General features: G+C 40.5%; 3 protein-coding genes and 4 long non-coding RNA genes across 16 annotated transcripts in view; 2 read left to right on the top strand and 5 right to left on the bottom strand.

The window, feature by feature from the left end:
- Nucleotides 1-3,483: 3,483 nt before the first annotated feature.
- On the bottom strand, nt 3,484-12,244 carry LOC111924429 (uncharacterized). Its single transcript, XR_015278383.1, has 6 exons — nt 12,190-12,244; nt 11,312-11,470; nt 11,011-11,201; nt 9,885-9,967; nt 6,786-9,053; nt 3,484-5,552 (listed from the first exon to the last, which is right to left on the bottom strand). It is a non-coding gene; the product is annotated as an uncharacterized LOC111924429 (long non-coding RNA).
- An 8,984-nt stretch (nt 12,245-21,228) lies between these two features.
- On the bottom strand, nt 21,229-31,182 carry LOC111924173 (uncharacterized). The gene is made up of 3 exons (XR_015278382.1): nt 30,999-31,182; nt 28,115-28,580; nt 21,229-26,809 (listed from the first exon to the last, which is right to left on the bottom strand). It is a non-coding gene; the product is annotated as an uncharacterized LOC111924173 (long non-coding RNA).
- PTER (phosphotriesterase related) lies at nt 31,140-51,622 on the top strand. 7 transcript variants are annotated; one of them, XM_086859025.1, is made up of 6 exons: nt 31,282-31,349; nt 41,671-42,106; nt 43,776-44,041; nt 47,058-47,093; nt 47,396-47,536; nt 50,790-51,622. In XM_086859025.1, exons 2-6 carry the CDS (start codon nt 41,675-41,677, stop codon nt 50,998-51,000), a joined length of 1,086 nt encoding a protein of 361 aa, XP_086715151.1. In that variant the 5' UTR covers nt 31,282-31,349; nt 41,671-41,674; the 3' UTR covers nt 51,001-51,622. The 7 variants fall into 7 exon arrangements, with proteins under 7 accessions (XP_086715122.1, XP_086715112.1, XP_086715151.1 ...); XM_086858996.1 differs by lacking the exon at nt 47,058-47,093 and having other exon boundaries at nt 31,140-31,349; nt 41,633-42,106; XM_086858986.1 differs by lacking the exon at nt 47,058-47,093 and having other exon boundaries at nt 31,188-31,349.
- A 138-nt stretch (nt 51,623-51,760) lies between these two features.
- Nucleotides 51,761-59,752, bottom strand: C1QL3 (complement C1q like 3). The gene is made up of 2 exons (XM_086859034.1): nt 58,952-59,752; nt 51,761-54,494 (listed from the first exon to the last, which is right to left on the bottom strand). The coding sequence occupies exons 1-2, from the start codon at nt 59,537-59,539 to the stop codon at nt 54,315-54,317; spliced, it is 768 nt and encodes a 255-aa protein (XP_086715160.1). The 5' UTR covers nt 59,540-59,752; the 3' UTR covers nt 51,761-54,314.
- Nucleotides 59,753-66,880: 7,128 nt separating this feature from the next.
- On the bottom strand, nt 66,881-70,142 carry LOC147655917 (uncharacterized). The gene is made up of 2 exons (XR_015278385.1): nt 70,000-70,142; nt 66,881-69,788 (listed from the first exon to the last, which is right to left on the bottom strand). It is a non-coding gene; the product is annotated as an uncharacterized LOC147655917 (long non-coding RNA).
- LOC147655918 (uncharacterized) lies at nt 69,091-77,613 on the top strand. The gene is made up of 4 exons (XR_015278384.1): nt 69,091-69,233; nt 69,843-69,934; nt 75,373-75,450; nt 75,892-77,613. It is a non-coding gene; the product is annotated as an uncharacterized LOC147655918 (long non-coding RNA).
- A 7,385-nt stretch (nt 77,614-84,998) lies between these two features.
- The window catches only part of RSU1 (Ras suppressor protein 1), a 103,092-nt gene continuing 43,911 nt past the window's right edge, over nt 84,999-144,179 (bottom strand). For 3 of the 4 annotated variants that reach the window (XM_086859082.1, XM_086859101.1, XM_086859104.1), the window contains one exon: nt 84,999-85,470. In XM_086859082.1, the coding sequence (XP_086715208.1) occupies nt 85,368-85,470 (103 nt within the window). In that variant the 3' untranslated portion in view covers nt 84,999-85,367. Of the gene's footprint in view, nt 85,471-96,613; nt 96,709-144,179 lie in introns of all 4 variants that reach the window. The other variant, XM_086859093.1, reaches the window with a different exon arrangement.

Here is a 144,179-nt window from a genome sequence, read left to right on the forward strand (position 1 = left end):
GTCTCCTCTGAGCCTTCGCCTCCACAGGCTATTCTTAACAATTAGAATAATTTTCAAAAGCTGGAGGCTGTTGACATTATAAGAACAGAATAGAAACAAAAGACCCCAGTATATTTTTTCGACAATTCTGCTCCTGGTCAACCTCTACCAGCACAAATGAACACCCTGCTGACTCAGTGAGGATAAGAAGAAGCCTAAAGTGTCATCTAAGTTGTACCTCTCCTTTGTAAGATTGGTAGAGTGGCTTAGATCATCTGTTGCAGGGTTGTGATAATTACTAGGTTGAAAATAAACATGGGTCCATGTAAAACTGACAAGAGAATGAACTCTTTACAGAAGAAAAATGGGTTACAAAATAGTCTATGTCAATGTTGAATTGAATATATTCAGCCAGAAGAAATGAAAAAATTAGGCAGGGAATCTGAATTTATATTGATTTTTACATGGGTGATAAATACAGATTTAAATAAGTATCAAATACAAGCAACATACAAACCAATGGGATTTCTTCTTAAGAGGAGGCAGTGTTCTGGTCTTTTGCCTAATAGAGGATACTGGGCAGAGACTGTAGGCCACTCCTGCTTGGCAGTATATCATGAAATGCCAAACTTTTAAAATCACAGGCCATATAATGAGTACAAAATCCTTATCCCATGGCTGTAGTTGCGTATTCAGTTTTCTTCACTGAAGGCACAATATTAGCAATGCTGTTGTGCAATTCTTTTGTATTTTATTCCCAAGGATATCTCAATCTAGCCTGAAGCTAGACTTTTAAAAATAGGCTTTTTAAATAGTAAAATCACTTTTCATTAAACAACTCTATTTTTAAGCTGTGATCAAACTTTATAGCAACAAGCAAACAAGAATCTGATGTAAATACAAATATACTAAGTGCAAAATTTAAAAAAAAAAATTAAAGAGCACATATATACATCTTAGGATCCTAAGAATTTATTTGGAGTTTGGTTTTGTTGTTGTTGCATTGTTCTGGGGTTTGTTTTTTGTTTGTTTGTTTGGTTGATTGGTTTGGTTTTGTGGCTTGTTTCTTAAGTACCTTAGGCGTTCAGATCTCTGGAAAATTACACTAGCTCCTGAATTTTTTGTAGTAATTTAGAAGTGAAGCACAGGGAAGCAAGATGAAATGAAGGAGTTCAGGTAGGGAGGTGGTGAGAGCACCGTAAACATTTGGAAAGATTTCTTATACATTAATAAATGTTTTGTTAAATGGCTACCAAAGCACTCCTGTCACTCACCAGGTGGATCAGCAGCTCTGTGAGGGCACAGCGAGTGCACGGGGACCGCGTATTGAGAACAACATTTCTGCCTACATGCACCCAGACGGGGCTGTAACTCTGCTGGAGGGAACAGAGAGCTGCTGGCCAGGACATTCAGGCACATGTAGACCTTGAAGCTCAGCCTCTCGTCTGCTCCCCTTTCTCACAGATGCAAAAAGCCTGGAGCCCCTTTTGCTCATCACACAGGGGGACCCCAAGACATCAAGGCCAATGTCAGTTGTCACTGCAGGGCCTGGTTCTACTACAGTTTCCCTTGAGAACAGCTTTGTACATTTTCTTATAAATGCTTTATTCCTAGAGGCTAAACTTCCACCATTTGCCTCCAACTGAAGAGCAAACCGTAGCGTATCGTAAAATACATGTTTCATTCCTCAGCAGATGCAGATAATGGCACAGATTTCTCAGATTAGGCAGGAGAAATTCTTTGATGCTTCAAAATAATTAAAATGGTCTGGCATGGAAATGTCAAAATGGAAGAAATTTAGCAGAAAATGGAGGAGAAATGGCCGGATCTTCCTATTATCACTTGCTGTACATTTCACAAGACAGCTGATTCCCATCTCTGTATGGGTTCCAGCATTCAGTGATTTATTGGGTAATTCAGCATTTGCCAGTATGTCTTGTGCTAATTAAATGCATCGCACTCTATTCAGAAATGTCACAATTTATTTGTCTTTTGCAAGCACTGACTTTATTTCAATCTTCTAAAAAAGATTTCATGAGCCCTAGATAACTTATCCTGGCACATTCATCTCCCAGGGCAGCTTCTGCATCTGAGGGCAGTGTGGGAAGAAACCAACAGTGAACATCCAATACAAATGTCTTCTTTGAGCAGCTTATTTATCTTATATATGCTGTATATCCAGGAACGTGTAGCCTATATGGTAAAATTACAAGTGGGTCCATTAATGCAAAAAAAAGCTTAAACATGACAGAAGTTAATGTACAGTATTGACAGATTTTATTGGCTGATAGACTGAGCCAAGGAGCCATGAGACTGAAAATACTGTAATCTGTAACAAGGTGTTTATTTACAAGTGGTTTTGACTGAATTTGGCTATTAACTAAATTGCGTCAAGAGGAAACGAGCGTAAAATAACTGACTCTAAATATAAGATGCCAAAGCATGCTTAGTATAATATTCAGAACCTGAGGACAATCCTGTCATTTTAATTCAGTGCTTTTCCTCACATGCTATGCATAACTGAGTGCTGAGGGTGAATTGCAGCTTTTGCAACTCAGCCATGGAGAACACATTTACAGTGTACAGTAGGAAACTGCTTTGTTCTGAGAAAGTACAATTCCTCACACGAAATTGTGGTTGCAGCTTAATCAGAATTGAAAATCTGTGATGCAAGGCAAGAAAGAGCACTTTTCATGTGACACAGAAGAAAATAATTACCTGTTTTAAGGCAGGGAGTGATTATTCAGAGAACCAGCAGTGGGGTCTGTGAAAATATTTTAAGTATTTTACTATAAACGAATAATTTTCTATTACTGCTGTTCCAGATCCTTTTTTGCTTAGATTCTTCCCTGACAGAAATTTTTTGCAGGGAGGCAACTTGCTGCCTTGAGAAGAAACTTTATGGAATAGGCTGGAATCAGTTAAACACAGTTTGAATTTGTCATTTGTCACATTAGCAACTGAGTGTTGCATTTGTAGCAGTTTGGTGTAAAGCAGAGGGAGGACACTGTGTCTATTTTTTGCAGCACAAGCTTCTGCTGCTGGGCCCTAACCAAGGATGCCTCCTATAAGCGGCTGTCTGAGATATTGCAGCAGTGGTGACATTTAACTGGAAGACAGTGATTCACACAATTTACTCCCTGGTGACAGACGGTGACTCTTTACACGCTGTCTGAAGAAAAGCCATGGCCATGAACATGGTTATTTGGCTATGGCTGTTCATCTTGCTAGAGCATGGATGGGTGTGGAGTAGAACTGGACCATTGGTTTGAGGTTCCTGTTCATTTGCACATCTTTGTTGTCTCCTCCTGGCTGATTTGTATGTGAAAGTGAAAAAACAGTGTGTGAACTGGAATAGGAAGGTCTTGAGTCCCTTATTCTGCCACTTCAGGCAGCCGTACTATACACTTCTCATAAACTCATGATGTTCAGGCTGCTGAAATTACCTCTTATGTGAGGCTGTTTCAGAATCTCACCAAAAAATTAGAAACACTTTTCCTCTGATTTCCATCTTAAAATATGTATTTATTTGTTCTGGGCTTATATGATTCTTCTGCTTAAATAGCTCTTCTTATTCTGACTACATATGTCCTTTATGCATTTATAGAGCACTATCATATGCTCTCCCAGTTTCCACCCAGCCAGTCTGCTAAGTTGTACCAACCAACTGTTTTAACATCTATTCCTCTGGTCATCCTCACTCCCTGCACCAATTCTAATTTTATTTAATGTTTCTAGCACACAGGGAGCCAGAAGTATTTTAAATAATTTATATTATACAATGACTGTTTTACTTTCCTCTTTTTGTTCTGATTATGCTTCAAATGCTATGTTAGTACCAAATCTTAGTCTTCCACAATTGCATGATAATTACTGCTTACAAGGACACTGTCATTGAGTAACAGACTTTGGTTTCCTTCTTTTTCATTTCAAACCTGTGAATTCCCATTAATTACATGAAAAGATCATATCACTCTTCCTTAAATGCAATTACATTTTACCCAATTTTCTATTACCTAATCTATTTTAATCCTCTGCTTACCCAGTTTTTCATAATACTTTAATTTCTGTCTCTTTTCTGATGCAAAAATTCTATTTTCTATATTCAGAATGATTTTCATATAAAACCCCACAAATATACTGTTTACATGACAGAGAGGAAGATTACACACTAAATATCATTGCTGCAACCATATTTTAGTATTGCTTTATTTTCTCATGTGGCTGACAAAGAGGGTGCCATGGAAGTAGCTGTCCCTTCTCTAGTAAAAGAAGCATCTGCTTCTGTAATAAGGGGTAGACATTTGTCTACAGAAGTGTTTTAAGATATCATTACAGCAAAAGCCTGAGACAGCTCACAGGAAAGCAATATTTTCAAAACCATAGTTTTTCATAACTGACTGTTGGAAAGTAAGAATTAGTAGTTCAGCAAAACTGGTATTTTAGAGAACTGAGATAAAGGAACAAATCTGGTAAGTGAAAGAGGATCATATCACATATGGAAACTTAGCTGATTAGTAGAGTCATGGAATATGCTTCTAATTAATCAGGAAAACTTCATGGCAACCCAGAAAGCTCAAATCTAACACAGTATCTGGTACTCTGATAAGTTTTGCTGCCATTGCCATGCCTCTCTTTCCAGTCACCGGCAGTAGGCCATGCAGGGTAACCTCCAGAGCACTCACTGCTCATTTCCCAGCCCAAGAAGTCATGGACCACTTACTCTGTTTTATCTTCCAACACAAAGTTTTACCATCAAGAATCATGTTTTCAGAAGGGGCTTCCAAATTTGCAAATAGAGTATAACATCCCACCTTTTGAGTTTGGTAAGCCTTCATAAAACTTTTTCAGACGGGCTAGTGGCAAAGATGTGGCTGAGTATTGATACCCCTCCCCTGCTGTACATTCAGTAGTGAAGGCTGTGTTGAAATGGGGTCTCTCTGCATGTGCAGTGGAGACACTGACAGCAGCATCACTTCTTGGTCTGCCCATGGAACAGGTCAGCACTTGCAGGGGAGTGACTGCCGGAGGCTTAGTCAGTCTCTGAAGAAAGAACACCCTCATACACTCTGCTGTGTGAGACTTCTCTCGTTTCTGCTAAACTTAACTTCTGTCTTGAGCCTATCGCATTGCATAGAGGGTGGGGAAAAACGGGGTGCTGACCGATTAAATGTCCTAATTGGAAGTTAGAGTAAAAATGTACAGTTAATGCCTGGAAGATAGAAGCAATGCATCTCCATTTCCCTGAGCACTTTCTAATGGGACAGCTGCTAATGCAGCTGCTTTTTCTTCTATACATGCAAAGCTGATGCACTTCTTTGCAAATATTTCCTATTCTCTTTCCTGCCAATTCACTCCTGTTTGTGTCATTGGCAAAACTCCCATTGATCATGCAGGCAGCATGATCAATGCCTTCTGTACCTGGATGTTTGTCTTCCTTTTTAGGAGATATTTGACTGCTTTTCTTCTTACTAGCTCACTTCTTCTGCCTATGTGGGCCTCCCTCCTTGGCACTGTCAGAAATGAAGATGGTGATTTAACAGGGGTGACCAAAACCTTGCCTCTGGGTCTTCCTGGGTGGTAAAACCAGAAAAGGAGATAGTTAAACAGGTCATAGTGTGCATTTCTACCAGTACTGAGATTAAAAACTATGTAGAAAGATCTTGGCAGGTAGGAAAGTCTAATTACTGACTTGCAGGGCACATGAACCATACACAATCTTTTTCTTAGATCCCTAGGATACAAATGCACCACAGACAATTTCTATGTTAGAGTACTCCAGAGTTCCATAAATCCATCACTCAAGTCCTGGCAGAAACGTGTCCGTCCTTCCTGGCTATGGCATTTCTCTCCTCTGCCTTGGAGAGGTCATAGTATGCTATTGCAGGCATTACAGATACGTTTCTCTTATCTTCCTTCCCACACCATTTCCCCTTCTCAGCCAGGAAATTAATTACACTTTCTCTGTTTCTGCATCTTCTTTTTGTGTTCCCTCTCTCTGTGTAATGTCCCAAAAGCTCCAGTGCAGCTCCCTAGGGTGGGTTACAATGTGCCATCCTGAGCAGATTTCTTTCTAAAAGTGTCAGCTCTCACTGGGTGAGACGCAAACACTGAAGACAGGGCAGGATCCTCTCTAGGACTATGCAGAACTGTTCTATCCTTATTTTTATTAAGACTTCTATCAAACAAAAGCAAGCACTCTCTGAGCTGTGTCCTCCCACTTCGGCAACAAACCCAGGCCTTAGAGAGGGGAAGGGAGAACAGCTTATGTTCAATCGTGTTCTCAGGACAAGGGCCCTGGGCCCGCCTTTCTGGCTGCTCGGAGCTGTGCGGCTCCTGCCGGCCCCGCAGCTCCGCTCCGCCGGCTCCCAGCGCCCGCACGCCCGGCCTGCAGCCCGCTTGCCCCGGCACCAGCCAGCTCCTCCGTGCTCCTCACCTTGCCCAGAGCTTCCGAGGAGAAAGCCAAAAAAAACCTTCTCCTCTCAGGCTTTCTTGGAAGACGGGCATTCTTCCCACGGAAGCAAGAAGGCTAAGTTTCTTTCGTTTGCAATTAAAATAGAGTTCTTAAGCACCACATTTTAACGCAGAAGCAAAATAAACAATAAATCAACAAAAGCATGGTTTGTTAGTTGAGAGAAAACTGCTACATTCTGCCTTTGCTGCTCGCTTTCTGGAATATGAAAGACTCCAGTCAGTCCCTGTGTGCCAAGGATTCAAATAAAAAATACATACATAAAAACAGACAGTTACTTCTAGCAGAAAGCCAGGATTCGTGCATGATAGGCACTAGAATAGATATTACTCACTAGTTGCATCTGCTGAAAGTCTGGATCATTCCCTGGAATCTGTCATCTTAGCTTCAAGCCACAAACTGAACCAAGGGGCTTCTCAGGGACTGTGAGCTTGGATCTGCTGTGAGGGTGAAGGTGCTCAGGACAGCTGAGACAGCTGTGTGCATCTAGAACACTGAAAAATATTATTCCTACTGTCAGAAAACTGCCAGCAATTGAATGATTTGTCTTTCTGGTGTACAGACAACCACTGAGTTTATTTAAATTAGCTGTACTCATTTAAATGAGCTGCACTTGGCCACATCTGACTTCCTGATCAATTTGCAGCATGAGAAATTACATGCAGAAAACTGCAAGTGGGTGGTTTATCCTGGGCAAGGGCCAGAGTTTTTGGAAGTGGCCTCAAAAAGCATTGAGTAAACTTGCTATTTCCCTGAACCCTTCACATGTTTCCCCATTCAGTTCTTCCTCTGTCTGTTATTCTTTTGGTGGTAGAGGTGCTCTGTACCAAATTTCTGCACCTGTTACTCAGCCAAAACACCAGAAATACTTTCCCTTCATATGAGTGTGACTATTCACAGTGACAGGAGTCTCAATCCTGGTTGAGAAGACATCCACTGTAATTGATAGATGAGGTGATTTTCACCAGAAACACTACCCCAAGGAAGGGAAAAAAGCAGCTAAGTGCTGATGAAATCCTACAGTCAAGTGGCAACCAAGTTGCAGAATATGAGTCTGTTAATTATTGTGATTTGCTTCTGAGGCAGATGAAGGTCAGCAAGAAAGAAATTTGTTTCCTTCAGAAAATAAAAGCACTACTGGAGTGTAACACAGGTTTTTTTTTTTGATTACTCACCTGGGCAAAGTCAGACTTAAACTACGTAATTTTATTTGGAAAGGAGTCCTAATGAAGGAAGGATGTTTAGGCAAGTGGGGAAAAAATTTCCCTCTTTAGGATCCCTGTGATTTGAGTTTGAGTGAGAATTAACCCTTGAAGTTTGGAAAGCAGGAACTGGAAAGATATTTGTTTCTCCCTGGCTTATTGTGCTGACTCTGGCAGAGAACATTGTGACAAGCAAGAAAGACAGAAAAGGTGGTCAGGTGTTGCCTAGGAATAAAAACAAAATGTTTTTTTTCAGAAAGCACAGAGAAATTAGTCAAATGGGGAATTAAAAGGAAGGTTAAGAAAACAGATCACCAACAAAATAAAAGAACACCAAAACCACTCATGCTTAAGAAGGAAGAGGGGAAATACCAATAAAATGGGGAGAGGACCTACCTGCAAATTTACTGTGGTCCAAGAGAAGAAAATAACCAGACTTTTAATAGAAGCTGCTCACTCTAACCATCCACAGGTATAAGAAGTAGCAAGACAGGTCTGTGTCACTTGCCACATCCTCAGCTGCCTTCAGGAAATCAGTGCATTTCAACTGAAATTATACTAATGGAATTCCTGGCCCAAAGATTTCAAATGTTTGTGATTAGCTGGCTGTCAATAACAGACGTGTAACTGAAGTAAAATCTTTCCCTAAGTGATGCTGCAAGTGCATCATCAAACACAAATCACAATGAAACCCAAAAAGTGGAGGACGCTGACCCAGTGGTGAGAAATCCAACTTGGGCATGGAGTTCTGTTTTTCAAACTGGACAGAACAATATTTACACTCTGAGCTTTGGAAGCCTCATAGCTTTGAGTGTAAGCAATACTTACATGATTCTGGACCAGCTGATCATCTCCACTTGAATGGTGGGATTATGGTGACAAATGGTCACATCTGCAGAGTCCCCGGGTTCTGGTATTGCTATTCATGCTCAAATGTCTCTCAGCAATTAAATTGCAACTTTAGTTTTGAAAAGACTTGTTAGAAGGAAATTAGGATGGCAGGTGGGAGGTCAGACAACACAGCCAGCAAAGGAATCCTCCTGCTCTTATTGGAGGGCAAAGGGTGAAATGACAACAAGCAAGAAAGTTCAGTGTGAAAGGTGAGGGTTGATCAAGCACACAGATTTTGGGGAGCCTTAGAAACAAATCTGGCCTGATGGAAAGCTCCTGTAAAGAGCTTTCTGTAAAGACTTCTACCAAAGCAGTCATTAAATGTGACTTCAGCACCAGTCAATGTTGCCCATTCAATATTCCTCACAGTGTTAACAATAATTACTTTTCCTCAATACAGAAAGTCTAACAAATCTGTTAATGACAATGAGGAGTGTGAAATAATTCCTTCTACCATTGCTAGTCCACTCCTTTTGCAGATGCAGGTGAACCTATACATTGGTGAGAACCTGCAAAACACAAGAACTTCATGTAATCAGCTCTGCATGGAGGGCTGGTCTCTTACAGAACTCTGAAAAGTCTAACAAGAATTTCACTGAACCTCAGTGCCTAGCTAATTAAAAAAAAAAAAATATTGTAAATAGCTCTTGTTTTCTATTTTCCATCCTTTTACTTTCTATTTTATGAAGTCCTTCTTAGTCTTAAACAGTCTTTCTTTAAAGTATTTGCAATAGTTTCAGAATCGATGGAGTCATTCACTGATAGGCAATACTGTATAACAAGTGTCAAATAATTAATATTTACATTGTATTTTGCAGTTTGTTATAAAAATCATCGTACACTAATTTACTGCAAGTTTGAATCCATCAGGCAATTCCAGATGACTGCTATAGCTTGGCATCAGCTCATGTACTTCATGTATGTATGGTACAGCATTTTCATTTAGAAAAAGAGCTCTAGCAAAACTTTACAACCAAAATAGAAAAAAATCACCAGCTCTCTTCCCCACAGTGGGCTTTTCTGCATCATTATGGAGTGCAGATCTTCTGACAGAAACATTGTACCTTTCTGATAAGAAACCTTGCTACCACGCCAAGAGCAATGAAAACTTTTCTATGTAACAGCAGTAGGCTGAAGTTTTACTGTATTTAAAGTAAATGAGGATTTCTGGCCCATGACCATGTAAGAAATCCTCGTAAGTAAGGAGTATCACGACTCGGGAACAAAGCTTTTCAGCTTCCTTGCATGGAACATACAAATATGGGTTTTTTTAACATATTGGTGAGACCTTGATATTGTAGGAGAAACTGTTTTGAAGGAGTAATAAGAAATCTGTTCACCTAAGTATGATGTGACTCTCACGATGTTCATATGATACAATTTCATAGGCTATTTTGTAATCAACACATGATCCCTCAGGAGCCTAGAAGTAGGAGCAGAGCATAATTACAAAGATTGTCAGCACATTTCTGCAAATAAAGTGGCCAAAACCTCCTTCCCTTAGCTCCAGTTTATCTCAGGAGCATAACTAAGGGAGTTCCTGAGATACAGGGGAGTTCCAAATGCTTCTGAACAGTTTCCCTAGCATGGCACAATGCATGATCTTTTTGAAATGGTTTTGCATCAGCTTAAATCAGAGCTCAGGACAAGTACTCAGAGAAGCCAAATTTCTTATTCAGCAAGAGATGCAAACTATTCCCACCAACCTAGGGTAACTTAATTTTTTCTTATGATCTAACAGTATCTATCAGTGCAGCAAAGTATCTGAGATTCTTTTCTATGAAGGAAAGTACTACCTAAACTATGCTTGCAATTTTCCATGACAGATTTTTGCAGGTTTCAGGTATGTCAATGTATGCTAATTGGATACAGTTGACTGTACATTTAATGAAAAAAAATGCCTATATGGGCATGCAGATGCAGAGTCTAATTGCACAGATCTCCAGATGTGCTCTGACAATGCGTGGCAGGTTTGGTTTAGGGCATCAAGACATGGGCTTTCCCCTTTCAGAGGGATTCTGCACAAGTGTCTGTGCCATTCCCCACAACAGGGAGCTGTGAAGAATGAGTGCCCAGGCCACATCTAATACACAATTTTGTTGTTGAACTATCACAAGCCTTTTGCAATATTTCATGGTGATTCTTAAAAATTCATCTCATCAACTTAAATAGTTTAATCTGATAATATTTTATGTTGGTTTGAAAACCAAAACAAACCAGCATGCCTCTCCCTCCCCAACACCTCTAGACCTAAGGGGAGCTGCTGAGAAAATCCTATGAACATAATATAAGCACTTTCAGAGACTGAGAGGCTAAATGAGAGCTCAAGCTGCATGACTTTGATTCCCAAAAGCACCCCTTCCCCAGCTGCCAGGGGAACCCTCCCTGTGACACTGGGGTGTGGGCAGCAAAGCTCCCTGGGGCTGTGCAGCAAAGCTCCTGCTGCAGAACAAATCCTCCACTTACCCTGTATCTCTGTCAGCAGGAGCACCCATTCCAGCAGCTCCCTGGCTGCTCCCACCTCAGCTCCCTGAGACATGAATGGTTCAGATGCCTTGTTTAAAGCCCTGGAAGAGCCTTTATGAATAAGCCTAGTTTCTGTGTATTGTGCAAGCTCAGTCTGCTCTGCAGATTTCAGATTCCAGCTTTCTCCTAGCCTACGGGCAAATTAGAAGTATGTGCACATTTTAGGAGACTAGAAATCTCAGAGGGACATCTAAAGGGAACTGGAATGGTTTCACAGTTAAGTCACACCAAGGGATCTTACCTTTATTCAAATAACCTTTACATAAGTGATCATTTGTACTGCTTGTGAGATGTCAAAGCAGTCGAGAGAATCAGCAAAATGTCAATTCTCCAGCTTTCAACAGACTTTGCTACAGACCCCAGCAGAATCCTCTGGCCCTCTGGGAATAAAGTTGTCATGCTGCAGGAGGCAGAAGTGAAGGTGGGGTAGTTAATATCCCCAGCAAGGCACCTACATTGATCTCCAGTCTACTGCCATTCATATTTCTCTCGTTGGGATTAGATGCAGAGCAGGCTCCCCAAAGACCACTTAGCAGGCAGTCTGTGATTTGAACCACTTCAGGGCTTCTCGATCGGTTGTTACCAAGCACTAACAGCCAACATTTCTCAAGCTGCTCTGCCCTTTTGCTTAAGGTTGCTTTGTGCCTGCTAACCAAACTGATATCTCAATCATGGCAGATTAATGTCACTCTGCTATACCCTGAGCAAAAAGGCAGGAAAAAGCCCATGTGTTTCTTTTTCATAAAGGCTGCCATGCAAGGAGGGACCATGATGAAGTTGCACTATGTGCTTGCCCATCTGCTCTGCACACTCTCCATCATTTGCTGTATTTAATTCCTCTTCAGCAAGAGAAAATATCCTGAGCAGTGAAAGGAAAAACTGTATAAAAACAGTTCTTCCTGTATAAAACAGGAAACTATAATACAGTTATAAAAAATACCAAGCCTGTAAATGGGGCAGTAATTAGTAAATTATTTACTTTTATCAGAATTACCGAATCTTATTACAAGTTCAGCAATTGCATGTCTTTCTAGTCCACAATCATGCCAGAAAAGGGAAATAATTTCAACAGTCTTGTGGTTAGTTTAGTACACTTGCGTGTACAAGTATTGAACTTACCCCTGTTTTACCTTTTGTCCTTTGAAAGTTGCCAAGGTCACTATTATGGTGGGGCCTGCAAAATGCAAAATACAAACCATTTCAATATGATTTTTGGAGAAGATTTTGTCATAAATAAATGACAAGCTGGCCCTGGAGGACAGGCATATCCTCACCTTCTTTTCAATCCCATTGTAAGGCTTATTACATTTTATATTATCAGAGATACATGAAACTGATGTGATTGTCTCCTGTTTCCCTCCCCACTATTAGTGTCTGTGTATAGAAAAATACGTGTGGTCACAAAAGAAATCAGGCAAGAGAAAGTAGGAGGTCCTCCACTAGCCCTGCAGTTTGGTTCAGAAGTGACAGCTGAAACACCCACTATGACATGCTAAACTGAACAAAAATCTTTTGACACCTCAGAACTGCCAAAAGACCCAGAGAGTGATTGCACTCAGACTCCCATTCTTGGTTTTCATAACCAAATGTAGCAACAGAAACAAAAAGACCTTTCTCATCTCTTCTTCAAGAAGCTAGAAAATAATTTTTTACATGTTGATTTTCATCTTGATTCCAGGAAAGAAACAGCTTGAGAAAGCACATGCCTCCTATGAAATAACCAAAATTCCAAACCACTTCTCGCTGTCTGTTCTGTTTCTGGCCTTCTGATCTATGCTAATTGCTAAACTTTGAGTATGCACTTGAAATTTTCTGTGGGCAATGTGACTCTCTTCAAATAAAAATAGATGCCAGAATTTTTTTCTAACTGAAATACATGTGAGAGAATGACATTTAACGTAAGTGTTTAATCATTATTAATTGCTTTGGTACTAATTGAAATCATGATGGGTTCATTTGAATGTATAGCACCATTTAAGAATAATCTGAACAAGTAAATGTGCCAGAGTGTGTAAAAAATCATAGTGAAGCCTTCTAGGAATTTTATTTAATCCACAGATGTGTATGTTGGAGAAAGTTAGAAATTCTAATTAATTGCATGAGATACCTTCAAGAAATAATCCCACCAATTTTACTGAATAAAGAATTTTGTTGAAAAGCCTAAGTCTAAAACATTTTAAAAGCAAAATTATTAAAATATTTAAGTTTAAATTTTGAAATATTTTTTTCCTAACAAGTTTTGTTATAAAACTGTGTTTTGTATTTTCCCTAAAATGTCAGCCAAAAAAAAGAAAATGCCCAGCTCTAGCCCAGGTAGGCAGAGAAGAGTCATCAGCCAAAGTACCCATGGCCTGTCAGGGAACATGGGATCCCAAAGTCTTGCCAAAAAGGCCTCTACAGAGCTCTTCCTTGTGAGTCCAGAGAAAATGGTTTGCAATCCTGCCACCTTAGGGACACAGAGACTCCAAATCACAATTTTCAGGTGATACCCTTTCTCCATTAAAATATCTCTTAACCTCTTAACACAGAGATCTGGTGTAAATTTATCCATTTTGTCCTCCTCAAAAAGCCCCAAAAATCCTGTTAAGAATTACAAGCTTTTTACTCCATCAGAAATATAGCCACAAGAACTGGCAGATGTAGCAAGCCAAGCAGTTATAGCCACAAAGGGCAATATTCAGACATCTATTAACATGTGCATGCACACAGATGCCATACAATTGAGTTTCAGAAGAAAACAAGTTTAAAATTTTATGATTTCTTCCTCTTATCTAGTAACTACACTGTTTCTTCCAATTTCCTATTCATTACACACACAATTTTCCAAGTCTCAGTCATGAATCCCTTAGCTGAACAGGGTCAAACTTTTCAATATTAGACACCAACATTTCTTGTTGATGGCATTGCAATTTTACTCAGTTTTATTGCTGACAATGGGCACCAAACAGAAAAGAGAAACAGAACTTATATAAAGGGAAGGAAGACAGTTTTTCTACTGGAAAAATTTATCCTGACGATTGGGAAGAACAATTTGTTTTCTTTTTAAATTGTATTTCTGAACAGAGTAGTGTTTTATAAACTGCATAACTATAGCTGTAGGAATTTAGAACAATGGATGCTACAAAATCATGAGTTAAACATTAATGATTTTTAAAGACAGTAAATTTATTTACATGACAATTTTTTATTCCTCTTTCAGAAGGTGAGTGCACAGCTGAAGATATGCAATGGTGGACATTTTTACATCAATCCTTACATTGTACAAGTGCTACCCATCCTGTCAGCCCTCCTGCACTTCAAATACAATATCACAGTAATGTGCTTCTCTCTCATGTTAGTAATTTCATTTTAGCTCTCATGCTCTATAGTTACAGTTGGGAAATCTTAAGTGGAAAGATTCATCTGGCCTTTTACATATAAAAGTTGCCATTTCATCTTAATTCAAAAGAATAGTTAAGATACTTAATCATATATAAAGACTATTTTGAACCAGGCAGGAAGATTCAAATAACAAAGTTTATATATTATTTTACATAATATGGAGATGTTTCAATCTACTGGCTTAGAGCAGCTGAAGGAAGAAAAATAATGACATTTCAAAGTAAGAAGAAATCTGGCTAATTTGTAGAAGCAAGACAAAAGGCAATGGGAGATATGAATTCCTTTTTTCAAATTAGAGAAAATATTTGAAAATATATTATTTAAACTTTCTACTTTTATGTTTGTTGGTGGAATTCCTGATAGAATTGGAGTCCTGTTGCTACACTCCAAAAGATCAATATTGGAATTGGTGGGAATTTTTCTGTTAAAATGTCACAAATATATGCTTTCTGTCACAAATATATGAACTGTTCAAAGCCAAAAGTTTGTGCAAAATATAGATGTGTTTCCATAAAGATGAACTGCTCTCTGCTGGGGGGGAAGCTGGAGGGAGACAAAAAAATTTATTCAGAGATAATATTTGCATCTCAACCTTTTTCTCTCAGATCACTGGTCAATATCCTGTATTTTCAGTCATCCTGAGGTGAGCACAACCAGAAACAGAATAACAAGGACAGGATAGATTGAGCTCTCCTTATTTTGTATGGTGTGACTTTCACTTTTAAACCTGACACAGGGAATAAGCTTCCAATTTCATGACCCCATTCACTTAACATTTATGTCTATCCTGAATGAGAACCAGTCTATCTGATTTTCTCATTTTTCCAGTTTGAAAACAGGTGAATATGCTTGGTTTAATCCCCGTGTGGAAAAGGCAATCAAGGAAACTTTTCCAAGAAGGCTGAAAAACATTTCCTATTTGGACTTTATTAGTATTACTAGTGGCTGAAGAGCACTTTCAGAGTCTTAAAAAAGTGTTCAAAGGTGTCCTTCCATGGCTAAGCAAAATAAAAAGCTTGACAGCAAGATAGCTCTCTTTGCAATTAAAAAATTTGCAAAGCTGTAGCTAAATATATTTCAAATTCAGTTCTAGCAAATGTTAATCTGCAAACTGTATGAAGCCACCTCTTACAGCCAAGAGCTTGCTAGTGAACTGCATACAAGCTCTGGCACATTGATGCACACACATAATGAAAGCAAGGCATTTGAAGGTACTTCATACAATTTTTTCAAATCACCACTGAAATTTAATTCTCTTTTACAACTGGAATTTTTCACTGTGGTAATACCAGCAGTCATATGATGTTCATAGACACTAACAATATGAACAATTATTACTGTGGGTACTGTCAAAAGTGCAATTGTAAACCAGAAACCATATCTGAAGCCTTTTCTGGGAAGATGACTGAGGGTAAAAAGATAACAGTATAAAAATTACAGGGGAAAATATGGTTGCTTCTCCCTGGACATGGTCAGAATACCCAAATTCCCCCACACAACACAGTCTAAGGGGGACTAAACAGAGGGTGGAGAGGAGCAGAGACACACAGAGTGGCCAGGTTCTGTCAAAACCCTTGCAGAGAAGGGAACACAGTGTTACTTTCTAGCTGATAAGCTGCACAGCAGCTGAAAACCTAGGGAGATGAAGATGTTTTGCTATTGAATCAGCAACCATGGCAGAATGACTCTCCTTGGACTGATGCATGCCCCATCCCAAGGTTATCTCGGGTACAGAAAGTGAAACAAGTAGCTCATTGTCCACGTGGACTCTGGTTTTCCAGAGTCCTGATTTAGTATCTAGCACTAGATATGTTGCTGTCTTGCACAGATATTAAAAGCTCTCAGTAGAGAGCACAAGAGAAGCGTAGAGAGCTTTCATTGAAGCAGAGAAACCAAAAACAATGGATTCCAAAGTGTGGGCCTTACGGAGCAGAGAATTCTGTCTCGACATTGCAACAACACAATCAAAAGTTTGGATTGAATGGCTGTGGATCAAGTACATGCATAGTTTGATTTACAATCAGGATGTGAATACTTTGCTCTTTCCCTTAATAAAATATTTGAGGGTTGAATTACACTTATTAAAGAACAGTATTATTTATAATAATATAATCTGAGTTTGTCTAGTTCAAGTTCACTATTTTTATCTTCTCAGATGAAGAGCTATGTACAACAAGTTAACACAACTTAATGTATATGGATCATATATTTTAATCTTACCCTTAATAAAAAAAATTTGAAAAACTAATAGATTAAGCATGACTCTCTTTCTATTTTCCTTCAACTTTCCTTGTAACTCTTCTCAGAGCTGTTTTTGTGTTTGTTAGTACCCTTTGTGAAAAGACAAGACGGGAAGGAATGGTCAAATAATACTTGAGTCAATGTCACTGTAGATTTGAGATAATTCCATGTGCCTACTTCTGTTTAATAATGGCAGATGTAAGTGTGCAGGAATTACATTGATGTATTACATGCAACATCAGATTGGGGTCTCAGCTTCTTTTGATTGTTTGCTGGAATTCCTGTGTCATTTTCAGAATTACTGAAATTCAGAATTACACCCTCTCCTTATCACCTTAATATTTTCTCTAGGTCTAGATACAGGTCTTCATATGGGTATGAATTTAAAAGGTAAGGTTCTTGAGGTAAGCAGAGCATATACAATTTATTCCACAGTGAATTTTGTGCCTATCTGTAAATTTTAGCATGATGAGTCAAAAATAATTAGCAAAATAATTGAACAGCAACAGATACCTTCTTTCTGACAGATAATTATTTTCACGTTCTGTGAGACAAAGTATTCAAATTCTAGGTAATATAGGAAACATCAGTCTTGTCTTCTCAGTTTCTTTTTCAAGTTTAAAAATGAATTTATAAGAAACCACTATGAACAGTAGTCAATTGTAAACGTTGATATTTTTATTTGCAAAAAGTGAAGAATTTTTCTCTTAAAAAAATCAAAATTTTATTAAGAAAAGCATTACTCTGGGAAACCCATGGATCTCTAAAACCCATTTTCTGTGATGAATCTATTAAATGCAAGGCTTTTTTTTTTTAATGTAACTATGGAATATTCATCTGTTTCTGGATATGTTCATTTTATTCAGGGACTACTGCTATTGAACAATGTCTTAATATCAGCAAACAAGTATAATTCATAACTTTGACTATAACTTCATAAATACAGCAATTATATAGTGCCTGGCCTAAACAGATTCACATGAATACATACATAGGACTATTTCAGCATGCATTTACCAATACTTATTTAATATGTTGTCATTAAAGACTGCACTTAGAAGCATGATGAATTAGGCTCCAAAAAATAGAAACTAATTTTGTATTTTGTATATTGCAAGTAAGATTATTTTCTGAAGCTTTCTTGCTTTAAACAAGGTTTTCCCCTTTCCCTTCCCTTCCCTTCCCTTCCCTTCCCTTCCCTTCCCTTCCCTTCCCTTCCCTTCCCTTCCCTTCCCTTCCCTTCCCTTCCCTTCCCTTCCCTTCCCTTCCCTTCCCTTCCCTTCCCTTCCCTTCCCTTCCCTTCCCTTCCCTTCCCTTCCCTTCCCTTCCCTTCCCTTCCCTTCCCTTCCCTTCCCTTCCCTTCCCTTCCCTTCCCTTCCCTTCCCTTCCCTTCCCTTCCCTATAAAATTTGTAAATTCATTTAAAAACAAGAGATTCAGAAAAGGTAAATATTGTGTTCAGTCTACTATGGTGGCAAAACCTAAACTTTTGGTTGCAGGTACCCAGGAAGACCTCTTTGTCAGCATCCACTGATTCTCAGACATCTGAAATGCAGACATTTTATACAAAGAAACAGAAAATGAGAATATTCTGCCAGGATGAGGAAACAGCCTTGTCTTGAAAATCCACATTACAACGAGCTGGATTGTACCCAAAATGCCAATTTGTTTTCAGGAGAGGAAGTTTCTTGAGATATTTAATATTTTAGCTACTATTAGTAAATTGTGTCGACATTTTTACATAATAAATGAGACCATTTGCTTGTATTTGCTCCCCCAGTTACACAAACCATCTCTGTTTCATTAGTCTGCCATTAAAAGACGCTAGGGGCATAGGTTTAATTTAAATGAAACACCTTTCTTACAGTGAGACGCCAGATTGATTTACATGCTCTTGCAACACATGCCTCATGGCAAAATACAGACAGCTCTCATCTGAAACCTGAGAGCTATTTAACAGTGCACAGCAATACTAAACTACACTCCAAGCCTTGAAGATAAGAATGTTTTATCCAAATTCATTACCAGGGTTTTGGACAGCATAACATGTACCTGCCACATTTTCTAGCACGTGCGCACACACTCAAAGCTGTAGGACTACCAGCAGCCTAGACCAGAGACCTCAGCTTTCATACAGCTACACAAAACCTCCCCTGAATATACTGAACAAATTACTTTTTTCTGCTTTAATGCAGATCTGGTATATTCTTTAGGTTTGCACCATTCTGTTTTCCTAGTGAAGGAAGGCACATTCCTGGGTGCTTCAGTGCACCAAGATTCAATGCTGATATGCTGATGGCCTGAGAAAAATGAATATTCTCCTGATGCAACAGCTTACAAACTGAAGGACTAAATAGCTGAACTCTGACCTCTGCTTTGCCTTGCCCCCTCACCCCTAGTCTTGAACCATGGTTTCCCTGGCTCACAAGACAGCTGGCAGAGGAATTACTGCTGCTTTTGCTAACACTTCTGTGCCAAAAAAATTCTCAGTAAGCCTCACCTGGTTCTTGCTGGGTCAAGCAAAATTGTATCACTAGATTGGGAATCTAATTCTTAAGTCTTGAGGAAAACCTGTTGTGAATCTACTGATACTGTTATGTCATAATTCCTGCCTGGATGTTTCACTAAAACTGCAGTTTTCAAAATCTTCTGTTGCCCCTATTCCTGTGCTATGCATATGTAAAAAAAAAAAACCAAAAACCAAAAACTTGAAAAAACAAAATCCCTGAAGTTTTAATTAAGGAAAAAAATTGGGTCCTTTCATCTGCACTGAAAGCCAGCTTATCTTCTGTATCTGCAAAATCAATTGCAGGTGCATTTGGAAGTATTTGTACTGCTGACTGTTTGACTGACATCTTCAAATAAATTGTTCATGGTCCAAGTACTCAGGTGTAAAGTTTACACAACTGAATTCTAAGTGGATGAAGGAAGCAAAGCTTGACACCTGTATATCATGGTTGCAAAAATACACCTCTTTGAACCCAGTCCTGCCTGCACTTGAACATGTTCCTATCAGTCGAGCTGCTAGATCCTAAGTCACTCAAACACACATGGAAATACCCTGTACCCTCAGATATCTGCATGTTTTGATCCATAAAACAGAAGCCTGGATTTACCTGGATTTAGAAAGTGTTATAGGAGAACTTGATCAACAACCTTCAATATTAAGCAAAAGAGAATATTAGCAGAGAGCTTTCAGTAAAATAAATACATTGAGAATTGAGAAGCACATTGAGAATGTGAGTTTAATAGAATGCTTAAGTAAACACTTAAATTAAGACAGGTAGCCCATTGTCTTCTTCAAGATCATGTTCAGCTGCTTTTTTTTAACTCATTCCTACATAGCTATCAACAGCAGTTTTAATCAAACTTTGCAAAACACTTTCCTATAGCAAGTGACACACCTGGAAAACTTACGTGAGCAAAAGCCAATGACTTGTCACGAATGCGACACAGCACTGCAGTGCTCCTTCTGAAGCAGCAAGAGCAGGACAAGCAAACACCCAGCCTGCACAAGTCTGAACTACCTTCTCCTTCCATTGGCTGGATGACTAAATGTCGCATTACTGGGGCAGAAAACACTAAATTCTCACTGCTGCTTCTTAGAATGTCCACTGGGAAAAAACAAAAAGTTGGGGGGAAATATCCAGGGCTGTTAATTTGGCATCTTTCATGACACGAAATTCACACCAAAAAAAAAATTAAGAAGGGAAAAGCAACTGAGGCAGTTTCAGCAAAATGACTGCAAAGTTGTACTGAGTTGTGATAAAATGCTAAAACTGTGGAGTGACTCTGCTTTCAAAGCAATTGAAAAGGTGCTGCTCAAATACAGCACTAAGCATAACCAATTTTTTTCTGGTAGTGTCTTCAGGCTGCCAAATGCATTTTAAAAAGGACCCCATTTAAAACGCATCCTTATAGCAAAATGCACCAATATTATCTAATTGGACAGTGAAAGGAGGGGCTAGCTTCCTTTCTTTCAAGCAAGAATGGCTCAAGAAAAGAACATTTCTGTTGCACCACAATAACAAAGCTGTAGGTGACAACTGCATTTTCCTATCAGTTTCAGCCTTAATAGGTCAGTACTACCACTATCACACTGAACTTCAACTTGCTGTATCAAAAAAATTAGAACAGACAGGCACCACTTTAAGGCAGTTGGTACAATTTAGCTTGACTTAATAGGGTCTTTCTGTGGGAGGATGGCAAGGGGTATAACAGTCCTAAAGATATATTCATACCTTTCTTTGATGCTTCATAAGATCAGCTGCTTTCATAGTATTGGTCATAGAGGTATTTATCTGGTTCAGAACATTTACTTAGTCCTTGTTTGAATATCTCAGTCTTCAGTCAAATATTAGTAGATATTTTTTTTAAGTTTCATCAAGTTTGGATGCAAGCAGTGACAAATCTTTTGTTTTTTTTAATGGCTCTTTGCTCTCCACTCTGTTTTCTGTGCAGACATTTTGGAGCACCATGTATTGCTGTTGCACTCCTGATGCTTTGAGAGGCTACCTGAAACAGACTCTAGGCAGTGTTAAAGGAAAAAAGTAGGTATTTATTAAAAAGGCCTTCAAAGGATACACCCTGGGCAGTACAACAGCCTGGCTGAGGCTCCACCCTAGATCAATGATGGGTCACACATTTTCACACTTTTACATTATTTATTCCATTTACATATTAGGGTTAGTTGTCCAATTACAGCTCCATGTTATGAAGTTCCATCCTCCCGGATTGCTCTCCTCAATTTGCTGTTTATACTTTTTGGGCCTGAAGCTGCAGCTGTGTCCTTGGTTCTCAGGCTGGAAAAGGATTGTTTAGTCTAACTGCACTGTGAAGAGGACTTGGTAACGCTTTATATGGAGTTCAGAGTTATATAACAACACAGTACCAAATCTGGAAAATATGAAAGCTAAAACTTAAGGCATCATTCCCAACAGCAAGACTGACAGAGCAGTAGACAGTTCCTGAGCTCCTTCTCTAGACAATGTAGCTATTTGAGGCAATTTAGATAAATTAGCCCCAAGTCCCCTGCTGTTTTACAGAACATCAGATTTTCCAGCAGTTAAAGGTGTCCTTGTAAAAGGAGGCATCCACTTCTCCAGGTCTCTAGGGTAAGTGATACAACTGGGGTAAGTGATACAACTGAAAGGAAGCTATGACCAGGATCTTCATCATCTGGATTGGGTGTTGAGGGCTACTGGCTGGAAAATCTCATTGAGTCTGGCTGAGTTCAAAACTCTGGGATGTGATTATTTCTGAGTTATAAATATTCGCCTAAATTTATTAGGGGGAGCCACAAATTGTTAGAACACAAATGGCTGGAATTGAGTCTGCATATTTGCATATGCACCCATGTTACAGACAATTATATTAAATATACCAAGTTAATATTTCTGAATTGATAGACTTTCAGTCAGGAAACAGATATATACCCCAAATTTATAAAATGTTCCCAGTATCTCTTATTAGTTTGTCCCATCTGTTTTCCTCAGAAAATGATCTCTCTATAAATATGAGCTTCTATACATGATTGCTGTCACTGGTACAAATAGGAGGTGGAATTTCACTAAACAAAATTTTCACATTCCTTTGCACAGGTGATTATACAATCTTCATGACAATATAAGAACTTAGACTTACAACTTATGCAAAGCAATTAAGTAGGCAGGTACAGCATCTCAAGTGCACTGTCTGAAATAATTAATATAATATTCAGAAACTGTAACTTATCCTCTGAAAATGCAATGTCTCCTGATTTATCTATCACTGAGAGAGGAGAAAAAAACACTCCTGTTCATAATAGGAATATTGTGGCATAAGACTTGGTATCTTGTTCACCAAGGCAATAAATCAAAGAACACAGCAGCCAGATTTTTGAAGAAAGAATGTTTTCAGCTGAAAGAGAACTGTCCTTGACTTTCTTCATGGGGATGAAAAACTATAATTCCACAGCAAATATGAATAAAAAATTAAAATGTACATATAAAATAACTGTAGTTCTAACCTCAGAAATCAAAACATGGAAAAATGAGAAATCTCTCCCTGTAAGAGGTTGCAATTGATAATGCTTTTTCAGGATACAAGGGGATACTGTCAGCTCATAATTTAGAGAACACAAAAATTAACCAGAAAAGCTTCTTTAATATCTGTTTTGGTTTTGTGCAAGTGTATTTCTGCGTGCATGTGGATCAGGATGCATGTGTGGCTTTCAGTTCTTTGCTACCTCTTTTTTTTTTTTTTTTTTTGCCTGCAAGAGCAACACAAACAAGGGAAGATTGACTAATGCACCTCAAGCTGAAAGCCTCTCTCCAGGGGGAACTGCCTTTGCACACACAGTGCACCATTAAAAATGGTGAGGCTCCACATGGGAGCACAGGGCTTCCCACATGCAGCAGCCTGCAGGATCAAGGGAATTAATGATGCAAAATGTTGTCTAAAGCAGCACATGACCAAAGAGTAAAAATCTATAAAAACTCAAGGAGCTCCTTGTAAATGAAAAATAAAAACAAAAAAGGTTTTTTTTGGCCTGTTCTCCCACAAGCATCCAATAGTTAATAGTCCCACCATCCTTTTACTTGTTTTTCTGATCGCCAGTTAGTTGTTCTTGAAGAGCTGTCAGTTTTCCCCTTTTCCCATGGCTGCATCAATTCCTGTATGGTGTGCACAACACAGAAGGGAACTACCTTCAAGCCAGATTCTTGGCCCTATCAGAAATTCACAACTGACGAATTATGCAAGAAAATGGTGAATCCAGGTCATCCTCACTCCAGCAATCCCCAGCAGTTGCTGTAGCCTCTGGAAGTGACAGCAGTCAGCCTTGAAATTTCTACAGCCATGTAATATGACTGGAAGCAATACCATGGAGTATACAGTTGGTATCATACAAATTAATACAGTGTAAATTCTTCCACTTTGCTGCTCACCCCAGTGAGCTCTTTCTTTCCCTTTCAAGAAGTAGCTGTGCTGATCAATAACTAGAAAATCTGATAGAACCAGAGAAAAATTGTTTGCCTTGTGAAAACCGTTTCTCTCCTGTAAACATTTGCTTTTAAACAGCATGGACTGACTGCAGCTGCATCCTACATCGAGCAAGCCAGCAGAAATTGCTCACCCTAGTTTGACTTAAAAGAGGCAGTCATTTCTACTTTTATCAGTTGGACTCAAACTTGACCCCTCACCCATCCAACTTATGGTCAACACCAAGGGATTGCAGGATCAGGATCATTAAGCACTGCTGAATGGACAAGTCCTAAAGCAAAGCAGAGGGACAGTCAATTGCAGACAGAATGCAGCAGATTTATATCCACTAGGTGAAAGAAAAATGACTCCTAAATGGGCTGGAGCAGCTGTGAAACTAGTCTGCCACAAGCAAGGATGAAGCATGGGAGTCTCAGAGAAGAGCCTCTTTGCTATCCAGCTCTAAAAGCAATTACCACAGATAAAAGCAAGTTCTTGGCAGGGCAGGCAAACTGACAGGGCTCAACTCTTAAACAGCAATCTGATCCCAAGGGACCTTCCAGACCACTTACAAACCTACCATCACAGCACCATTACTGACTGAAAATATGACAACAGAGTAGGACTGGGAGAGACTGTCCCTTCAAATAAACTGATGTTGTCCTGAAAGAGAGGCAGTAAAGAGAGGATTCCAGTGTAAATTACTGTCCTCAATGCACGTGTTAGGGAAAGCAATACAGTCAGCGTTAGTAAGAGTAAGCTTCAGTTCTGCAAATCAGAAAGTAAAACTCTCAGGCATTTAAATTTTTAATTGAATCCCCTTTTAGTGTGCTAAATCTGATTGTGATTAGCGTTCAGTAGTTAATTTCACGGATCAGAACAATTGTTCCATAATCTCCCAAACATGATTCTGTAAGGCCTAAAGCTGTATTACATTTCAGTTGTTCTATAATCTCCCAAACATGATTCTGTAAGGCCTAAAGCTGTATTACATTTTTGCTGTAAGCACAAACTAATATAATTTTTAATAAAATATGAAATAATAATATATTACGTTGTATGGAGAGGCAATTATTTGGTCTAGTGGTAGACATTGATTTATTTTTTAAAAATCAGAGAAAAGCTCAAGGTTAAAGTGAAGAGTTAGAGGAAGACTGGAGAAAATACAATATCTTTCATTCTCTAAAAGAAAGTTTTGAACTATGTGTCTCATGAGCCATGACAGAGAGCAAAAACTGAGAAGACAGAGCAGAGCAAGAAGCTGGACACTGAAGCATGGAAAGATGTATGCTTATTATTACTTAGAGAGACAGGTGAAAACAACAAGTAAGTGAAAAAGCAAGAATAAAAGATCAAGAAGATGCAGTTAAAGCTGAAGCAGTAGCAGGTGGCCATGCTGTAAGAAGGGAAAATAAAGAAACCCTGCTTCTGAAAAAAATAGACAAATAACGTAAGTTTACAAAAAGAAGACCTCACAAATAAAACTTTCAGTATGTGGATGGCTGGAGTCAGAACTATAAAAGGTTTACTCAACAGGGAAATGGTTAAAGGCATTGTGTGGTAACTCCTCTGCTGAAGGTGCAGCTCCTTGGAGCAGGCTACCTTAGTGCAAAGTCCAGGCAAGCTAAGGCATGCATGGGTGCATCATGATCACCAGGGGAATCTAGATAGCATTAATACGTACAAATACTTGAGCTTTCCTTGATCAAGCATTAACCAATTTCAGATCCATCTGTTCTACTTTGGATTGCAGCCTGAATGTTGCATGTTAACTTCATATGCTTCTAAATTGCCATTGGTTGTATCTTCTATTAAATAATGTTCGTAATTCAATAACCATCTGGACAGAACAAGGGCAGTGTTCTCAGTAATTTCAAAAACACTACTTAGAGAGTGGGGCATAGAAGACCCGATCTCATGCCCCTAAATTCACTCCTAGGTTTGAAGAACACTTATAGCATCTTTCTGTGCCCAAATTAACAGTGGAACATTTAAACAAAATAAAAAACCTGATTTTGGTGAATAAACCAAAGGCTTGTAAGCCAAATTTTATCTTTTGTTAAACATAAGCTGTCTCCTGACCTTCAGAGCCCTTTTCCTAAGCAATGGAAATATGAGGCAAATGAAGAACAAATCATGTTTCCAACAAAGAAATGGGAGATAGAGAGCTGATTTAAGGAGATAGGATTTGATACAGTGAGTTAGTAGGGAAAAAAACCCAGTGTAGCCTCCTTTTATGGTTTACTTTGAGCCTGCAGAGCCATCTCCATTTCAGTTCTCCTCATTAAGGAGTTTTCTCATTTTCAGCTTCCCCCATTAAAGACATAAAGTTTAAAAGGTGTCAAATAACTGGAAGAAATTGTGTTTGTACAGTGAATTGAAATCTAGCAGCCTTAAGTTTTGCCCTCAATTACATCCACATGAACATATTTGTAACTTTGGTACTAATTGCAAGTACAGATGGTATCAAAGTCATTTATCTGCAGCTCTTGGGATTTATCAAAAAAATGAAGGTAAAGTGGCAGGCTGAAGTGACAACTCTTGGTTTACTCATGTGTGTTATCACTGATCACCAGCAGAAATAAGCTTGAATTTTGTGATACTGAATGAAGTCATCCTAGCACTGAGCTGGAAACAAAGCAGCAGTTGTTTCAAAATTTCCTCCACACAGTACTATAAAATGATGTTCAAATAAATAACAGTAAGTGAAACAGTAAAATTTACTCTTTTTTTTTGTTGTTGTTGTTGTTGTTGTATTGTAAAAAAATGTTTATTGAGAAGAGCTGGAAATGTTTATTTGGGAATCTTTTGCTGTTGACCAGCAGCCTTTATAAATTATGCAAATTTCCCCATCAGCCCATCTTCCACTCTGTCAGTGAAACTTTCCTCTCTTCTGTTCCTTTTCATTCTTCTCTTTCTTCTGTCCCTCTACTGTGTCATCATCTACAGTAAGACACCTGCAGTTTAAGACTGTATGTGACTTTAATCTGTCATTTTCTTTAAAACGTCTGCGCAGTCACTTGTCATCTAGATCCAGTAAACTTATGTACATGTCTTTGAAAAAATTTCTCTTAACATGGAAGGTGAACATGCACTTTTTGCTGAAAACACCTCAGAAGCTTACAGACTCCCAGGAATACTTGTCTGTATACTCCTCTCTGGGAAAAAAAAAGTTGTTTTCGGATCAAACAAAAGCTTGAAAATACTTACCTCCTAAAATATTAATCAACAAGATAACAGGAGAGGTACCATCATACAAGCTGCTTAGAGTTTCTAGCCTAGTCAAAAGAAAAACAGACGAAGGTGCTGAGAGAATTGAATGTAATGGTATTCTGAAATAACATTAAGCTGAATTCTACAAACTTTCTTAATGATCAGCCTGGCTTGGCTTTTTCTAAATACTCTCCACTAACTCAAGTAATAACTAAGAATGTAGAATTAAATAAATCTTTAGTCAAAGTCAACATTGCTCTGCCTTTTGCCTCTAGAGACATATTTACTTTTGCTGTTAATGAATAGCTTTGTGTTATTTCTATTTAAATATTATGTATTGCCTACTTCTTCCAATTTTTATTTGCTCCTTGGAACATCTGCAATTTAACACTCAGACTGGTATCTACCTCTTCGGTACATCAGAATTTTTCAAAAAAAGTCACTGTCATCATTGAATAACACTTAATCAATAAAACACAATTTCCTGAACAAAAAAACTCATACCTGAAGCCCCTTCCAAACAGTTATGGTTGATTTCAAAACCCTACTTACCATACAATTCATATCCTGCATGCATAGAAGGAATCCTGTCTGTCATTCTGTCATTTAAGAGCAATAGGCATACGCCAGATTGACAAGCAAATTATTCTTTCTAACCCTCTAAGTTCATGGAGTCCCTTTGGAAAGAGCATGGTCAATAAAGGGTTTCTCTGGAGGATTATTTTTTTTCAATTTTTTACCCTTTCTGAATGAATTATCTCTGAAGTGTTTCTTATGCTCTGGAGGTCCTATTTATTCATCCTACCAACTTGTGGGTTATATTGTGCATATGAGCAAATTATTCTTCCTGTTCCTCACCAGCACGTGCAAATGCTTGCGTTTGCCATGGCCCTTGCACAAATAGTGCCTAAATTACATTCTGACTCTCTTTCTTTTCTGTGCTTACTACCTTCCTGAAGAAGGAGTAATACTAATCTGGGGCCTCCAGTCACTAAGTTTTACTATAGCAAACTGGAATTTTCTGTCATCAAGTCGTACCAGAAGAATAACTCATATACAGCATGATATCGAAAAAGTGCTTGCTTGTACCTGAAATTTCATTTGATTTTCCAGTCACATTAGAATCACAGAACCATAGAATTTTTGGACTGGAGAAGACCTGTAAGGTCATTGGGTCCAGCCATTAACCCAATACTGCCAAGCCCACCACTCATGTCCCTAAGCAGCACATCTACATGTATTTTACATACCTGCAGAGATGGAGACTTCACAACTTTCCTGGGCAGCCTAGCTGGCCTAATGAAAGCTGTAGTGTTTTACTGTTACCACAGCCTCTCCAAAAGGGACTTGTTTCAAAGAAGAAAAAGATTGTATTTAAGCTTGTCAGTTTTTCTTATCAGTTTTTCTCTGAGTAAAACAAAAACATGGCATGGTTTTTCTGTCTCCTGTATCACCTGAGAAACTGAGCCCCGAGCAGAAGATTTCAGTCTGGAAGAGCTCAGTCCCAGGGGTCCCACTCCTTGGGGTCCCAGTGTAGTGGTTCAGCTGTTTCCATAGCTACCCAGGTGTCAGTGGTTCTCACAGCCTCTCTGCTCTGGGAAAACCCACCTGGTTTTGGGAACTATACATCCTCTGGGTATGGACCCTTGAGAGCACTTTCCCCAGGTCACCCAGGCTCAATGTTGCAACTATTGGTCTGCTCTTTTCTTCATACACCTTTGGAAAGAGAAGAAATGCTACTGAAGCTCAAGCACTGCAAGTATTTTGTCCTTATTTTGTGTCTACTGTTAAACAGTGGACAGAGTTTACAACAGTGTCCCAAATTGAAAAGGAACATTGGCTTCAGTGCTCCTTATGGTCATGCCATGATTGAGGTGGACAAAAGCACAGGCATGATTTAACCCTGACCAAATTGTAACATCTACAAAAGCTACTGACATCAAGCTTTGCTTTAGTGCAGACCTGGCAAAATAAAGAACACCTTTTATTTTTCTTTCTTTTTATAATAGTAAACTATTTTTCCATGTTTCTGAACTATGCAATAAGGATATTTTAGCTTGTGGTGTTACTGACAGTTGTCACTGCTGTTTGTATAGCTAAAAGGCTTTAGGGGGCAAGAGTGGTGGGTTGATTTCCCAGTTTCATGAACCATTTAATCTGGCAACCAATTAAATATTTCTAGAAAGACCACAGCCTGGTTTTCAGACTTGGAAAGTGGATACAAATATCAGACACATTACACAAGGCCGTATATCCCCTAAATTGTGAACCAAGTGTCATATGTATAGACTCTGCCAGCTGCTGACTTGTTTTCACTGTTCACTATGCATTTGGTCTGAACGAGGCAGTCCCACTATGTTTACAAGCCTCTGTTTTGTAGCAGGTTGAAGTTAAAATATAGTATCTTACTTTGCTTTGGACACAGTGAAGATTGCTTTAAAGAGAAGCTCATTCTGCATGTGTAAAAATGCAGATTGAATATGGTTTTACTTTGTACCTACCCAAGTTTTAATACTGCTTGTAAATTTTAAAACACAAAAGATGTAGAAGTGCAGGCCTTATGTAAAATTCATCACAAATCTTCAAAACAGGTTGGATATGGCCAGTGACAAATGATGCTCTATAAAGCATTACATGACTATTTTTAACATACCCCTCATACATAATTTCTCCTGCACTGACTGCCCAGCAATATGAACATGTTGAAATACAAAGCATTAGAAATGACGGGCCTTCATATCTCCAGGTCTTCATATCTCCACTTAATCTTCACAGGACCCCTACTCACTTGACTTCATATGAGAAGCAAATAAAAACAAATGGAACCATCCCAACAGCTTAGCTCTAGCCATCTATTTCTATTAATCACTACTGCATATTCCTGGTGAGTGGACGTTAATTCAAAAGATCCCAAGCATTTCACTTGTGTCACTGTTTTCATCTTTACTTTCCCTTACTGGGCAATAATTTCCCTTCAGTTGAGATCCTAAAGGTTGTGTCCTCCCCACACCAATATCAGCAGTCATTGAGGACTCTAACCCTCAGGTCTAGTATTCTCAAAATGCCTTTTTTACTTTTCCTTTTTTTTTTTTTTTTTTTAAGCCAAAATTTAATTTCTCCATCGCTTTCATAAAAGAACAACTTTATTCTACCTCCTACCTCTCTAAAGCTGTTTACTTCAGCACCCTCCTCATTTTTCATCCACTACCTCCACTTTTGTCCTTCACTGTAAGATAGATGATAAACGGCCCATGCATCAGCATGCATTGGCTTTCATTCCCAGTTTTGCCCACTCACTTTCTGCATCACAGGATTATCTGGGATCTGAATAAAAGCTAGGATCCATCTCCCCCAGGCCATATTAAAGGCAGGCACACAAGAATCTATTTGCAGGCATCGTGCTGCTATGCTGGCACCAGCCTGTTACAAATGGGAACAAGGAAGAGTCAAAGTAGAACAGATAGCAATGAAAAAAGTACTTCTCCCAGAAAGGCTTGAGGTCCACTTCCTGACTTCAGATTACATGTCTCCTCAATGCACCGGCTGACTTTGCTGCAGCTTTGGCTACGTGTAAGGGCTAGAGAAGTTCTGTCCCCTGTGCCTTTGCTAGTCATGTTGTCAGCATGTTTACCCTTCTATAAAATGGAATAGTACCACACTGCACGCTGTGAGCCTTAGGTAAATAAGCCACTTTTGAGGTTCTCAGTAAAGGATTCTGAAGGTGAATTCTTCATCAGAAAAATTTCTTTACTGAAAGGGTTCAAAAGCATCGGAATGAACTTCTCCGGGAACAGCATAGCACTTAATGCCAAGTTAAGGCTGACATGGCAGTGTTCAAAGGTTGGACCGAATGATCTTGGTAGCCTTTGCAAGCTTAATGATTCTAACTTGGTGTTGTGTTTTTATTTCATACTCTGGACCTGCACTTTCTTCCAGAATCAGTCATTGTCATCCTGCGTGTAGATACTTGGAAGTGCCTCTTCAACCTTCGTATTTACACTGAAGGGCAGATTAGGAAATATTGCCTCTTGCAAGCCCAAGCACTCAGCGCGAACTCCCACCCCCCCACCCCCGCGCCCCCACAAACTGACTCAGTGATTCCAGCCTCTCCCTGTGTAAACAGGGGGTACGCACAAGGACAGGCAGGATGCTCACAGCCACCGACTCTCATTCGTAGTAGGAGGCAAGGATGACACAAAGCACAGCTGCCCCTCACTCCACGGGGGAACTCTCGAGGAAGGGGTGTGAGGGGCAGCGGGCCGGGCGGGTCGCCGTAAGGAGGCACTGGGGCAGCGCTCCACACCGCTGCCGTTCTCCCGCTCTCCCCTGCGGCACCCCGAGCTCTCCAGGCCCCACCGCCCCCAGCCTGCTCCGCCACTCGCTCCCGTCCCCGGGAAGTCCCGCCCCGCTCGGGGCGGTCGCGGCTCTCTGCCAGCCGGGGCCCTGCGGGGTGCGGTGCTGCCGGCGGAGGGTCGGGCCGGAGCGGTGAGCGAGCGGGGGCTGGGGAGCGCCTGCCGAGCCGCTCCGCCACCTCCCGCGGCCCAGAGCCGTGCCGGCCCGGCCCTTGGTGCCCTCGGCCCGATAAGGCGCTCGGGCCGGGAAACTTCGCCCGAGTTGAGGGGCGAGAGCGGCTTTCGCTCGCTCCGCTGCTGGCCCGGGAAGGCCCGAGGCGGGAGAGCGGGAGGCGGCTGGCGGTGCTCGGGGCTGGGGCGGGCGGGGAGCGCAGAGCTGGGCCGGGCTCGGGCCGCGGGCCGGGGCTGCCTCGGGCCCGGCCCAGCCGGTGCAGCCCCGGCGGAGGGGCGCTGCGGGCCGAGGGGCAGAGGTGGCCGGGACGGCGGCGCTGGGTGAGGCAGGATCCCCGCGGCACGTCTGGAGTGTGAGGGAACGAGCAGCTCCTCTCTGCAAAAGCGTTTTACAGCACCAGATGATAGTTACCAACAGTGAGCCCCGAGCTCAGGCGGCTTCACTGTGTGAGTGCAGCTACGTTGCTATTATTGGTGCTGGTATTTAATATTTGCACAGCCATAACAAGTTAAATATTGGAACTACGTCCTCTCCAGTACTCCTCTCCCGACAGTTCCCTAGGGTGTCTCTGTGAAGGAACAAATGCCTCAATCCAAAACTGGGACCTTCAGAGCCTGCCTTCAGCAGCCTCTCCATCTGGAAGCACCAGCAGCCCACTGCAAGATGCTTCCAGAGTTGCTTAAGCTTGTCAGGGCTCGGCAGCAAAGCTCCGGGCTTGCCTGTGTGTATTGTTCGGATTCCTATACCATGCGGGTTCTCGGTGGCCTGAGCCTTGCTGCCCATTCCAAGACGCTGTTGTGGCAAGGTTCCCTGCTCCCCTGGCACCGGCTCGGGGAGCTGCGGAAGGGGGGCTGAATCTGAGCGAGGGAGGTTCAGCTCCCCCTGCCAATTGTGCTTCAGCACGGTGACAAAGCCACTGCTGGGCAGTGGCCTTGGCTTTTGGCAACTCCTCTGCAGCAGGTCTCGTGTTGTGGCTAGTTTGGTTGTAAGTTGAAGCATACAGGTCCTGTTGGTGAGGAACTCCGAGGAGCCTAGCAAGTACTTGAATGTATATATGATCTCTAAGATACCTGTAAACATAATTCTTTTTTTTCAGGTGTCTGTTATTAAGGGTGGTATCTTCTGTATGCTAGAGACTTGTGACAGTTCTTGAATGAAACAAATTTTTAACTGGAGGTCACTTACTTTTGGGAAATTTTGTTTTACTTGTCTGGAATTCCCTTCTGCTTTACACTGGATACATTATTCAATGTTCCCTGTCATAATATGTTCTGTAGTGTGTAAAGGTTGTTGCCTTCTTTCTGCTGGGGGCTGTATTTCAGTGATGGGTGAAGCAATGCTTCTAATAAGTAGTTTTGTATCATTTTGTCAGGTACTTTGGGGTTGTTTGATGAAAGGCTACATAAGTGTCATTTATTATGAATGCCTCCCATGTTTTGGAATTTAACAGACATAATATTTTCCATCCTGTCACCATCATCACATTCATTTTCATAGTTATAATCCAATGTGGCAACAATGGCATTCAGATACTTAATTATATTTCATGTAGGTGACCAATGCTAATTTATTAAATTAGTGCATGGTGCAGCAGGAACAAGTGTCAAAGCTTCCCCTCCATGGTTAGGGAGCCATCAGCTTGCTTCTCACATATAAAAATCAGTATATAGAGGAGCATATGGCTCCAGTGAGTTCTGTGTTTATTAAAGGACTATGCCTCTGAACATTCTGTGAATTTTTTTCCTTATTTCACTTGATGTAGATCTAAAATGTTTTTCCCGTCTTTCAGTACTTGAAATACTGAACAAATTCATTTTTTAGTCAGATGAAACCAAGACTTCTTAAGGTTCATGAAAACAGGAGGCTTTTGCTTGCATCAGACTGGCCACCTATCTGGTATGAGGGAATTAGAGATCCAGCTAGACTGTGGAAACCTAAAGTTCAAGTCTCTGGTTTGATTCAGAACAGTGTTAAACTCTTTTACATTTATTGCATTTCTGGAAAACTGGATTGCCAGCTGTATTGGAAGGGAGGGCGGAGTATCTCATCCTCTAGTTCTAAGAAGAAATTACACCTTCTCAAAACTGGTAGGGTAGGTTTTCTGCTTCGATGTCATTTTTCAGGTTGCAAATTAAAAAGTTTCCTCAGAATTTTCTAAGCAGTGGCCATATCTTTAGTCTGATAGTAATATGTATGTTGGTAATAATTCAAGAAAAGCATTTTATCCTAACAGTAGCTGGGATATGTTTCACAAGTACTTAACTACTCAGATAAAAAGAAGAAGAAAGACCACCACCACCATCTCTTAGATGACAGCTTTAAGTAAATCACAGTTTTTTACTTGGATCCTAGAAATGTAGAATCAGTCTTCTCAAAGATATTTTGAAACCCTACTTTTGTGTAGCCAAAGCCACAGGGTTTTTCTTGAAGTAACTTCTGTGGAGGAGGTAGGATCAAAGAACAGTGTGTTACCTGCTGAGCTACTCCCTTTTTCTGCTCTTTTGGGATCTCACCTCTTTCCTCAAAATGTAAAGAGAGAATTGTTTTATCCCACAGTTGTCTTTGCCCTGTCAGAGTCACTACAGTGAGGATTAGTGATCAAGTGAAAGGAATGTGCCTCTTTTTTCGCTGTGATTTGTGTTCCTTTTGGCAAATGGATTCTTTTCAGATGGGTCTGAAAATCTTCAACTGGTTTTAAAGTTTGAACTCCGGCGTTCTGTAAGCTTTATTGCCCGACTTTGTTCTTTGTTGTTCACTTTTGACTGGGTAGCGAGGATTTTTTTGAAAAACCGATAATAGTTTCCAGGATAAAAATACTGAGTTTGTATCTTCTTTCAGAAATTCTGTAATACAAAAAGGCAAAACAGGGTTCTATGTCCAGTTAAGACTGAAAATTCAGTATTACCTGGAAAAGTACTAGAAGGATATGTAGGAGACCTGACAATTTTGTCAGCGTGTGTGTGTTGGTTGTTCCCAGCATTCCACTGTTGTACCCAGATGGGAGTAAGAACTTAAAAACAAGTTTAGTTCTGTGCATCTAAGCTCATTACTCCCTGGTAAAGAAGCTGGCTTTCTAGAAGCCCCTGCTTATTTAATTTGCTGCAGTCTGTGATATTGAATGAGACACTGAACCCTGTCTCCATGTTCTTTTCCACCATGCATGGCTTTACAGGTCTCAGTGGATCAGTGACTGGTGATCTGTCGCAGAACTGATGTTGGGGTTCATTCATCTAAGTTTTTCTAGATAGTAATGTTCAGTCTTGATCAATATCACTCATCCATTGCTTAGGTTTGTGTGGTGCATTTCTGCGTGTAAAGATCATCGGGTGATTTGGTGTGGCTCTATAGGACTGTACAAGTGAGTGATAATGCTCCACCCAGCATGCTTACTGAAATGTTTAAGCTCATGTGAAAATATGTGTATGTGGTCTTAAATAGAGAGAAAACCAATGAAAGTCAATGAGAATAACAGCAAAGAGTGGAGTTAGATGTACACTTGTTTCAAATTTGAAATTTGGAGGGAATGAAGGCTGGATATGCATTCCTGAAAAGGAGACTTTCTTTCCTTCATCTTTTCCTAGCAAGAAAGAGAGTATATGCTTGTACCCGAGAACCCTCAAGAAGCAAATGTAAGTCCATTAAGTCTTAAGAATATGAGTGTATGTATCAACATGCACAACTTAGCCCATATTTGCATATAGCATAATGTGACTTCTGTTCTGATTTTTGGCCTAAAAACACTATGTGTGCATGTAAAATATAATTAATGTAATGTTTGACCCTGGAGGAGAATTTTTATCTGACCTTTTATCAGGAGTAATTTTGGAAGCTGCCCAAAATGAAAAATCCCCTGAAGTTCTTCTAAAGAGATGTTAATGAAAAAACACTTAGGGGTATGCTGGTCTCAGATCTCTCTGAGGAAGAGAAACTTCAATGTGACTTTGCTCAGAGAAGCCTAGCTTTTGAGACTGTTATCTGCACAGAAATAAGGTAAAATAGAAGTCTGACTATTCTAGTCACAACAGCTAAACTTTAACCAAATTGGAAAAGAAATTGTGCAAAGTTCTAAATATGAAGTGACTTGGACTCTGCTTCTTGGGGCAAATCACATGTGCTTGCTTTGATCACCAAGGTTTGTCCACCCTGCAAGACTGATACAAGACACTGAGCTTGTCCTGGTGTGGCAGTTCTACTCTAAGGGAGCAATCTGATTTAGATATGCCTGGCTTAAAGCCTGGTTAGAGCCAGAACATGACCTTCAAACCATGTAAAGCTGGAAGGTCTGTCTGCCATGAGCTGAGCCACAGAAGGAAAATGCTGTAAGAATTTTCTCTTTCCTTTCAGGTGAACATTTAAAAGCTTTCCTTCTAGCTTACCCAGCTCCTTATCTGAGTGTGATTTTCAGAGGTTCTTAGGACAGGGGGTCAATATATTGGCCTTTCCCATATGTGTACTAGTGTTTACATTTCTCTTAAAATTTAAGTGACTTTGCTTTTAGATTGTAGAACATTGACAGTGCCACTCAAGCAATGCAGCTGCTGTGGAGTCTGTGTACTTGCGTATTTTGGTGGGACTTCTCTTTATCATGTTTGGATTATATAAGACTTTGCTAAAGCTCTCCTAGTTATTTTTCATAGCATATACTGTAACTTTATGTAGTAAGTCTTACTTTTAGTATTCCTTTTTGCTTTTGTAGTGTACAGGTTTTTTGTTGCTCAAACCATATCTAGAAGATTTAGTGAAAAGCAATATTTAGCATTTTCTTTTAGTTTGGCTTCTTGAGGAAATAGGTTTTTGAATGGTTTGGGGACCAGAGGTAGGTTACTGAAAGCCACAACATTAGCCCACTATTTTTAGTGTTTCTAGAATAGTGTGTTTCATGAAAAAATGTGGCAAGGTAGAGTAGATGATGCTTTTTAAATAATCCCCCACTAGAGTTCTCTAGGCTTTGAGTCTGTTGGCCAATTTCCACCCTGTCAAGAGCTTACACCTCTGAAATGGTGAGGTTTGTGTGCATGCTGCATGAGGATACAGCCACCCAAAGGTGGGAAAGTGCAGGTGCCCACTAAGGGAAGCGCTGCAGTATATACTCCTGTGGGTTTAGGCAGGAGTTTGTGTGGGAGAGAGGCACCATAAGTCTTCCCTTCCTCTCTCATATGAGCTTTATTCAAGGCAAAAAAAATCTCCCGTATGAAATCATTCCTTAGGACACAAAGCCTTGAGTTAGCTTGAAGTTCAGCAAATCATGCTATTCTCATAGCTCCTTTTGGGAGGGGAAAAAGACCAATGCCACTTCTGACCAATTTAAATTCTGAAGACAGGGAAGAATGTTTATTACTTTTAATGAAAATAATTTGTCACCTTCAGAGCAGCTTACGTGCCATTTCTACAGAAGAGACGGGAGTTTATCCAGAAACGTCAATTTTTTCAGTACTTCCACTCATTTTCAAATTCAGTTTCTTGGGCAGAGTAACCCAAAAGTAATATAAGATACGTTGCTATCTCATGTAACACAAACTAGTGATGGCGTGAGAATGCCTGTGTAGAAGTACAGTGTCATAGGTCTTAGACACCTTTGCAGTGATTGGGGCACAGGGAATTGCTGGACTAAATGACAAGTGAATCTGCGTCTGTACTGGAGCAAATGCACATTCTGTCCTCCAGCCACCCAGCTGTGGCAAGCTCAGCTCCACAGCCTCTGTAGCTGTGCTTCCTGACAATATGCATGAGCAAAAAAGCCATGCTTAGTGAAATCCGTGTCTGAGGGAGTGCTGGGTTGCAGGCATGTTTGCACTGTAATAAGCACTTGTGAATATATTTTTGAAGGTAAATTAGATCTGGCATCCATCCACTGGAGAGGTTAGAAAGCTTTTTTGTCCGGTGGGGAGGAGGAAAAAAGTGTGGACAGTATTGAGTTCCTTCATTTCTGTAAACCTCTACAGGGTTGGCAGAAGCATGAGGGAAGAGAAAAATAAGTTAATTTTGTAAATTCTTCCTGACATAGTCTACACATGTTCTCTTACCCTCTGCCTCTCCTCTCCCTTTGTCTTGCTAACATTTTCCCTTGTCACAAAATGTTTACATGTGGGGAACAGTGAGATAACACAGCATAGACTAACCAGTAGTAATTTCCTACAGTTGTGTCACATATTTCTAATTAGTGGCTTTTCCATGCTCTGTAGGGGTTGCTCAAACTAGAATTGAGTACTCAAAACATTTCCTCCATCTGTAAGTATATAGTGAGCCCGTGTTATGTCATATTTTCCAGGGCTGTGTGGTTAGAAAGGGAAGACCCACTTAAAATGCTCTTGATGCAGCCAGGGCAGCCCTTGTTTCTAAATGGCAGCTGTGTTTAACTTTTTCTGGATGCAGTTAATACCCATTGAGCCATTCTTTTTGCTTTTTTTGTAAATTTTATGTCACAGCAATCTGGATTTAATGTTGTTCTAATCTCACATTGTAATGTAACAACAATGAAATGATTCTCGCACCAGTCTATGGAGAATCTGTGCTAATGCCATTAAAATGTGCTTACCAAATCAAAACAAGTGCAGAATTAGCATATGGAAACTGTGTTTATGTGATTATAATGTTTCAGCAATATGAGATTACTGTAGGAAGCAACTAATCCAAACCTAGGGGGACTTCCCATTACAAGGCCATTAAAATGACACAATGACTGAAGTGCACGTTTCAGATGGGAAAAGCGGAAACATAAATCTTGTCATCAGTATTCAGGCAAAACATCTATTGAACTCACTGGAGTTTTTACTAGAGTCAGGAATGCAGTGCCATGACCTTTTTAGTAGCAAGTCTCTTTTAACAATACCTCTAGGAAAAATATTTACTTCACCAGGATTTGATAGGTGGTTAACGGTGAGAATTGTATTTTATGCACCATACAGTTGGTGGTTATAAAGATTTGTCCAGAGTTTATTACAAAAATGATAAGGTAGTGTTTCACAGCTTTTGTGAAATAGTACAAGTTTTGGTTATATCCTAAAGCAGTTTTCTCATTTTTTAGTCTGAATCTGTAATTTTCAGGAAATATAATTTATTTCTCTTTTTCTGCAGCACACAGAGCTGAGATGTCTTGGTCTGTGCAGGAGCTCTTTAGAAATACTACCACATAAATTAGTGATTTTCAAAAGAAAAATATCTGTTATTGTCAGAAGCTACCTATTTATTTTCTGTTGTAGGAATCAGCACATTTTCCCATCCCCTCAGACTTGGTTAAGATAAGGAGATATCATTCACATATCCTATACAGAGTCATCTGAAATATATTTGTCTTGTCCTGGATTGTTTCTTGGCTTGCTCCATAGTCATGGAAGGGGGATAATATTACAGAAAGTGACTTGTACTGTCCTATTACAGGCATTCAAAATAAGCTAGATGAATTGCCTGTAGATATGTCCTTCCTTCTCCACTATGAAAATGGTCTAGATGATTGTTATGTAGTAGACATATATCATTTAAATGGCTAAATGAGGTGATGTGAATGCAGTCCTTGGTGTATAGAAGAAGAAACTTTTTCAAAAGAAAGTTCTGTGTAAAACATGGCATGCAAGTCATTAGTAAACCACACAAACAGTGATTCCTGTAGTAGCATATACATGCTTAAATTAAGTAGGAATCCTTATTCCACTTAAAAACTATCTGCATCTAAAATCTGTTTTAAAAACATATAATTCTGATTCCATCAAATGAATCTTATTGGAAATCATGTATCATAGCATAATCAGGAGAAGCTTTTTATATGAATGACAGTAGGGAAGATACCAGGACAGTGGTTTCAAAAATAATTCCAGTCACAGGTTGTTGACTATCTTTATTTTTTATAGTTCTTGTATTAAGAGTGGTGGGTTTCTAAAACTGTGTTAGTAAGCAGGAAGAGGCATTAATATATTTTTCATGAAGATAAAATTAGGCCTACTTTTTGTTTGTATCAGTTTCCATTTTTTGTGATGCTTCTTAAATTTATAAAAATCCTTGGCCTCAGTCAAAAGGTTCTGTAAATTCTAGAATTTAAAAATCAACAGGTTGGTGTCTGTTGCAAGAGAAACCTTGCACGGGAACTGGTAATTGATTTGTGTCAAGCTTTATCAAAAAAAATTAAATACTTGTATATTTAATTGTATATAGGTTTGGTTTGCTAACTTAATAAATGGATTGGAAAACTGGCAGTGAACATGGGGAAAACAAAGTGTGAATCCAATGCAGAGGGTAGTTATTGCTCTGTGCTGTCAGGGTTTTACTGAATACCAGAGTGTAGATATTTGCATTAAAAAAAAAATAGGGGGGTAAAAAAAAAATAAAGCAAAGGTAATGCTTAGATTTATTATTACATTTTACATAATTACAGTTGCTTTGTTGTGCATATAAGAATTACTCAGATCATTGAACTTTCTCCAAAATAATGGGTTGCTCTATATAGAGCACTAGCCTTCTTTAAGCATGGAATTAATGACTGCTTAATTGAATTGCAGCTAGGAGCAGTTTCTGACTAAGACAGGTATTTTGCTTTTAATTATTTGCTCAAGAATAATATTTTCTGAAATCATACACTTCTTAAATTTGTTTGGAACAAAAATAAATCATCCTATTAATCAGCCAGCAGTTCATTCTATGAGAGTAATTATTCTTCTACCTTCTCAAACAAGTTAGCATGCTAGTTCAGGAATAAAATTCCTAAAAGAACCATTCTTCCTAAGTCTACTTTTACACAAGGCAAGTAAACATAGTCAGTCACTCATTTCTCTTTTTTATGGATGGCAAACTCTTCATATTACAGTGAGCACCAGCACTATAGACTGCACTGGGCAGGCAATAGCTGCCTTTTCCAGGGGCTGGGTCACTTTTGTGCATTGGTTCTTTGGCAGTGACAGCTTCTCATGAGATCAAAGTACCCCCAAAGAGATCTTGAGATTCCTGTGCCCTTTGATATGTAGAGTTCAGTGCCCTTCAGATTTCAGTTTTTCTGTCATCCTGGTAGATTAACTTCAGCAGTTAAAAGGAAAATGTCCTCTGAGGGCTTTACCAGTTACAAACCCATGTTTATGACATTATTCACTAAAAGGGAGGCAGAAATGGGAAAGACCTCTCTCTTTAATCAATAATGCATGCTCTAGTTAGTCCTTTCCTCTGGACATGATTAAACATGTATTTTGTTTCATAACTGATGATTTTGGTTGACTAGGGATTTTAACTATATATCCTCAAGCCTTTGTGACTAGCATCTGGAAGATCTAACATGAACGGGTTGGTCAAGACTACCTCCACTCCCAAAAGGGAAAAAAACCAAAATCCCAGTGAGGAGAGCTGCAGTTAATTCTAACCTGCAGTGAGTTAGGCCAAACTGGCTCAGTGCCTGAGACATGAACCAGCTGCAGATTGTAGCCTCAGTGTTTGTCACTGTGTCACTGCTTGTTTGAAGTTTTGAGAAGTAACATTGTTTCATTGATGTTAAAGATGAATTAAAGAGTGTCCAAGATGCTGAGCCATATATCAATTGTTAGGGTAAGGTCTGCTCTTACTGGTAAAATATTTGCCCACTGAAGCACTTTGGCTTTTCCACAGCTGTTTGTGGGTCATCCTGTGTCTTTGCCATCTGTTGTCAGCCGTAGATGAGTGGTGCTGGGCTGTTCAGACCTCCAGAATGCAGCTGGTAGGAGAACCTGAGCACTACTGAAGCCAGAGGAGCAGATTATCATTCCCCACCCCTTTATTCCACATAGAGAAGGGCAGACAAGGTGCTTAAACAGACAGCTTCCTCAGCATGTGAGAGGGACACTGAGTCTTGGAGGCCAGGAATAAATACACTGAACATACCAGTAAGGAATATTCAGCCTTGTTGCCAAGTGTGTTCATCTGGTGGCTGAAGCTGACAAAATTTGACAGCTGCTGAAGAGCAAAGAATCCTAAATGAACATACAGTGGTTTTATTAAATAGGAAACATTTATCTTAATGTGATACTGACTGCACCACAATAAATGATGAAATTTTCCATGTACTGGAATGTGATGTGTTTATCTCGCTTGAGTACTGATAGAAGCACAGTTGGGTAAAATAATGCCTTGTTTTTCATATTGACCACCCTGCTGCAAACAGCTTTTGGAAACATCCCAGTGAACACACACAGAGTGTAGGTACATGTGCAACAAGGAGGAGGGATTTCAGAAATTGCCCGAGAAAATGCTGCTCCTTTTGAAATGTTTTTGTTTCCTTTCTTCTTCCTTCCCAGACTCCTTTAGGATCTGAATTTTTTTTCCTTTGTTAAAGAAAAATGCCTTCCTTGAGCGGAAAAGTGCAGACTGTCTTGGGCCCTGTGGAGCCAGACTGTCTTGGCTACACTCTGACTCATGAACACTTGACTATGAACTACAGCAGCTGCTTTTGTCCACCTTCTCCAGGCCAAGAGCCTTTGTCTAATGGGCCCATTGAGATGAAGAACTTGTTTTGGATTAAGCAAAATCCCTACAGCCATAAAGAAAACCTTCTTTTGTATCAGGAAACAGACGCTGTGAGGGAGGAGCTGCTGCATTTTAAAGCAGCAGGTGGTGGGACGATTGTGGAAAACACAACTACAGGAATTGGCCGGGATATAAATACTTTGAAGAAACTTGCTGAAGAAACTGGAGTTCATATTATTGCTGGTGCTGGGTTTTATGTGGATTCCACTCATTCTTCTCAAACGCAGGCCATGACAGTGGAGCAGGTAAGTCTTAACCATTACTTCAGTGCCTCTGTCCTGTGAATTATCCCTAGGTAAGCCAAAGTTGGAGGCAAGTTCCAGTAAAATAGATTAAATACAGAGGTGCTCAGTGTAGAAAATGCAAACAGCATTACTGCTTGTATGTAATAGCTGGAGCAGCACTACTTTCCTGGGTTACCTGTCAGAACTTCCAGTTCTTAAGCTCCATTTTCTCTGAGGGATTTTTTATCATGAAACAATAAAGGGAAAATACAGTATTTGCTGTGTGGATAGTTGGTACACCACCAACTATCTTGAGTTTTTTGCGATTTTTTAAGGAAGGAGTTTATCCTTGCTACCTGTTTTGTCACTTTTTCTGGCTAATTGCTTCCCAATGAGTTTAGCCAGCATTTGTAAATCACTGCTCTGCTCAGGCAGTGTGTTATGGCTCTCTTCTCTATCATTTGTTCAGATTCTTCAGGGCACAGTCTACATCAGCCTGTTTGTACCATGACTAAGACAATGTGTTAATAATAACTGAGGTCCCCAAATATTCCTGTAATAATAAATACTCATCTTTTATTAAGAAAATGTGGTGATGAGGAAAAGAGGGAATGGAACTCTCCAAGGTAGGCTGTGAAAGTGTATGAATAGAGCTGAAATTTTTTTTTTAAGCTCTCACAGTTTACAAATGAGTCAAATTAATTTTAAAAATCAATGGTCAAAACTTGAGCGGTGCTGCCAACAAAACGGGACCCAAGCTTGCCCAAACTGTACACAAGAGTACCACTTCTCCTAAATGTTCTTCCATTGCTTGAAATACAAATAGATACAAATAGATTTCTCAAGGCAAAGGCTTCCCTTCTGTGTTTGGTGGACCCATGGAGACCCACAGATTTCCTCTACTCTGAACTTGGAAGGCAGGCCATCATCAGTGCCATTTTGTGCTCTCAATTCTGAATGTATGCTTAAGATATATGGCCTTTTCTGGGAAAGAAAAACTAAAGCTTTTATAACAAAGTAGTTCTGTTGAGAGATTCTGATGAATGAGAGATTTTTGTCTATGGGTGCTCTAAAGCGGGCTAGTCTTGATCTTGTAAATTTGCCAAACGAGCTTTGTTTTTGTAGTTCTGAAGTCAGAAGAGCTCCTGTTGTTTTGCATTGCCATTCCCATAAGCAGGTTTTGCCTTAAACTTTTCAGGATACTTGAGAGAGTTTCTTCCTTCCCTGTCTGAATGACAAAGTTTCTTTATTCTCTCATCTCTTGTTTTGCAAAAATTACATTGAATTGTGTATGGACCCAATTCAGGAGTGCAAGGCAAAGGTTTTGTAATAAATTAACCTTTTTTTGGTTTTTTTTTGTTTTTTTTTTAAAGAAAACCCAATGTCTGCCTAAATCAGAGTTCAAATTGCATATAGACCACCTTTTTTTGGCAAACCTGGACAAATGTGTGACTGGATACTGTTAAATTGATTTTCTTCTGTGTTTATTTTGGTCTTAGTGAATGGCTAGCATAACATTAGTTGACAGAAACCAGATTATAACTGCAGTGTTTTCACACACCCAGCTGTTAATTAAATAAGTTCAGAAAGACCTTGAGAGTATAACTAGCCCAGCATTACTAGGCTGAATTTGATGCTATTTAACACAAATAGTAATAATAACCAAAAACATAATTTTCCTGTTCTCTAGCTGACAGAGATTATTGTTGATGAGGTACTCAAAGGAGCAGATGGGACTAATATCAGGTGTGGTGTGGTGGGAGAAATAGGTTGCTCCTGGCCTTTGACTCCGAGTGAACACAGAGTGCTTCAGGCAACAGCAGAGGCTCAGTCACAGCTCGGGTGCCCTATTATCATCCATCCTGGCAGGAACAGTGACTCCCCTTTCCAGATTATCCGCATTCTGCAGGAAGCTGGGGCTGATGCTTCAAAGACAGTCATGTCTCACCTCGACAGGTAAGGAGACTGTTCACTGCTTCCTGCAGTGTTGCCACAACTCACTGGGATTTTGCAGAGCTGCGCTGGGAAAAGTTGACATAAAGTGTTATCCTCAAGTTTACTGACTTAAAAATAAGTGTTTATATAGAGCTTGATCTGCATCCAGCACTTCAGTCAGGATTCACATTGGTAAGAGATTTTGGTATTTTAAATGCTGTCTTTGAAAGCCTGGAAGAAGGATTATGAGTAACCGTAGCTACATTTAAAAAATGGGAATTCCATTAATTTGTATCCTTGCACAAATCCCTGTATTTACAAAGCATTGGACATAGAGCAGCTCTCACTAAATCAGGTTGGAAGTTGCTGGGCTTCCAATGTTTTTGAAAACTGGGTCACTCTTAATGGCCTTGCCAAAATCTCTCAGAAGCTAATGGAAATTTTCTTGATTTGGCTTGAGTCTGGATCAAAGCAAAAGGCATATTTTAATGATCTACTACCAGACAGAGGAAACACTACTTAAAAAGAAAATAGTTGGGTTTTGGGTAGTTCCTAGCATAGACCAGGTAGTTAACTTTTAGTTTCCTCGAGAACAAAATCCTGGAGCTCTATGAGTCATGGAGAGAAATTGGGATGCTTTTCTATCTCCGCCTTAGAAATACAGCCTCTATTACCAAATCAGTTTTGTATGACCTTGTGTGAGCTGGAGTATGTCCAGGCATTGATTAGTTTGGCCAGTTGCTGAATAATGGAGACTGTGGTCATATGATTCTCAGCAATTGGATTGTTTGCCCTCACTGTGAATGTAATACAGGCAATAGCACTGTGCTCCAAATTTCTCATGGTTACAGACTGACTCTAAGATCTTGCAAATCAAGTTACAGGTGCTTGTTATTCACACAGAGCTCCTTGTTTTACTTGAGGATTTTAGGAGCATAAAATTCATGCCATGAAATTATATTTGAATATTTATAACTTCCTTTTTGTATTTACCTGTGTTTCACTATATCTATAACTGTATTTTTCACCCCTTTTTGAGGAAAAACTGATTATTTAAATCTTTTTATGACAGGACTGAACAAGCTACAGATATCAGTACTTACATAGCCATTTTGATACAACATAAATATGCAATTATGGTTTCTTGCCTCTTACACAGTTGTAAATTGTCAAATTAAGTAATTAATTAATGGAAATTAAGCAATGTAAGCAGGAAAACAGAGGTGCAGTTTCAGTAACAGCCGCTGATGCACAATATGACATTTCCTTTTATCTCTTTCTATCATTACTTTCACACATTCAGGTTGGCACTTTCTGTAACATAAACTACTGTGAAGTTTGGCTTTGCAATGTGCATTTAACATTTTAAGTCTCCTCCAGTAGGAAAAATCCACGTGGGAGCATCCCAGTCCCTTAAATGTGAGATAAATTTGTACATAGCTCCATATTTCGTGTCTGCATTTCATATAGACAGAATGGTAGTTTTCCAGTGGATTTACAATTAAATGACAAAACTAAAATGCTAGCTACCATGTCTTGCAATTTAGCACCTTAGAGCAAAAGGTAGCAGGTATCCATAGTGGAATGATAGTGCACTAAAAGACTCGAAGCAAAAGCTATTGAGCCTCAGCTTTAGCCATTTGTTAGGGGTTAAGATTATAAAGGAGATCAACCTCTTGACTCAACTCACTTGAGTAACTTTTGTTAGAAGAATCACAGCAATTGTTATGAATTTGCGGCTTCATAATGATATGATGTCTGTCCCCATGGTATTTATGGCTGAGGTCCACATTACGAGGTGCTTCACCATGTCCCACCTCCTTTTCCATGAGCTCAGGGCTGTTCAGGGACAGTGTTGCCCAAACACCCAACTCCAGCTCAGAGATCAGCAATTTGAACTGGGAACTGCTGCTGTTGCTACATTCTTGTGGCTCACAGTGGGACCCAGTGGCTGAGGAAACTAAGTTCTCTGACTCTTTATTGGGATAGCACACCCAAAAGCATGACACTAACAATAGTTTTCAAAAGAAACTGTTCTGGCTGTGATTTTGAAATAGATTGTTGGGTGTTTTTGCCACCTGCACAGGATTGAATACTCTAGGCGATTGTCTCTCTGTGAACCGAGGAAGGCTGGATCTAAAATAATCTCTGCACTTTGAAAACTCATTTGGTGATAAATGTTCAGTCTCTGTAAACTGTAACATTTATTTTAAAATAACATTTTTTATTAATTGCAGTTGGCAAGTCTTACACTCCTGCTGATGGCAGGCTTATTTGAACATGGATTTTCTCTCTCTCAACCCATCTGTTCCTCCTACTTGATCTGTTGTTAAGTCATAATATTGAAATTGTGACATCAGTCATTTCCATAGCAATAGACTGTGATGTAATTGTGTAAGGTAAAACTGCTTTGTGACATCAATATCTGCAATAATAAAAAAATCCCCCAACAAACTACTGCCCTTTTGGTTAACTGTGCTGCTCTTGTGGAAATTTGGTTTCTTCTTAAAAAAAAAAAAAAATTATGTAGCAGCTATAAAGATAAAATTGTATCATTTGAGTGTTTTTGTTTTTCTTTGGACAGCTTATACACTTGGTAAAAATGATTCAAATAAAACTCAAAATATTCCAGAGGGTTCTTATTTCTGTTGCTCTTTTCTAAATGAGTGAGAGGTGTTAGAAGCTTTGTTCCTTCACTTTTCAAATCTGCTGCAAAGCCCATGTCCCAGATACTCACAGTGCCATTATATATTTGGTGAGAGCATTTTTTTAATGTGTTCTGGCCAGATCCCAGTGCAAACAGTGATATATTGCCATTCTAATGGCAATCTAGAAACATCACTGTACTGAATAGAAACTAAAGGCAAAGTTGTGTATTACCGGTGTGTGATGGTTGAAACAAGCCCTGGATGAAGCTGTGTCCTGTAACTCTTTTGGGAAAGTAAATCTGTTTTGTGTACGTAATCCATTGACTTCTTTTTATTATTATTATTATCTCTATGTATTAACCTCCTCCTTAAATGTCCTTCCTTGTTAGGTTGTCTGTTGAGAGGGTTAATGATATCAAAAGTAAGTAATTTTCCTGTTTTCATTTAAAGATTATCGTAGAGGTTTTCATTATTTCATGGGGCAAGAGTTGGTTTTGTTTTGTTTTTTTAATGCATGAAATCCCAAATGAATGTAAGAAGGACAATGCTGTGTATCATCTTAAGTAGCATGTGTCAAACAATAGTCCTGTTTTTCAAATGGGTGAATTTAATCTTAGATTATTTGGTTTTTTCCTTCCAAGTAGGAGGTCACAAAGTACCTGTCCTCATACCATAAGGTGTTTTATTCCTGTTATAGTGCTGACTCTGTGTTATATATGTTCTGCAGGACCATATTTGATAAGAAGAAACTTCTTGAATTTGCTAAACTTGGATGTTACTTAGAGTATGACCTATTTGGTACAGAATTCCTTCATTACCAGTTCCATCCGGATATTGACATGCCAAACGACAATGAAAGAATTGCAAGGTATCTGCTCCCATGCAGTTTTAGCTACAGCATGGCCATTGATAAAAAAATATTATTGGTACTTGTTTTAAGACCATCACAGAGTGATTCTGCTTGTTGTTAAAAATTGTCTTCTATCATACTGAAATAATCCCATTTTCCCCTGCTGCTGTCATGCCATTAGAGCAGCATGTATCATTTCTTCTGTCTGACAGGAAGATGCAGAATCATAGTGTTGTATGAAGTTATTTGAGAAGATGCAAGAGCTTTTTTAACTTCATTCCCTGTCCTAATTCCATGCTGATCTGGTCACAGTTATACAGTCTGTAAAAAGGAAAAGACTGGAAATACTGCATTTACATTAGAATGAAGTACTTCTGTTTGAAACAGTGTTGGAAACTCAGTGCTGCTACTAAACATCATCAGAGCCTGTTGTATCTCCTCACTGGTTTGCTAACCCAGCAAAACTCATTGGTTGTTCTGGATGGATTTGTGTTTCCATCCTGAAAAACTGCCTTTTTTCTTCCAAGTACTTCATCACCTTTCCTCCCCCTGTCCTTTTGCCCTTTCTCTGTTTTGAAAGATGTGATTCCTGTTTCCTCAGAGCTCCCATTCTCCTCACACTCACAATGTGAAAATATTGGCCCCACTGGCAGGATACCTCTTCCCTGCTTTTCATCAGCACCTGCAGTCTCAGCTCAGCTGCACAGCAAATCTGTTGTGCTGTGCTAACACAAAGTTTTGCCAAGGAAATACATTCTGTACAGAAACTGTCTGAGAGAAGGTAGGATCAGCTGGGAATGGACAGCTCACTCCTTCCACTCCATCTGGAGGTGTGATGCTGCCATGCTGTTTGTCCACACTATTTGTGAGCAGTGAAGTGGCAGGTGTCTGAGGGGTGGGTTGCCATTCTGCCTGTGTCTTTTTACCTTCCAGAGTCACAAACAGGTCTTTCACTCTCCTCAATGAGAAAGATTCTATGATTGCTGATCACTAATGAAGTAACTTCTAGCTTTCCCTTACATCTCAGGCATAGCTTCCCTCCCCCTCATTGTCAGATTAATCTTGAAACAAAGCTATTTTCAAACTGTTCTAAGAAGGTGCTGTGGTTATTCTTCCACCCTCCCAAACGTTTGCTGCTGCTTTTCACACTAGAAATTGTTTTTCTTTCACACAGCACTCTCAGTCTTGCACTCGGTATTTTAAACTGTTGCAAGGAATACACAGTTCTCGCATTTAGAATGAGCAAAGTTGCTTTCTCTGCTGTGCCTCCTGCCGTCTCCTGTGCCATGGAAAGTCAGGATCTACAAAAGCACTGGGGAATATATAGAGAGGACTGGACTAGGCCTTGGTTAACAAGTGCGTGTTCAACCGTGTCAGAGTTTTCATTCCATCCATGATACTTGCTCAGCCACCGTTGTCTCTCCTGAAACTCTTTAGTGTCTGAGTATTTCTTGCAGCAGGCTGTTCATAGGAAGAAAAGATGAAAGGTTTTCTTCTCATTGCACAGTGTGAGTATGTGTACTTGGGTTATATGGATGTACCCACAGTGGACTAGGGATGGCTGGGGCAATCTCCTTAGGGATTTGTTTTGTAAGACAGCACCACAGAGGAAGAAATAAAATTGACCTCTAAATGAAAATGGAAAATACTTGTTCACGATTTTTCTGTTCAAAACACAAACTTCTGTAGTCATAATGTACCTACTTGACACAGTTTAGTTGTCTGTGTACTTTAGCAGTTTGGCTGCAGTCTGCTGCCAGTGCAGGCAAAGCACTGGCTTTTGTTCTGGGGCAGTTTGGAGTCAGAAGCAAGTACTAACTAAATATAGAGGAATGAGCAGAAAGGAGCAATAGATACAGAATGGAAAGGATCTGCCTCCCCAACCTGTGAAATTGGTCCAAAATTAAAGGATTCTAATAACATGTTTGGTCAGTAAAAACTTAGTCCCACCAGTGCCATTGCTCTTACTTTCTGGTTGGCTTGTGGTTTTTCTGTATTTCAGGCTGGAGGAGATTTCTGTGATGTCGTAAGACTATGTTTTTTGTAGTGTTGTGCACTGTATTGCACAGTGTATGGTGGGTTTTTGAAAAACAATAACATTTTACCAAATTCTATTGGTTTTGCCTGCCTTCTTCTGCCCATGCTGGTTAGATCCTGCTACATGTATCTCCGTGTAACTACTTGTAATAAAAACTGTCAGTAAGGCCTTTCAGATACAATGTGGATACTTGTAAGGGTGGTTGTTTTCCTGCTGATCAGAGCATTGTCAGGAAGGTAAGGATTAGAATTTCACAGTGCTGGCAAGTGAAGGAATTGGAGGCCTTCATGAGGAATGAGCACATTCCAGGGATGGTCTGTCAGTGCTGCAGTCCTGTGCCAAACTAAATGGAAGCTTACCGAGAAATTTAACAGTCATGCAATACAGGAGTGTAGACATCCACATTAAAAAAAATGATCTGATCAAGGGAGTAAGGCTACCTGAATGAAACATGGAACAGAAGGACTTGTAGCAGTCCTACTACAAGAGTGTGACCAGGATTACCTCTTTTTCCAAGCTGACTTGTCATTTTGCCAAGGCTGTTTAGCTGCACTGCCGTATTAATACCTTTTATTTCCTGGCAGTTATGCCTCTTATTTCCTAGTGCTGTGCTATGCCAGTCCTATTTATCTTCTTTAATGAACATCTTTGAAATGTGTTTTGATGATAATTGTCTGTATGGAGTATGACACTGGCAACTCCAAGTTCTTATTTACCTGCTTTGCTAAATGGGATTCAACCAAAGATATGAAAGTATTTGTGTAATTGAACCAGGCTCCTTTAAAGACCTGTCACACACAGAGTCTGGACATTAGCAAATGTAATGGGACCAGCTTTGTGGCACCAGCAAGAAGTAACCTGCTGAGAAAGAATTTATGTAGGAAATTATTATTTACTCATTTATATAAAACCTCTGTCCCATGCATGGTGATGCTGAAGTTCTTGAATTGCTCTGTGGACCTAATGGATCTGGAAATGCAGAGTCATGTGCCAAAAGGAAATAGTTTTACTTCTCCATTTTGATGTGTGTTTTCAGAGGTGGGGTATTTTTCATGCAATAAAAAATGCATTTTATTTTCAGGTAAATGTAAGGAGTGTATCCTCTAAGCACCTAAGTATTTTCTGTTCTAATACAGTCCAGCAGTACAGTGATGTAAGAAATATAAATCCTGGTGGGTTCCGTGTTGTTCCAGTGAGAACTTTCACTGAGAGGGACACTTCTAACTTTTGCAGGATTCGTATGCTGATTGATGAAGGCTATGAAGACAGAATTCTGATGGCTCATGATGTGCACACCAAGAACAGGTTGATGAAATATGGAGGTCACGGATATTCGCATATCTTTAAAAATATAGTTCCTAAAATGCTAATTAGAGGCATATCCCAAGATAAAATTGATAAAATACTCCTAGCAAATCCAAAGCGGTGGTTGACTTTTAAGTAGGAATAATGAATAAATATGCCTGATTTATAAGGAAGCTTGATAAAATTCAGATTTCAGTAGAACAGTTGTTAAAAAAAAAATCTGAAAAACTGAAAATTATTAAGTAGATGCAAACAAACGGATTATAACTTTTCTTTTTAATTAGAACATCAAAATTGTGTACTATCTCTACATTTTCTCCCTTCTGAAAGTTTTCTTATGAATGATTAACTGAATATGAGCATACTTACAGAATCTTTTCAACTGAAATTCTAAAATAATTGTTTCAAAATCGTAATTTAATACTGTTACTGAATGTTACCTCCAGACTACTACTGAAGATGCGTCATCCAGACTTGGAAGGAAATTATGGTTTTCAGTTACATTTCCTGTCTCCAGGGGCTGATTTTAATCTCTGTATTACTGTCAATCTTCTCATTACCCTTGTATTCTTTAAGTAATGCTTAAAGGTCTGAAACTTTTAATTAGCTTCTATAGACAAGAGAAGGCAAGAGGAATCTCAAATAAATCTAAAAAGATAATGTTTCTTTCTAGTTTAACAATTTACTTAGCTGTAACTGAAAATGTAAAAAATACATGGAAAAATATATTTTTGAATAAAGCATTTTGATCACCTCTTAAACTATGTGCAATATTATTACAGATGTCTTTTTCTAATTGCTTTAGTTTTTTTATCATGAACTTGGAGTCTCACAGCAATCATGTAAAACTTGACACATACCAGCTTCTTTTTGTAAGGATGCAACACCAGCACTCAAAATATATTACATAATACAGTTTTAATGAGTTGTAATAGTTATAACAAAGGTTGTGATATAAGTCTTTACAAATCAGTATATCAAGATATGATGAAAAAGGAAGAAATGTTTGCCTTATATGTGGTTTTCACATGAAGTGTGTTCTTTGCTCTTGTCTAACTTTAACCAGGGCAGGTGATATATCCAAAAATGGTCTTATCCAATAGCCTGATTTCAGAAGCTTCTTCAGATTTGACCATGTATGTCTCATAGTATTGAGCTTTATCAATAAACACCATAGTAAATGCACACTGCTGATTGTGAATGATCTCTAACTCTAGGTGCAGGACTGTTGGACACTAGGTAGGGAATCTCTAGCTACACTGCCGTGGGAGTGCACTGGCCAGCAACAGCAACAGTGGAGCAAACAGACAAGTCAGGTACACATCTGTTATTAAAATAATTGCCTCGTAGAAATTAAACAGGAGTAACCACTACAATGTACAGATATAGGCTGGCACTTTCTCATAAGGTAGAAGCATTAACCATCTGGTGAGATAATACACAAGCAGCTGGCAGCATGATGTCCCCTTGTAAACCCTGGATGAGATTGCCTGGCGATCCTCTCAGTCAGCCTGGGCTCACTCGGCATTTGTTTTGAATTCAACGACTCAAAACAGAAGGAGTAACACGTTCTGTTTAAGGTTCACTCATTCAAACCAGATTTTTAAGGAGATGCATAAAATCTCTATAGGCTTTTACTGAGTAGCCAGCACTGGTGAGCTTTTTTGTCAGAGTGGCAGACACTTTGGAAATTTTAGTGCAGATAAATCTAAGTTTGTACCCTTATTACATTAGACAAGGTTGGTTGTGGCAGAGTGTATGAAATAGCAATGCTAGGGATAGCTTCTATTACTCTTTAATGATTTATAGAAATGTTACCTTGATTTTGCTAAAAAGTTAAAAATAAATAAACGTAACGAAGTGTGATAAAGAAATTTGATAATCTTGCTGAAATTTGGGTTTAGAATGGAACCTGCAAGTTTTAACCTTAGAGAAATCACCTCCCAAAACAAAACAAATAATAAACCTATTTTCTGAATAAAAAAATTATGTGGACATTACTGCTATGATTGATTTTAAAGCATTTTTATAATTATGTATCTGTGTTAGTTTAATTCTCCAAGCCATTAATCCTCTATATGGATTAAGCTTCTTTGAGACTTTATATATCTATATCTATATCTATATGAATGAGAAAAATAGGTTTTAATACACACTTTTTTTTGCATGTAAATATCTGCTTTTTTCTTTGCATATGTGTTATCATTTTTTGGTAATATGCTTCTCTGTGTCCATCTCGTAGGCAGGCCTTACCACAAACTGGTACTAGCTTCCATGGAAAAGGTCTGACAGCATTTTCTCACGTGTCAGATCTCCCACTCTTCCTTTGTTGGAAAAGTCCCACTAACTTCAGTGAGACAAGACACCTAAAACAATAAAAGTTTTGACCCATTATATTCCTATGAAATTCTAGTGGAACATCTGCAGTACATTAATCCATAACTACTTTATTAAAAATAGAACCCAGGTACAGACTAAGTGCTAAGACTAATGAAGACTAATTGCTGCAAAGAAAACACTCTGCCTTAGTCTGATGTTGTGGATGCCAGGCTTTCTAAATATTTACACAACTAACCATCAAGAATGGGCCTGTAATAATTGTCTAAATATATATTTACATGTTTACAAATTAGAAGCCAAATCCCTTTTCCACTAATAGCTATGAGAGTTTTTCCATTTGCTTTGGTGGAATCAGGGATATGGTTCAATAGAATAGTTTGTCAACTGTTAATTTTTTCAGGGAAAATAGTATTTCTTCTATCTTTCTTTTTATTCTAGAGGACAGCTAAGGGAAAGACAAAATTTAAATAGCTCCACTGGATTGATTTTATGTTAAAAGTCTAATGTAAACCTACAAAGCAGGAACATTGAGTTAAGGCTTGAAGCTGATTACTTTCTAGTTTTAAGTGGAAGGGTAAGAAAAGTACAAGGCAAACAATTTCTTTGCAGAGAGAAAGTATATTTTGATTACCTCTTCCTTTTATTGTAAAATCATTCCTCACCACACTATGAGTGGACTCCAAGCATCATTGTTAGCAGGTAAGTCACAAGAACCAAAGCTGAAGTATGGATAAAGCAGCAAGATCATAACACATTAAAGTATCATATACACTGAAGAAATAACTCAGCGTCCTTAGGTGGGCTTTTCTTCCCTATAAAAATTTGATCTATGTAGAACTTCATTCACATGGACACTAACAATGAGGAAGTATTTGCTTTGGCGGAAGTGGATCGCACATCTGTTTAACTTGGTTTGTGGTTTTTAAACATAAGGTTTCTCTGTGTTGTACAGATGTGAATCAGGTAGCATTCGACTTTTCCCCCCACTGCTGAGGTGTTCGGTGGTCACTCTCTGCTGGGGTGCTTGTTTCATTGACTTTTGCCACGCAAATCCATCGTTTAGAAGAGCAAGCTTCATTTCTCGACTGGTTTGGTGGGTCTTTTTACTCATTATCAGTCAGCATAAATAATAAATCCAGAAAATGTGCTGTATTTGTTGTTGTTTCCTCCATGTGCTTTTCCTCCATCTAATTTAATGTAAACTTCATCTCCTGGCTCCAAGTGAAGAACCACGCTGTTACTGGCATAGTCGTAGTTCTGATCAGCATCCTGAGCAATTGCACTAGCTCGGACCTACATAAAATACAGAATAACTGGTTAAGAAAACTCAGGCAATTTTTCCTGCCTGGTGAAATTAAAGCATATCCTCAAAGTTTTATTTAACATGCATGAGTTACTACTTTAAACATCTGGCTATGTATACTGTAGCTTATTCCTATGGCTATTGCTTATTTTCTCCTACTGTACTTCTGAAACTAAAGCAGTAATATTTTCCTTTCTCAGTCATCCAATGAATACACAACTGCCTGATCTTCTATAGATGTCTGGATCCTTTTTAAAAGTATTTGTGAGGATAGCTGGAGTTGGGAAAACTGGATCTGATCATGTGCCAAATTTACACTGGTGTGACTTTTGTATCAGTGGGACAAGTGATTGACAATGGTGAAGATCCACAGAGAGGCCCACAAGGCCCACAGGGAATTCCCAAGATGGACTTTTTTCAGAGGCAGTTTATTGTCATAGTAAGTAATAGGCTCATGCTGCAAAGACTACAAGTACACCACCCTCCACACACATGCACACAAGCAGTCTGGGTTTGGAAAAACCGCTATTACCACATTTCAGTAAGCAAACATTTAATTTCACTGTTTTGAAGAGATGCACTTTTGAAAAAATCACAGGCAAGTCACTATTTGCTGTAAGAGGTTTTTGGAATTTACAAGTCATTGAAGGCTTTTCATTTGCAACTTTCCCTTAAACATACTTTTCCCCCATTTCTCCCTTGGTGTTCTACTACTGATTAAATTTGACATTTCATGAAAACTGGAAGTAATCTGTAATTTCAAGATATATGTTAGTTTCCAGCAATAAGCAGCCTGTGCCATTGCAAGTCTCCAAATCATTTATATATAATTTGACTCTGTTTGGTAAAATATTTAAACATGGTTGTATGTGATTTATTTCAGTGTAACACGTCATCTTCTTGTTGCTTGTCTTTGTTCTAGTGTAGTTACAGAGCAGTAAAAGATTTAGTGGCATTGCAAATCTGAACTAAGTAATAATGCATGACTTGGCGTACTATATGTGGGATTTTTTCTGCTCTGAACTGAAAAAATAGGCTATAAGTCACAATTTTCCATGGATTCCTTTCAAAGTTTACATGATAAATTTCTAAATTAAATTTTCATGTGATATGATTTCACATTAATATTGAAATGTTAAAAAGGAGGGGGTTCTTTTACCATGCAGGATCTTACGGCATTATGCAGCTTAAAAATCACAGTAGGTGGAAATTCTTTATGCATCCTCTAAGAACAGTGAGAAAGGCTGCAAAGGCTTGCAGAGCTGTGACAGGCTGCAAATTTAAACTGATACATGGCATGATGAAAAACCCCAACTATTTCAGGACTTCTTGATCCTGACTTGCCTGGTATTGTTTACAGAGGTGATCTATTTTGCTAGTTTTTTAAGCAACAATTATTCTAAGTACTGGATGTTTCCTTTGGAATAGTATCTGGCAGGGCAGAGTTGAAGGCTCTGGGCCATTAACCCTGGAAAGACCTTCCAGAGAAATAACAGACTGAGATGGTTGCTGGCAGTGAAAATGGAAAGGACAAATGGGGAGGAGTGAAAAGGCTACAGACAAGGTAGAAAAACTTTCACAGAGAACTAGTATCTTGCATAATGGTGAGAAAAATGGTTTAAAGGAATTTTCAAATTCCCATTTACTTCCTAATGAAATGCTACTTTGTGGATTTGTATAAAATCTTGTGGATGATAAGGGAGAATTCAAATTACATCAGTGACTATCCTAAGGGAGTCAGCATGTGGACACTGGCTACAACAGCCAGTTCATTTTTAAGAGTCTACATAATACATCCTGTCTGGGAAAAAAAAATATTCTGGGTATTGAAAGTCTAGAAACCAAAATGCAAATCTTACTGCCCTGTGTGTAGCAGCAAAGCTCCTGGATGCTATTCTTAGTGGGTTTACCTTCTTGCTTGGTTAGCCAGAGCAATTTCTTTATGAAGCCTAGGAGAACAGTCTCAAATGAATTCTCAGTGAGTGTACTGCTGCAAGAGGGTAAGTGTATCTCCAAATTAAAGCATTATGAGAAATACATTTCACAAGTTCCATGTAAGTTCTTTCATGAAGCTGCACTCTCAGCCTGCACACACATACCTAAGCTGTGTGACCTCAGCACTTCCCTCTTCAAGCTTGATAACCATTAAAGCAGACAATGTGGTAACACTGGGTACCTTGAGGTTCCACGTACATATTGCTTAGGAATGGTTTTGGGGTTTTTTCTGTAAGTCATACAATCTTTAATGTTTTGGGTTTTTCATCGTTAGAGAACACTGGATTTATAATGTTGCCTTTGTCACTCCATCTAACTACTTACTTCCAAAATTTCTGAGCTTCCTTACAAATATACATAAAAGCTTGTCACATCAGAATTTAGCATTTCAAGTATAAATCATAATCACTGAGACATTAAAACTGTGGGTCGATTTAAAACCATTTATATGCAGGTATTTACCTAAGTATCTTGTATATTATACACAAATTTACACCCTCTTTGGGTGGTTTTTTTTCTTTCTTCTTTGAATAACTTTGAATATGAGTTTAATTTGTCTCACGCCTGGAACTGGAAGTACCTATATTTGGAAATAGACCTCAGGTTCAATTGAATATTTCTAATCGGACACTTCTTTAAAACTACTGCTACATATTCATTTTTCAGGGTTTGGGAAAATAAACACTCTACATTATAAATAGGGGTAAAAGTGGATCAATTCTTTAATTGTAAGTAAAATTGTGTTCCTGCAGTGAGCAATATTGCTTTTGTAGGAGGATATCAAAGTGAATATATTAGGATGTACTTTGTTTTACTAGTCCTGCTTTATCTGCTGAGACAGTATTTATGGTAGACATTTTCTAATTTAATTAATTGCCACCGATGTCCTCATTATTCCGTTTTCACAGTCCTTCTGAGGAGCCATAAACAAAAGGTTAAGTGGCGTATCAGATTAATTTACTGGCCGCCGCCGCTCCCGTGTGCGCTGAGCACAAAGGGCCGCCAGCCGGCCGTGCTGGGCGGGGGAGGAGGAGACGCGGCACCGAACGAGCCTTTCCGCGGCCGCCAGGCACGGCGGGGACACGGGGTCCCGTGTTCGGTCCTAGGGACACGGCGGGGAGCCGATCCATCCCCCGGCCTACCCCGCCGGAGGGCGAGCAGCCCAGGGAGAGCGGCAGCGCCGGCTCCCGGCTCCCCGAGCGGCCGGCCCGCCCTGCAGCCCCTGCGCGCCGGGACGGCTCGGGCGCTCAGGGACCTGTTGAGCCGGCGGTGCGCGGCGGGTCCCTCGGGGACACGGCAACGATTGGGCACCTCGCACTGTCCCCGGGCACCCAAAGCCTGGAGGGACGGCGGTGCCTCTAAACGCCGTAGGAATTAGTGCCAGCCTAACCGTGTCTGTTAATTAAGCACAGAAGAGGCGCAAAATTGCGAAGGATGGCTCCCCGGGGCAACGTAACAGGCACAACCCCTGCGAGAGCAGTGACTATGTTTATCCTAATTAAAAGGGATGATTCCTCTGAATTTCAGACGACAGCATAGCGATGCCTTTAATTATTTCCGATGTTTCCCTCCTGCCCACGGAATGCCGGGCTCTCCGGACAGCCGGTGTGCCCCCCGGCACGGCCCGTGCCACGGCTCCGGCCCGCCAAGGGCTCAGGCGTGCGGCCGCCGAGCTCGCTCTTTCACCAGCTCTCCTGACAGCGAGAAGAAGCCTCCCTCCCCTCCGGGGCCTGAGCGTGTCGAACCCGGAGCCCCGTCCCGTGCCGTGTCTGCGTTCCTCCCACTCGCCTCACCCTTTCCCCACGCAGCACCAGCCTATCCTGAGCTCACCCACCGGCCCTGGCTCCCTTTTCTTGCCGGGGACTTTCCCCTCCCCGAGGGAGCGCCGGGCTCCTCTTGCCCCTGCGTGGGCAGCGCAGTTGTACGCCCGCCCCCCGCTCCCGTCCCGGCAGAGCTGCGGGCAGCGCTCCTCGGCAGGGGCGGTGGCCAGGGCGGGCCGGGAGCTGCTCTGCTCGGGCTGGGAGCGGCGCCTGCGGCACGGCTCTCGGAGAGGAGAGCGCGTCGAGTCCGCGTTCACTCAGCAGCCCCGGCGGCCTCGGCTCTGCGCGGAACACCCGGTCCCACGGCAGCCTTCGGGCACCCGAGGCGGAGCGGAGCGATTTTCCCCGCAGGTTCCCCGCCAGCTGCCGAAAGGCGGCCGCCGGTCCCCCTCGGCCGCTTCGGGCCGCCCGGGCTCGGGCTCCGCTCCCCCGGCACGCACCCGCGCCGCCTCCGGCGGTCTCCCGGCTCCCCCTCCTCGGCCGCTTCCCGCCCTTCCGCGCCGCTCCGCCCGCTGCCCGCACAGCGCCCGCTCCCACGGGGAACCCCCTTCGCCCGGGCGCCGCTGCCCTCTGCCCCCGGCTGCCCCCGGCTGCCCCCGGCTGCCCCCGGCTGCCCCCGGCGCGGCGCCCACCTGGTTGTTCTTGCAGAGGTCGGCCCACATACTGGTGCCGTCGCCGCCCCGCATGAGCACATGGTAGGTGAAGAAGTAGATGCCGGGAATGGAGCAGGTGAACTTGCCGGTGGTGGGGTCGTAATGGTTGCCGAGGTTGGTGACCACGTCGTCGAACTTGAGCACCTCGTAGCCCTCGTGCTGCCGCTTGAGGCCGGCGTAGAAAGCGATCTTGGGGACGGTGCTGTAGGTGGCAGCGCTGATGGCCCCCGCCGCGTTCAGCCCCGGCGCCCCGGGGGGGCCCGGCAGGCCCTGCCGCCCCGGCTCGCCCTTCTCACCCGGCGGCCCCACCGGGCCGGGCGGCCCCGGCTCCCCCGGCGGGCCGCGGGGGCCCGCTTTGCCCGGCCGGCCGGCCTCCCCCTTGGGCCCCTGGATGAAGGTGGGCAGGGACTGCATGAGCCCGCGGTCGGGCGTGGCCGCCGTGCTGGGCGCCTTGGTGCCGCCGTAGGGGTCGCAGACCATGCGGCAGGTGCCCAGCATCTCGTAGTGCGCCGAGGTGCCGGCCGAACTGACCAGCACCGGGATGAGGATGACCAGCAGCAGCACCATCACCACCCCCAGCGCTCCGGCCGCGATCAGCCGCCGCCTGCTGCCCACCAGCCGGCTCAGCGCAGGGCGATCCTCTTGTCTGCTTTTGGACAAAATCTTGATGGTTGGCGGGGTTCCTCCTCAGAGCCGAAAAAACGCCGAGCCCGCTCGAGCTCGGCTCCCCTGGGGCTCGGCCGCCCTCCCAAGGGCCGCCGGTGTTGCGGGGGCTCCCGCGGGTCGCGGCGCTCCGCTGCGGCCGCTGCAGCCGCCGGGCGGGAGAGGGAGCGGAGCGGGAGAGGGAGAGGGAGAGGGAGCGGGAGAGGGAGAGGGAGAGGAAGAGCTGCCGCCGCGCCCCGGCCGCCCGCACTTTTATGCTCCCGCTGGCGATCGACTTTTTTTTTTTTGCAGGCTGTGCCAGTCCGAGTCAACTTTCCCTGGAACTTGCCTTTCCTCTCGCGATCGCCCCGCTCGCCTCCTCGCTCTCTCTCTCCCTCCCTCTCTCTCTCTTTTCGCAGAGACGACAGTCCTCAGCGGGGACGCGCCTCCCGGCCGCCCGGTGCCCGCCGCCCGGTGCCCGCGCCGGAGCCGGAGCCGGAGCCGGAGCCGAAGGGAGAGCGGGATCCTGCCCGGGTGCCACCTGCCAGGAGAGGAGGAGGCTGACGAGCGCGCTGGAGCAATTTATAGGCACCCAAAAGCGCAGGGGAAAGGGGAGCTGCTTTGGCATCTCATTCCAGCATCTGCTCTGCTCTTCCCACTCACAGAGAGTTTGGCATTACTCTGGCAGTGTGGGAAATATATATTTTTTTTTCTTTTCTCCCTCCCCCACCCCTCCCGCAAACGGATGAACAGCGAAATCGTGAGCCTCACTCACTAGCTGCATCTTGCGATGACAGCTCTTTCTGAAGCAGACCGAAAGGAAGAGATGTGTTTAGCAGCCTCTGGGTACCCTTCAGGTCACCGATCGAGAATTAAAAGGTCAATCCACCTCCTGCTTAACGATTCCCTGAGGCCACTTTGCCATGTTAGTGTTTTCTGGGAAATACCGCTTTAAATGCAGGGATGTATTACCAATTGTCCAAGTGAAAGTTATTTGAAAATATACCTCCCACAATAATAAAGAGATTAACGTGTCTGGCAATTTCGAATCTCCCTCTTACTCCTAGTCCCAACTGCAACCATAAAGGCAGAGAAGGAATTAGTTTTTCCTGTGAATTAAAATTGACATTCTCATCACCTGCTACAGTGTTTCGCGGTGTTAAAGCCAGCCGCTGCTCTGCTTGCAAACTGACACTGAGGGAAAGTGCTCCCTTTTGTATAGAAGCCAAAGAAAAGTCCGGGGTATATGCAAAGCGACAGATGCCTAAAACCTGAGAAAAAGATGTCTTTGGCTTAACTGAGGGACGGCAAAGCATTTTGTTAAACCATGGAGTTTTGTTTTGGATTTTTTGTTTTGTTTTGTTTTGTTGTAGGTTTGGGGGATTTTTTTGTTTGTGGGGTTTGGGGATTTTTTGTTTGTTTTTGTTTCTAGGTTGTTTGGTGGGATTTTTTTGTGGTTTTTTTTGTTTGGTTGGTTTTTGTGTTTTGTTTGTTTTTTTGTGCATGAAAGGCTTCTCCTCCTCCAAGGTCTGGTGGACACCTCTGTGACAGAGTGGGAAGGTGAATGTGCAATATTAGTGGCATTGTTGCAGAGAAAATATTAAAGAACTTGTCCTGCTTACAGATATACAAGGTACACAAAGAGCTGTTTAAATAAACAAACAGAATTGATTCCTAAATCATACTTCTGTATTCAGGAGCAATGGACGTCAATCAAACCTGGGTGACATTTGCCTGTCAATACAGGGATGATGGCTGGAAAGAATGTGACTTATTACAGCAAGGCAAGAATCAGAAATGAGCAACAGTGGCAAATAGGACAACAACCAAATAATGGCATCTCCAGTGATGATCAGAGGGCTGTGATCTTGTCTTGGATTTTATTAGCACGAATCTGCTCTCCCCTCACCGTTCTCTTTTATTTCTTTTCTATTCCGCAACACAATAAGGTCAAACAAGCCAACAGTGGGAAACAAAGATTCATTGATTCTTCCTTTTAAGCAGAAATGTCAGCAGCTCCTTTTGCTCTTTCCTGAGAGACTCAAAGGCATCGAGTGTGTCCATGCCGTGCAGAGACGGACCAGTCCAGCTCCTTATCTCCCAGAAAACTGTCGACAAAGCTTCCATTCATACACTTGTAAATATTCCTCCCTCCCCTTTTAAAAAAGATTTTTTTCTTTTCTTTTCTCTAACACTCTGTCTTAAAAAAAAACTTCTTTATCTGGCACTGACACAAGCTAGCCAGTTCCCTTAGCTAAGGGCTTCCCCTCAAGACCCAGGAAGGCAGCCAAACACACTTGGAGGATTATGTTCATATCTCATTGCTCTCCTCACCCCACGGGAAAGGGCTTTCAGCACTGTTTTTTCTTCTGGGCAAGAAAAACTGAAAAGATGTGCCAGAAGTGACTGCTCTGTCTCAGCCTGTAGCTGGGCCCTTGAGGTGTTGTATTTAGTCGTCCCTAAGCCAGCTGGTTTTTGCGACACCAGGGTGTGCATAAACCTTCATTGCAATGGATGTGTTACATGTTAGGCAAAGAACAGATCTCATCCTCAAATAAACACAAACCTGTCGTGGTCTGTGAAGCCATTGGGAGGCTGGGTGACCTACTGGCATCAAGCACACCTCAGTTCCTTGCTCCAGCTATGATAAGCCTGATTCTAAAAGTGAGGTCCTACTGTACCAACCACGTTTTCTTTAATAATTTTATCCTCACACATACTGCCTGGGATGCTCATTCACTCTGAACTGTTGCAGACCTTCTCCCAAAGAAGACAGCCAAAAAAATCACAGCCCGAGTAACCAGAATAGAGAGATCAGGGCAAATCCTGGGTTGTCAGCAGAGCTTATATGTTAGATTGGAACATAACCTGGGACCTTGGATTGGCCAGATCAACCTTAGTTCCCAAGGAAAAATCTTATTTTCTTGTAAAACTAAGAATGGGAAACCAAAGTGCTCAGAAGTTATGCACCAGAGATCTCAGCAGACTGGTGCAAATTAAAAGTAAGAGTAGAAAACTCTTCTTACTATGGGACTTCTGTTGTCCTGAAATGGGGTGTCAAAACATTGATTTGCTGTAATTAAGGTTTGGGTAGCGCTTAGGTTATAATCCCTCCATGCTAAAGGCTGACAGTCCAGACTGACAGTCCACTCTTAGTATAACCATTAAACCTACATGAGCTTCTGCTACTCTTAATGTGCTAAATTTATCTGTATTTTTGAAGCCCTCTAGTTGTCTTGCTCCAGCCTTTCAGCTTGTTTGGTTTCTTTCCCGTTCTCTGGGCCCTTGTGCATCCAGACTCACAGTTGGTGTTCGAGCTGTATCACCTGCAGCTTCTGCTGTTCGCAACAACCTTGTCACAGCCCTTACTGACTAATTAGCTAATATTCATACAGAGACTTAAAAACATACAGCATAACATGCATGTCCATTTTACATGTGTGCTGCTGCCCCAGCACTAACACAGGGGAAAACTGAGAAAAAAACATTTACAAGTTCATCCACTGGCACACAGGGCAACACGTTCTGCAGGCACCAAGCATAAAATGGCTCCTCCTGCCTGCACTGCTAAATTTAAACTTATTGAATTCAAACTGAATTCAAAGCCCAGGAAAAATACTCTGTGGAAAAGGGCAACCCTTTACCAACTACAGTAAGCAGGAGTAACATGGAAAAAGGCATATGCCTAGCAAATGAGTGTGCCAATGCTGTGCCAAGCTCCATAATGCTTCTGCTCACTCCTGTCTGCATCTGGTTTGTTCTGACTTACATTTTCAATCTCTTTTATTATTATTTTAGAGAAGTGTTTTGAATTTCACTCTGCTCAAAGGCTTTGAGCTACACTGTACAGTTACAAGCACTGGTTTAATTACGTATGTAAAGGTTAACATTTCAACCTGGATACCGGTGATTTGGTCAAGGAAAAAACATGCACTCATTCCAACACATAATTGGGTTCAATGCTGGAAATTATAAAGAGGGGAAAATATTAATGTCAGTATAGGTGGCTCAAAGGTACCATGATGACAGACATGGCAGTGACATGTTACTACCCCAAACCATCCTTTGTATCCTATTCCATGTCTGTTGCCTTAGTTTGTAAAATCAGTAATGGCATTTGTGTCAGGTAGCAGGTCCTGGAGAGGACTGGTCCTGCACCAGTTTTGGCAGGAGCTTGTACTAAACTCCATTTATTTTTAAACTAAACTCTGTTAGTTTTAGCTTTAACTAAAACCTCTTTAGTTTTAGGTCAGGATGACTGAAAAATATAAACCAAATATGTTTACAGACTTGCAAGATGCCCACTGTATTCCTTAATAAAAAATAGGCTTTTCATGCTCAGGGAAAGAAAATCAGCTTTGGTGTGTAAAAGAAAAAGATTGTTTTGCTGATTTTTGGAAGTTTTTATCTGTTTTTTGGAACATAGGAAGTCCTTTCCAAGGCTATTCTCTGCTACTAAGGGATTTAAGCCATCTTTTTGTGTGATTGGAAATACTGTAGATTAAGTTTTATTGCAATTAATAAAACCCTTTGAAGATCAGTCTCTGAATGCAAAGACAGGAGAATGATTCAAAGAAAATGTGTCCAGCCTTGAAAGGGTTACATCCACTTTTCAAATCCAAATTTGAAGGAGGAGGGAGTTCGAGTAGGGCTGTCGCTAAAGTGACAGGGCTCAACAAGGAGAATTTGCAAATAAATTTGACATATTTCTTCCTTTTTAGTTTTTAATCTGAAAAGATCAGTCAAATATGACTGGTTACTGGGGGGAGGGAAGGGGTGAGAGCAGAATTAAAGCAGAAAGATTGGAACCAAAATCATGCATGTCGTGTTTTGACTGGTGAATTACCACAGATATAAAAACATAACTGTGTATGTAAAAATAGGTTTTAAACACATAGGGAGCTGAAGATTACACATTCAGCTGACAAAGTTTAAGGATATAAAATAGTCATATATGACACTTGATAATTGCCAACATAAATAGCAGTAATTAACCATAAAAGATCCTCATAATTGTGAGTCCCCCTGTTTATTCAAAATAATACTCTAGTTGCAAGCAAAAAAAAAAAAATAATTCTTTCAGTTTTTTTCTTTACCATTCACCTTCAAGCCTGATGGTTTGTGTGTTCTCTGTTTCCATCCCTCCAGAGTCATGATCTAAGGTGGTGAATACAAGGCTGTAGTGCAGCTTGGGAAAGCATATGTATAGTCAACCTTGGGACTATTTTAGGGTATGATGCAAGTACCTCTCCAGCCACAGTGTGGCCTGAGCTCTTTGCTCTTGCCCTGGTGAGAGCAGTAGAGAACTGCCAGAGCTGTGTCAGATTCGTGGGCTCTGGGTAAAGCTGCACCCACTGACATCCTCTTTCTAACCTGTGCCCCTTTCCAAGAGGCAGGTCCAAGCTTTGCTTTGCACAAAAAGCTGGGATTTGGACAGTTTCTGGAGAGTGTCTAATAGCCATGGTGCTACAGAGGGGTAATAGAGCAATGCTTGCACCAACCAGTAAATACTTTCTGCATAAATAGTCTCAGTTTGCCCATAAATACACTGCTTTTCAGGAGTTGGATTTCCAGCCAGGACGGTTTTTACACAGCACTTCCACCAGCATCCAGTGTCCCTACAGACCATGATAGCATCTGCTTGCAGCAGGATCCAGCTCACAGCCTAGGTCAGCTGTACTTGCTGAAAACACCTTTTTTTCTCTCCACACTCCACTTTTCCCTGCCTGTAGGATGGGCATTTTAACTCATCACTCTCTTTTAATGAAGAAATGTTGTCTTCTGCCACCACCTATGTAACCACAACAGTTTTGGCAACATTCTCCGTGTAGGCTTTCTGCTTGATCCACTCTCCTCCATTTAACTCCCTTCTGGTCAAAATCCATAGAAGATAACCTGTCACAAGGAGGCACTCAGGAAAACTCACAGTGTTCATTAATAAAGCCTAAAATACAGAGATAATCATAAATGCTATTTAATCAAGGAGTATTGCTAATAATGAAGGCTACAGTGTCGGCATTCTTATGAGGATGTAAATAGTGAATACAAAGGGGTGGAAGATAAATGCCTCTAACATGGGAGTAAGATTAAACAACCACTTTGTCCCTGCTTAAAACTATACCAATAAGCAAAGGCATATATCATGCTGCACTTCTATTAAAAATTATGTCAGTAGTTAGAGTCAATCAGGAGGAGATTTCCAGATGATTTGCCCATGAGAACGATTTTGGTTACCTTTGAAATGGTTATTAGACTGCCAATGCTATTAAAGAGAGATGTTAGGGGAAAAAAGCAGGAGAGAGACAAGCTTTTCTAAAATGTCATCTGTGATTTACCCTTCCTCTTCCAAACCTGAAAGACTCCCTTTCCATTGTTCTACCAACCCAGAAATCTCTGGCATTTCATACTGGGGTTCTTTATATTCATCAGGAGGTTGATGGATGTGCAATAAGAATGGATAGATGGGAGTGGAAAACTCAAAATTAAAGTCCCCAGAGTGGCAAGATGCCCAAGAGATTTATTTTTTCTTCTGTCATCCCCTCAACTGAATTTCTTTTTTGTGCCTGATTATTGATTTCTGGAGCAGTTAATGGAGTAATTTACTTTGCAAGTTGCAATTACTTGTGATCATTCATTTTTCTTCCCATCTGTTCATTAGATAAAGCAGGAGACTGTTTGATCCCAAACAATCTTCCCCACAACAAAATGGCATACAGTGGACTTCGGTGTGATCCTGCAAGACTGCTGAGCTTTTGATCATTATGGTAGGCAACTGTATTTGGAATTTTGTGAAAGCTGGCCTTGCATTGTTAAAAAAGACATGTTTCGATATTATTCTGTAGGCCCAATCCATCACAAATTAGGAGTAACTCCACTGATGTAAATTGTAAACTGAGATGTTAACTATCTCACTAATGTGAGATCAGATTTGAGTCTGATATTTGCATCACATTCCTGGAATCTTATTTCAATTCTATTCGCCTGGTTTGCTAAAATCAGTTCACAGCAACAGAGTTGCAAATCACAGGGAGATACAATGAGCACTCTCCTTCCCAGGAGGGACTGATTATGCCTGCACAGTGAGGAAGGGACCAGGACATTCCTTGCAGCATTGTAGAGATACAAGCCTTGCAGAGGAACCATTGTGTATTTTTTCCAGCATAATGTATTGCCAATGCCATCATTAATAAGCTATCCTTTACTGGATGTAACTTTAGGTTTGTTATTTGTTATTTTATTTTCTGTTATGTTACTTGGGCATTTAACAATAATAACAAGTAAAGGATGCAGATCAGAGACAAAAATAGAAGTATTTACCCCCTCCCGAGATATGCATGTGTTCTTATGCAATTCATACATTTTCAGCTAGATTGTTTGTGTTCTTTCTATGTAGCATTAAAACCCTAGTGTGCAAAATTACTGCACGAATCCAAAATGCCTCAAGTGAGAAACAGAACACGACTGGCTGGAGAGCATGTCTGCCATCTGGGACAGAGATTTTCTGATCTCCAGGAGGAGAAAAATTCAGCTAGAATGTTGCTTTCATGCACTGAGACATTACACATATGTTTTCAATATGGATGGATACACATATGCCCATGCACATGCATGCACACAAATGTAAAACAGAAATGTGTATGCTTGTGTGAAATCAGAACAGAACAATAAAACCTATGATTATCACAATTCAGGAGCCTCATATTTTGTGGTTTTCTGCTTAAATGTAACCCAAAAGAGCAGGATAATATACACAATATTCCATGGAAATATTCTTGACTACTGGCATGCACTACTCTACTGAGCTAACTGATGGAGTGCCAAATGATGTTTGCACTTAACTGGAGCAGCTCTGCTGTCCTGGAAGGAGCCCTCGCTCCTGTGCTGCCACACAGTGAAGCTCACTGGACTTACAATGGAGTTTCATTGCTCTTTCTGGGAATGGAATTTACCCTGGAATCTCCTGCTTCATTAACTTTAAATCACTAATGCAAGTCTTTCAAAACCTTAAAGAGGCAAGAATCTTTTATGGATTTTAATGCCTGGGAGAGAAAATGAAATGAAGAATTTTCACTGAGTGTTCTGATAAACGCCACTTTTCCCTGCAGTGCTGGAGGGAATCAGAAAAGGATATCTGAGCAGAGAGCAGTGCCTCTGAGCAGAGTAAGACTGTTGTGAACCTGGGCTACAAAGGAAATGCCACTTCTGGAGAGCAGCATTTCCTGCCATAATGTTGAGAAAAACATGTTTAGGTATTATTTTGAGAATTAATTTTGAACCAGGCAAGATGCAGCACAGGGAGTGTGTCTGCAGGAGGAATCTTTGTATTTCAGCACAGGGCGCAATGCTGCAGCAAAAGTGAATGACGGCAACTCCAAGGCAGCTTTGAGCAAATTCATCAGACAACTTGTCTGGCAAGTGCTTATCCAACATTTGTCTCCCACCAGGTAGGGATATTAACGACTTTAAGCACAAACCAAATTTGTGCTGCCAACTTTTTGGCTTGGGTTCCTTTATTCGGGAAGCATGGCAAGCGGAAAGCAATACGCTGTTGTGCTGCCAAGCATGGACACTGTGGGATTCAGTCACCAGAGAGACTGAGTCTAAAGACTTGGAGTCAGTTTGCTTTTTTATGTATTTAATCATCCTCTTGGGTTTTATATCCTAGATATGTCTTCTTTACACTGGGTAGGCATTTATTTGGCATTTAACATATATCTTTTATTAGGTTTCTGTTCTTAACTATATCCCAATCACACCTCCCCACTCAACCTATTACAGTTTTTTCTTTTTAAAGTGCTAATAAATAGCTAGTCTGAAGCAAGCAAGTGGATATCTCAGTGACAGCATCACATCTGGGTTTCCCTTCCTCTTGGTGTATTCACTGGGCAGGTAAAAATACAGTTTGGTTTTCTATTTTCCAGTCAAAATAAACTGCCTCACCTCTGTGGTTTGAGCATGTCATGTTAGAATAATCTCCTTCATCTGTGCAGTTTCATCTGTGCAGCTTCAGATGAGGGGCACAAAGGACAAACTGAGCTGCTCTTGCTGTTTCTTTTGCAGGGTTCTCTTTCACTTGTGCAGAGGTGAGATCTCAGTGCAGAGGATGCTGCTGCCAGAGGACTGTGAGGGGATGGCAAATGCAAAACCATCCCTAGAATTCAAGTCACTTGGAAGATTCATGTGCCTCCACTCCAGACAATCACACCTGCTGTGTTCCTGTTTATTCCTGTTTAGGTGTTTGTGCCATGTTTCCAGAGTGAGAACACTGAATATCAGTGGGCCCATAGACACTATCCTGGAGTCAGGTCTTTATTCCCTACAAATGCATCCTCTTTGTGCTGTTTTGTCTTCAGCTGTATGAAAATGCAAATTAACTAATTTCTAATTGCTTTAAGGCAGTCTGTAGGACTGTTAAAAATACAGATAAAAGCTGTTCTTTGAAAACCTGCAGACGAATCTGTCACTTGCTCCCACAGCCTTTTCCAGTGGCCACCTGCTCAGGGCAGAGGGTGCAGCCTCTTTCCTCACCAAGGGGCATCCACAGTGCTAGCAGAGAGCAACAGAGAAAGAAGTCTTTTTCCTGATGAGGACACAATTGCAAGGTGATAGCAACTCTCAGGTAAAGTAAATTCTGCAATGGAGGTGCTCCACTCTGCAAAAAGGCATGTGCTTTCCAAGCTCCACATGAGAAGTGGAATAGAGAGCAAAAGTCTGTGGCTGATCTTGCTGAATGGGACAGATGGAAACCCTTGCCAAAAATAGCTTTGCAAGAAGTAGAACACATGGTAAATTGCATTAATTTTAATAATTGCTTTTTATGCTTTGATAAAAACTGGCAAAGACCTAAAGGATCCTCTACCCAAGGTAATTAGCATAGTTCTCCTTGACTGCTCCCCTTTAAAGAGAATGCTGTTTTGAGGCTCTCATGGCTCACAAAATCAAGAAGGATGAGGCTGCCCACTTGTGCCAGGAAAGCAGAGTGCTCAGTAGTATGTGGGACCCACCAAAAAAACAGATTAGCTGCTGATATATCAAGTAGCTTGAGGCCATTAAAGCAGCCTTGAGTCTGCAGCCTGGCAACATCCAGCATCTCTCTGGCCACAGGGTCTTGCAGAATCACACTCTGAAGGTGAGCAGATCCACAGTCTTTAAAAAATTCAGCAACCACCTTTTTCTGAAAGAAAGAGCAAATTTTAATTTTTTAATCTTTTTTTTGTTTTGTTTTCAGGAGACACAGGATTTCCTAACTGATGTAGGAGAAAGGGAACAAGCACCTCCATTGCCCCCTGCAAACAGGATTTTTGGCTACCATAGTGCCAGGTAGAACTGCCCATTTGTCACATGAAAAGGAATGGGAAGAGCATGCCTGCTCTACTGCATCTTACCCCAATCACTGGTCAAGATTTAGGGATGCTTGACTTGAAAAGAAATTTTCATATCTAAGTAATCTCCTCCGGCAATGGTGCTGGATGCAGTGTCAGCACCAGCACCCCATTCACTCCAGACATCTCACCAGCTTATCCCAAGTGGTTTAGTCTTCTGCCCAGCTGCCACTTATACCAAAACACAGAGCTCCAGCTGCTGGCAGTGTCCAGGCCAGTGACACAATTATCTTCTAATTGATGTTGCTAATACATGGCATCTGCTGTTCAAACAGCTCTGAAATAACATTTAATTACCCGGGGGGTTTTGGTGCCACCAAAGCCTGTGTCTCTGCCCAGTGCTCAGGAACATGATTGTAACATTTTTAGCTACTTTACACTGCACTTCTTGAAATGGATTTCTCGGTCTCTTCTGAGCTGAGCTCCTTCAGGATACTCCCTCACAGGGAGCTCTGTTTATCTCAGCTCTCCGGGTCAGGAAGAAAACTCTAAAGCTCGTTAGGATTTTGTTCCTTGTGTTTATTAGGATGTTATAAAAGACTTGACAGGCCATCTCCAGACCCTTTTGCATAAGTTCAACCCACCATGGTATGGCTCACTTTGGCTCTGAAGGCACAAAATGGCCCCAAACTACACAGTTTCTTTATCTTTATACTTATTCTTAGTGAATTAACAATAGACATTTGTATTATTTTTCTTAATGACCCAATGACCCATCACCTGTGGCATTTTCTATCCAGTCACCTACTATTACCCAAAAACCTCTAGAAGAAGAAGATGAAGAAGAAAGGAAAAGAGACAACACCCTAAATCCTGCATCTTGTCTTCTGCTCTCTAAAGTTTGTACTCTAAACTAACTTTTTTACCCAGTGACTTAAGAAAACTTTCTAACCTACACACACTTTAAGTTCTTCTATTTAACTTTAACAATTGTTTTCATGTAACACCATGAAAACATGCCCATAAATTTAATGTTATATGAAATTCAGTGTTTTCTTGGATGTCAGAGCGTGGTATCAGAGACAAGGGCACACACTGTGCCTCAGATTCCAACAATGATGTGTTTCTTACTCAGGTGCTATACATGTTTGTATGAATTCAATGTATTCACTTTTACAGCTAAAAAGTGTGCTTGTCAGCCCAGATCAGAGCCAGCCCAAGATACAGTCACAAACCTGTCAGAGTCAGGTGTGCAAGAGTACAGTGTCTAGGAGCAGTGTTTGTTTCTATTAGATTAAGGAAGCTCACTGGAACTGCAGTTTTGGCCCCAAAAGAGCACTCTGGGACTGCAGCTGAATGGGGTTGATTTTCTTCTTCCTGCCAAGGCCAAGCTCAGTCAAAGAGGCAGGATTTGTGCCACAAGAGAGCAGCCTGGGCAGCTCTGAGTGTGTGATAGAAATGCATAAATACAGAAATATAAATGTATCTGCTTGCAACTAATGCCCCAAAAGGGCACTTGAGCTAAATGTTGGTTGCTTGGGAGTGAGATTTGGATGTGCTAAGCACTGATTGTTCAAAGTCCTTGGGCAGATAGGCTGAAAACTCCTTTTAATTCAGGTCTTCTCCAGCCACAGGGATTATAGAAGAGAGCAAACTCATTCTGGTGCATGAGGCCTGCTTCCTCACGTGCAGCATGGTTTGGCTTTTTCCTTCCCAAGCCAGAAGCAAGCACATAAGCAGGAGCTCAGCAGGACCAGAGGGATGCTGTGGCCCAGGTGGGACACAGCTGCTGGCTGGCAGGTTTGTGCTGCAGAGCTCAGAGCAGGGATGGCACCAGAAGCAAGAGCTTCTGCATGCTGCTGCACCCCCAAATGCATCCCTGCCTTCCCATGCCCCCCCTGCACCCCAAGGATCTGGTCCTTGAGCATGTGTGTGCACATTGTGCTGCTGATTCTATTTGTATCCAGTATTTTTTTAAAGCTCAGTGATTTAGACTGACAAATAAATTCTGATTTCCTAATATGTTTTCTTCACATCTTTGCTGTGTTTTTCCATAAGAATTATTCTGTTCAGCAGCTTGGGAAAAAAACAATCAACAGCTAGAAGGTATATTCAACTTCAGGATTTTGCAGAGAATGATGATGCCTCTTCTTTTATTTTTATTTTTTTTCCTCTGAACAATGTATTTGTCTCTGTGTTTCCTCCACTGGCCCTATCCTGTAGCTCTGTGTTTAACCTGATATTCTGTCACCACTCCTGTTTCTGTTGATGTGTTTCTGTGAGGTTGGCCTGTCATGCTGATATTTTGCTCCTGCTTTTTTCCTGCTGCACTCTTGTTCAGCAGCCTCCTCACAGAGCACCTCCAAGGCTGCAAGTGCTCAGTGAAGCCCTCTTCAAACACAGCCCTGAGCTGAGAAACACCGTGAGAGGGGCACAGAACTGGGGAGAAGTGGACATACCTGAGCAAGCACCACAAAAGGGATGAGGTATTCTGGAGCTGTCATTTGACTGCATCACAGGCAGGAGATGAGGACAAATTTTTGACTTTTCTGCAAACCTGTGGGTTTTGACTGTAACTGAAGATGAATGTCTCAGTGTGTCAAGAGATGAGAAATCTTAGAAACACCAACAGAATACCAAAAGTGCTGCAAGGAAACAGAGCTGATTCAGTTTCTTGCCTTACTTAGTAATCAAAGAAGTTGCTTTTGATAGCTTGCTCTTGAAAAGGGCTTTGTCATTTTTCTTCCAGAAATTAGCAGAATAAATTCCAGAATTTATTTGAACTACTGTCAGGATGCCAAAGCTATGCAGGGAGTGGGACAACTGTAAAAACTGTATTTTAGGACTGATTAGGGGAGACCAAGCCCCCAGCTTTGTCATGGTTTAATCAGAGCCATCAGCCTGTGCTCATAAATCCCATAAATACAGAAATCTAGCTAGGCACTGGTGGGATTTTTGAAGACTGCCCAAGAAAGTGCTGTTACGCCCATACTGGTTGAGTTGAACAGGTTTGAGTGATGGCAGACAAGTCATTCTATAGTGGATAATTAAAAGCATTACATACTGGTATAGAAGGAGTTTGCATGATGAGTGAGCTTTGCTATCTGGGAGCTATTTCCAGAATGATGGATACAAAGTTATCTGAGCATGCTAGACAGAAAATTCTCTTTTTAATCCATTATATGAATAGGCTAGATTGTTTTTAGAGATGGTGCCTAAATTTCTGTTTAGAGCCAAGTTTCTGTACTCTACAGAGGGACAGATTTTACCTGTAAGAGCAGCATGGATGTAGACTTTCTGTTTAGGAGGAAAGATCCAGAAACAAAGCACTGCTTTGTGCTTAATCCCATTCAAAGATTCTTCACAGTCATCCAGGTCTTGTGGTCAGTTCAAAAAGGGAAGAGGGGGAAGAAGAAAGACCAAGACCTGCCTGGTAGAAGGCTCTCTGCTGATAGGGCTTGGCTGCAGAAGGAAAGCCTGTTTGTTACCAGTATAAAAAGTTAATAGAAATTTCCTCTGGACCTGAGTGCTGACAGTGCCCAACACTCATGAGAGAACTAAAATTTTCCATATGCTAAAAGTCATAATGCATAATGTGGTTGTCTATTTTTCTGCAAAAAAAGAGAGAGGCCAAGCTGCAGAGAACTGAACAAATCCAGGTCCAAACCTTCCTTTCTTCAAATGTTCTAATTGTGCTGCTCTGACCTCTGCTCCCTGGTTTATCTGCTAACCTCTGCTCTGAAAAATTACTCACATTGTTTCTGAACTGCACCCACCCACCGCAGCCCAGCTCGTTTCCTGTGTGCACCCCACTGGTAACCCCAGGAATGGAGTGGCAGGCCACAGCTGAGTTTGCTTACAACTTATTTGCATTTCCTATAGCCCATCTGCATGCACAGAAGGGGAAGTCACTTCCCAGGCTGCCTGCAAGGGGCATTGTGACTGATGGAAAGAAGAATACGAGACCCGTACCAGAATACCAAATCTCAGATTAAAGCATTTTGTACTACAGAAGCAGTTTAACATACTTTGCCCAGAGGAAAGTTCACAAGAAGTCTGCCAGGTTTTGGAATCATGAGGGACATGCTCTGTGAAATTAAGGGCAGAGCTTTGCCACCTTTCCAGACACCTACATAAGAGCCCTGGCTTTCAGAAATGTGGGAATACTGATTTTTGCCACAGCCCTTGGATAGAGAGGAGGTCATTTCAAGGAGCCCTCAGTGCCCAGTCCTTGCAGAGGCAGCAGGCAGGGCACCCACTGGGACAGGCTGTCCCTCTGCCTCTGCCCCTGTGCCCTGCACAGGGCACCAACTCCCTGAAAGTTTTTTTCTCTTCATGGTATTTTACAAGTCCAATCAGATGCATCCACTTTCATCCACTCCCTTCAGAAGTTTGAGCCTTTACCCTGGGTTTACTAAACCCATTATTTTTGGGGTGGTACCATCTGACTCCTAAGCCAGGCTGAGGAGCAGCCAGTTCTTCAGGTATCTCAGTGATGTGGTGAGTTCAGCCTTGAAGGCTGATGAGCCTTCTTGCTGGCTGAAACACTGAAATGGAAAATACTGACTGAATGAGACTTACTCTGAACAGAACATGAGCATTTTCTACTCAATCACACTTGAAATTTTTGATCATTGGTGCTACAGGTTGCAGACATTTCTTCCATCCTCCTGGAACAGCCACCACACAACTTGTGAGGTGAGGAGGAGGAAGGTAGGAAGCCCTATCAGCTAAAAAAGCTAAGGCATGAGGCAGAGCAAATGTGCTTTGGGTTTCATCAGCAGTTTTGCACCCAAATTAGGCCTGACGGCTGTTACCTGGACAATGGTCTTGCAGGATGCCATGAGTCACTCTTCAACCTAAATTCTGTGTAACCCTTATTAGCAGAGTGAGCTCCTGCAGTGGCTGCTGACATCTGCTTCAGTCTCCCGTAGTGCCACACTGTGTTCCAGCAAACTGAGGCACTGCAAAACCCTGAAGACAGGAGTTGCAATCTCTGTGAAAATGTTTAGCATTTGGGCCCGATTTTATTTTCCTTCCTGGTAGGAAATGTCTGCCATGGCACCTGTAACCAGAAGAGCAGGTCTGAGTGAAAAAGGGTATTTTTTTTTCTTCTTTTATAGGGTCAATAAAGAAAAATTACATTAAACAAAGAGAAGGTAGGAAAAAAAGCTGATTTGAAATGAGTAATAGATATGTGGTCTTCCTAAAAAAAATCCCACAGGAACTGATTATCTCAGTTTGCAAGTAGTTTAAGGCAAAATGCAAAACAGTGATGAGGCTGGGCCTAACCATCACTTTATAGGGGGATTATTCATATTGTTTCATAGGACGTGGTGAATTACTAAAAAGCTGTCTCCTTTGTGTCTGTGTTGCAATTACTCCCAATTACTGTCACTCACTCTTCTAAGGGATTTCTCACTGCTGTGTTTGCAGGGGCAGTATCCTCTTGCTGCTGTCCTGGGAATGCTGGGTCTTGGAGCAGGGCTGGGCCACTGGACAAGCTTTGCACAGGTGGGAATGTTTGAAGAGGGGTTGGCCCCATCTCCTCACATTGCTATCACCCCATGCTTCTGGCCCCTCTTTTGTTTTCCCTGAGCCTAATTACAGCCCTGTCCTTTCATTCCCCACACCAGGGGCCCAGTCAAATGTAGGGAAGGAGCCTCAGGAGAGCGGTGAGAGGTGCTGAATCCTCCACTATGTGTGCTCACACCTAATCCTGGCCAGGACTGAATTGTCCATCCCAGAAAAGTCTCTGCATTTATGAGAGGGAGCAGGCTCTGCAGCAGTTCTCCTGGCTTGGGGTGGGCTCCCCAGTGCCATCTCCTAATCACCTCCTCCTGTCACACATTTTTCCTCCCCTCCCCTGTTGTTGGCTTGAGGAAGCTGGCTGATTTCAATACCATCAAAAAATTGGCTTGAGACTCATCTAATTATTCACCCTATTTCTTCCAGTGTCCAAAACCCATGGGAAGGGGGGAAAGGAGAAGGTTGAGACCAGCTTTCCTCTGTCATTGTTACAATGCACCTCCCTGAAGACTCATGCTCACAGGGTGTGAAGACTTTTATGTCTTGTGGTACACCACAAGTGGCTCCTGCCACTGAGTCCTCTCCCTCTGAGCCAAGCCCAGGTGCCTGCACCCTGGGGATGGCAGCAGCCCTACTTGCTGGCTTTGAAGCTCACTTGCCATGGCAGAGGCAGACACAGCCCTGTGCCTGGCTCCAGGGCCCCTGCACCCCCTCCTTGTCATGGTGGCAACCTCTTGTGCCAGTGACATCCCAGTGCTGGCATCACCTTGGCTAGGCAGGGCTTCTCAGGAAGCAGTAGTGCACCATGGAACTGCAAATAACTACTGTGGAAATGCAGCTTTATTTTTTGTTTTCATCTGTATCTGATGTATTCTAACTGAAAACAAGAGCCATGCTTTGGAAAGGAAACAAAACTCAGTCTTCTCTACACTTTTCATCTTTTTCTTCAAAAGTCCAGATCCTCGTTCTCTGGACACTCTGCTTAGTTTTGGAAAGATTTGGGCATTGGTGAGACAGAAGCATTTTGACTCATCTTTCCCTCATAGATTCAGACTTTTATCACGACTCTCTTATTAATGTCAATAAAACAGCAAACCCCAAGTGTTTGCCATTACTGTGGGATTGTTCTGCACTTACCAATGTGGCTTCTCTCGTAAGCACTATTTCTAAGAAAAAAGTGGCATTGACTCACCAGAGAGACCCATGTGCAGGTCCTGAGGACCTTGGAGCAGCACCTTCCTGCACTGAGAGACGTTGGGTTCGATGCTGCCCACTGCCTGCTGTGCATTTATTTTTGCAGTATTTGCCTCTTACCTTTCATTTTCCAGAGGGCTTGTGAGCTTCACGAGCACCCAACAAATCCCAGGGCTCTTCTTGCTGCCCTTGCAATCCCTACTCCAAAGCAAACCTTCCTCCCTCCACTTGTCACCCTGAAAAGTCCTCACCACCTGCTAAGCTTTCCCTCCCTCTAGCACCCTACAACGTCGAGTGTGTTCATCAACCTGCACCTCCACTCTTGCTCTGCCCAGCATCCTCTGGTCTCACTTCTGCTTTGTAAGCTCCCAGGGTAGAGCCAGGCTGGGATGTCCAGTGGTGCTTGTTTGCAGTGACACCTCATAGGTATTCAGGCTGCTCTCCTCCTTGCTGATGAGCCTCATCTACAGAGTTTTCCTGCATAAAAAACTGCACATGTCAGAGGGGAAAGACAAATGACGATAGCAATAATGTAGAAGAACATCCTCTGAACATCTGAGAGGGCTGAATCATGAACCACTTTTATCAAGGCGTACAAGAGGCACTTAAATATTAGCTGCTGCTTATAAATAATACTGGTATGTTAAATACACATTTTCACTGTTTTATAAAGCGAGTGATCTCTATTTGCTTTCAACTGGAAATCATAAAGTAAAAATCAATGAGCTTAGATCAAGCTTGTATGATGGCCCTTGAAGAGCCAACTGACTCTATAAAAGTGACTGTTTTCTAACGAAGATATAATTAATTGGATTGAGTTGGCAAAGTTTAAGTGCCTTGTCATATTTTGACTGCTATGCTGTGCTTATTGATTTTATAGAACACCCTGTAGATAAATGCAATGATTAATTTCATAGTTGGTTTACAAGAACAGTAAACTTCTATGCAAAACTTGATACAGGCTGTTCTGTTTTTTAATAACCAGCTGTACCTGGAAGAATCATGAGTCTAGCTGTGGAGCTACACCAGGTGGCCTGGCCTTCCCTGGTTTCTTATTTACGCCAAAGAAATTCCATTTTTCTCCCAAACCCATGGGGTTTGTAATTTCAAGGGCTTCAGAGAGAGTATTTTTCAATGTTTATTACTTGGGTATTTCTGTTTGCTTGCTAAAATAAGGAATGGTAAGTTTTATTTCGTGTTTCCTGGTGTGCAAAGCCATCAACCACAGGTCCAAAACCCAGGCCCAGATCCTGAACCCGTTTCTGTCAGTTCTTGCCTCGGGAAAGGGAAGGTGGCTCCAGGCTCCTGGGGAGCCCTTGGTGCCTGGGGGTCCCTCTGCACCTCCCTGCTCTGCCCCAGCTGTCCCCCCAGCTGGGGGCTCTCCTGGGGAGAGGCGCAGAGGAGCATCCCTGCCCTCAAATCCAGCCACCAAAACCATCCTCAAATCCAGCCACCAAAACCATCCTCAAATCCAGCCACCAAAACCATCCTCAAATCCAGCCACCAAAACCATCCTCAAGTCCAGCCACCAAAACCATCCTCAAATCCAGCCACCAAAACCATCCTCAAACCCAGCCACCAAAACCATCCTCAAGTCCAGCCACCAAAACCATCCTCAAGTCCAGCCACCAAAACCATCCTCAAGTCCAGCCACCAAAACCATCCTCAAATCCAGCCACCAAAACCATCCTCAAATCCAGCCACCAAAACCATCCTCAAGTCCAGCCACCAAAACCATCCTCAAACCCAGCCACCAAAACCATCCTCAAAGCCAGCCACGGCCAGGCCAGCCGGGGGTTCTGGCTGCCCCAGATGGGGCAAGCCAGGGCTGTGATCCCCTTCGCACACCGCAGCGGGGCTCGGCTCGCTGCGCCGTCCTTGGAGCTGTTTTCCCCGAGGCTTTGGGCTTATTTTTAGCCATAGCTACAGCAGTCGGTGCCACATGGCTGCCTCTGAATTATTTGGTTGCTTAATTGGAGGAGTTGATGTAAAAGCAAAGTGAGGGGAAAGGAAATACCAGCAGCCTCCCTGGGGACACCCTGCCAAGCCTGGGGGTGACAGTCGTGCTCACTGTCTCGGCATGTTTTTGTACCGGCAGCTCGGGGGACGAAAAGGATTTCAGGCCCGAGTTTTAGCTCTCCTCTCCGGCTGTATTCTTGCCCCCACTGCTGGCCCAGGAGGAAAGCACATCCCGAGTGCTGCCGGGCATCCCCCGGCTGCGCGGCCGCCTCGGAGACGCTGGGAGCCGGACCCCAGGCGCACACGGTATCTGCAAGGTACCGGCATTGAAATCAGAGCTTTGATTTTTGTGCTTGCCCTCAGAGCGGATTAGTATTGAATGTCTGATCCACAAGGTTTCTAATGAGTCTCTGGGTATAAACTGGCAGAGCAGAAATCTTCTGAGTAGCCTAAGCTTGCCCAGAAATGAAAACAGGGAAGTCCCGTAGTACAGTCTGGATGGAAACTGCTAAAATCATATCCCAGGAACTATCCATGCACTGCATTCCTCCAAATCAGTGCTCTCTTCCATTCCAAACACAGATTCTCATTTCTGTGTGACGTTGGGAAATCACGTGTGCCAGGCATGTTCGAGCAGCTCCCTAAAATAAAGTATCTGGATGGATATGAAAGCAAAGAAGTGGCTGAGGATGCTCAAGCCAGACCACCAATAACACGGCTTCTAAACCCCATTGCTGTGGGGGGGGAGCTGACAAGATAAACCAGTTCTCCATGCCACTGCTGCCACATCCTAAACTACACAGTTGGAGGGCAAACAACATCCAGTATTAATTTAAAATCCACTCTCCTACACAGAGTCTGAGCCACCCACAGCCCGGCACGACTCCAGTGTTGCCCCCTCTCCAGCAGTGCTCTGTGCTGCAGGTCGAGCCTCAGACCAGCTCTTTGGCTCTGCTCCCCTCTGGCTGCTGCTTGCCAAGGCCCTGCTGAGCTGAGCCCCACAAGTGGCCCCTTCCTAGCCCCACCAGGACTTCTGCAGCACTTAGTTCCTGGGCAGTGGTGCTGACCGAGCTTGGCGTGGCTCCCCTGGGCGCTGGGTTTCACTGAGGATGGCAAGGCCATCCCCAGGGCAGGAGGTGTCCCTGCTCCTCAGGCTCTGCCTGGCAATAGCTTCCTTCCCAGTCACTGGGAACTATGCTGCCGGCAGCCTGCAATTCCCCTGCTGGCAAAGCAAGGATTAGCAAAACCATGAGGAGCACAGCATCAGCCAGGCTCGGGTACAGGACAAGACTGCCCAGGAACCTGCAGGATGGCCACCCTGGGAGAGGGCACCCCATTTAGAAGATTAGTGAAACAGTGGGGGTATTCAGTGCTTGCAAAGCACCATCTGCAGGCATGCATCACCCCAGGCTGGAGGTGCAGCTTGTCCCCGTGCCAGCACCCAGCTGGACACAGCCATGCTCCCCACTCCTGCTCACGTTGGGGGCTGGCCCAGCAGCAGGCCATTTGAAACATTACCTTGAGTAACTGGGGTATCAGGAAAATTGTGAATGTACATTCAGCCTGGGGCTCATCACCGCTTGGCTGAGCACTGGCTGTACGTTCAGGGCTGCCAGTGGCACAGGAGCAGGGCAGAGCAGCAGAGAGGCTCTCGCCAGCAGCAAGGGAGCCAAGGTGAGGATCGAGTGCCCTGGAAAAGCCACTTTCCCCAGTGCTTTGCCCCCAGTTCCACCTTGCTGCTAAAGCTGCCTCTGAACACGTCCATCAAGCTGCAGGGGTGACTCCTGTGACTGGTACTCGCGCAATTGCCGTGCTTCTTGATCTAAAAATATGGTTAAAATTTTGCTCTTGAGACACGTTGTAAAAATGTCACTTTTCAGGGCTTTCTCACAGCAGGGATATGGTTCCTTGTGAGCTGTAACTCAGCTCCTGCTCCGGGGGGGACTGGAGTGGCAGCACCTGCCTGAGGCACTCACAGGTGAGCTGGAAGGGGAAGCAGGAGCTCAGCTGCACCAATGGCAGCAGCTTTGGCAGCAGTGCTGGATGGAAATCAACCACAAAGATTTATAAATCACTGCTCTTTACAGGCAAATTACTTCCCCTTAGGTAAGAGGAAACTAAGTACCCAGGAGGGGAAGAAAGTCTAACTTTTGGGAGGTTATCATGGTTTTCATCCCAGAACACCTGCCAGCCCTGGTGTCAGTGCAAGGTAACCAACACATGGCATGAATCTGAGAGTATAAAAGATGTGTCATTACAAGAAGGAGTAGGAGGAAAATAAAGCAAGTTGACAGCTCACATCCTGTGCCATAATCCTAGAAATCGTTAATATTTACAAAATTAACAACTAATATAACCGATGACAATCTCACTCCTCCTTGGTTGTCATGAGGATATTAACAGTTACCACCCGCTACAAACTGGAAATATTCCCCGTCTCTGGAGCTCCTGCTGCTCAGCAAGCGTGGGGATGGCACAGACTTGGCCTCCCAGCTTTCCTACCAGCCCCAAGCCATGAGCCAGTGTGGAACACCCAAGCACTGCTGGAGCTGGAAGTGCCTCCGCACTCTGACCTCACTCTGCTTCCTGGGAGCAGAGGGTCAGCCAGAACAGGAGGAAGATTTTTCACTCCCCAGCTCCTCCAGAAGCCCAGGATCCAGCCCCATGCAGTGATGGCGGGGAGAGCCCCGAGCAGGAGGATGGGGAATACAGCCAGTGCTGCAGGGAGGAGAGGTGAGGACCACACCAGCTTGGATCATACCTTGGAACAATCTGCCAGCTCAGGAGAAACTCCCACACTGCTGCTGTGATTTGCCAGCTGTAAGGATGGAAGCTAATTGATAAACAGATGCTATTGTCATTTCCTTAACATGAAAGACCTGACTAAAACCAAAATAAAGGTGCTTGAACACCAGTGACTCCATAGGAAACTTATTCCCAGACTAGCAATCATAAAAAGGTGAAACTTTAAAATCACAGTTGCTGTTACTTATTTTTGAAGTAAGAAAGAGAGTAAGAGTAGTGCTCAGTTTCTCATACCTGAGATTTTTTTTTTTTTTGTAATTGTTACCTGTCCATCAAGAGGACTGCAGGAGGCAATACAGGGTTGACACTGTTAAGTACAAGAAAATTGTGGATGGTGCCTCCACAAGCAAGTTTTCTGGTTTCATCTTGCTCTATCCTTAGCAAGTAACATTAGTTCCCCAGGCCACTCTTTGCACAGGCACAGCATGTCAGTTTTATGGTAATTTTAAAAGGTTTCCTCTGTCAGGTTGTATAGTACACAAAAAATTTGCCATACTCTTTCCAGTTCACCATATGCAAAATCAAAACAGAGAATTACCAGCATAACTATTTTCAAAGAGCTCCCAGGTACAGGAAAGCAGTAAAATACCAAATTTTCTCTTCACAGGAATGATTTTTCTCCCCTGGAAGAGGCATGCTTTTGGCTGCATGAGAGGGTGGCCCAAAGAGGCAACCTGAACAAGTGACCATGAATGAATGAATGAATGAATGGATGGCAAAGACACCCTCTTCAAGGCAACCTGAGATCAGGGATCCCATTTTCAATTGGGCCAGTGAAACAATACTGATCAGTGGAGCAAAGAGCAGCTTTCCTAGGGCTGGCACAGCACAGGTGCTCACCTAGGTGCAGCAACCAAGGACTCATTGGAAGGGGCCTCAGTTTGATGGATCCTCTGGAGAAATGACCATGGGGACCATCATGAGCTGCACTGCTCATTAAGTGGTTCACTACAATAAGATACAGCAACTCCTTTCCTTGAGTACTATGGGGAAATAAATGTGACCCAGTAAAATATAACATTGTTTTTAAATATTAAAAAAGGAATGACCTTAGAGAACAGATACATAAAACCATCATACTCACATTAAAACTGTTGTGTAGTTTGCTCTAAGAAGCTGGCACATTTTTAGAAACACTAAAACCTTAGCACATCCCAGATAGTTTGCATTTCTTTCCCTTGTCTTTTATTCTGTCCTGCACCTCTGAAGAGCATTCCTTTACAAGCCATTTTGTTTTCTGTTTGTAAAGCTTTATGCATTTCATGTTTTCATCATCTTCTGAGATCATTATCTTATTTTTTCATCTTTCTTTTCAAGAAACTTCTTTCCCCCTCCCCCCCATCTGCCACCATCTTTGGTAAAGTACTTCTCCCTTTAGGATTTCTTTTATCCTTCTCATCTTTATGCCTTTCACTTACTCTTCCCCAGGCCCTTCATTCCTGCTTTTGCTTGTCAAAACTGTGTTTCTTCCTCCTTCATGAGGAAAGAAGTGGGAAGGTTCGGTGGATTTTTTTGCTATGAGCACATAAGAGCGCTCCAATCAATACTTTGCAATCCTGCAGAGGAGAGCTTGCATGACTCTTTCAACACTTTCAAAATTTGCAACTGCAGTTAATGAAAGTCTGACTAATGCTTGAAAACCATAAACTTATTTTAAAGCAGTGCTGTAGCTTCCCACCAATAACATCATCAGGCCTTCCCCAACAAGCTTTAAATTTTACATTAGAGACACTACTCCATGCTTTCAAACACTTGTAGCCCTGTAGCAACTTATTTTTGCCTAAACCCCGGACCACAGAGTGGATGGACACAGTCTCAGACACCACCTGAACCTTCAGCTCTGGCTGGATTTCTGTTCAAACCAAAGGAAAGCTGTATTGTCACCCCACTCACAGAAAGCCATGCCTGTGTGTACCCAGGGAAATTTTGGGAGACTGGTGAATCCACTTCATCGGGAAGTGAGTATATGTAGAAAGTCTCCAAGTCTCTAAGCAGCTATCTGGTATCTGTCAGGAGAGCAGTGGTGCAGCCCTGAGGAAGTGCCTCCTCCAGGGCACTGGGGTAGCATTCAGTGCCAGGGAAGGATCCAGTCTCTTCACCCCTTCCTGATAGATGTGCCCTTGCTATTTATTTTGTTCCAAAACCAATTTGCAGTAGTAGTTTGGGGATCTTCTGACATTTCATTGACATTTCTTCAGGACTTTTTGTAGCATGATTATTATTGTCAGTAGGCCCTCTCACATGTTAATACCTACACCACATTTAATTGTGTGTATTCCAGATGGGGCACAGTATTTGCTGTGAATTCTTAACATGCATCCAACCTAGCACCTTCATGGGCCTGTTTCAGTTGGACCTGTTTCCTAAGCAGATCACTTAAGAGATCTGGAAAATCCTCTGCAGAGCTTGCAACAGACAGAATTGACTGTTCCTGACAAGTCTACCATTTTTACTGTTCTCCATCTGCCTACCAAGACTGCCTCATTCTTCTGAAGTACTGAAGACCACTTAAAGTGTGTCTAAAGCTTGATGCCAACTTCCTAGCTCTGCTTGCCAATTCAAAAAAATCTGTTGCAAAATATATGTCAATACATTTATTCCCAGACTAAGGCAACCATGTTACCTAAATGCGGGGCAATCCTAAATGCGCTCGAGAGGCTGGTGCTGATAACAGAAACCTCAGATCGGCTGTTGCAGAAGGCACCACTTCTAGCACAAGATATTATTTAAAACCTTTTCTTTTCCCACTGAACACAACAGGCCTGTCTCAGCAGGCTGGACATGCTTCCCAGCTTGCTGTCCGGATGGGACAGCAGCCGACACTCGGCAATGTATGTTCATACTCGGGTATGAAATTCATTAAATTGGAAATCAAAGGCAGGAAGGTCTTGACACAAGCGATCCAGGTATGGATATCTGTTCTTGTTCCTTGAGTTCTCTTGTTGGCTTCTGCTCTCCTGAGAGTAAAATTGTTTGGGAAACACTGTCTGTAGATTTCAGGTTTTTCTTCTCCATTGGTAAAACCTGAAACTATTTGAGCCGTTAAACCATTTGCGGCTTCAGAGCTTGGTTGTGGTGCCAGCTCTGTATAGATAAATATAGAACCTGTGGCATTTTCAAAAGCCATTTGGAATAGCTCTTCAGTATAAGCACTTTAAGCAGAGATTAAACACATTATTTGGGTTTTCTGCCCAAAGAAAAAAAAATCACTTGAAAAATTGGCAGAAGTACAAGTTTCTTCAAATGACAAAGTTCTCTTCCCCAAACTGAGTCTGGCAATTGGCAGCTCTCTACAAAGACAATTTTTTTCCCCCCTCTCTCCCCTTCCCTACTCCTTGATTTCAAAATAACCTTCAAGGCAAAAAGAGCAGTCCACAGCAACATAAAAACAGAAAAAGAAACTGATTAAAGTGTTTCACTCCTTGAACAGAATGCTCTGCATTTTAACTAACTTGGATCAGATAAAATGCTACCACATTCCTAGAGAAGAAATCAACATATTACAGGAAACTGGACACATAGATTCCTCAGGGAATTTTCTATTCAGAAGTCCTACTGAAGAAACTAAACAACAGTACAAATAAAGAGCTTTATTAAAATCACTTGGAATATCATATGAAATTTAATATCGTATAATATAAGTGCAAATTCCCCTATATTAACAGGATGTGACACATGTGAAGGGAGGACATTAATATACACATAAATAGAAAAGCTAAAATACGTTTGACAGTGATATATTAAATGGCTACATAAATGTGACCATAGTTAGGAGCATATGTAATTTTGTTTCCCTCTAGCAGTATCTTCTAAAGAATTATACATAGTAAATTGCATTTAATTCTAATCCCTGCTTTCTTATACGTAGTAAGAGATGTGTAGAAATATTGTAGGCACAAGCAAAAGCAATGCAACAGATGTAAAACAGAGACAGAGCCAGGCACTTATTTGTTCTTGGCTGCCAGAGGTTTACGGCTGATCTTCTTTGACTTGTCATTGTTCTTCTTTGGAGGTTCAGGGTTCGCCTGCATGTGTCTGCCATAAAGACTGTAAGGAAAGGAGAAAAAAAAAATTGTGATACAACCATTAAACACAGACTTTTAGTCTGCAGCACATTAAACAATGCATCTAGTTAGCTACTAGAAATAAACTTTTTACTAGAAATAATAATTAAAAAAAAGGTCTTTATTTTTTCTGAACACACTGAATTTTCTAACATTTGGTTTTTTGCGACTTTTCGGGGGAGTAACATCAGGGAAGAGAAGGCTTTTGGAGCAGTGAAGGAGCAATCAGTTTTGCCTTTAGAAACTAGCAACCTTTATTCTGCAGTTATGGGATTAAGGCTTGGAAGTCTGCAAGGATGTGTATTCAAGTAGACAATGACAAAAATTGGGTTGAACTGGAGAGATAGAGTGCCTGCTTAGAGCAAAGTGAGCATCATCCCTAACCAGAAAACCCAGGGGCTTGATAATGTGACAGAGAGCAATGGTGTCACCGCCGCCTTTGCTGCTCACACATGATTGATAGCACTGGGACAGATACCAACACATCAATGCCACATTAGTAGGTACCACTGATTAAATGTTGACAAAGTATCCTACAATTAAGATGGCTGGCATTCACTGTGAAGCTAAATGGACTACATGGCTGAGAGGATCTTGCTAAATAGCACATAGTAATTAATAGATAATTTATGAGTAATCCTGATTAGAATAAATTAAAAACCTACCAAAAATACACACAGCTCAAACTTAACTTCCCTTATTGACATGAAGTGCTTTTTGAAGATACACTTTGTGGGTTTTGGTTTGGGTGATTTTCTTCATAGTGTCTGGTATGGGGCTGTGGTTTGGATTTGCAGTGAAATGCAAATCCAAATGTTGATAATGAGGGATATTTTAGTTACTGATAAGCAGGGCATGCACAGAGCCAAGGCCTTTTCTGCTCCTCACCCCACCAGTGAGAGGGCTGGGAGTGCACAAGTTGTTGGGAAGAGATGCAGTCATGACAGATGACCCCAGCTGACCCAAGGCATATCCCAGACCATACCACATCCTGCTCATCAGAGAAAGCTGGGAGAAGAAGGAAGGGGGGATGTTCGGAGTCATGATGTTTGTCTTCCCAAGTCACACATATGATCTTGGAGGTCTTTTCCAACATTTGTGATTCTGTGACTCTATTCTATTTACTGTTCTAATTCTCTGTCAGAAGACTAAAAGCTACCACCTGATCTGAGCTTTATGTTGCTGTATCTGGAAGATACCTCGACCCTGGCATTCTTGGACTGTAGAATGGGATTAGAGCTTCTTGAAGGGTAGGGTGGAGAGGCAGCACTTGCTTTCACCTTCTCAACAGCTGAAGTTTTACATCATGCTGCTAAGCAGGCTGCTGTCAAGGTGTACTGTAGCCAAACAGCCTTGCTCAAGGAAAATACAACTGTAAACTATGACATTACTTCACCTTACTGAAATTTTATGTGAGCCATCACCTACTGTCAACAAGGAATCAGGTGGCATTTCCTGATGAAAGCAGAGAGCCCTGACCCTCTGCAATAACTACATGTTTGATATTAGCTACAGTACACATATTTTCCTTTTATTTCCTAAGAGATAGAGCTCCACCAGCACAAGGCTGTATTTTATCCAAGCACACAGTATGTGTATTAATCAAATATAAATCCTAAATAACTCCTGTTTTGGAAGGTGTTAAGTGAGTTGAGTAGGGGAGTCTATGGAAGGAGATGGTTCAGTATCATGAAAAGCTATTACTGTAGAAGAGCACAGAAGTGACATTCAAGGAGGTTGTCCTCTTAAAAACTGACCCAGGATAGAAGAAGTCATGGAACAAGCAGTATCTTGTTCTGAATGATGTGCAGTGCAGCATTTGAACCACTATCAGCAGTAATTTTGTAACTCTTAGAAGATAACACTAGTCAGGTAAATACAAAATTAACCTTCAAGCTGGTTTTTGGCTTTTTAAAACTCCCTATCTTGGACTTTAGGCACTGATTAACAGAGAATCCAGAGATTCACTGTATCTAAGCACAAAAATCCTTTGTGGCTAGGAACAGAAGTCCCCTATCACTGTCCCGTGTTCCACATCCTTCTGCCCCACAGCTCCTTTGCCCTGTTAGTGCCAACCCAAGAGGACTGAGACAGCTTAAGTGGTTGTCAAGTGTTACATACCCTCCTTTTGCTCAAGTTGATTTAGGCTCCCCTTTTTTGCTTTGAAAACTTTATGTAAGTTTTCCTCTCCAGTGATCCTTTTGGCATTCATTCTGCCTCTCTTTTCCTCCTTTCTCAGAGCAAATGTTCAAGCATGTGGACTGTCAGATCTCAGATTAGTGAACTTTCCTGAAGAAAAAGGGTGTGGTGGGAATTCTACTGACTACACAGATGCTTTCAAAATGCAGAAAACCTAAATACTGACAATTTTGAATTAACTTCAGAGTTCTGGTAAAGTCTACTTGGGCAGTGCCTTTTGACTATGAAAAGAGGTCCAGAAGCCGCTGTGTGCATTAAGCAGTAAAATTACCAATTGACCCGTGGATTTTTTGTATTTTTTGATATTTGCTCCTTACAATATTCAGTGCTATTGGAGTTCCAGCAATTCCTTTTCCCCCATGCAAATACTACATATGTACATCAGTTCAAGGCATCTACAGCACTTTCACATTCTTTTTACCTATTTTCATGTCCAACCACTTCTATCAGCATGAGCACCAAAGTTTCATCCAGTAAAGTAATTACTGTGTTTGAAATAAGAAAATAAAATATATCTACTTAAGTTTCCCTGGCAAAATGAGCAGGAGTTTCAATGCACATTGCTGTCCCAACTGAAGATGAGTGCTTTACAATCTTTTATGTAGTCTGCTAGTCAAAGAGCAAGGATCAGATGTATTTTGATTATACAAGCCTTCACACACAGGGTCTCTTCTCTCTTCTGTCTGCATACATCAAATATGAGGAGACATATGGTGTCACAACAATATTTAAATACAATAATGACTGTGATAATGCCTCTGGGGCAGAATTTGTCTTCTGTTACTCCAGAGAAAAGAGAATTCAGAATTCTCAATGAACTTCTAGTACAACAACAGACACCACTTTTATAGTTCCCAGGGGTATAAAAAAGGCAAAATTAAAACACTAATGGGGCTTATCTGCACAAAGAAGCAATTATCTAACTTCCACAAGAACCTATAGCTCTTTAGTTTTAATATATGTGAAGTTTGCATAAAATCTTTAATAATTTCACTACTTACTGGAAAGACACAGAAACAGCTGTAGCCAAGCTGTACAAACTAGGCACATGCTCCTGTTCTGTATGAACACAGAGTCAGATGTGTTAGGCAGAGACACTTGCACTTCATTCTCAGCAGCAGAGGTCAGCTGAAGACATGCACACAGACAGTTCTGCTGCTCAGCTGACGGATGGTGATGTGCTAGAGGACGGCACCTTGACATAGCTGTTTGCATGATGAGACCCTTAGCCAAGGCAGATTGTCTCCATAAACACACAAAAGAATTTTGACGCAGACTGTGGCTATGGTTTCAAGGCAGATTTGTGAGATAAGTGCTGATAGCACATTCATGGCAGTGCCTTCCCACTAGATATTTTCACCTGTTCACAGTGCTGGCACAGCTCTAAGCAGGACACTACACACAGCTTGAAGGCTAAAACCTCTGCTGAAGGACAAAATCTGGAGTGCAAACAAATGTTTGAGATGTCTGCAGTTTGCAATAACAATCAGAAGCTGGTTGCTATAACCACAGTTCACAAACTGCAGAATCTGTACATTTAGCAACCACAGTATTGTAGGCAGATTTCTCATTACATTAAAATTATAGGGGAGATAACATGCAAGACTGAAAGGGCAGAAAGCCCTCAGATGGAGACTCTGAGAAGCCTTCTTTCCTTGTATGTATTTTTAAGAGTATCTTTCAAGAAAAAAATGTTTCTTTGTACGCAGATGTAAATATACACAAATTCTTCCTGCATTCTCTACCTGCCCCACTGGAAGTAACAAACGACAGCAGCATGGCTGATGCAGCAGCAAAACTAACAACATCAAGTGAGAAAGATGCTCATTAAACTTCATCATTCTGTCTACTTTAATGATGCTTTTACTTAATAAAAATTCCCTAAGTAGTTGCAAGGATATTAGGCAAGGTCTCTGGTTATGTATCAGGGGTCTAAGCTGTCACTAGCAAGCATGCAGTTCAGGAGAGGCATTCCCAAGAGGAGAGAGTGAATACAGCTTTCTTGTAATAAATTCAGAGAGAATCAATAACCCAGCTTGCCACATTACTTAACCATTTAGGAAAGTAGGTGATCCTTCTAAATTAAACCACAAATTGCTAAATGTTGCAATTTACAGCATAAGATCAGGCATGGAACCTTGTAACTTGAAAGCATATAGTCTTGCTACCAAAATCTCTGAACTTAAAAACATAACCACAGCTAAAATTCTTAAATTCATAAAGGTCAAAAGAGTCACTTTGAAAACAAATTCAGCACAACTACCTCCAATTTTTCTCTCTTGTACAAAATGCTCACTAGCCTAGGTCATGTACCTCACTAGGGGTACATGCTCCCAAAGATAAGAGAGAACTTGTGTAAGCTAGGGAACTAGTGCAAAGTGTTTGATGTACACATTGATTTTTTTGAGTTTAAGCATTTTGAAAGAGAATTTCAAGACTGAGCCATGAGAAATACACTGTTCTCACTTTATATCTGTAACAGATCTACAGGGAGTATGAGTATGCAGTATAGAAAGGACCACACAGTTAAATATGGTCCTGGAGAGATGCTACCTCCAGCTATGTACTGTAATCAGGGAAACAAAGGTGAAACATTCCAGCTCTGCTTGATTTTTCAAAAGCTGAAGTTCAGGGTCAGGAAGATAATTAGGGCTCAGAATAAGCCTCAAAGTGGGTATTCACAGTAACCTCAACAGAACAGTCCTAAGCAGGAGAAGGGAAAGGCTGAATCAGTGGTGGCATCACTAGAAACCCAAAGCTGAAAGAAGTGCTTGTATGACTGATACATTTTATCTACTGTGCATTAGTTACAGTTCACATGCACTTAGAGCAAGGTGCTTTTGCCACACCAGTTTTTGCATAGCTAATTGTTGCTCTGGTGTCACCTGAGTGACTGGGACTGACCTTTTCTATGTGGGAGCTGCTAACATGTCATCCTCTCAAACCACATATTCTCTCTCTCAGGAAAGGGACAGATGCTGGCATTTAAGTGGTCAGTAATATACCAGCGACAGAAAACAGTGGAGGTTAAAATTACTATGCAAGTCTTATATTATGCTGGTAGTTCACCAATAATGCTTTTAGACTTTGTAATGTAACTCAGATGATCTCAATGAAGAGGAACACTGCGTGGCTAAGTGAAACCAGTATCTGCTCCTTATACCCGAATGGCAAGCTGCAGCTTTAGGATTCGTAACAGGGAAAACCAGACACAAGTGATTAATCTCATTCAGGTAATTTTTGCCCTTTGTTTTCAAGTGCTCTGAGAGCAGATGGCAGCAATGTCAGTGATGTTCACCATTTGAAGCTCTCTCAGGTTTTTTCAGAACTGCTCAGTTCTAGCCTGTCCCTGTCTGTGCAGCTCTCCCCTGCTCCACGATGGAGGCAGCACTGGTTGGATGAAGGCGGCAGGTGCTGGCAGTCCACATGCTGCAAGAGCCTCTGGGCCACTGAATCTGCAGCTCTCAATGTGCTGTGGAAATGCTCCACTGTTTTTAGGCCTGTTAACAGTGTGCCTTCCTCTATAGCCCAATGCTGCTCTGGAATGCAGCATTATTGCAGTTTCAGACTGCCCCGAATCTATACATGCCAGAGCCCAGCCCTGAGACACTCCCAAGTTTAACAACAACTTGTCTTATTTTATTGTTCCTTCCACCTGCCTCAATTATCTTCATAACCCAAAGTTCCTGCAGACTTCACCTGTCATTATTCTCCCTAATTGCCCCTAAGTCCTGCATTTCACCTTTTAAAGAAACTTTCTGCATCACCAGAAATCCCTAATACCCTCAAATGCTTTTTTGGGTCTTCATTCCACAGGCACTCATTAGGGGAACCGATTAGACTGATTATCTCTCCCCATCTTGGATTAGCTCCTTTTTATTTTTATTTTTTTTAATTTTTTTTTAAGCTAGTTTCATTTTTTGAAGCCCAAATTAGAGAAGAAGAGGATTCATCACAGGTGGAGACCTAAGTATTCAAGCCCATGTCTCCCAGCCAGTGGAGTAAAGAGCTTTTTGGATGATCAAGTACAAGTGTCTGCTATGAGATGCTTAGCTGCACTGCTCTAAGATTTAAAGATTTTCACCAGCTACAGAGGACAGTGGGTAGCTAGCTGACATGCAGACACTCATGTTTAGCTATTTTAAAATGCTAGATGGAGTCCACCCAACCACTCCCTCTATGTTCCCACTCTGCACTCTCACAAGCTGTTAGCTATCTTACATTAGAGACTCTGCTGAGTCACACAGTCCAAAGTTGACTTACTCAGAATTCCTGCCTAAAAACACTCCAAATCTCAACAAGCAAAAAAAAAAGTATTCTGCCAAAACTTTCTGGAGCTTACTGTTTCAGCGTCTGTTTAGAACATGCACCCTCCAAAATAAATCCCACGTGTCTCTTACTGCCTACTTCACCATTCAGTTTTCCACAGGGCTCCCTTCTGCTGGACCCCTCCAACCCAGTCTATTTGCTGCTCTGTATACTGTATCTAAACCTGAAGAGAAGAAAGACTCAACCTCTACATGCCACATTTTCCACCCTCTATCCAAGTTACTGTGAAGACAGACCCTGACCAAAGGGAGCTCTGGACTCAGCTCAGAGGTCCCAGACATGATGTGTCAGTGAGGGAAGATTTGAGCTGAGGTAACTATGATTTACAGACACTTGCTCTACTACTGGGCTGGCAATAGATGGATAATTTTATTTCTGCCAGACACATTTGCTCTTAAAATGGTTAATTTAATCCTTGCTTCTTTGAACTAACCATCTTGCATGTTATGGGGAACTAATCTCTTATTTTTCCATAAAGGAATTCCAAGTAGGTGTTAGGTATTTCTTTAATTAATACACAGTTATAAAAGAAAGTGTTCTCCTTATATTCTCTGAGGTTAGCAGCCTTTTGAAGCAAGTACTTTAAATGTGAGGCTTGTTAGGGAAGCACAGCGGGAAGCACATAGAAGCCTACAAGAAAAAAGATTTTTTAAAAAAGAAAATGTAGAGGCCAATATTTGCAAAGCTGCCTAATGACTTTGCATACCCAGCCTGAAAGACCTTACAAGAAGCATGGCTTTTGGCAGACACAATTTTGAAAGCACAAGTAACACTAACATCTAGTTTCTGAAAGACCTATCTCGATACCCAGGGACCCCAACACTGAAAATCTTCAGTCATGCTGCAAATCTGGAGAGACATAGAAGGGGGGGGTCTCCATGGAACTGTCACAAAGACAGAAAGGACAGGGCATGCTTACTCTTATTTCTTTCAAAACAAACAGGAATTAAGGTTTCATCTAGAGAATCTATTATGCTGACGAAACAACCCCCAGCTAGGCCAGTATAATGAAACAGCAGCCTGAGAGGAGGAGAGAACAATTTGCTTCTTCATGTGGACAGTCCTATGAGATTACTTCAATTATGAAGAATTTCTCACCTGGGACTCAGATCTTCAAGCACATTCAGCTGGCCTGATCTCCCTTCTCATGCTCCATTTTGAATAGAGCAATGAGCTGTTCAGCCTAGATGTGCAGACCAGTCTCTGAATCCACCCCAGGCACAAAAAAACTGCACAGGCCAGAAACTGAAGTCCTTAAGGGTAAGAACTCCCATAGATTGCAGTGGAATATTTCCCTACTTGTTTTCACAGATGAAATAGTGCTTTCCTACTTAGAACCAGAAAAAACAATTTAGCACCAGATACAGGCATCAGTTTAAACTCTGAGGTTTGAGGTATCCACTAGAACAAATGACACCCTACATTTAATTTATCAAAAGCTATCAGGAGCCACAGAAACTGCATGGGCATGCTCAGCTTCTTTGGCAGATGCCAACATAAGAAGCTGCAGATAAAAACGCACTGCTAAGAAGGAAAAAGACAACTCAAGTGAGAAAGAAGTGTGTTCTGTTTACTGAAGTGATCTGTATCATCACAACCCTTTTCTTTATGTATTTGTAATTTGTGAGCAAGCAATAGATAAATCATCAGTTGCTCCATTTCCCCAAACCATGTTTTTGGGACAACATTCAAGGCCACTTGCTTGATCTCAAACTAACCCTGGACAGGCAGCAAACACAGTACAGAAAACATACTGGCATGCAGCACAGATATCCTCCTGGAGACAGCTGAGCACAATATTCTTCATTCTTATGTTATTTTAATGTTGTTGTCCATGTGGAGTCCTTTGGGTTTCAGTAGAACAGTGCTTACTTTCCTTCCTGAATGCTACACTGCTGCTCAGATAAATGCCCTTACATAATCTTTATTATTGATTTATTACATGCATTTTGCTGTGTACCTAATTAACATTTAAAAAAAGGAAAACAGAGGGCAAAAATAGCTAAGTGCAAGCTAAGGAACTTTCTTTAAGTTATTTTATGTCTGGCAGGTACGTATTTCTTTTCCAGCAACTAGAATAAAATGTATAGAAGTGACTCTGGGGAAATACTGATACAGAGACTCTTTTTCTTTTTCTTTTTTTTTTTTTTAAGCAAAATTGAAGTGTCTGAGTTAATCTGAGCCTGCTCTGCTGCACACTGAGGATGACCAGTTTCACTGGCAATAGCATGGAGAACATTCAGGAGACTGCAATTCCCCACACACAGGGTTTAATCAGCTGCCCTGCTCTGCTGGGCTGGCCCACACACCTCTCCCAGAGTGTCATCCCCTGGCTGCAGGGCCAGCTCTCCAACAGCTCCTTAAAATAAACATAAGGACTGAACAGTGACAAGTGACACAGTGGCAAGGTGGGGAACTCAACCAAACTAACCCCTCTGAATCACCACCTCTGAGACCCTCAGTGGGAAAGGAAAAAGTCCCAGTCCTGTCACACAGTCCATTTGTGTGACCCAGCACAATAAACTCTGGAAGGCTGTGTGAGCTCTGCAGACCACTGTGTAAAGGGGACACAGGGTTTACTGTAGGATGCTTAGATAGAGTTTTGGGATTGAACAAGAGTATTTAAGAATTATACAGGACATACGAGTTCCTATGAGACAGACCAATAGAGTGGAAGTGAGTGACCAAGGATGACAGCAGAGAACAAGTGCAGGGAAAGAGAGGATGAGGCAGGGAATAAATGAGATCAACAGTGTGCAAGCAGGAGGAGGTCAGAACACTTGATTGGCAGAACTCTGTGCCAAATCACCCTGACTTTGTCCTGCCTAAAACCTGTTTCTAGCTATTTTCTGTGTGAACGTGCCCTCTCTTCTGGCAGCATGCATACATGTCGCATCAGCACAGTTCTAGAAAGATCAGCTGGTCAATAGCATGGACTGAGTCCCAGATACTGGAGCGACCAAGGGACTCTAGGATCAGCCCCCAGAAAGACTGAGGGCATGCAGGCTGCTGAGACTGGGTCTGGGGGCCTGATATTTGAAACATCAAGACTGGGTAGCCAGGTATCAGAGGAATCCAGACACAGGGGTTTTCCCTGAACACTGCAAGGAAAGGTATTGAGGAATGCAGTCTGGCTGCATTCAGTCTCTGTATTTATGTGTCCATCTGTCCTCCCACCATGCTAATCTGCCCATGGCTGGTCATTTGTATATATGTGTACTGAGACTGTGGTTAGTCTTGCTACTGACAGGACAAGAGAACAGGGATATGGAGCAGTTACTCACTGCCATCAAAGAAGGAATTTACTTGGTTCCTCCAGGACACCAAATTTAGCTGCTCAAAAGCACTACCAGGAAGAAGATGAAGAACAAAGGAAACTCACTTCACTTTATGGCAACACTGCAACGAAAATGTTGCTTTTGGACACAAAGGACCACATCTAAAGTGCTACACATTTCAGACATTCCGATTTTACTTGGCCATATGAGTTGGCTTTGCGTAACTCATGATGGATACACTTTGCAGAAAAGCTGTTCTTGGACAGGGTTTTTGAACATGCTTTAACTGGTCAATGCAATCCCTTTCAGTTCTCAAATACAGCCCTTTCAACTACTCCCTGGTCAACATGGGCACAAACATGCCAATTATGTCAATCTTACAGACACTTGGTACATTGTGCTCTAACAAATCAAAATACATGCAAAGGAAAAAGGTGATTCAAAGCCAATTTCAAAATCATTATCATCATATATGCTAAAATGCTGAAATAATGAAAGCCAAAGACCAAGCAGTTCCATATAGAAACAAAACATATCAATACAATGGTTTCCCATTTATATAAGTTCAGTGTGGAAGACCAAAGCCGGTCACTCAGAAACCATGTAATAAAATGATACAGACTATTCACCTGATTTTCAAGCCAGTTTTGAACAAAGCATCACAACTTTTATATGTGGCAAACAATCACTGGGTTTTAAGAAAATCTTTGGTGATTTTCCATGGCTTTTGCTGTGCCAACAAAGCTGTTCCAGAATCTTTTCAGGAGGGACCTATGCTATGTGGCAGCCAATAATCTTTATGGCAACACTGCAATGAAAATGTCGCTTACTGTAATGAGCAGAGATCGTAAGTTAAGCCCCCAGCTACCTTTCCATTATTTTTCATTAGAGTTTTTCTGGCTTTGCTATGCTTCGAAGTACTCAGGGAATTACCCCAAATTAGGCTCACTAGTCAGCTCTTCATTACTCAGACCACACTGAAACTGAGCAATCAGCAAACTGAACCAGCTCCTGAGTAACACAAGACAGTAACATTTGCTTGAATGTTTACCATTTCTTTTTTAGTTTGTCCTCTTTCTTAAAGCTCTGTTCTGTAAAACAAACTTGCCCACAGTTGGAGGTGGTTCTAAAACAACAGGAAAATCACATAGTATTTTTTCATGCCATTAACACCTTGAGCAAAGGGCTGGGCTTCCCTTCATCGACCAGAAACAAACTGTGATATAGTCATGTTTTCTTGACAGCAGTGTTTTTCCTAGATTTGTGTTCCATAGTGCCATAGTGTTAGATGAAGTGGGTGAGATAAGAAGTCTCACTTACTATGTGAATCCTCACCCTTTGAAGAATTCGTAATCTATGGCAGATTTTTACACTGGCTTCCTTCCCTCTTGCAAAGCAAGAAGCTGACCAACCTGCTGGAAAAGAGCAGTAAAGCTGACATCAGTTAAGTTCTGATGTCCTCCAATATGCATGCCTTCCCAAGTTACTTTCACTGTCTTTCAGGGCCCACAGTGTGAAAAACATAAAGCCTTTTGAAAAGCTTTCTTCTCCCCCAGTGTCTGTCAAGATGAAATGGCAATACAGTGTCAGCCTGATTTTGATTTCAACAAAATCAATACAAGTTTTGCTCCTGATTTCACTGGGTTCAAGGTTTAAGGTAAATTATCCATGCAAGCTAAAAGGCAAACTGCAGTTGCAGTGTGGTTCATGAACCCCAAACTATGTACAGCAACCTATGAACAACATCTAGGCTGGCTACGAACAGTGGAGTTAAAATTATGCTGTCTCATCAAGTGCTAGTAATAGCTAAGGCCAATGAGTCACTCTGTGACTTCTTAATGCACACACTGACCAAAATAGTTTCCCCTGCAAGGAAGGTGGGATTAGTGATCTTGTTTTGTTCAACATCCTTTTGCTGTAGGTAGGCAGCGCTTATCCTAAATTGTTGGTGCTTACGAATGCTCATGAGTTAAAGGAACGAATATGGAACTTTACTGAAAAGGACAAGAACTAGTTTACTCATCGGATATTTGCAAAAGGCACCCACGGGAACCTTCAAGCGTGATGTAAAATAAACCAGTGATTCCATCTTCTTCTGGGCAAGAGGAAAAGCAACATGCAGTAGAAAACACTTGCACTGAATCAGTCTAAGTGCCACAGCAACAACAAAGGCAGAAAGAGTGCAACAACAGGGAGCCAAACACAATGCTGCAGTCCTGGTGGACAAATTGTGGATCACCTACTTTGCATCTTCTTTGAAACATGCTGGACAACATTGCAGGGAGGGCAAACATGGTCCTTGGTCCTTTCTTTCCAGTTTCTCAAGTAGAAAGGTTATTATTAGGTTTTACTGATAGGCTTAACTAACATGTTTTCCAAATCCCAGTCTATGCACACAAGGTAGCAAACAGGCACCCCCTTACTTGTGAAAGGTAAGATATTGGATTGGATATTAGGATTAATCTCTTCACTGGAACTATTCAAAATATATGTAGGTGTGCTACTTAGAGGCATGGTTTAGTGGTGGACTAGCACTCCTGTGCTCAAGGTTGGCTCAATGATCTCAAAGGTCTGCTTGTGATTTCTGTGATTCTAATCCCAGCTTTCCCCAAGCTTGTGATATGGAGCAGATTTATGAGAAATGCAGGAGTGGGGAAAGCCAAGTGACAAAAGATTTGTCAACAGCTCTCTGTCACTGAGAATGCACTTCATTAACCTGTCAATTGCAGTGTCTAGGAGACACATTTATTGACAACTTACTGCCAATTGATCTAACATCTATATAAAGCTCTTCTAATGCAATGAGTTAGCTGACTCAGATGATGATGAGATCTATAGAGAATTAATAGCTATACTAAGCCCCAAACTGCTCTAATTTCTAAACAAAATGCAAGCAGAATTGATAAAATCCCACCATCATCTCAGCAGCTAGACCATATTCATTGCTTAGAGTACATCTTAGAAAGAGATTCACTTTGATACACTCCAAAGCTGGGGTAAAAGTATGGTATGGGTATGAAATAAAAGTCCTTATGCAAACAGTTTTTTACTTCTATGGCCATATGTACTTGTGGGATTACTTTTGAAATACAGGGACTATGCATTTTCTACTCCCTCAATTTAGCATGGAAGCAACCAGAGATGTTGAGGGCTGTGTGGCACCCAAGTGCTCTGTGTGTCACATGCCTCAGCCTCTCGCCAGGTCAGGGCAAGGCTGCGAATGGCTAATTGATCCTGCAGTGACCATAACTGGCAGCCACTTCACACTGGCAGCATTCCTGCAGTGCACACACTCCATCCTTTGCCTGCTTTGTTTTGTACTACCTGTTTTATCACTTCATGATAAGGCAGCATCAAAGACAGCAGGCATAACCTATTCTGGCATCTCCATCTGGCTTTATATATCAGACTTGTGCTGCTCTGGTGGATTAGTTTCAGATCCCTGTTGGCAGATCAAAGGCAGCAATAATAACCACAAATCAATCCCTCTTTAAGGCCTAAAACATCTCCCTCATAGCATGCCTCATTTCTTCACCACTCCAGAGCCATTATAAATACCAACTTTGCCTAGACACAACAGTTGTATGCAGATACTCAGGCCCTGGAGAATTTGGCACTGTGTTTTCACCTGCTTTCTTCTGATGTATTATGACAATCAAAATGAGCAGCATCAATAAAGAGGTGCTTATGTAGATTAAACATGTGACTCCCTAAAAGTCAGAAAGCTGCTTGGTGCCAAAGTGAGAGCATATGCAGAAGATGGCTTGCTTCCCTTAGTCTCATCTCAGGTAATGTATTTTCCAGCACTCATCAGAGCTGTACTTCCATTGAAGCATCCAGCTACCTTCAGCTCACTGCTCAGTGCTCTGAGGTGACCAACAGATGTTTCTGGATACAGAAAAGATGCATCCTCAGTTGAACAACTGCACAGTGGACAGGTTGCTTCCTAATGGCGTTTCCAGACAGCTTCCCCCTGGATTAGGACATGCTCTAGAAAACAGGACTCAGAAAAGGGATTCATGAGGTTCAAGATCCACACTGTTGCTCCCATAGAGAGGAAACATCTGGATCCTTTCACCATGACTGTGCTTGCATTCTTGAGATTACTCTTAATTTCCTGATGTTCACCTCCTAGGATTCATCTAAAGGCAGTGGAATTAAAAAAATTACTCAAAAGACTAGGTAACAGCTCTCTGCTTTGCTATGCCTTACTACCAAAATGAGACTTTTACTACAGGAGAAGTAGCTTCTGTTTACTCCCTCTCCTTAACACCTTCAACAGGGACAACACTGCATTTACCATGATGTAGCTATGCAGTTCCCTGCATCTCAAATCACCCAGAGACCCTGTGCCCACAAAAATAGTAAATCTGTGCCTTGGATTTTAAATGGAAACTGCACTTGTGCTGTAAAAGATACACCTGCATAAGCAGTGAAGAACACAAACTCTCCCTCTTACCCTTCTTTAAATCTTTCCATCTTGTAACTTACAGATTGAACTGTTTCTGAAGAGACTCCAACACCAGCTTGATCAGCAATAGTTCAGTATTCCTACATTCTACTTAAAACAATAAAAATAGCAGGAAGGAGAGCTGCTTAAAGATCTCATGAAATTCTTAAGAAAAAGTTAATCAAAGATAAACATACACAAATCATCTGGCGCCAACACTGCATCTGTACAGCTTGCAATGTCCAGAAAGACCTAGTACTTCAGGATTACAACATAAGGGCTTGAAATGTATTTTCTCCTTAAATTCCTCTGAATACTAATGTAAAGTACATTGATTCTGACTTTTTTCAGTAGTCTATTAAGTTCCACTCAATTGACTGTTTACTCCTTATAATTTTTTACTATACCCATAAAACTAGAACACTGTCTTGACATATGGAAAATGTGGATGGTGCATATTGCTCATAGCTGCACATAATTTCTAGAACTGTAACTACTATTTCTAGATAATTTTTGAACTATGACAAAGATGCATTGAAGAAAATTTGCAAAGATGCAAATTGGAGAAAAATGGTGAGCCCATAAAAAGCTCTGTATGTTTGAGTCAATCAAGTAAAGAGAGTATCATTTTCTTCTCACAGTCTGATTCTTCTACATGCCAGTGAAAGCAGCAAGTCAGAAAGATTAACTAAAGATCAAGAAAAAAAGACCATTCTCTTCTTCCCTCTCCCACTACTGAACTTAGAAAAATGTCCAAAAAAGGGAAAAAAATGACACTGGCAGCTTCTAGGAGAGTTTAATAAACCTTGGGGAAGTCCTCTGTGTTGAATTTGCCTTCCCGGTAGAAACTAAAGCACTGCTACTAAAGCAATACAATAAAGTTTATGAACTTGTCTTTACTGCTGCATAATTTATCTTTGAGAAATGATACTATGGTGAACAACTGCTCTCTATGAATCTCTTTGGGCTTCAATGGACTGCAGGCTTTATCACAGCAAGTAAACTGGATCAAGATTGAACTCCAAAATGAAATATATATAACGTTTTTGGATTAATGAAAATACTTAATTCAGAAGTTAAATACTAGTACGCTCAAGTAGGTTTTTATGCTTCACATCAACTTCTGAATTAAAATATGTCCTTATGACCTATTTTGCACTGAAACTTAAAAGAAAAAAAAATTCAGAATCATGCATACTTCTTTCTGTTCGAGAAACTTTCCTTCTGTTTTATTAGTTTTCTAACAAAAAGCAAATATATCCTTTCATTAAAAAAAAAAAACCCCAAAACCCAAAAACTAACAACAAAGTAAAAAAAAACAGAAAAAACCCCACAAAAAACCAAAATAAAATTGAAAAAAACCCAAAATAAACCCAACCAAAGCAGAACAAAAGTCACAAATACAAAACCACACTTCAAATTCAAAATAAACATAACTAAACCTCAGTAACCAAAGACAGAGGTATATGAATGTCACTTCTTTTCCTACCCTGATGCTCATGGTACAGTTTGCTCAGACCCTTTTCCTGGACTGAAGTTTGCCCTGTTCCAGAAAATGTTTCTGTTTTGGAGTGCATGCTCTCTGTCAGGTCAGCAAGTTAATGTGTCTATGCAGCTCTTTGATTACCAGATTTAACATGATGAAGGCATGGGAAACCCTAGGCAGAGGAAAAAAGGAAAAGGGAAGAAAACAGATCAATCCATTTTTAAACTCAAAACTCCCCTCATAAATCAGATGATGGGAATCAGAAGGTGTAACTGCACAGTGGGATGTGCATATGTGGAGAAAACTTCACTGTTACTCAAAGCCCACAAGCCCATGCAATGCTGACATAAAGAGTGGTGAGGAATGAGAACAATGGGACACACAGAATAATAGGCAGCCCGATTTCTTGCCAAAGATTTGTAAGACAAGTCTGTAGAACAGCTTTGTAAGGAAACTGATTTAGCCCAGAAAAAACCCTGTCCTTAAGGACTGCTGACCTATTTGTACAGTAAGGTAGTTTTCATCCCTATGAATGAATATCAATTCATGGATATTATGATTGTTGGACAAGAGGCATTTCTCCCTACTTTTGTCTATTACAAGATAATTTCAGGATGCTGATTATTTGATAAATTCCAACATTTCATGGAATGTTCTAGGCAATGGAAAACATTATATTAATTTAGATGAAAGCAACAAAAAGAGAGGGAAAAGGTGTATTTATGCACAGGATTTGTGACCTCTTGCGGTGGTTAGCATATGCAGCTGTTTCAGCCATCCATGTCTGGGGGTAATGGCCTATAGACCAAAGAGCCACGGAATGGCTGCCACCTTCTTTGCCAGAGTTGATGAGCTTGGCAAAGAAGAACCCCCATTTTCTCCCTTTCCTTAAAGGACTTGCAGTACAGTTTAGGAACACTGACACCCAGAAAAAAAACTGCCTCAGGGAGAGGAAGAAAGATGAAGCTAGGGGAGAGATGGAAGAGCGGAAGGAAGAGCTAGGAGGTCAAAAGAGGGATAAGAGACACACCAAGCTTCAGGTCTAGAAAAGCACCTGGCCTTGGCAATAGAAGACAAAGCTGGTATATTGCAGGGAACATGCAGGCAACTCCAATTTCAGTGAAGAAAGGGAGCATGGAAGGAATGAAGGAATAGATGAGCATGCAGACCATGTTAATTCATGAAGCCCTTATGGTATAGGGGCCCCATGACTGATGCAAGGAACATACCCCCCAGATGCTGTTCTCCTTTTTCTATGACTTTCAGTACCATTAGCTCAAGAACAAGCACAGTCAGCATGAGCACACACTGCAGCAGACCGTTCCCTGTTTAAACATACGTGGTGCTTGGCATTTCTTCACATCCATCTCTCAGTCACATTAGCTCCATTAATGAAAAAATAAATGTTGCAAAAGGGAAGTATTAGCACAGCCAACGCCAAGGACATTAATTTTGAAAATGCTATTTACTTTGTATCAGAGCAGTCATATATCTTGATCTTGAACAGTTCTTCATCTTGTCCAGATTCTGATTCCATGCTGTAGAGACAAACTCTGTCCTGACTCTCCTTTCTGGACATGATTAATTTACTCAATGTCTTTAGTATTGTACCTGCCTGATGGGCTTCATACATTTAGTAGAAGTAATTAGTATTAAAGCAAGAGTCCAAGAGCTCAGATGCAGGACCCTAGCGAAGACAGCTGTGCAGGTAGCAAACCTTCCTGAATCTGTTCCACTTACACAAACCAACCACAATGTCAATTCCACATTTTCTCCAAATCAACAGAAAAAACTACAGAGAGCACAAAAGACTGCCAAAGCACAAGTAAAAGGTCAGTCCACTTTTTTTTTTTTTTTTTTAATTTGCCAAAAGAACTAAGCAGGCAGAGCAGGCGAGCCTATGTAGCCCCTGGGATGTGTGAGTGCTAATCTCAAGACACTAAGGATTTGGCAATTACCTCCACAGCAGTCACTGTTAGAAGCAAACCAAATATTTTCAGGAATGGTAGAGGAACCAGAAGCAATTACCCTGTCAGGAAACGTGCCTATAGGTAACTTGGAAGTAACCTGCATATGTGAATACAAGTTGAGTTTATTTCCACTACACCCTCACATGTCCAAGACGTGACTTCAGCTGTTCTTAGCAGACGCCAGGTGACCTCGATGCTCTTCTGCTCTGATACCACATTAGTTCCTGGCTCCCCAGCAGGGTTCTTTGGCAGACATCACATGCTAAGCTAGCATTACTAAGGCCCCAGCTGATATTCTGTTCAAAACTCCTCTGTTCCCCCTTTCTTGGTCTCTATAGCAACGCCCAGCATCCTGCAAACAGCACGAGCCAGCTCGGGGCTCAGTCTGCACTCATTCATCTCAGATGTTTGAACAATCTCCTCTTTTCCCTGTACAATGTTTCTAAAACCAGAGTTTTACTCCCTGCTGATGTCCCCACATCTCTGACACAGTTCCACTGCTCCATGTCACAAACCATCACAACTGTCCCAAATGAGGTCCCACTCCAGGCTAGACAAAAGAACTAAAAGCAAACCCAAACATGTCTATCACTGGAGGTAGAGTGCAGACCTTCTCTTGAAAAACCTGGTTCTTGTGAGAGCTTTTCCTTTTAAAAACTATCCCTGCCAAGTAAAGGCATTGAAGATCACCTGTAGATAGCCAAAATAAAAACAGGGTGGCAAGGACAAAAGAGCAAGCCTTTACTTTGACCTGCTTTTTTATTTTTTTTTTCAGGATACATCTTTATTCCCTATCTGCTATTTTGTTTAAATGGGATATGATTATATGTTATTATTCCTCACTTTACACTTACTCTGTACTTATGTTAATTATGGCCTGGGAGAATCAAGACGATTTCATTTAACTTGATTCTGTTCTTATTCTTTTACTATACTTCTAAGACATTATGTCAGTACTGGCAACTTTCAACCAGATATTCTCAGAGCCTTTCTGAACATTTTTTTTCTAATTTGGAAATTATTTTTAGGAAGAGGGGGATGTATCTGTGGTGTACTTTTTATTCCTGCTGGAACAATTAAGAACAGGCCAGGAGTTCACAGATTTAAGATAAAATAATCAACACAGGAAATAAAAACATTTTGAAGAAATAAAGAAAGAAACTTCCTTGAAGGAATTATATCATTTTTGCAAAAATTAGTTTAATAGTACTTCTGTTTATCGGTTTGGGGAAAAAACTACACATGCTACAATGGGAGAACTGTAACTTCTCCCAGTACATGGAAGAAAACATTTTCTTTCAGAATGAAAAAGTAATTTTTGTTGAGACAGTATATAATTTTCCACACACAAATGTGTTCATCCAAATCCAACCTACATGTCTCCGTACCTTATGCTCAAATTTTCCTTCACTGCATTCAATACATTAAGTGCTACCTAACTCCCACCTCCTAAATTCAGAAAAAATACTTTTTTTTTTCCTTTAAAATAATCCCCTTTGAAATAGAATGTATTCTTGTTGTTATGGCCTACAACTTAGAGGCTGAAAACAACCACTAGTTAACAACCTAGCTATTACCCTGTAAAGTGTTAACAAGTGTGCACCCCTGCTGTTAAGAAATTGCCCAAAAGAAAGGGCAGGGCGCACTCCATTGACCACTCTGTTCTGGAGAGAAAAAACGTGCCAGGGCTTTATCACTCAAAAAGCCTTGCTCTTTTATCCAGTGCTCTACCTAACCTTTGTTAGTCAGCAAAGAAAAGGGTGGGCCACAGCACAGCAATGGGGTTTGCATCCCTGCACAGTCAGGAACCTTGGTCAGTTCTGAATCCTGGGAGCTCTTCTGGAGCCACCTCACCATCCTAGGGACAGGGAGATGCTTGAGATTATGTATCACCTCTGTATTTTACTGAAGGCTGCACACCCTTACACACTTCAGCTATCAAGTCAGAGCATTTGTTAGTTGCTGGATTAAAACAGGGGAGGGGACGTACTGAAATCTGCACTTTTCTAGAAGCAAGAGGAAGGGATGATTCACAATGGCTCAGAATAATTTCAAAGCCCCTTAGTTCCAGTTATGATCCTAAAATCATATGATTTAAGTAATTCAAAGCAGTCACTGAGTTTGGCAATTTAGTGATATTAAAGGAAGTGCACCTGACCCAAACTAAAAAATCATAAAAAAAACCCCCAGAGTCCTAAGAAGAGAACACGCAACAAAATACAAGGTGGTTGTGCTTTTGACATTTGCCTGGCATGCCTCTCTCCTATCTACTGATTGGTGATGGGAAGAAAAGGCAGAAATATTGTCTTATATCCTATCCTTTGATTATTTGTGTCCTTGATTTCTGCTTTTACTAACTGCTCAATGTTTCTGCTATTTCACTTCCTTCTATCTCTTCCCTTTGTCTAATCAGCCAATCCTTCTCATATATCTTCCCTGTTCAGGATTTTGGCTTCTCCCATTTCTTTTCTGTTTCCAGCTCATCAGCCTGCATCTTCTTACTAGTCTTCCTCCTGAACCACTTTTATGCTTTCTTCTTTCCTCTTCTTGTTTCTCACCCTTTTATTGCTTCTTTTTTTTACATAGGATACTCATCTTTCCATCTGTGCTTTTTTTTTTTTTTTTTACCTCTCTGGTAGTTGGATATGAAGAGGAGTAACTCTGTTCTGAGACACTTAAGTAGAAAAACGAAGGTCCCTTCTTAATATATTTTCACAGCAGATGGGCACACACTGCACGGAGGGGATCTGCTAAAATGTGTTTTAAGATATTTTCCTGGATCCCATATAATCATTCCAAAAATATTTTAAAAGTATTTTAAAAGGATTTCCTATGAAACATTTCTTATAAATCTTTATAGGAATTGCACTAAGTTCTGTTTTTTTTCTTTAAATAGCAGGCATGAAATAAAAGTTATTACTGACATCTGTCATATTTTAAATTCCTTTATAAAATTTAGTAGTGGCAGCATAAAACAGATGTAGCATAAAACACTGTGAAACAATCTCCCTTAACAGAGCATCCTTTAAGGAAAGCAACTTCATCATTGACAGTCATTTAGTAACACAGGAGGCAGCTTCCCAGGAGATATTTGCTGCTGTTATATTAGGGGTAATTAAACTATAAGGCGATTTATTTCTTTGCAGCCACGTAATTGAACTTTCTAAAGCCATTAATGATACCTTATGAAAGTATCAGCAGATGAGGAACATGATTATCCCCAGAAAAACTGTGTTTACAACACACAGGGCCATAAAAATTTGACAAAATGCCATTTATTGGCAAAACATTAATATATTAATCCACAAAGGACAGTGCACTGAGGGTAGAAATGCTGTCACTAAATGTACATCTCTCCACCCTTCCCCCAGCTCTCTCCTTCCTATGACTGACAGTGATTTCCAGAGAGCAGGCATTATCTCCAGGCAAGAAAATCTAAGTACATAAAATATAGTTTTATATGAATTCTATTGCAGCACTACTGATTACTAAAGGAAGCTCAAGACAACAAAATATATATTTTTAAAAACAATGTGTGTTTAAGAGTAACAAAACCCCATGTATAAAAATAGGACTATTGATGCCTCACATATTTTCCCCACCATATTAACTAATCCAGCAAAAAAATCCTTGATATGTCATTTGCTGATTGATGAGCATAGAGAACTGAGACCTGAGCACAGAATTTTATTGCGGAAGACATTTTCATCTGCAGCCAAATCACCAGGGAAACACTTTGTCAAACAATTTCACTCTGCAGGGAGACTTTGTGACAATATTGGCAACTTAAGAATTTGTTCTGGTTTTTCCAAGAGCATCTACCTGTCCATGTTGAGAAATATTTACAGCAGCACTGCAATTCATGCAGATGACCAGCTTAAAACCTGGGAACAAGTGTTTCACATTTCATTGCAACAATATGTGAAAAATAGATGCTCACAAGCTCGTTTTAAAACAATATTTATCTCTTTATCTCTGTATAAATGATCCAGTATATTTTTTGAGAGACTTTCATACCAAACCCATGTACTTTCATAATAACTGACATTATATCAAGTGTCTGCAGGGCTACAAATCGATACTTGTTTTCAAGTGCTCAAATATTTCTTTTATCTCTCACCTCCACCCCATTATTTTTAACTGAGCGGGGACTGAATCAAACACAGGGCTGCTTTTACATCATCAGGGTAGGTAAGATGTTAGGATTCCAGCAGAACACCATGGGTTAATATATTCACACTCCTGCTGCTCCTGAGAACGGAATCTGAGTCCTGTTGATTGGCTTGAAGCTTCTAATTATTTTCTGTGTTGGACAAAATCCCCAGGTTTCACAATTTTTTACTGAGATGGAAGGAAGAGTGACCTACTGGCTGAAAACAGTCATTCGGTGCTCTCAATGGCTCAGCTGTGCTGTCCACAGTGGGCTAAACCTAACAAATCCAAAAGGTGTCTCAGTCAGGATTTATGTATAAAATTGTATGCACAATTCCTTTGTTCAAAGATATACATAAAACCCCAAGCAAGTGGCTAAACAAGAGGGCTAAGACTTCCTGGCTTGTGATGGAGTGGGGGAAATGAGGAGTGCCACTATTTCTCTGCACTCAAGGCATACTTTCATCCCAGCAGACTGGCAGCAAGGAACTGCCAACTTCAATTCAAGCTATTGGTAAAACTCCAGTCCCTTGCATTGAACAGGGTTAATTTCTCCTTTGGATTCTATGCTTAAACCCTCTAAGCCTAATTGATAATTCTCTATCTAAAAACGAGGAGTTAAGCTGAATAATTAAATTTTTTTCTCAGAGAAGTTTCCTTAGGGACATCAATGCCATTTTACCTGCTCAATCTGGCAATGATGTTGTTCCGCCAGCTAATTTAAAAGATGTGGGATCAAGTGTTTAGTTCTAGCTGCCAGTCAGCTGGAAAATAAAAAATGTTTTTATCCAGCACTGTCCAGCATTCCTATCACCACAGGATCCACTCAAACTTCTGCTGCTGCCCATCCTCCTTACACTGGCCTTTGGAAACACAGAACTACACTTTAAACTTTACAGTTTAAAGAAACTCACACCATGCCACATGTATACTAAGCAAAACTAACAAGCTGAAATATGGTCTGAGAAGGTTACCACCAACTTCATTACCTTTTTTTAAGCTATGAACATACTTTAAGTTATCTCTTATGAAGCATTTCTCTATGTCATCTCTCTTATCTAAAATCTCAGATCAAGTCCCACCTCACAAATCATCCCCTTTGTTTATAGATAAATTCTGGCAAGGATGACTTGGTGTGAGACTTTAAAACTGAAGCTCTTCATACCTGCTGTTCCACTTGGTTTTTTTTTTTTCATAAAAAACCTGAAACAAACACACAAAATTTAAAAAAAAACCACCCCTGCATATTTCTACACCAGAAGCAGCTTATTAACAAGTTTGTGGGGCTTTTGTGGGCTAAATTACTCTGTGAGAAGAGCAAGGCAGCAAATACTGAGACCATCTACACATCTGTATCAGTGACAGATGTTCTCCTCTCATGAGGGACAGGCCCCCAGCAAGGAGTTGCTTCTGCAGTGGCTGTCAGGGGATGCCCAGTATGCTGTTCACTTATCCTTGGTGTGAGAGGTAGAAATGACTCCACTCAAACAAGCATCCTTGATCAGATCTGATCCTTTCCTAGCAGATCACTTTAAAATTTTTCCCCCCTGCTATACATATCTTAGGCTTATTGATCTCTGATTACTACAGCCTGCAGTTCAAATGGCACACAAATAAATATAAACCAGAAAACAATGTCTAAGTTCTTATACTCCATAAAGCAGAGAGCACAAGGACAGGCTGACTGAACACCTCACCTCACATCTGGAGGAGGAAGTGCTTTTTCCTTTCTACCAGAGCGTATGAACACAGCTTGTTACAGGCACTGCTGCATTAACGTGACAGGTTTACAGGGCCCTGCCTTGCTCAGCAGTAATGATCTTTCAACATCCCTGTCAGATCAATGCACAGCTTTCCTCAGGACCCACTTACTGGAACACTGCTCAGGAGGGAATGTAACTTTGCAAAACTGCGCTCAAATCAGACGGCTCTACCAGAGCTGCTGTAGAGACACGGGGATGCCTGCAAAGTCCTTTGATTTGGGATGCTGGAATGACACATCCCTGATCCTTCACTGCACACAGCTTTACCTGTGTTACCTACCATTACTAAAGATTTTAACCTCATGATCTAGTTTTGTTTCAAGTCCTTTCCAACCACTGGGCTGCAATTTTTGGCAAATGTCTCAGTCCATCTGGTCTTTGTCCCTGGCAAACTGGAGACAGTTGGAGGTAGTTAAGGTATCGTCTGGAACATACTTGGAAAACCACAAATGTAAAGAAAACATGGGACATCTCATTACCATAAAAACATGCTGTTTTTAACTCTCTCCTAAATGTAAGTTTAGATACACATACCTTGATCAAGAAGACCTGCTAAAAAACAGATACAAAACACCCATAAAACAATAGCTCAAGCTTTTATCATTGGGCAATGAGTAATTTCTTACAGGGCCCCTACAGCAACTTCCTCTTAGAGACAGAAAGTCTCTGTCTTGAGTGGAGGGGACAGCTGAGAAAGTTTTGATCTTTCTTTTTCAGCCTTTTTAAAAAAATCCTTCACCATTACAATCTAACCTAAATTTAATTTTTTTTTCTAGTTAAGCCATTAAGTTTTAATCCTCTTGCTGTGAACAGCATTGCTATTAGTCCAAAGGGAGTTCAGACAGTAATTATCAGTACCTTAAAAACAGAAACAGGATGTATAACTAACACATAATTTCTAATTATGAATGTATTAACTTTTGGACAGTACAAAGTCTACCCCACAACTTGAAAGCTGTTTCTCAAGGATCTTACTTTTCCCTACCAGAATTACTGACATAAAAACACCTTCTTCCGAAGTGTCAAACACCAGGCACTAACACTGCACGTCTGAGTTTTGAACACGACTTGACTGAAATGACGCTGCCTAAATCATACCTGCCTTCTCTGAGAGGAAAGACATTAATATCTGACCAAATCATGCTAACATTGCTGGACCCCAGCATCTCAAAGTGATGTCAGAACACTTGTACTAGAGTCTTAATACCTAACAAGAAGCTTTAGGGCACAAGCGCTAGTGTCACCTAAAATGCAACTGTTGAGTCATGTAACAGGGCAGCATTACAGTAACTCAACAGAAAAGTTTGTCACCATTCAGTGCACATAATCTTTTAGTAAGAACTTATCCTACTTGCCTATTTTGGAAGAAAGCAAAAAAACCAGAATGCTGGATGGCAGAGGCAGCTAACATGAAAAACTGAACAAAGTCAGCATGGTCCCCTTGCTGGGGTCCCATCACTGGGCGCAGTTACACAGTAAAGGTCATAATGGAGCAACTGCAGATGCTGCATTTTCAATCCTGCTTCAAAACTATTATTTAATTCCTAATATATTGCTCTCTCCATCCAAAGGCCAGAAATAGTATGAAATTAGGATTCAGTACTTATTCATGAGATCAAATTTAAGCACTTCTTCTTTTTGGGATTGCAGGCTTGATTCTCCTCTCATCTGCTCTGACACAGAAAAGGAGCAACTGCCGAGGTCAAAGTCAGTGCAAGAAAGGGATGAGTCATTGCTTAACTGCAGGTCTGTACTGAAAGAGAAGTGACTTCCTAGCCAAGGCAGCACAGACAACAGAAGCAGTGAAGAAGCAGAGCTATGAGTTTCAGCTGCACAGGACTGCTGAGCCGTATGTTGTTGTATCTTTACTGTTATTCGTACTCATTAAAGCCAGCTCCAATGCTTTCTGGCATGCTGGGTATCACACTTTCCTCTCAAGAACAGACAAAAGCAAGGCATGCTCTGTTTTACATACCATGGGGCTTACTAGGTGCAAGCTGGAGCAGCATAAAGGACCTCTTGCATCAGTGAACAATCTTTCTATTTTACTTTTAGAAGTGTAAGAGATTACAGGATATACCTTCTACCCTTGTCTAACATTCCAGGGTAGAAGATCTAGCCTTTGACACCACTGTCAACATTATACTCAAAAATTCAGTGGGTGGACCAGCTAGCGTGATAAGCAAACAAGCCCACAAATGACTCAGAAATGTTGCCTCCTTGCAGTCACACTGGGAACACAAACAGTACACAAAGACACCAGCAGAGTAGATTGAAACCCACTGAAATGACTGCAAGGAGGTTTACATTTAATTAACAGGATACAAGATTCAGATGGACAGAGCAAAAATAGACAACTGAAACACAACCCTGAAGGTCTTTCCTTCACACAGCAGAAAAGAACTGAAGAAAAAGTCATGGATATTTTACAGGTATATCTATTAATAGGACTTCTCTATATTCCTTTCACTTACCTGTGAGGGAACACTTTCTGTTCTGACAATCACAATTTCTTTGACGGAGAAGAATACTCTAACTCCACAAGCTACCAATTTCAACTGCCTCTCAGGAAGCCTCAGACACCAGTGAGTACCACACAATTTGGGGTACTCCAAACTGTGAAATACTATGAACCCTTTCAAAATCTTAACAACAAGCACCATAGCCCCACACCTACTGGAAATCAACCAGACAGAGGAGAAGGAGCCACTACATTTGCAAGAAATTTTATCCAGGAATACAAAGCCAGTAGAAAGAAACCTGCCAAGCCAGCCAGCCAGTATTCTTCACAATCAGAAGAGTGACACAGCAGACAAGTCACACCAAGCAGCACAGCAAACAGCAGCTGCTGAACAGCCAGGACCACCACAGGGGTCTGCAAGTGAAACAGCAGATAGGCAACAACTCTTCCCCACACCTGCTCTCACTCTTTCCTGGGAATGACTGATTTGTAACTTGATGGGATCTGAAGAAATCCCACCAGAATGAAATAAACTAGTTTTGCAAAGTTTACAACCAATTCCAGCTTTAAGGAAAAGACATTATGGTGCAGCTTGGATAATGCAATAAAATATGGAGGACTCAGATTTTCCAGTCTCTATTTAGGAATAATCAGCAACTTTGCTAGACACAGATCAAATGAGCTCTGACCTCACTGGCCATGTGTGGTCTTGAGTACTAGATCCATTATTATGACACACAGTGATGCCCACTAGGCAGCTTTTTAAAATTAGCCACACTTGCCCAGAATACAGGAACTAACCAACCATAAGTCAGAAAAAAGTGGGATAGAGAAGGCCATACTGGGCCAGAGGATTTGGCACTGGGAAGATCCCATCCCAGGACAACTGGATTTACAAACTATACCAAAGTATGCTGGAGTGCAAATACACTTACCATTTAAGTGACCCGTGAGTGCCTAAGAGTTCGGAGAGATGTTCTCCTGTGCATTGCATCTGCCTACTGAGCTGCACCACCTCTCTCTGCCTGCTGAGCCAGCTCCCTCCCCAAAACAACCCAGTAACTTCACTAAGTATGCCCCCTCTCCTCTGGGCGACCATAACATTCTCTTGGAATTGACTTGGGGAATTTCTGTCTGATGCTTTTCATCACTTAAATTCTCACCCCCTTTAATTTGGAAAGTCTAAGGCATTACGTGAAGGGACTCAGAAGGTTGAAAAACTAATAAATTAATAAATTATCTGGATCATGCCTTTGCTGCTTGAAAATAAGGATTTTTTCTTGCATGAGAATTACTTCTTTGCTTGGCTGCTACCTGCATGCATCAGGAACATTTGTTGGGAAAACTAGCAACTGTGTCTCAAAAATGCACTGAAATTACAGACTCCTGCAAAGATTTTCTAAAAGCTGGTTATTTAGGCCATGTGCAGCCTGCATGAACAATCTCCTCTGGCAGGAAATGCAAGAATTTTTCTATATCAGATTCTCATTTGTTTCTCAGAAATTCCCCAATCGCTACTTAAGAACAAGGTAATTTTTTAATCAAAAACCTATTCAGTGAGCTGTCTGCCCCCAGGTTCATCTCATTCATCTCTCTGGACATGGGTTTCAGTTTTCTTCTCCAAAGAGGTTAACAGATTGCTGTAATTGGATGGCCCCAAGAAAAGTGCTTTAAGCACCAGAAGAGCTAGAAACAGAACCCAGCCCATGCTCTGAGCAATGAAGGAGTTCCCCCTTATTAAATATTTCTAACAATGTGTTTTAAGTATTTCAGGGAAAAGCATGATCAAAGAGTTAATTTACTTGTATACTGCTATGAAAAGGTCTTCCTTGCCATGCAGGTTAAAACTGTCCATATTCCACTAGTAATAAGCAATAGAAAAATATTACTCTGACTAGTGGTTGCATTTTTTAAACATCTGTAAACTGTTAAAATTCTGTAATTAACTTCCTTCCCCTACTGCCTTACTGGAAATACTACTGCCATAGAAGCACAGTTCCTCATGTCTTCTGCTTTATTTGCAAACATATATTCTCAATTATTTCCTAAAATTATTTTCTGAAAATGCACAAATAAGAAAAGATGTCTTGCCTGACCTCTAACCTGGTGAAATCTGTACTGTATTTGTCATCATTAAAAAAGCACACCTGGTTCTGCATTCTTCCTGTGTTTTCATTTGCAGTGTTTTTGTTAGGAGGATTTTAACAAGGTTATAAAGTAATTTACTGTAATTACAAAAAGCAGAAAACCAAAACAATTTTCAACTAATTACGCACAGAGAGTTAAAACAGATGTCTGAACAATGTGCAAAGCTATGTGAAGCATCACCTAAAAACAAAAAAGCCTAAAACTTATCAAGAGTCACATAATCCACAACTAAGACTTCTTGAAGTTTCAATCTGAATATGCCTCATGCCTTTTAATTCTCAAAAGAGTTGATATATCCACATAAAATCAGTGATTATTTATTGAGAGTTAGCATAACACTGAATAACCAAACAACAGTAAATATATGTGTGCAGTCCTCTGTGAAAAAGAAACTATGTGAAAACCCTAACTACCAAATCAGATTAGACTTTTCAGCATTACAAGATAAACTGAAGTTTTTCTTAACATTTCCTTTTAACAAAACTGAATACATAAACTCTGCACTAACAAAAATCCAATTGTTATCTGTTGATACCACTCATAGATAAAAGCGGTCCCTGGGATTTCTCTGCACCACATAACAGCAACCTCCAGTATGTGGTGTATGAGGAGTAAGTCCCAGAGCACCCAAAACACTGAATCAAAGATGATACATCTGGACAATACTAGTTAAATCCATAAATATGGTGACTCACTGGAAAGATAATAAGATATAACCTCTTATTGAATCAGAATGTGCAATGATAGATATTCTGAAGAATGATGGATACGCTTCAGTCAGAGGGAGAATTTCTGCTAGACACAGGGTTATCAGAGGCAGATCTGAAAAAAAATATTTACAGCCTTCAGATGAAACACAAATATTGTATCAAAAGCATTTGCTATATCACTTAACCCAAGCAAAGATATAAACCCACTTTTAAAAGCAGGTCTTCCAGAAAAATTCAGTTATCCAAAATACGTTTCTTCTATTTCCTGATGTCAGAATTTTGAAGCAATGCATTAATCAAAATTGCTTCTAAGAAGTAGGTTGTTTCTTCTTTTTGTTTTTTAGGGTTGGGAGAATCGAGGTGAAAAGGACAATAGACTCATTCATTAAATTACATACACATACATATTCTTTTGCACACAGACTTTGACGAAAGTAAAGAAAAGATCACTATCGCCCAAGTGTGAATAATAAAATGCAGTTATATTGAGAGTTCTTCTTTCAAAGGCACTGGGATTACCTGTCACATCAGAGCACTGTTCTGCAAGTCTGAGGGACAACTTTGAAAGGCATTTGTCACTGAACCAATTCACCAAAGCTACTGAACCAATGAGCACAGGAAAACCATTTCAACTGGCAATGCCTAGGAAACAGCTGGAATGAAAGAAGAAATAATTGCTCAAAATTTGAAGTGTGTAAAGATGCGGGGACAGAAGACAGCAAGAAAAGCTTTCTTAAAAATATCTGAGCCATCAGCTTGGACTGCCATATGAAACACAAAGGAGAGTTCTCTGGAAGCAGAAGCACCAGAGAAGTATTTGTTCCATGTTAGGCCCTGCTCCCAGGGACATTCCTGATATTATTTACACGCCCGTTCTTGCAATGCACCAAAGGAAGGGTGCTTACCTGCAAAGAATGACTTGAAGACAAATGTTATTTCTGCAAAACATTCTCCTTAAAAGTACTGTCCTTAAATGGTACTACAGATCTAATATATTTACCAGGAACTCTGCTTCCTGTGATTTCCCAAAGCCTTGCTTTATGATTACTTCTCAATGTTTTTCATCAGGTTCTAAAATAGCCTGCTGGCTTCCAACATAAAAACTAAACAGATCTTCCAAAACATCAAAAAATATTACCAATAGATGGGACCACTATATCTGACTTTTAAAAATACTGTGTTGGAGTTACAAATCTAGAAAACATAAATAAGAACTGGGACCACTAGATGTTATTAAAAGAAAACTATTTCATATCATTATATGGTTGCTTTGAAGCTTCTATAACTCTGGCAAAAGGCAGGTGAGATATTTCATGGGTACAAGAAAAATATTTTTAAAGTTCTCTGTATTTCAAAACTTGCCTAAACCATATGCATGCTGGCCATATGAAAAAATGAGATGGACAAAAATCCCCTGTGTTATCTAAGGTGCAGTTTCACAAATGACATGACTTAACAAGTCACCAAGATCACAGCAGATCCCACCGCCGGGCTGTGGAGTGACAGCTGAGGAGCTGCTCCTGCAGGAGCTATCTGCACGTGTCTTCCAGCCACCCAGTAAATGGCAAGCGACTCCACTGGAAGGGTACAGCACCTTTGTCTCAGGCCACGAAGGGGAGCTCTGGTAGGTCTCAGGGTCTCAGCTGGTACTCTGAAAAGTGATGTGACCCTGTGACCGTGCATCTCACCCTTGTTCTGAACATCAGCACTGGAGAAAGGGCAGGGAACCTTGTAGCAGCTGAGATCTTAAAAATAGCTTCCAGCCCCAAAAGCAGAATTGACCCTGAATTAATGGTAGTGTCTCAGCCAATGCAGCAGTGACTCCGAATAGACCACGGGTCAGTAATCTTGCCTGAGTGGCATGTCAGACTGCGTGTATCCAAATCGCAGAAACCCAACAGAAGACATTATTTCTCAGAGGAAAACAGGGCTCATTTAATCTGTCCTCTGTGGAGGAAACTATTCCTCCAGCTCTTCCAAGATGGCAACTTGGTGGGGAGCAGGTGCCAGAGACACTACTTTCCTGGGTCACCTGTTGGCACAGTACAACACCTCAGCTGCTCTTCTGCTAAACGCACTTGAAGTACATGACCCTCTGCAATTCACTGCTGCACTGCCCATGCCAAACAGATGCTGACATAACAGGAGGTGTCTGCCCAATTCTCAATGCATCTCCTTGGTATGGGTCACTCTGCCCTCCTGTCAACCACAGGTGACTTCTGCACAACCTTCTTTGAACTCCCATGCCTGTATCACTGAATAGTAAGGTTTTCTGCTCACACAGCTTTAGGTGGATCCATCTCCAATAACCTGACTATTATGCATTTACCCCTGAACACGAGTACTCTGGCTGCATCCAAAAAATGTCCAGGATGGAAATACAGCTTCTTCCAAAGGCAAAAGTTGCTATCTGGAGGGTACTGGTGTATCCAGATGTAGTGCCTGAGTTAGGTGATGGCATGTGTTACGGACCAGTACTGCTGCTATAGGGCAGATTTCTGTCTGGTCCATGCAGCCCAATTTCTCTTCTGTGGGAACAGTGGTGAAGGGAATATGAAAAGGAGTGATCTTGCCTTCAGACAGCAGCAGAATGAGGCTGGAAATGAATGATGTGCTAAAACCCAAACCACCCCCCTTTCTTCCTTCTGTCCCAGATTATCTCTCTAAATTCCTGGATTATGAGAAACATTTAGTAAAGTTCCTTCTTTCACTGTATCATGTCACTAACTATTTAACAGCACTCTAACACATCATGGTTCATCACTTCCTTCCCAAGGTAGAATGTTCAGGTTTTTTTCTGGAGATCTGTATTTTTTATTTTATGACATTTTCCAATAGTAATAAAGTAATTTAAGTGCCTTCCCTTCCTAACTGGGTAATGCCACTGAAAGGCTATAAGCTCTGAATTTGCAACTCCTCAACTATTTTTGCTGTACATCAAATCTAAAATAATAAATTTTGTTTTGTCACCCAATAGACTAAATTTTCACATTTTTGTCAATATGATTTCAGGCTAAATAGATTTTGTTACAGTTTTTTAGATGTGGAGTACACAAGTCACTTTTAGATACTTTTACAGGTATACATAATCTTAAAATAATAAATATTTTGAAAGTTACAGAATTTTCAAGCTTCAATTGCACAATGAACTCCTAGACAAAACAATTATTTTTATTATGGTCGTGCACCTATTTACAATTTCTTCTCAACAAAATCTGAAAGAAAAAAACACAGAATTAAGAATTTTTTTGTATTTATCTAAATTAAACAAGTCCTATGTGTCATTTTCTCCCTGCTGGGCCCATCTAGGTTGTGTTGCCCTTTCATTTAAGAACAGGCTCAAGCCTTTGCTGTGAAATAAACAAACAAAAACTATTTCCCAGAGGAATAATTTTATCCCTCTCTAGGTAAGTCTCCCCCACCTCAATCTTTACATTCCTGTATTACTCCTGAAAGACACTGACAGCAGACTGAAGGCACTGTCAGACAAAAATTACTTCTGCAGCAGACAGGAATTCAATCTTGTAACACTTCTTTTTGATCAGATAAAATTTTTGTAGACTCTCTCCTAAAATGGAAAGTATTTTTTTAATCACATTCATCTTCTGGCAAAACAAGCCTCACAATTTTAAAGGAGGACTGCAAACAAGATGGTTTATTGGAGAGGAAAATGATAGCTACTGACTTTTGGACTGTCAGAAAAGAAGAACACAATTAAAACATTAGCCATCCACTACTGAACAGAAAGACTACAGATCTCCTAAGACTAAAACCATAACTACTTGATGTTCCAGAAATAAAATGAGAGAAAAGTGAATCTGAAGGAGAAATTGTTTTAGGTGGAAAACAGTGCTCCAGGCTAGATATAACACACTTGTGATAGTAGAACTGAACTAGTCCCATTTCAAGCAAAACACTTCAGTTAAAGACAAGTGAAAGTCCAGCCAGGGCAGTCCAAATATATTCCTGTTCTGTAACAAGTACTCCACCACAATATAATACATTTGAACCTCACAGTTTGTACCGTTGCTCTAAGCATGCTTCACTAATGAATAAAACCACTAAAGTTGATGTATTAGCTGGTTCTTTTTTTTCTTTAAGGAGAGAAAAATACTTCTGGACAATAAAGAAAATCTTAAATAAAAGAGAAAACTCAGGAAAATTATCAAATGAGCATTTTCCTCAGCAACACTGAAAAATAAGAACAACAAAATAAAATATGATGGTGTATATAAACTTTTAATTTCATTCTTTATACATACCCGTTTTACAAAGCACACTTTCAGATTAAATAAAACAGTGCTATTAGAAAAAGTTCAAATTTGAAATATCTTTTCACTTTAAAACACTGTGACATGACAGTAAAGTTTTACAAGCTGAAAAACACACTGTTTTTTGAGCAGAACTACTCTTCGGAGCATTTCTACAACTTCATCTTTGTGTCCAACAAATGCACCCAATGTGGAGTCTGACAAACAATATCTATTTGGCTCTCACTGTTTAAAGGGTTTAATAGTATTTTGTGTAGATAACTACACTGCATACAAATTCTTTGTCATTTATTTTGGTGGTGATGTATGTAGAGTTTAGTGTTAGCCACAGCAAATGCAATTTTTTTAAGGAAAACTACAATTGCTTATTCTAGAAACCTGCATTTTACACCTTTTGAGCATAAGCAGATAAATTTTTGGTGTCACTATTGCTGAGATTTCCTGCTATTTTTATTTTCTACTGACAGAATACTCAAAGCTGACAAATGTTGTAGAACAGACATAGATATTAAAAGCTTCAATTTACAGCAAATAGTGACAGTTTGCTTTTGCTGCTCATAAACCAAAAATCTAAGAGGTGTAAATAAAAGAAAGATGGCAACAAAATACTTGGATAGATTTTTAAATAATTCTACAAGCAATAATGATACACAGTAATATATCTGCTATCACTGTGCATATACAACATCATCAGGCTTATGGATCTTGAAACAGCCCTTTTAATTTTGGCTAATATATATATAAAAAAATCAGGTACCATATGCATTAAGTAAACAAGACCAAAAAGATAAAATGTATAGTATATCCAAACACAAATTTTTGATATGCTGGGCTTTGCTGTGACTATTTTGCTGCTGTTCTGTACTAAAGGTGTACTTATGTTTGATAAAGTGGTATCCATCACCTCTCCAGCTTCAGTCCCTAAAATGGTTATTTCTTCTGCCTCACTCCCCTCTCTTCTGCCACCATAAAATGTGGGTAACAATTACCACCGAAGCTTTTCAACACCCAAAAAGTTTCTATCTTTCAATAACCATATCAAATACTTTATTTCAGCACACAGGTCTCTTAATCTGATTAATCTTAAGACCTTTTGTACAACAGTGAGGTAGTTGTCTGAGATGCTGAGGATCCATACATTCCTGGTATTAAACACTGAATTGCTGGCTCCATGCCCTGTAAATTAATAATATTAAAAGGGAGTAAGAAGGATAAGGAAGGAAATTATGTCTGCCACCTCATGATAAAGACTGTGTTGCAGACAGCTGAAATACCTGCTATTTATGGTATCTGGCATCACTGTACTTCCTAGTTCCCACACTCTGCCTGCCCTCTGCACCTGTAGGAAGGCTGAGGTAGTTGGAATATATCAGACCCCACCTCACAAAGGACCTAAACAGATCTGTGGATGGGCAGCTTCCCCTGCCTGATAGAGCTTAAGGTGCTTGACTGCCTCCCACTAACAAAGACTACTGGCACGAGAAAACACGATTTACTGAGTGGCAAAAATTAAATATAAAACCATCTTCCCCTGAAATCATAAATGAACATGTTGAGTAACTATTCTGTGACTGCAGTGTCCTATGCTCCTGGCCTGTCAACAGTGCACACTCATACAAGTCTGACAGTATATTTAACTCCTCAAGAGATTTCTCCTTATTTTTTACTCCTGTTTCACTGAGAATTTTTTCCCCAGACATTCCACTTTTAACTAACAGAAGACCTGCCTGTGCTTGAAAACCTGCATTAGTAACTCTGCATTCTGCACAGTTGACACAAAGCATTTTTGCATATTTTTCCTGTCACTGCACTGTGAAAACTCCCATCACAAGCAAGGCACAACAAACACTACTTTGCTCTCCAGTAAATTACAAATTTCTAGTAAAACTAATTGTCATTACATCAGTCTTCCAAGAAAATATTTTTTACTTTTGTTATAATATTATATATTATATATAGTAATTGCCTCAAGAGCAACAATCCTGAAGTTACATGCTTGATGCATCAATTTGGGGATTTTTTCTTTCCTTTTCCTGGTGACATGTCTGGGAAAAAAAAGTAATGCTAAATAACAGAACACTGAAACTTGTCTTTTCATACTGAAATTTCCAAAGATGATTAGAGAAAGCAAATTTTCAGACTTCACTGCTGCTTCCAAAAGGTCTTCAAAGGAAAAATCTTTTGAAAGCCAAACTTGACAAGAGCAGAAAACAACCTCATAAGGTAGGCAAAGCATGCTGTGGCACATTTCTCTGCTGCAAATTGCTATTTCTGCTTACTAAGAAAATTGTGAGTTTTATTCTCACATTCTTTCCTGACAAATTTGTGCTTTCAGCTACATGAGAATATCTTAAAATCTCTTAACTTTTATTTTCATTTAGCTTTATTATTTTTAACTTAAATTTTAATTTGTTTTTAAAGTAAACAAACTTCTTTCCCTTCTCCACTCATCTGTGCTAAAGAGTGTTCAGGGTTGAGACAGAAGATTATTAAAAAAAAATTAGAAAATCTACTTGTAGTGTCTTATGGGTAGTTCATACCTCCCTTTAGCAAAACATATTCTATGAAGTCACATGATGGGTGAAATAAGAGGACTACAAATCCATGACAAAGGTTAAGACAATGGAGGTTATTGCCTTCCAATGAACTCTGCTGAGAAAGCTGAAAGCAAACTGAACCTGCATTCCAGATTTCATGTTTCCTTCAGGAACAGTTACTGTTAAAGATCTCCAGCGATGGAAAAAGTCAATTTGAGACAATCTGAGAATTTGAACATTTTTTGTCTTATTCTCACTCAAGATCACACTTTTTTCCCTTCTTCTTCAAAGACCTGCTTGAAAATATTTCAACATACTTTTTCAGGGAAGACCCCACAACTTCATCCATCTTTCCTCATAAATGAACTTTTTTAACCTTTGACTTTGCTTATTCCTCTGCTCTGGACTTTCTCTAATTGGTTCTCATATTTTTGTAGCTGGATTCATATCCTAAAATAGGGCTGACAGAACTGAGTACAGCAGGTACATTACTTCTTCCATGTCACATAAGGCACCTCTGCAGCGGTGTGGTGGCATATGCTGACCCTCTGTGATTCCAGAGCTCATTCTGCAGATCCAGTGCTTAGCAGTAATTCCCCACGATGTATTCCTTCAGTCAGATTTTACACCCAGCTCTCCTGAACTGCAGGCTATTCTTTTCGTGACAAAGTACTATTTATATTTGAAATGCTTTTTTGTTTTCCAAAATCATCAAGGATGATTTTTTAAATTGTAACTCTGTCTCCTGTTCTGTTATCTTCTCTTCAACTCTGCTAATCACCTTATCATGCTATCATGCCTACAGAAAAAATACCTATTAAATATTTAAGTTCAAAGTTTTTCAGAGGAAAACTTTCTATACAAATTAACTGTATGACTAAACAGTCATTAGGCAAGCAATAGAGCAAGTAAAAGAAAAACAATGCCTGATATAAATACTGATATGTCTGATATAAATACTGATATACCTTGTCTCTATTATTCATGATATCATGTACCTTTTAATTTTTTCCCTTTATTCTTAGCTAGCAGCTGCTTATGTCAGGACCAAGCAGTAGAAGGGAATGTTCTTTACCTTTTGTAGAGTAGAGCAGAAACTTCTCCCAAACAAGTGTGTGGGAAAGACAATCAGACCTGGACTATAAGAAGGGGTTAAAAACAGAATCCAGGAAATCTCTATTTCAGAGATCTACTGAAACATCAGGTCCCTCCCACCGCACTACTGGCTATTCTAGGAAATCAGCCACTGCCTTTGGCTCAAGAAAAAGGCTGAACACTTGAAAATGTTCTTAAACATTCACAGTCATTCTGAAGAGTTATTTTCCAATGAAGTTACCTGCACTCTGATCCAGTAAAGTGCAAAAATTAACACCCAGCAGGAGTAGGCTTGCCAGTCATAGGAATCTATAGCTATTAAATGAATTATACAAAAACCTCAATTCATAGAGATATTAGCCCTGTACTACAAGCACAGCAATGACAAAAAGGGTGACAAAGAGGGAGTAAAGCTGTAAATAGAACATAGATTGGATAATGTGAGTAAGGTCTTGGGTGAATTAAATTTTCTTGAAAAGTTCTGAAAATTCTTCCACCAAAAACTGAATAAATTTTTGAGCAATCAGGATTTGAATCCTGATTCTGTTCCCTTCACAATACTCCGAAGATCTGGCCATTCTCCACTGTCCATATAGCAGAGCATAATTTCCCTCTGCTTCTGTCACTCCTGTCCAGAAGTTATCAAAAAGAATTCACCCTTCCTCATGGCCTTGTTCTTAATTTTTAATTTCTCTTTAGTTGAGTTGGGTTCTGCCCAACTTCAATCTGATATGAAAAGACCATCTCTCTGCACATCCCCCCCCAGACAATCCCATTTCCTCTTCCCTATCAAGGATGTTACTTTCATTGCCCCATCTACTTATTTCCCACACTGCCCTGGTTTCAGCTGGGAAAGAGTTCGCTTTCTTCTTAGTAGGTGGCACTGTAATCAATACAAGATTTTTGTTGGTAACACACTGATGCTTTGGTTGTTTTTCAGTAGTGCTTACCCAAGTCAAGGATTTTTCAGTGTCTCATGCTCTGACAGTGAGAAGCTGAACAAAAGGCTGGGAGGGAGCACATCTGGGACAGCTGATCAAACTGGCCAAAGGGACATTCCACACCACAGAACATCATGCCCAGTGTAGAAACTGGGAGAGTCTGATGAGAGACTGATGACCGCTCAGGGATGGGCTGAGTGTTGCTCAGTGCATGGTGAGCAATTGTACTGTGCACCGCTTGTTTCTCTTGGGGTTTTATTCCTCTTTCAATCTCATTGCAATTATTATTGCTATAATAATTATTACAGTAATTTACTTTGTTTCAATTATTAAACTGTCTTATTTCAACCCATGGGTGTTTACATTTTTCCTGATCCTCCTTGAAATCTCACCTGAGGGTGGGAAGTGGGGAATGAGTGAGCAGCTGCAAGGTTGCCAGGTGGGGATAAACCACGACACAAATAGAAAACTTTCACCAATCCACATATGGACAAATCTCTTCTGACATACTATGGAAAGAATGATCTCGTTATAACCCAACATTTTCAATAAGGCCACTTTTATATTGTGAAACATCTAAACTGATATCAAAAATAATAATAACGGAATTATAAAGCACTTTGGAAATGTTTATTCCCTTTGACATTTTGTCTTTCAGACTCCTCAGTTCTCAAGATCAGGAACTGTCTTGTATTTTGAATATAGTCCAGGACATTTTGGTAGCATCCAAAATCTAATAATCATAACAGCAATAAAAGCAGTAACACATTTCAGATGCTGTCCTTAGAGAATTCATGTTTCAGAAGGTTCAGCCAATTAATGGAAAAATCAATGTTGCCAGTAATTGCTTTTAGAGTCAGTTGGTTCAACTTGTTTGAATATGATGGTTTTATTTCCACCCACTGGGTAAACAACCATGATGGAAAGCTCATTTGCATGGTTTTTAGAACACACCAGCACAAACTGAAGTGATCTGCATGATTTGCAAGACCTACAACATGATGTTTTTGTCAGTGCATGTGCCAACATTAAAAAACGCTCTCTTGCAACTCAGTATGGGAGCAGGGTATTAGGAAAAAAACCCAACCTAATAGAACCATGTCTCTTTAGTTTTAACACATTTTGAGCTTCTTCCACCACTTAGTCAACAAAATTAGCAATCAGTAGAAATCCTAAAGTGAGACGGATGGTTTAGTTACTGTCAGTAACATATTTCAGAGGTCTGTAACAAATAGCAGCATCAAATGAATAAATAATGTTCAAAGCCTAACAGCCGGCTTCCGTAACAGTGTGAAAATATGTAAATGTTACATCGCTTTACTCTTCAAACTGGCTCTCCTTTCATTCCTCAGAGACTCTTCTGTCAGAATAACAAGCTAAAAACAAAATATGAATGACAAGTGCACATACTGAGCTGATTGAGAACACAGAGTCGAACAGTAACCATATTAATCTCGTCTCTCAAAGAGGCTGTGTGAATCCCAGGCAGAAATATTGATTTTGATCTAGTCTACTGCAGTGTAGATTGCTAATTGGAGTTCAAAATCTATGCAGAGTGCTTTCCTAAAAAATGGCAACTTTCAGCACTTTTCTTAGTTCAATTAGGGCACCTAGAATTTTATACTTAAAACCCATTAACATTGTCAAAAGCCTCTGCTATCTCTATAAATCCTTGCCGAACATCTGATTTTTGAACTTCCAGTATATCATAGTCTGAAGATATAAGAAAACTCTAAGTGTTATCAGTGACTTCACTCTTGATCTGGATTTTTTCAGTGAAGCGAGTATGTGGTGGGCAGGTCGATGGGGGTGATTCTGCCCCCCTGCTCTGCTCTTGTGAGGCACCACCTGGAGCACTGCCTCCAGCTCTGGGGTCCTCAGCACAGGAAGGACATGGACCTGTTGGAGTGAGTCCAAAGGAGGCAAAACAAAGTGATCAGCAGGCAGGATCACCAACCTGAGAAATGAGAATTCTCAACAATGAGAAAATACTGCAGCCTTTTAGTTCTTGAAGGTGACCTATAGAAAGATGAGGCCAGACCTTTCAGGAGGATCTCTTGCCATAGCACAAGGAGTAACGGTTTTAAACTAATAGAGGGTAGACTTGACTAAATATAAGGAAGGAGTTTTTTACAGTGAGGATGGTAAAGTCCTGGAACAGGTTTGCCTGAGAGGTGGTAGACGCTCCAAACCTGGAAATAATGAAGTCAGGTTGGGCAAGGCTCTCCCTGAACAGCATCGCCTACTGCCTCTTGGGGGAGGCTGCTGGGCCCAGTGAGTCAGAGGTTTACCATAGAAAGCCTTTTCCTATGTCCTTAAGATGTCTACTGTCAAACAGGAGCTGAAGCAGTCAAACCACAGGTAGGATTAGCCACAAATGAATGATGTTGTAAAGGTTTTATCAAAAAAAAATCCCAATATTATTTGTCCAAAAAGGTCAAGAATCTTTATTTTATATCTAGCTATGAAAAACTCTCAAGCCACTAAATTAAACTGAACCATTTCATTTAGAAGTTTCACTGTGAAAGGTTACGGGAACAGTTGCCTAAACTCCAATTAGTGCTGTATCCCGTGATTTTTCACACACTAATTCACAAAGGCCCATTTTAATTAAAGGAAAAACGCCAGGTCACTTTTGTTGGCATCATTAGGTGGAAAAAGCCTCCATGACACCCAACAAACCAAAAGCAAAAAAACCCCAGCAGGCACAAGCAGCTGTTTACCACTCTCTAATTCTGTAAATAACAATTACATTAAATCGAGGTACAGGAACAAAGTCCAAAGTTTGAGCTAGTGCTACTCTTTACTGACTCTAAAAGTTTCTGAGATTGTAATAGCAAGAGCATTAAGCATTTCCCCTCAATAGAGTAGGTTCACAGGAAACCAAAGGATATAATAAAATTGATGACAGTATCTCCTTGGCTGCTATTACAGAAGGACTGACCAAGGGTAGTTATTGGCCCAAATTGTCCATTATGTCAGTTAAAAAACAAGACTGAAAAACTTCCAGCCTTCCCTGGTAAAATTGATGTCATGTTGTTCTGAGAGGGAAAAGGGCTGTCTGCCCTCTGAAGGAGAAAGGAAAGGTTAAGCTTTCCAAGTGGTCCATCTTTCATCCCCAAAACAATTGTGCTGACAGTAAACCATGAGCCTGCCACCACCTGGAGACCCACAGGTAGCAAGAAGTGTCACTGCTTGCAGAGACTTAAGAAAGAAATTAATACCACTAGCTTGCTATTAGCCTGTAAATGCAAACCCATCCTGGTCTCTCAGTAGCTTCCAGCCAGTCTGCCTCTTTTTGTGCTGGATATCCATTGAGAGACATCTAATTACAAAACTCCCAGAAAATCCATCAAATATCTTTTATCTACACCACTTATGCTGGCAGAACAGATGGGAGAGGCTGTTTGGAGAACCATGTGCTTCTGTCAAACTGCCACCCAACTAAAGGTGTAAAATGTTGGACTGCACACAAAGAAAATCCCTTTGCTAACCGTAGACTAACACTCTTACACAGACGGTTTGAGGCAGGTCAACCCTCTCAAATCAGTGCATGGTTCTACATTCGCTGCTACTGAGCTCTAAGGTTTCAGAATCCAATCATTTCAGGTATTTTTCTTGTCCACCTTTTGCTATAGCAAAAGCTTCCAGCAACCACCATCTGAACACTGACTTCTGTTAAGACATCACTTGAGAAAAGCACACCAGGCATACAAACTGTTACAAGTTGGGAAGAGGTACAGGGTTAATTTGTGAGATGAGCTGTTGTTATGCCCAAGAGAAAATGAAGTTGAACAGTAAACTTTCATTATGATCCTACTGTTCTGAGGCACTGTATCACATGTGTAAAGGAAAAAGACCTTTCATAATATCATGCCGAAAAGTTAAAAGAGAAGGCAGCCTCCACAACCTGCTACATCACTCCTAAACATTTAAGCACAGGAATTAAATTAATAAACATCAATGTGGAAAAATATTTTACTTAGTTTATGTAAGGATGAGCTCAGGCAGAAGGTGGATAAATAAGCTGGCCAAAAATGAGATTTTTTTGGATTTCTCCTTATGGATACTTACACTTGGGCAGCAAATCCAGCCAGAAACCTCCCCACAGAGATAAGGTAAACCAAATGTATTGCACCATCTTTCTTCTGGCTTTCCTTATTTCTCATTTTTCCCCATTTTATTTGCAGAATCATGCCTATGTGGAGGACTTCACTCTTGCAACTGTATTTCCTGCATCACTTGGACTCTAAACAATTTTCAGGCTTTGCAAAATCTTGATAAACACAAAGATGCTGCACTTCTTTGGGAACAGGGAGTGCACAGCTGGGACTATGTCTTTTGTTTGAATCTAAATCTGTTGCTGTACATCAGGCCTTCTACAGGCAAACCATGGTCATGGCAGCAATGGTCACAAAGCTGTTTGTCATGCAGATTTGTCATGCTTAATTTTTACACTGATCTGTTTGTTTTTTTCTTAAATTGCGATCTATTTAATTATGAACAGGAATCTTGAGTGTATTTCAGCAAGATATACAATAACACCTAAAAAGGGACTGTTCCTTTATTCAACACCAAGACACTTTTCAAATGCAAAGGGTTCAACGCATGGTTTGCATTCAATTTCATTAGATTCTAACTGCTTTTGACAACAAGTGAAAAAAATTCTGCATCACTATGCAAATGGCAGCACAGTAACCCATTTCTAAAATATTCACCAAAAAGCAAAAGATTTCAGCTACAGTATCAGACTCCTTGGGCTTCATACAAGACCCAACCAACTTACAACTATTTTACACTGCTAATGTAGAAATGTTTTAAGCCCTATTTTTCTTCCTGAAAGCCAAACTTTTTCTCCTTGCAAATTACATAAAAAAAAAAAACAAAACAACAATCCAAAGAACAATGTGGTTGGCAAAGTAAGATACACAGTATTTATCACCTTAGGTTCCCTTTTGCATACTGCTACGGCAGACTTTTTCATTTGAATTCTATTGGAAATAAATGTTTATAGAGCAGCCACCAGATAAGGTAATTGTGACTATCTTACAGTCACTCTAACTGCACATCATGTTGGTAGAAAGCCTCCCCATCCTGCTTCTTTTATTTCAGCAGAAGTCTTGTAGCCCTGAGAAGCTTGGGAGAGTTTTACGACACCACACACTCCATAGGTACAGAGTTGATTTTTGTAACTTAGCTAGGATATCTGTGGGTAAGCCATAAAAATGCATTATAAACATGTTTCACCACTATATGATATTTTTAAAAGAACCAATTTATAGTTGTAAACTGGAGAATGGATAACCCCATAGAATTTAATTGTTTAGCCCTAGTTTTTCAATGTACATCTCTTTTTAATCTAAATAAAACATATTTTTTCTGAAAAAGAACAGCAAACAATTATATATAGAAAATATGTACTGCTACTAAACCTTTTGAAAGTATTCTGAAATGTAAACTGCAAATACATGTTTTTAAGAGACGCTGATAGGGGTTTCAGAAAATGCCCTATGGATCATTCTAAAATTTAGAAAAATTTCCAGTATAATGTCATAATAAAATGGGTAAGAAAATGTATTGAAGCAAGACATAAGAATAGAGCAGTTCATCTAGACTGCAACCAGTTATGAATAATTTTAATAAATATGCAAAGACTACATTCTGCCACATCAAACAGCTAGTCAGTTGTAAACCTACAATACATTTTTAGGCTATAGTATGTGTGTATCTAGAATTACATAATTAATGATGAGCCTCATGAATACAGTCATTTGAATTCTACAATATCTACATTTTGCATCAGTTCATCCCACAATTCATTTTGATAATATCAGATATTTTACCTATGAATATTATTTTTACAAATTTATTTTCAACACAATTTTTTTAAAATTGAATGTCAACAGACTTCTGCACTTCAATGCCCATTGTTTCCTAAATCTATCCTTCTAGTAAAGAATGAATTGGAACTGAGTTAATGGATGCATTTACTGAACAATAGGTAATTTCAGCACTAAACCAAATACTTACAGGAAAGTGGAAGAATAGTTATGAACAGGGGAGTGTGTAGAGACACATATACCACGAGCATATAAACCTTTTAAAAGTCTACCTCTATCCTCTTAAGAGAAACACAGGAGGTGTTTCACCTCATCTTAATCCAGACTCCTTACTTTTCCAATACATATCCTCTTCAGTGCTCATATATATATTCCCGTGCCGATGTACAAATACTAGAGTGGAAGCAGCCTTTCTGATTCCCAGCTCCATTGTCTGTGAAACATATGGAGAGGAAGACTTGGTGTGAAATACATCCTAGCATTATCTAATATCACAAATCAATCCTTTACAGGGAAAAAAGAATTTAACTAATGTTCGCCCTTGATACAAGGGCCTCATTTTCTTACACATAAATGCTAATGCCTTCTTCAGTGCAGAAATAATGAAAGCGACTCACACTGCTTACTTTGTGAACACAGGTAAACCTGACTCTAGCAAACCACGTTTCAGAGTATTAAAACTAAACATTAAGCTTAATGAAGCAATGAAACTAAGTTGATGAATAATTGTACAGATTAGTGGATACAGGATTTGCCAAGCAAAGGGAATTTGAAGTTTCAATTACCATTCTTAACACCATAAGCCACAGAATACCTGGCATTTATATGCTGATAAACAAATACTACTGAAAATACTTAAGAAGCAACCATCAGTATAGCCATAACTCAGTGGGAATCCCAACACAACACCAATATTTAAAAGGCCAATGTTTATCTTTGCAAACTGAAGTGTCAAAATATTTATTGATTGCTCAAGTCACTGTCACTAGTCTAATACGATGCATCTGTGGGTTTCAGGTCAGTTGATAAGAACCTTTACCTGCAAACCCTCCTCCATTAAACAATGTGGGAGGTAAAGATTATTGCAATACTTAAACATGTATTTGCTCCATCCAAAGCTATGAATCTATGCAGTGAATCACTTAGAATTGATACACCATTAGAAGCCAGATTTTGACCACAGGCACACCTGAATCTCTAGGGCAATCTAGTTGGTATTATTAAGTACAGGACTGTACTTAAGAGGAAATCAGGAAAAATCTACTTGTCTGGATGAGATTAAAATCTCATTATAGCATGCATCTACAGAATATATCGTAAAACTGAAGCAAAAAGTAAGCAAATTCATCAAAACCTAAATTGTGAAATGCCAAACTGAATGGGCAAGAATTCCATCTGCAGAAAGAAGCTATTTTGTTTCAACTCCCAGAGTGAAACTACAAATTAAAGTCAATCAACAAACAAAGAAAAAGTAGTTGATATTACTAATTAAAAAACAACAAATAAGCAAAATAGCTCAGTGAAGAAATTTCTAGGTAATATAGCATATGTACCAGTCTGTAAAACTGTTTTTGAACCACCTCCCCTAGTTATACTGAAAGTATCATACCACAGGCCACCTCCGACGCATCAGGTCAGGTAGAGCAAGTATCCAAATACACCAAACAGAATTCACCCTAATAGCTTCCAATAAAAATACAAGGTACAAGAAACAAGCTCATGAAAACAAAAACATCATCTGTCCCTCATGTTCTCCATATTACTGATTAGAGCAGCTCTTTTTCCATCAGTGGTAAGTCACATGGAAGGGGCTGTGGGATCTTGAACCTAAACTCTGCTTGACCTCTGTGTGCTGAAGAGTAGACCTTTATGCCTTTTTATCTATGGCACTCAAAAAAAATCCTGGTGAAGTTATGGAAAACAAAGCCCTGGCTAGGTAGATTTCACAGTGGGAATGAAGTGAAGCAAGTTCCCAGTGAAGGGAACAAACAGAACCGTGTGCTCCAACGCTGATCTGCCACTGAATGGCTGATTTCTTACCAGCCATCTGATCTGCCAGTTCTCCACAGCAAAATCCATGTACACCTTTGTCTACTGGCACAGTTTTCGGGAGGTTATGGTCCTAAGGGGAAGACAGCATGTTTTGAGATCTTTGAAAAGTTACTAAAGCTACACATGAGATGTGTGTGTCTGTGGCAGACATGGAACTGGGATTCTATCTTACAGATACCTTTCCAATTTATAGAAGGGCTCAAAACTCAAATGCCCACTTACTATCCATCCAGCAGATGCTTCCAAATTTACTCTAGGAGTACTCTGAACTATATAAGCATTTCAAGCAAGTCTCCTTGGGCACTGTCCAAATCCACCCTGCCTTTAATCCACAGAATTTAACAGTTCTTTTAACTGTAGTTTTAGTTTTTTTAGACAAAAAGCTGTCCCAAATGTGGACCAGTCCAAAACTCAGTCTGCCTTAAAATCAAGACCAGAGAAGATTGGTCCTTTCTATTCTGAATGTAAATACTACTGAGTAGCAGCCACATAAATAGTACACAGAGATGTTTAGTTATTTTGATACGTTAATGACAAATACAACAGCTTAGAAATTCCATGTTTCATTATAGATTTTTCCCAAGAATAAGAAGATAAAAATCTACTCTTCAAGAAAGATTCACGCAGATGAAACTGTGAGTAGACTAGCAAAGAAAGTTAAAGAAAACATGCAGCTGCAGTCAGATTTTAGCATTGACAATTGGATGTTTTCAGCATGTTTTAAAACCACCAGACTTTTAAAGCTGTATCTAGAAGAGAAGTAAGAGAACTGTATCTAGTTGCCTTACACCTTACATACACACCAAAGTGAACAGCCCACAGCAACCATTTTCAGCCATAATTCACTTGAACTGGAATCAAACCAGGCAGGCAAACATTAAAGGCTACAAGACAGCAGAATTTCTGTAAGCAGCTCACCCCACAGGCAGCCTTATTTTCAGTCACACTTAGGACCTCAAACACAGAAAAACATAATGCTAAAGTTAAATATGTTTCTCCTGGAAAAGCACGCACTGAGTGGAATGGGGAACAGTAGGGTTTCTTTTGTATTGTCACAGTTCTGCATCACTTGGTAGCAATCCAGAAACATCCTTTCTGGTTATTAACACAGAATAAATTCAATCTCCCCTCAGTTATTTTATTGTTACACAAAACATATAAAAATTACCTACAAGAATTCCATTAATGAGATTTGCGTATTTTCAGCATCACTAGATTCATGTGAAACACAGGCTGTTGGAACTTTCTCCCTCCCCTATTTTCTGAACACAAGAAAAATCCAGACTTCTGATTAGCTTACTAATGCTGGGTGGAATTAATTTTTAGTTCTTAAAAGCACTTGTGTTCTCTTCATAGGAGGTTTGCTTCATTGGTGCATGAAGCAGACTCAGGTTCTCCTCCTCGTGCCTTTGGAGACGTGATGTAACCAGCCCCTGGAGCTTAAACCTGCTTCAGCTGGGCCATCACTGCTCTCTGGGCTAGTGCTGGCTGTCAGGAACTGAGTTCAAAGAGGTAATTCACACTAGAACTGCCAAAAAAAGTTTCCTGCTGTATCAGCCCCTGAACACCTTTGTTTCATGGCCACGTAAGAGCCAGCAACAGCTGGGGCACACAGGAGCCTGGCATCAGCAACAGTGGTGCCCAAGGACCCAGCCCTTCCCCTCTGCACCTCGAGAGCACGGCTCAGTTATTTGGTGAGCTGCCTCAGTCCCTGCGGTGCTCAGGGACCATAGGGACAACCTAAAGTGATGCCTTGCTCTTGTGACTGCTTGACTCACACATATATATATATATATTTATATTTATATTTATATTTATATAAAAGTATGTATGTATGTATATTTGTATAAAAATAATAAGAAGAAAAGTCCTGCACTAAAGGTAACAATTGTGTCACAGTCATGAGTATTTTAATGAAAATGCAAGCAGAACCTCTGACTCTAGCAGTAAATGCAATACACAAGTGTCAAAAGCATGTAGTCTTGAATGATCTTTTACATGCCACTTTGTTCACCCTATTAATATGCTAGTTGTTTCTTTGATTTATCTGATAATAAATTTTTTATGACTAGTGTGTCTCATAAAAATTGCTCTGGTGCTGACTACTTTGATTAATAAGACCAAAGAATCGAAACTGTCAGAAATTCATGGGCAAGAGTAAATTACTGCCAAACATAGATTAGATATTCCATAAAATATAGACTAAAAAAGGTTGATTTGGTAATTTTATCTTGCATCAATTTGCTTGATATAATTTATATTCAGGATCATCACTGTCATTCCTTGCATACCTTTTTAAAGTCAACAATAGTGTAAATCTGAATTTTGGAGAAATAAGCAGAAGACAGAACATCCCACTACCCAAAACTCACATTTGGAATTTAGCTTGGAAATTATATCCAGTTGAAAGGTGACTGGAACATGCAGGAGCTCAGGACCTCTGGACAATAAACCAATATGATTTTGCAGAAGCCATCCATTGTTTACATTACATACTTACTTACATATTCTAAAACTACTGTTCACACGATCACACATCTTTTCATTGGTGTCCCTGTCCTGTCCACACACTCTACACCCACCCCTCAGGGCACAGGATTGGTTACAGTCCAGCTGTTCAACCACCCTCTGTTAGCTGGCTCTTGTGGTCCTGTTTTCTTGTTTTTCAGCCTCTTTCTCATTTTCAAAACAGCTTGTGTCTCAGCAACCTTGAGAAATTTCAGAGCGTCTGATAACAAACCCTAAATATGGGTTGGCTGGAGCACATCATGGCTCAAGCTGTTCAGATACATTGCTACAAGAACCCATGTTCTAAGAGCTGCACCTTTTAAAAGCAAAATCCCTTTTACACTAAGAATCAAAACTGATAGACATATATTCATGCCTAAAGCCTATTCTAAAACTGTGATCTTTCTTCTTTGTAGGTAGCAGGTTCTTGCAACACATCTTTGAAGAGTTCTGGATCCTGCTCTCTTTCTTGTATAACCCCCGAAACATTAAATGTGCAGAAAGTACCACAAAATTAGATGCTGAAGCAGGTCAGAGGTAGCAATCTGGGTACACATGTGCATACAGATCAGGCATAAATTCTTCCTACCAAGAGGGACCACACCTACAGCACTGGGTGTTGGATTTGCTCCATTTACTTTGGCATATATTTACCACCCTGTGACAGCAATTTCGTGCAAGATGTGTCTTTGTAGGATTGAAAACCTACCTGATCAAGAATTTCTATACATAACCAAAAGGATTTAGGGAATCACTGTTCCACATTCAGTGAAACAAATGCTACTGTTTACATTTAGCACTGGAAACAGCTTCTTAAAACATATGGCAAAACTATGAAGAGGGCTAATATATTATTATTATTATTATTATTATTATTATTTTAGTGCATTTATTATTATAATAAATACGCTTTATTTATAAGTATTTGTGAAGCTGGAGCAAGTGAAATGGTCAGTATACTATGTAATTCTATTTACTGTTCATGCTCCTGTGCACTTCACTTTAGACTACAATTTCTTTTTCCAATCAAGTGTATTTTTAAATTCTTTTTCTAATTAAGTGTATTTTTTTTTCCTGGTGTATTTGATACAGATTTTCAGTACGTCAGATTTTGAGGGTTCAATAATTAAATTGGTTGGGTACAAAATAGAAACAAAAAAAGCCATTGCAAAGCTATAGTCAATAGGTTTTGCCTACACAGGACCTAAATTCGACTATCCCCAGATTTAACAGTAGGGCACTTGTTTGGTCCGAGGAAAGCATTGAAATGCAGGACTGAGAAATCCTGTGTCATATGTAGCAGAAGTTCTTGCTTTTTAGCCTATACTTTTCAAGAAGTTAATTTTTATGACAAGAATTTAAGTGAAATCTGATCATAACCATTTTCAACATTGTGTTTTATGTGTAAGGGGCTATAAAAGTGCATATAAATGGTATGACAGTGATACCTGCAAAAATAAAATCATGGCTTTTAAGAAGTTTGTCATAGCTTGTATTACAAATGGCTACAGCAAATTACACCGGAATAATTCCAGCCTCAGCCTTCCACTGAATAAATGGCTGATAAAGGCAATCATAAAATTAGAGACGCCTCTCCATCTAGCTGATAGCCCTCACCAGAAGGGTAAAAAAATTGCCAAAGATCACACAAAACCCTGAAATAATGTGAAACTGAAGGAAGAAACTGGAGTTCAATAAAAACCAGCATGCAATAAAACAGATATGACTGCATAGAGAATAGAAATTGCAGACATATCTGCTTGATTATAAAAGCGCCACTTTTTAATTTATTTCTCAAATAAAACCAGCAAATGTGGGCAGTAACTCTTCTTGTTTGGTTATAAAGAACCAATCTGAAGAAGAAAACAAGAAAGCAAATAAACTGAATTTTTAAGATTATAAAGGGTTAAGATACCACTACTTACTGTTAGCTGCACCACTTTACCAGAAACCCCTTATTATGTGGAAAACCGATGTTTTCCACATTAGTCCTCAACTAGTATTGTTCTGTCTGCCATTTCCAATCTATTTTTTGTCCTCTTGCTGTCTCAAGGATTTTCTTTAAAATGCTCTATTTTTTTTCATCTAATGTGAAGTCCAAATTCTGTTCCCTGCAATACTGTCTCCAACAGGCAAAAAAACCCCCACAAAACAAAACCAGCAAACCAAAAAAACCCCCAAAACAAAACAAAACCCCAAACAAAAAAATCAAGCAAGGAAACAAACCTCAAAACTCAAACCAGATAAAAGATTAAGTGAGTTACCCTCAGAGAGTATTAGTTGAATTTCTGAATTGCATGCATTTTGGTCACAATGCCTTTGGTTAGTAACAACGGCCCCCAGAAATGTTGAGAAAACCCCTTGAATCCATTGGAGATGATGAACTCACCAGGCCCACAGCAGTCAGAGCAGCAGAACACACTACTGCATACAAGGCTGTACAACTGTGGCAGTTCTGGTAAAAATCTAAAATCAGGCAATAGAACGTCACCTTTGGATACTACACACAGTGTCTTAAAATCCATCATGGATCATACAACAACCTTCACACTGAGATGTTGCTCTATAACACATTGTCCCAGAAAGTATCCTGAGGCAACTGGAGGACAATACAAGAAAAATGAATATGTTACTTGCCCTGGAAGCTTGCCCTACTAAGTTGTACCTTGCTTTGCTTTCCTTTCCTTATCTGCTTGGCTTCTGCTCTCAAATAATCGAGGTGTCTGTGTTTAAACACATTTTTAACATACCTTTAATACTACTGACACCAGAATGAATTCAGCATCAGCCCCAGCTGATGTCAGATTAGTGAGTATGGTAATAAGAACTCACTACTTACCACATCAGCTGGGGCTGGTGCTGAATTCAGTCAAACCTTTCATATGTAACACTGAACTGTGAGCTGACAGCGCACTTTGATTATATTATATCCCTTAAAATGTTTTTCAGTGCTAACTACATTCTGGAAAGATGTACTTACTTGTTTTTATCTCCTCCTGTAATCCTAACCACACCATGTGGTATATTTTGCATATCTTATTCACAGATACGTAATTCTTCTTTGAGCTGCTTTAAAATACACTGTGTACAGGCAAAGTTCGTTAAATGACCCAGGACAGCCCATACCTTCACTGCTATCTTTCATCACCTTCCAGGTCAACAAAAATAACTGTGTATTTGCTTCCAAATACCTGAGGAGAACATTTAATGACTCAGGTCAGATCTCTGTGGAGCTCATCAGAAACATTCTCTTTGGTAATTGTCTCCCAAGACCTATCAGGGAGTTGATAATTCTTCTTAGTGTTTTATTGAAATTATGCAGTGCTCATTTTGTAATGACAATGTTGTGTAGCTGTACAAGCTAAATGCCTCACAAAATTCTATGGTTAAAGAGTTGCCTCGACCAACCAAATTTATAATATTTATAATATTCAATATTTCTTTAGAAAGAAGCTCTTGAAATCATAGTCATACTTTAAAGCTTGTTAATGACATTCATATTACAGTCACTTTCTTTATATCATGACTAGTAGAACCCCACATCTTTTTCTCACTATTTAATCCAGAATTAATTTCAGAATAAACTAGTTCAAAATAACACAATTTGGTCTATTTGCCTTCCTCGATGCTGGAAAGATACTAGTACTTCTGTCACTTTTTGGGTCTTTCACTGACACTAATTTAATTAAGACAGAACTTTGCTGAGTCCAGACTCAGTCAAGTTTTCTAAACCTTCTGGGTGCATGCTCAGAGGCTTGGATGTAGAAAACCATTTCTCACAACAAAATTGTTGGTCAAGCTTCTACTTGAGGGACTGAAAAATAACTCATCTTCCCTAAATTATCACCCAGCTTGCACTGAACAGAAGCATATCAGAACATGATTTCCCTTCCCTCGTCATTATTAATAATCTATCATAGCTCAGAAAAGGGCCCATTTAGTTTCCAAGATTTATCATAATTAGATAGTTAGAAGCAGTCTCTCCAATGGCTAAGAGGCTAACAAGATAGCTCCCACTTTGGATTGGCCCTCTTTCCCATTACAGAAACTTGTTTCCATCTCCTCTGTCATTTTTCCTGCCCAAGGTGGCAATTGCCTGCAGTTGCTCATCTCACTCTTTGCTTGCCTGCTTAGACCCCACAGTTCTAGGGGGTCTAAGAACCTGTTCTCTAGGCCAGGTCCTTGATCCTGTTGCTTACCAATTTCTTTCTAGTACACCTCTACTTGTTATTCATTTTGGATTTATCATTATTACCATTGACTTTTTAACTCGGCTACCGATCTTGCATTGCACTATGCAAACAACTTTATGTTGTTTCCATACTCAAATCATGTACCCTACTACTGTTTCCCTAGCTTTGGTTTCATGAAGTCCTCAGCTTTGGCATTTAACTCACTTCACTGCAATTTCACTTCCAACATAGCTCCAGACATCTGCCCCAGTGACATAAACCCTGGGTTATCATCCTTGACATGGTAAATGGATTACTGCATAATATTCTAAACTTATATGAAGTTCATATCAAAGGGAATAGGCAGTATCAGTAGTTACACCGATATTTATATGTGCAGTATCTGTATCTGTCAGATATATCAGGGATAGCTTTGGTTTTATTACATATCCATCTTAGCAATATATAAACAAAAATATACAGACACAGTGTTTTTATTGTTTATCTTTCAACATGGGTTCCAGTTAGCACTTCTTTAGGGAAGAGCCAGAGATTTGCATGTAAATGTTGTCTAAAGATGTCAAGACTCTGAGTCATCTATTTTCTCTGTTGGAAATAATGTACTAATATATTTATCAATTTTTAAAATACAGCCAATAAATACAACATGTTGTTGGAATACAAATCAGCATTTTCATATAAAATATACAGTACCATGTCTTCAATACAACAGAAGCAACAAAAATGACATTTTTATATTTCCCCACATCAGGTTAATAATAGACTTTTATTGGTAAATTTAATTTTTTTTACTGGTATGTGATCAAAATGTGTGAATCAAGACTATTAAGACTTGTTTACATCTCAGCTATGATGGATCTTCCTTCTTGCCATCCTTTGAGAGAAGTTTAATTAGTCATGAGCTCATTTTCACAAGAGATGTGGCATCTCAGAGACTCCTACCCAACACAGATCACTTCGGTCATGTTTTTTCCACTACCTTTACCCAGTCTTTGAAACCATGCTAAAATAAATGAGGTCACAGCTACCACTGGCACAGATGTTCCGTCCATGTCAGGGGTCAACTGGTAAAGATACCAGGCTAAAAAGTCACTGAAATATTTAAGTGAGCTCCAGCAATGGAATGTTGCACACACAACACCACCTTATTTCTTGTACAGGCCCAGGACAGTCACAGAGTGCAAATGAGATGGGAAAAAGAAGTCGTCACTACTGGTGCATGCTATGAGTGCATGAACATGAACATGAGCATGAGCAGTCCCTCCAGGAGGGTGAGAATACTGATTCTAGAAGTATTTGTAGAGCTGCATCCAAGAGAAAACTAATGCATTAAGACTTCTATTCCACTGTCCTGGTTCTGTCTGGGGTATAGTTAATTTTCTCCCTAGTATCTGGTACAGTGCAGTGTTTTGGATGCAGGATGAGAACAATGATGGTAGCACCCTGATGTTTTGGTTGTTGCCGAGTAGTGCTTGCACTGAGCCAAGGACTTTTCAGGGTCTCATGCTCTGAAAGTGAGAAGCTGCACAACCTGGGACACAGAGCTGGGACACACCTAGGACAGCTGAACAAACTGGCCAAAAGGATATTCCAAACCATAGAACTGATGTTCTATGCCCAGTGTAGAAACTGGGAGGAGCTGGCCAAGAGGGACTGATTGCTGCTCAGGGATGGGCTCGGCCTTGGTCAGTGGGTAGTGAGCAATCATATTGTGCATCACTTGTTAGGGTTTACTATTCTCTTTGTTTTCATTACTATTACATTTTAATATCAGCAATATTATTATATGTACTTTGTTTCAATTATTCAATTGCTCTTAAGTCTTGCTGTTTCATTTCCTGATTCTCCTCTCCATGCCATAGGTTACAGAAGAAGGAGTGAACAGCTGTGTGCTTCTAAATTGCTTTTTGGGATGAAACCACTACATCCACAAACTACCAAAGAATACTAGAGACAAAAGCAAAGAAAAATATTTGGCATTTATTGTGACCCGTCTTTCTTAGCAAGAGGCAGGGTAGACTCACACTGTCCAAGTTCTTTAAATCTTTACTGACCTCTGTGAATCATACAAACAGCTAAGGTGTCTGACTGAGCACTGCTGAATCAGATCTATAGATGTTTCAAGCAACTGGTCTGTGTTCTTCTATATGATCTTTATTCCCCCAAGAAGTACAGAAACTAACCATTTGAAATTACATCTGAAATCAACTGTGCTCAGCTCTTTTTGGTACCATCACAAGATTAGACAATGACTGGGTAATTTAATTTTATTTAGAGATAGCCAAAGAAAAGAATTCTCTCTAGGTATCTCTACAGCCTAAGTGCAAAGAAAAATATTAGTATGATTTTCATAACCCTAAATGATTTTTCCTAATGAATATATAACTTATATAATAACAATTCTTAGGTTATGAAAAAAAATCAGTAATTATAAGCCACTGTACAAAACTGCCATACATGTTTATTTAAACAGGCTATTAAATGGACAAATATGCATAATTCTTCTTCATATTAACATAAAACAGAGCCTTGCCTCCTTTAGTTTAATGTCAGTGGCACTGTGCAGTTATCTTAATATATATGAGGGTGTCATCTGAATTTTTCACTGAAATATCAGATGTGAATCCAAGATCTGCCTACATCACAGACACGCTGTCCTCTGCCACAAGTAATCATGTCATGAACTCCTGCCCAAGTGATCAGTGCTCACTGAAACAAGACTTTGGCCTTCATTTCTTCTGTTGGAAGACTATTTCTATCAGAAGGTTATTTATTACCTTGCTCCCTTAATAATTAGAGACCTTCCTTCAAATACACACCTGACCAGCTTATTTATATTTCTTCCTATGCCCACCATTTTTTAATGCCTTAAATGAAGTTTCTTCCTCCCCCTCTCCCTTCCAATGACAGCCATGACCTCTATTAGGCTGGACTTTGCTAAATAAATCAGGTACATTTTAAATTTCCTCTTCTTTCTTCATCCATTTCTCTATCCTATTATATTTCCACACTCTTCCTGCTCCTGCCTGAATTCATCTTTCATGAACATAATGACCACAACTGTGAAATATTTCCTTTTCTGTACTGGAAAATTTCCACTCTTTTAGCCAAGCTCTGGGGATTGTGTTTATCTCCCCCTCACTCCAGCATATCACACCGTGGCCTGCCTGTAACTAATACACACCCAAGCCTTCCTCTTTGTTTGCTAATTCTTACTGTGTGATATGCTGATTCTTTTCTATGCTGCTAGCTTTGCACCCATCAGCAAACTTAATTTAAACACTCCTGCTTTTTGTTCTAACATTAAAAAAAAATTGGATTCTTGGAGGTCATAGACAGTGCTGCACAAGTAACACCATTTCATGACTCTCCCTTTATATCAGTTCAACCTGATGATGCCTCCATATGAACTGCTGACAAATTCCCACCTTCTCAATGTGCTTCCCAAGAACCAACATATGGATTTTTCATGTTTGACCTCTTTTCCACTCTGTAAGAGGTGGCTTTACCGATTATCACCTTTACATCACTGGACAACACCAACCATGTAGATGGCTTAACTTAAACAGGCTCAGCAACTGTGGAACAAGATCACCAGTTATTTCAAAATACTATTTGTATTCCAGTGTAATACTCCGAGTATCTTGCCAGTTTCCTTGAGTTGTTAAAAATAAATCCTGAAATACTCTTCATTAATGTAACCCAGGAGAGGAATCTGTTCCTTCATGACCTGTGTCTGTTGCCCTGGAAGCAGCAGCTGCATAATAGTGGGGTTCAGCACAACAACTCATTCCCAAGAAGCTGGGGAGATTGTCTCTATACAGAGGGCTGAATCAAGAGTGGATTTTTCCACATTGTCACTGCCGATGAAATGGGGTTTTCAATTACAATGCTTAGCACAGATCAACCTGTCCGGGGAAACCTATGTTCCAATGCTGCCAAGTGATATATGCTCAGCACTGCATTTGTCAAATCATTTCCTCTGCTAAGAGTTCATGTGTCAGTCTTGAAAAAGGCTTGCTCTTCTACTACCTTTCCTGATGGAAATGTGAAAAGTGCAACTTACTTTCTTTCACAAAACATCTTGTTGAGCCTCTTGACTCCAAACTGACTGCCTTGTGGGGAAAATCTGCTTTCTAGAGACTTAAAAATGGTGTGACTGTTCTATCACAATGCTGTCCCGCTGGAATATGGAGTCAAACAGGGAAACTACAATCATTAGATAGATAAAGTGTTAAAAGGGGATTGCTGGGTTTAAGAACAGTTTAAAAATGCACTCAGGACACAGCAATTTCTTTTGTTTTAGCTGGGATTACTCTATCAGGTGTTGAAGTCTGCAATAGACTCTGCTGTGATAAAATCAAAATCACTGTTCTTCCTGTTACAAGCATGCAAAGAACAAGTTCCACATGAAGATGGATCAAGAGCACATGAATAATTCCAGAAATGTACCCAAAGAGCAGCTTTCTGGACTAACTTTGCTGTAAATACCAGCAGGCAAAAGCTCTCACTGGTACCAATTGCACATCTCAGTTTTATCTCATCTTAATCAAATCCCTGATTATTTTACATCAATCCTAAGGAACATAATAGAATTTTGTTCTCCATAGGAAGACTCATTGTTTTGAATAGGAGAATTCATTGTTTTCTTTCAAACATTTAAGTCTGTCTGCACTTATCTACGTACACTGTGACCACTAAATCACACAATACATCATCTCTGTCAGTATCCTAGACAGAGGAGATCCTCTGAGAATATGCTTACAACATAAAGGTCACTCTGAAAGTTGACTAAAGGCATGAATAAAAAATAAAACATTTAGTTAAGCCCTTTGAGGACACGAGGTTGCCATTATCCTTCACTGTTTAAGCAAGTCCTTCAACTGCTTTTCAACACTATTGTAACATCAGACAGAGAGTTTAATGGCAGTTCCTAAGTATATGTAGGATCAAAGCCAAAATTCAGCTTACTAAAGTTTCAGAAAGTTACACAGCAGTGAGAGATTAAGAACCATTATATACTTGGCAAACTGACCTATTTCCAAACGATGCTGTCACAAGATGATATGCGCAGTGGGCGTATTTTAGCCAACAAAAGCTAGCAAAGTGCCAAGAGCTGCTGAATTTCCTGTTAAGAATTAAGAGCCCCTCCACACACATTTTCCAGCACAATATATGGTCCATCTTTTTGTCAGCCCAAGTCTTCCTTGAAAAATTAGGGTTGAAAGAAATCAACCCAGGTACCATTTCTCATGAAAGGTAAGGAAATTAAAGGAAATGAAAGAAGCTACAAAGTAAGAAGAGCTGATCTGAGGGTCTCACTGGTTAACATGCTTCTAAAGTCAAGTGTAATTCCAGTTTTATACTTGGTGCGTGATTACCATGTAAAACAGGAGTGTGGAAATGTAAAAGTATGCAAGACAAATGACATTTTATCTTTAGACATAATCATCCCTCATGGGTGTCATCCCTACTTATCAATTAATCACTAGAGCATGAATATCCCAAGACAAGGCTAAAAATGGGATGTAATTTTTCACTAAATATGCTTGAAACAGCCAGTACATTTCACAAAGGAAAGAAGAGGTTTGTGATCTATTTGGTTGCTGCTTCCCAAGTGCAACCTCACAGAATCAGAATGGAGATCCCTGACACTGACTGCAATGATGGCTTGTGCCAGTCTTCAGGAGAAACCTCAAGGTTTATTTAGAAGACTGCAAGTGAGTAAGTGCATTGTCAGGACTTACTGAGTTACTCTGTGCTTTCTGGCTACGTTAGCAGCACTGAGCAAAGTTCTAGCCATCGCAAACACAAAATAAAATGTATTAGCATATCCCCCTTAGTGAAAATTTAATTCAGTGAGTCCCTGAAATTTGGCATTGTGATTGTATAAGCCTACCCTCACTGTCTTAGCTGGTCTAGACAATGTGAAACTTGTAGAAAAAACAGTCTGTATTACCAATCAGCTAGCAAAAACAATGGGCATAGGGAAACAAATCTCTGTCTCTCAAGCTCAAAATTCATCTGCCATACAGATGCATAGCTCTGGTTTATGAGAGTACATCTTCCAGTACCTGAAAGCAAACTTATTGGTCTGATGGTCAGCTGCTGATGTATATTCCATCTTCTTAGCGCTGCAAGTGAGGTCAGCTAAGCAACTTCCTATCCAATCATTAATTTAACTGTGCTGCTTTGCCTCACTGTAATAGTTAAGATGTCTGGATCTATCAAGTGTTGAAAGATGTTTTTATTTTGGTGGAATGAATAAAACACAAAAACACAAGAACTTGTGTTCTAACTTTACTTATT

This window comes from Cyanistes caeruleus, chromosome 1, assembly GCF_971803275.1.
Source record: "Cyanistes caeruleus chromosome 1, bCyaCae1.hap1.1, whole genome shotgun sequence".
NCBI lineage: Eukaryota > Metazoa > Chordata > Aves > Passeriformes > Paridae > Cyanistes > Cyanistes caeruleus.

Excerpts from the sequence above, each read along its gene's own strand:
- PTER (XM_086859025.1), top strand. The coding sequence starts at position 41,675 with ATGCCTTCCTTGAGCGGAAAAGTGCAGACTGTCTTGGGCCCTGTGGAG. Across the intron at positions 42,107-43,775 it reads AGGCCATGACAGTGGAGCAG|CTGACAGAGATTATTGTTGA; the intron begins GTAAGTCTTAAC and ends CCTGTTCTCTAG. Across the intron at positions 47,094-47,395 it reads GTTAATGATATCAAAAGTAA|GACCATATTTGATAAGAAGA; the intron begins GTAATTTTCCTG and ends TATGTTCTGCAG.
- C1QL3 (XM_086859034.1), bottom strand. The coding sequence starts at position 59,539 with ATGGTGCTGCTGCTGGTCATCCTCATCCCGGTGCTGGTCAGTTCGGCC. Across the intron at positions 54,495-58,951 it reads ACCTCTGCAAGAACAACCAG|GTCCGAGCTAGTGCAATTGC; the intron begins GTGGGCGCCGCG and ends TATTTTATGTAG.